General features: G+C 44.2%; 3 protein-coding genes and 1 pseudogene across 8 annotated transcripts in view; 3 read left to right on the top strand and 1 right to left on the bottom strand.

The window, feature by feature from the left end:
* IMMT (inner membrane mitochondrial protein) overlaps positions 1 to 20253 on the top strand; it is a 36326-nt gene extending 16073 nt beyond the window's left edge. Inside the window, exons 4-15 of one of the 5 annotated variants that reach the window (XM_080931964.1) lie at positions 282 to 390; positions 1267 to 1371; positions 1676 to 1771; positions 4888 to 5024; positions 8527 to 8630; positions 9330 to 9465; positions 10103 to 10232; positions 13091 to 13105; positions 14930 to 15153; positions 16488 to 16619; positions 17834 to 17963; positions 19311 to 20253. In XM_080931964.1, the coding sequence (XP_080788090.1) occupies positions 282 to 390; positions 1267 to 1371; positions 1676 to 1771; positions 4888 to 5024; positions 8527 to 8630; positions 9330 to 9465; positions 10103 to 10232; positions 13091 to 13105; positions 14930 to 15153; positions 16488 to 16619; positions 17834 to 17963; positions 19311 to 19924 (1932 nt within the window). In that variant the 3' untranslated portion in view covers positions 19925 to 20253. The remainder of the gene's footprint in view (positions 1 to 281; positions 391 to 1266; positions 1372 to 1675; positions 1772 to 4887; positions 5025 to 8526; positions 8631 to 9329; positions 9466 to 10102; positions 10233 to 13090; positions 13106 to 14929; positions 15154 to 16487; positions 16620 to 17833; positions 17964 to 19310) is intronic. The other 4 variants (XM_080931966.1, XM_080931965.1, XM_080931967.1 and 1 more) reach the window with 4 other exon arrangements.
* Positions 20254 to 23998: 3745 nt separating this feature from the next.
* PTCD3 (pentatricopeptide repeat domain 3) lies at positions 23999 to 51298 on the bottom strand. Its single transcript, XM_080932255.1, has 24 exons — positions 51170 to 51298; positions 49567 to 49619; positions 49435 to 49471; positions 48079 to 48124; positions 46404 to 46472; positions 45838 to 45942; positions 44378 to 44501; positions 43054 to 43169; positions 41612 to 41667; positions 40505 to 40592; positions 39634 to 39694; positions 39104 to 39189; positions 38216 to 38360; positions 37568 to 37618; positions 34650 to 34739; positions 34402 to 34430; positions 33645 to 33754; positions 30624 to 30702; positions 30431 to 30521; positions 29666 to 29751; positions 28500 to 28648; positions 27279 to 27320; positions 26632 to 26790; positions 23999 to 26370 (listed from the first exon to the last, which is right to left on the bottom strand). The coding sequence occupies exons 1-24, from the start codon at positions 51274 to 51276 to the stop codon at positions 26283 to 26285; spliced, it is 2067 nt and encodes a 688-aa protein (XP_080788381.1). The 5' UTR covers positions 51277 to 51298; the 3' UTR covers positions 23999 to 26282.
* Positions 51299 to 51629: 331 nt separating this feature from the next.
* POLR1A (RNA polymerase I subunit A) lies at positions 51630 to 107317 on the top strand. Its single transcript, XM_080932176.1, has 34 exons — positions 51630 to 51769; positions 54677 to 54881; positions 56035 to 56184; positions 59200 to 59307; positions 62714 to 62799; positions 62902 to 63005; positions 65341 to 65448; positions 66572 to 66677; positions 66898 to 67060; positions 69089 to 69259; positions 69451 to 69573; positions 71387 to 71617; positions 76242 to 76496; positions 80479 to 80670; positions 83357 to 83506; positions 84360 to 84543; positions 85663 to 85745; positions 85856 to 86014; positions 87728 to 87826; positions 89384 to 89536; positions 90806 to 90888; positions 92939 to 93104; positions 93759 to 93980; positions 94617 to 94831; positions 95412 to 95579; positions 96305 to 96440; positions 96828 to 96985; positions 101028 to 101154; positions 102423 to 102533; positions 103019 to 103288; positions 104229 to 104429; positions 105520 to 105637; positions 106087 to 106251; positions 106552 to 107317. The coding sequence occupies exons 1-34, from the start codon at positions 51693 to 51695 to the stop codon at positions 106650 to 106652; spliced, it is 5148 nt and encodes a 1715-aa protein (XP_080788302.1). The 5' UTR covers positions 51630 to 51692; the 3' UTR covers positions 106653 to 107317.
* Positions 107318 to 125045: 17728 nt separating this feature from the next.
* Positions 125046 to 125709, top strand: LOC308432315 (large ribosomal subunit protein uL16-like; annotated as a pseudogene). The gene has a single exon. The product of its transcript is annotated as a large ribosomal subunit protein uL16-like (transcript).
* Positions 125710 to 143627: the final 17918 nt, after the last annotated feature.

Here is a 143627-nt window from a genome sequence, read left to right as displayed (position 1 = left end):
TCTATTCAAAGAAAGAAATGGCTCTAGGTGTGAAAGGAATGACATCGAAAGGGATGGTAATGTGCACATGCTCTATTATCTATCCTGAGAAGCCTTTGGTAGTGCTAAAACATGGCCTAGTCCATTGAAATTACATTTTAAAAATATTCTTATAGTAATGGCAGTTTCTTTCTATGAGTATATTATAAAATGTTGATAACCTAACCTTTAAAAAATATTGCTTTATGCTCCCTTTTAAAGACAACATTATGTCCTCAATTTTAAACATTTCCATTTCCAAGATTCAGTCTGGTCCACTAAAAATCTCCAGCGTATCCGAGGTGATGAAAGACTCCAAACTGCCTGTGGCACAGACCCAGAAAAAGAAGGGAGACACTCCAGCTTCAGCAGGTATTTGTTAGAGCCACTCCTGGGAAGGTATAATGGGAGTTGTCTTAACGTGTCTGCATTTAAGTCAGAGCTCCTTCCGTCGCTGGGAAGAACTCTTCACTGTCCTTTGTTCTTCTCTTCTCCCCCTGTGGGTTTCAGTGGTTGGGAGGACATAGCATTGCACTTTGATTAGCAGTTAACTTTAATCCACTTTTCCTTTATCTGATACCCAGCCTTCTATGGATATGTTAAGAGATATCTTTTGAGTGAGAACATTGATTCTTAAAACAAAATTTCTCATATTTTCCTGTTTTCCTACCCATTTCATCTCTTAAATTGCTTTTCTTCTTTCATCAACATTTTTGTTTATAAATTAACCTTTCTTAAAATTGTCATTTCTGAAGTGATATTATTTAAAAGAATTTTTTCTTCACACATTGTTCTCTGTGAACATACTCTTCTCTTACATTTCAAACTCATCTTTTCCCCATCTTTCATGTCTTCCTTCATCTCTGCTGCTCTCCAGAATGGCTAGAGACCCTCTACCAAATCACTTTCTTGTCTCTCCTTTGACACAGACTTTTTCTTCCGCTGTTCTTTCTGATGTGTTACTGATATTCACTTCTCTGTGCTTAGAGTTAGCACTGTTACTAGAAGCCTTTCCTCAGGTAAGGGGATTAAAGTGTCTGTAGGCTCCAAGAAGAGTTTGTGTCAACCTTTGACAGTTTTGTTTCTGTTTATTACTCAAACACAGGTTAGTAGAAGTATTTGTTTGTTTAAATAGTATAGTGTGAAGTGCTCAGCAGTTGTTTCCTTCGTACGGGTAACAGCATTATTAGTACCATGCATAACATGTATTTATAGCATCTACAGGGGCAGCTCAAATTATTTCTGCAGCAGGTGACACACTTTCGGTCCCAGCCCCTGCGGTTCATCATGAGGACACTATAAAAACTGAAAGTCCCAACACTGACGAAGGAAAACCTACATCTGTAACCACAGGTAGTTTAATTACTTATATTGTGCTATAGATGTTTTGCTCACCAGAACTGTATTGCCTAGGCAGCCCATATGTAACTGGAAATGTATACCTAGACTGTTTCCAGCCTTCAAACTTGCCTGGGGAAGACTTTAAACTTTAAGTCCAAGTTGACCCATATGTTAAGAGTGAATCCTTTATTTTCTTCGGAATCCATGAGTTTTGAGTCCTCACCACTTTTTGTTGATGTCATTGCTTTCTTTGTATCCCCGTTAGCTGTTAAAATCTGTTGAAATTTGCTTTCCTCTTGTTCACTTTTGCTGCAAGAGGAAGCATTCTCATCTTCTGTAAGGGAGCGACCGCCTGAAGAAGTTGCAGCTCGCCTAGCGCAACAGGAAAAGCAAGAACAAGTTGAGATGGAGTGTATGTAAATCAAGTCATCCTCAGTTGCTCTCTTCACCCACTAGCCCCACTTTGTCTCCCAGTAGCTGTTGGGATCTCTTTGGTTTCCCTGTGTCATTGCTTAGTTCCCACACCACTTTACCACTGTGCTCTTTCCACCCAAACTGCTCTTGCCCAGGTAATAAGCTGTTGGCGGTGTGTCGGTGAACATCCCAGATCCATTTTATATCTAGATGAAGCTCTCTTATAACTCCAGAAGCAGAATGGATTATTTCAACCTTTAATGCTTATATACATATGAATAGGAAAGAGGGTGTTCTGATGTTGCTAGTCTTCAGCAAACAAGTGTATTTCCTCTTAAGTTTCAAGTGTGTGTGTGTGTGTGTGTGTGTGTGTGTGTGTGTGTGTAGGTTCATTCACCTGTGGTGTGTGTGTTTGGGTTCACTCACCTGTGCATGTCTAGGACTCAGAAATTGACTTTAGATATTTTTTTGTATTGCTATTCACCTAATTTTTTTGAGACAATTAATTGCTCATCGAACCTTAAGCTTGCTTTTCCTGCTAGACTAGAAGTTCTCAAGACCTCTTTTGGGATCACCATAGACCAGCTATATATGAGATATATACATTCTGATTCATAACGATAGCAAAACTACAGTTATGGTTGGAGGTTACTACCACATGGGGGGAACTGTTTTAAGGTGCTGCAACATTAGGAAGGCTGAGAACTCCTGGGCTAGACTGACAAGCCAGTGGCCTCCTGGGATCTGCCTGGTTTTCTACCCCAGCACTGTGGTTACCGATGTGCTTGCTGCAGTGCCCAGCTTTTAAGGATAGTGGGGATCTGAACTCAGGTCCCTAAGCTTGAGTAGCATTTACCACAGACTCATTTCCCCAGCCCCGTACAGGAGATGCCGGCTGTCACTTATTGCACTGTGTGCTGTGTGTTGGTGACTTTGGAAATAATGGAGTAGAAAGAGCTTTTTGCTGAACACAAAGTTTCTTTCAAATTCCCTTGCAGCTAATGTGAATTTTCTCTGGCCACATCACTTGTTTTTACTGCTGCTGCATTTGGCTCTGTTTCCTTGGCACCTTATTGGAGCTATCCTGTGCTAAGGAGCTGCTTTTATGAGAGAGAGAGGGAAGGAGGTCCAGGGCATTAGTTGTTTTAATTGTGTGTGTTTTCTTTCATTCTTGGCCTTGTTATAGTTGAAATGTTAAATAAGTAAAAGCATTCTCAGTGAAATGTCTTTGTACTTTCTCATTTGTCAGTAATGTTAATGTCCTTCCTCCCTCCCTCCCTCTCTCCATCACTCCATCTGTCTCTGATATGTTCTGCCATGTGTAGCTCAGGCTGTCTTTGACCTTATTGTATAGCACTGTAGTAGGATAGCCTTGACCTCACAATCCTTTTGCCTAAGTCTTCTCAAGTGGAATTCATAGTCTCTACTCCCCTTTCATTCTTCTGCCATATGAGTGCCTTGATTTAAGTTATAAATGGGAGATGCTGAGTCTGCTACTTTAGCTGGTCTCTTTGGGGTTGGTCTAAATTTTCTTGATTTGGTTTAGGTAAACTGAAAAAATTTAGCATCTTGGCTTTTGCCTCTTAATTTTCCTTTAAACCTTAGAATAAACTATGTGTACTTTTTTTAAAATCAAGGATTAGAGCATAGTGAATAGACATTTAAAGAGGTAAACGTGACCTGCTTGCAGTCTTGTTTCTGTATGGTCCACTGCTGTCTGGTCTTGGGTGCCCACCGTTAAAAAGCTTAGCCCACGAGCCAGGTACTACATTTTTCCTCCTCTCTCTCTTGCTTTCTTGATACCTTGCTCTGCAGATAAAGCTGCAGCTTGATCTCACTTTCTTGGCATTCTTGTCATTAGCGGCTTTCTTTACTTACCTGTGTGCACATACCCACCCTTGATGTTTTATTTTTTTTTAAAAAAAGGAGAAGACAACCTTTAACATTTGGTGTTTATTTCCTGTGTGCTTTTGTGGGGAAACTGTTCATTCTATGCCTCCTTTTGGATTTTTTGTTGTGTTGTTGTTACTTGATTGATTTTGGTTTTTTTGTTTTGGATAGAGTCTTTTTAAAATTGCATTAATTAATTAATAATTAATTTTGTACACATATGTTTGTATGTGTTGGGCCACAGGTACCATGGTAAGCATATGTGGAAATCAGAGACAGCCTGGGAGTTGGTTCTTTATTTGCACCACATGTGTTCCAGGGACTGAACTCATGTCGTTAGGCTTGCCAGCCAGTGCCTTTCTTTATCTGCTGAGCCATCTCCTCGGCATTCTTGAGATAAGGATTCGAAGTATAATGTGTGATTATCTTTCTGCCTCTGTCTCTTGAGTGCTAGGGTTACAGGCAAGCACCACCACACACAGATTTTTCTTGTGCTTTTTGTTTTCTTTCTCTTTGGTTTGTTGTCTCCTTGCTTCCTGGGCATGTGAGTTGTTACGGGTACTCCTCTTGCTGAGAATGTGAAAATAGGCACATGTTTTCCCTGGTGAGTCTGTGGGTTTTATAAAATGAAAAAGCTAATTACTGTGCTACATGTATACCCTTCAGAATATTCTAAACCTTTCTCTATTTGATTTGTTAGCCTTTCTAAGGTGTTTCTCCCAAACAACCTTTAATTTGGAATGCTCAGACATTTATCAAAGTGAAGATAATACAGTGAACTCTGACAGAGCCACCGTCTGTGCTTATTGTTAAAAAAGATGTCTTGATGGGTTTTTTTACCTGTGTGAGTGCATGTCTGCATGTCCGTATGTACGCCATGAGTTGTGCCTGGTACCTGTGGAGGCCAGAAGAGGATGTTGAACTGGAAGTAGAGTTAGGTGGAGTTCTGAGCTGCCACATGAGTGCAAGGAACCAAAACCCTTGTCCTCTGTGGAAGCAGCAAGTGCTCTGAGCTACTTCTGTAACTAAGTTCCCACCCATAACCCCACTCTCATACTTTTAAGAGAATTATGCTTTCCTAAAATTGGGTCCTGTGTATAGTTTGTTTGTTTTGTTTGCTGTTCATGTGAATTAATTGTGCTGGAATACTTCCAGGAGAAGAATAGAAGTTTAAAGTCTTTTGTAAGGAGGATTTGTTTTTAACTGGTTTTTTTCTTTTTTCAGCTCTAGCCAAGAGCTTAGAAGATGCTCTGAACCGGACTGCGTCAGTCACTCTGCAGACGATTACAGCCCAGAATGCTGCAGTTCAGGCTGTCAAGGCACACTCCAACATACTGAAAACAGCCATGGACAATTCTGAGGTGCGCCAAGGAAAGATTGACCTGTGAAATAGACTGGTTGCTTCTGTGTGATATGAGGCTTTCTCGCAGAGTAAAGACAGTCTATGATGATTTTCCTTCTTTTTTCCTTCTATATTTTTAAGTCAGAATCTTCTTACTGTGTATTTCAGACTAGCCTGCAATTAAGGAGGCCAGACTGGCAGTGACTTGCAGTGATCTTCTTGCATAAGCCTCCTAAGTAGGGATATCACAGGTGTGTGATAGCTGAGAAAAACCTTCAGATATGTTTTAAATGAACCACAGCACTGTTAACAGTGTGAGAATTCAGGGGCTTGGTTTTTTGAGACAGGGTCTCATGTAATTCAGGCTGATACTAAATTTCCTATGTAGTTGATATATAAGACTTGTTAGTAATGTCGTCAGTAAAATGTATAAGTAATTTTTTTTAAAAGAATGGCCACATTTATTTATTTTATACTTAGGAGTACACTGTAGCTGTCTTCAGACACACCAGAAGAGGGCATTGGATCCCAATACAGATGGTTGTGAGCTACAACATTGCTGGGAGTTTAATTCAGGATCTCTGGAAGAGCAGTCAGTGCTCTTAACTGCTGAGCCATCTCTCCAGCCCCTGTAATTTTCAAATTTTAAACAGTGTTTTTGTTTATTTTAAATAAACTATTTTTATTTAACTGTACTGCTTTGCTTTAGACAGGGTCTCATATATCATAGGGCAGTAATGAACTCACTGTAGCTAAAGATGAACTTGCTCTGTCTGTCCTTGAAAAGTGCTAAGATTACTAGGCGGCCACAGTCTCACCTGGCTTGGGAGATGATTTAGATTTGCTTTTTCTGATTACTCCTTCCACATGTTTTTTTTCTCACCTTAAAAAATTTGTTTGTTTATTTATGTATTTTTATTGCTATTTTTTGAGAAAGGGTTTCTCTGTTTAGCTCTGCCTGTCCTATAACTCACTCTGTAATCAGGGCACCTTAAACTCTACCTGTTTTTGCCTCCCAAGCACTGAGATTAAAGGTGTGTGCCATCATCACCTGGCCCAGCCAAACATTTCTTTAAATAAACTTTTCATTTTTAGATATTTTTAGAATGATATGAAATTTTAAGAAATAGTAATAAAACTAACTATATAGCATAGACACAACATATTTTAATGTTTATGTTAGTAACTTCTGTTAAGCACTTAAAAATAATAATTTCGATTTCTGAGTTATTACTGGGACTCAGCAAGTTTCCTTTACAAATTACCTTTGAGTCTCAGTATGTGAAAACATCTAGTACCAAATTATTTAGACTAAAGAAGAGTAAGCTTGTGAACTATAGTATGAAGGCTGAGGCTCAGGGTGATCAGAAAGTGAGTTTGTCAGCTGTCACTTCGTGCCAGCATCATGCATGGTGCGTATGTGTCGATAACCCACCAGTCAGATATGACTTTAGGAGCACTTGTTTGCCCTTCTAGAGGTCCTGAGTTCAGTTCCTAGTAAATACAGCTAGGCAGGTATAACCATCTATAATAGGCTCTGACATGCAGGTGTACATGCAAATACAGTACTCAAGTACATAAATAAGCTAAAAATAAAAGTAAATAAATACTGGAACACTTAAAAAGTGGCTGGTCATGGTGGCACAGACCTTTAATCCTAGGCAAAGGCAGCTAAATCTCTGAATTTGAGGCCAACCTGGTCTACAAAGTGATTTCCAGATCAGCCAGGGCTGTTACACATAGAAATTGTCTTGATTTAAAAAAAAAAAAAAAAAAAAAAAAAAAACTTAAAAAGTTTGATGTTCACGGGGGAAAGTAGCTGTTATAGCTTAGTCAACAAAATGGAAAAGCAGTCCAATGGTGGTCACGCTCATTACTTGGGTTTGGGGGGCTGGGATGTCCTTGGTGTCAGAGGGACAGCAGTTGGTGGCTTTGGGGTAGAGCAGCATGGAAGAGTATTGTCCTCTAGGGAAGGTGCACAGCTTCCTCCTGAAGAGCCCTTACAGAAGCACTTAATGAAGATGAGGGGTTAGGCCTGTTATTATAAAAGTCTGTAAACACAGTTTTCAGTTGTTTTAAACACTACTTTTTAAAAAATTATTGAACAACCCTGTTTTTATTTAAGTTGACTTCTTTGTTTGAGACAGGGTCTCTTGTATCAAAGGCTGGCCTCGAACTTGTTATGTAACTGAGGGTGACCTTTACTTCTGATCCTCCTGTCTCTACTTCTTGAATGTTGGATTTGCAGGCACGTGCTACCCTGTCTGGTTTTATGTGCTTCTGGGGATGGAATCCTAGGCTTTGTGTATGCTAAGAAGCACTCTGCCAATTAAAAAAATGGCACATTTTTATTTTACTTGTTCTGAGATAGTCTTACTGTGTAGCCTTGACCAGTTTCAAACTTATGACCTTCCTGTGTTAACATACCCTGTGCCCTCCTATAGTCCATTTTTATAGGTTTTGTTTGTTATTGTCTTTGCTTGTTTTGAGAAGATAGTCTCATTATGTGTGGCTATCTTGCCTAGAACTCACTATGTACACCAGACAAATTTGTGATCCTTGTGCCTTAGGTTCCTGAGTGTTCAGATCAAAGATGTGTGCCACCATGCCTGGTACATCTTTATAAGTGTTAAAAATGCATTCCAACTTCTGATTGTTTTAGTAAAGCTGTATGTGAACCTGTGAGCTATAGTACATAACATTCCTTTGCTATTGTGTGTATGTATGGTGAGTGTGTGTGAGTATGGTTGTTGTCAGGTTGTCTGACAACCTCCTTTATCTGCCAACCCGTCCTTCTGGTCCCCAAGCTATTTTTATCAGAGCAGTGCTGGGATGTAGCTGCACCGATCTGACTGTGCCTGATATGGGCTCTTTCTTGCTGGACCTCTGTAAGCCTGAATTGCCTTCAGCGATAAGATGCATCTTTGTCATTTATGCTTATATCTTTGTGAGTCTATGAGTGTCAGTTATGAGGAGTTCTGTACCATAAGGCAAGGCTCACTTTCCATATTACACTGTGGTACTTAGGTGTGTTTGCAGTGCCTATGCACATCAGGGTTAAGTTGGGGTGTGTTAATCTTATCTCTAGACCACAGTTACTATTTTATACAGTCTTAAATATTTTTCAATGTGTTGTAATGTAAAGGAATTTTTTTGTAATGTTTTGAAGGTAAGAATTTAAACATTGATTTTAAGAAGCTCATTAGATTGCCATAGTGGTCCAGAGCAGTAAAAGTTAATCTTTATCTTAAGAGCATTGGCTTTTAAATTTTCATTGGTAATTGATATGCCCTTAAAATGGAGACCATGTTAGATATCTGTGGGAATGTTGCCTGGTGCTGAAAGACAGTCTTGAAGTCAGTTGTGTTGCTTTAGAACGCCCTAGGAAGGGCAGGCTGGCTGGACTTGTATATAACTTTCCCCCTGAATTTAATGGCACAGAATTCTGCAGTAATCTTGACCTATTGTTGTATGACGTGAGAGCGATTAATTAGGTTAACATCATTTATAATTTTGTTCAGATTGCAGGTGAGAAGAAGTCGGCCCAGTGGCGAACAGTGGAGGGTGCATTGAAGGAGCGAAGAAAGGCAGTTGATGAAGCTGCTGATGCCCTTCTCAAAGCCAAGTAATTACTCGTGGACTTTAACAAGTAATTAGGGCCTCTCCTGGTGGCTTTCTTTGGACTGCACTTTCTCTGTGCTGTCTTTATAAATGAAGAAGAAGCAGAGTGACCGTTGCCTCACCACCAGTGCATGCTCTGAGCTGTCCCCAGGAAGATTTAAGAGGATGAACTGTATGAAGCACAGTTAAGCTAAAATAAAATGAGTAGAGACTTATATAAAGGAGCTCATATAAAATCCAAATGCATTGGATTATTGCTTAGATTATGTGTGTCTACACAATTATCACAGCTTTGTTCTAATTTCTAGATTTTAGTGAGGATTCTCAGTGTAGTTATATCAGCATTCAGAATGTATATCATAACAAGTTGCCAGCACTACAAAGGCAGTTAATGTATTAAACTGTTTGCTACTTTGATCTTTTTCTCCTACAAATTGCCTAAAACCTTTGTGGGTCAACACACAAACTAGTATCTTAGTTTGCTCATAAAAGCTATGATAACTCTAGCTCGGTTCAAGCTGACAGAAAACAACTAAGGTCGGACACAGAATCTGACAGAGGTCTCTTGTTCCAAAACCTGAACTGCTCATGCACTGTGGCCTGGGGACATTCCTGTGTTATGCTCACTTAAAAACTCTTTAATAAAGTACGTAACGATTGTATGGAGCCTTAATATTTTTTCTTTGTCTTTTTTTTTCCACAGAGAAGAGTTAGAGAAGATGAAAACTGTCATTGAAGATGCAAAGAAAAGAGAGATTGCTGGGGCCGCCCCTCATATAACGGCTGCAGAGGGGCGACTTCACAGCATGATAGTGGATCTGGATAACGTGGTCAAGAAGGCATGTCTCACGTCTTTCTTGGGTTTTATAGTCAAATAGCTATTAAAGCATTTTTAAGAATTCAGGAAGATGATTTCTACCACCTCTTAAGTTTTTTATTGTAAAGTATTTATTGTAAAAGAAAAGTGTGGTGCTGGAGAGATGACTCAGCACTTAAGAGCACTTAACAGAGGTCCTGAGTTCAGGTCCCAGCAAATACATGGAGGCTCACAACCATCTGTAATAGAATGTGATGCCTCTTCTGTCATGCAGGCATGCATACAAATAGAACACTCATATACATAAATAAATAAGTCTAAAAGGAAAGTATCATCTTTCCCTACTTCAACCATCTGTGTCAGATGGCTGGCAACAGCATGAGGGTACTTGCCTCTGAATATGATGATCTGAGTTGGATTTTGGGGGCTCAGTTAGTGGAAGAGAGAACTGATTCTCTCAAGATGTTCTCTGACCTTTGCTCACATGCTGATGCATGAATACACACACACATAAACAGGTATAACACACACATGCTTTCACAAAAAGACAAGTTAGTTTGTATTTTCTGATCTTCAGATTTGTGTATTGTTGTACCTCTTAGCTGGACTGGATTCTTAGAGTGTAGATTGTGGTTTTTGTTCCCCTTGTATCTGCTTAGGTCCAGGCTGCTCAGTCAGAGGCTAAGGTGGTATCTCAGTATCATGAACTTGTGGTCCAAGCAAGGGATGACTTTAGAAAGGAGCTGGACAGCATCACTCCAGACATCACTCCTGGATGGAAAGGGATGAGTAAGTACAGCTGATTGCCGCTTTCTTTCTGGAATTTCGAGTCTAATCCACTAATCTAAACCTGCTTCCGCTCCAGTCTTTCAGTGCCTGTGCTTCTAGCATGCCTTCATCAGTATAGGGCGTGGATTTCTCTCTGTCACAGCCACAGCAGAGAGAATACTGCATTACTCCTGAAGTGCTAATCATGGTGAGCAGAAGTTCCACTGATGTTTAATTCTAAGATTCAAGATTTGATTCTGATTTGCTACTCAAAAATTAGAAGTGGAATTTGAGTGATCTAAAGTGATATTTTATTATTAACTCTTTTAATATGTATATTTACATACTTACTCAAATCATTTAGTATTTAAAAATCTTTGGAATGGATTAGTTAAGGCACACTTAAGAATTCTGTTAGTGACCCCAGTTTTTCCAGGCTGTTCTCAAGTTCATTCCTGTCCTGTTTCAGCCGCTCAAGTACTGGGGGTTACAGGCACTCACTGTTGTGTGTACACTAGCTGGAAAACCCATTCTTGTGAGATTATGAAATTGAATAAGAGAAGTGGTATGATGCCTAAGGGCAGAGAAGTTGGTTAAAAAGTTGGTTACAGAGCCAGGCATGATTGTGTATACCTTTAGTCATGGTACTTGGGAGTCAGTGGCAGGAGGATCCAGCCTGGTTTGAAGCTAGTCTAGTCCACATAGTAAGTTCTAAGGCAGCCAGGGCTACCTAGTAAGACCTTGTTCAAGAGCATAAATTTAAGATGCTACAGCCATCTGAGGGTGAAGTGGTAGAGGCCATCTAGTATATTACCCAAAATATTGATATGAATAGGAAGAGGGACCACTTGTTTAGCAGTTGGCTTGAAGATGTGTATACTCTTAACCCAGCATTTCATCTCCTGTGTATTTGCTTAAGGAAACTCCCACTATACTCCTGTTGTAGTAAGAGCAATGAATTTGAGTGCTAGGGGTGTAATTTAGTGGTCAAAGACTGTCTAGCATTCTAGAGGCCCCGGGTTGGAGCCTCAGCATTAAAAAAGTTAAAAAGGGCCTGCTGTGGTAGCACATGCCTTTAATCCTACCATTTGTGAGGCAGGATGGGATAGATCTCTGAGTTTGAGGCCAGCTTGGTCTATATCTCAAGCTCCAGGACAGCCAGAGCTATGAAGTAAGATCCTGACTCAAAAAAAAAAAAAAAAAAAAAAAAAAAAGGTGGCAAGAGGATTAGGCTAGAGGAGGTTGCTCAGGTAGAGCACTTGGCTAGTATGTACCAGCCCTGAGTTCATTCCCTAGCACCAAAAAGAACAAAAAAGGAAAGAAAACTTTGAAATGGTTAAATATGCCTTATGCTTATCAGTACAAGTGACCTGCTATTATTATGTCTCTCTAAAGAGAAGACTTAGTAGTATGGTCATCTGCTGCCAAACCTGGTGACCTGTCCTAGCCTCAGGATCCACATGGAGGAAGGAGAGAACTGATTCTCAAAAATTGTTTTCTGACCTCCACACAGCAGCCATGGCGTACCCAATCCAAATAAACAAATATATTAGTACTTTAAAAAAAATATTAACAACTACAGAATAGGCTGGTGCTATTGTGAAGTTTAAGAACCCCTAAACTGTTACTTAGGCTATATATCTGTGTCAAGCATAAACTCAAGCGTGGGATCTAGAGAGAGTCCAGTACTTAGTACTTACTGCTCTTTCTGGGGACCAAGGTTTGGTTCCGAGCACTCACACAGTAGCTTATGTGTGCAGCTCCAGTTCCAGGGGATCCGATGTCCTCTTCTGGCCTCTGCGGGCACTTGCATGCACATAGTGCTCATAAGCTCAGGCAAGCACACATACATTATACATGAAAATAAACAGTATTTTTGAAAAGTGCTTAGGACTGATAACATAATCAAGAGTCCACAAGCATGTCTCCTACTGCTATACTATACAGTTCTGTTGAATTCATGTGCCCTGTCACAGTCATCTTTTACATTGTCTCAGCTTTGTTTTTCCTTTGACACAGAAACACATCCTTTGTATGAAAAGTCCTTACCTTTGAGTTTAAACCAAGAGGTTCTTAACAAGTTTCATAATGAAGACAGGTCTGGCTGTGCAGGCCTATACTCCCATGCATTTGAGGAACTGAGACAAGGGGACTGCACATTCCTGGGCTACACTGTAGATCTGGTTCAAAATGAAAGGCTAATATTTGGTTGGAGACATAGCTTATGTCCTAGCTCCAGAATTGCCAAGGGGAAAAAGAGAGGCAAGGCCTTGAGGTTGGCAGCTGTTTCCTCTCTTGCAGGTTCATTAGTGTTTGTAATCATGATAAGGAACATTTAAACTTCAGCGGTCAGAGTTCTTGGTTTAATTTACACAGGTTAAATGTAAATGTAAAGTTCGCTGTAATGTTTATTTAAGGAGCTTACTGTGATACACGAGCTTTCAGGAGAAAAAAGCAGAAAGAGAACAGAATCTGAAAAGATTTTATTCCAAAATTGCCCCTAAAGAAGAATGCTAATTCTAGAAGTGTTTGACAGTTGGAAGTGGCCTGCCACTGGAACACGGTACGAGAATGGAGAAATATTCTGTAAATGAGTTCAGTTGACAATAATCAAAGAATCGTGTCTTCTAGTAAAGTCTTTAGTTGATGAAACGGTGACAGATCCCTCCCAACAGAACAATCCTTATTGTCAGTGATCCTCTTCTTTTGAAAAATTACAATCACCTTAGGAATGCTGACTCTGACTCTGTAAATATAGGAAATAAACATTTTACTTTCTAGTAACCTCCTTTCTTGGTCCTTCTGGATGTTGCTGTTTAATGATGGCTAACCAAATTATGCGCTTTCTTTTTTCAAACTATTCTTCTCTTTCTTTGTAGGTATTTCTGACCTAGGTGAGTAATTATGTATATTTTATGTTTAATGGCATTTTTATGGTTGTTGAAATACTCAACTCTTTCTGGAATGTGTGTGTGTGTGTGTGTGTGTGTGTGTGTGTGTGTGTGTGTGTGTGTGTGTGCGCGCGCGTGTACGCATGAGCATGCGAGAGCCATCTGAATTATACAGGTAGAACTGAATGTGTGATAATTCTCAATTGTCATCTATAGATAATCAAGAACAATTGTGTTAAGTATAAGGCTTTAAATGTTAGGTGTGAGGTAGGGTTGTGTGTGTGTGTGCTTGTGCGCATGCACATGTACACAAGAAGGTCTTTGTTTTACTTGTTATTTCAGAGAGCTTCAAACATTAAAAAGAAATAAAATACAAGTAATTCCCATGGATGTTTCACCCAACTTTATCAGTTATCAAACCAATGCCCAGTTTTGTCTCATCTATTCATAACCTTCATGTCAAAGCAGACTCCAAATATATCTTTTTCCTTTTAAATACTTAAATTAATTTTTTCTTTAAATACCATTACTATGCTTAAGGCTTCATAATTTTCTAGTGCTGTTATTTATGCAATTGTTAAGTCTTTTTATTTGTAGGATTTTTACTTATAGTGTTGAAATTACTCAGTGAGTCTCAGTGATTGCTTACAGAATTGTTCGTATTTGTATGTTATGGTGGAGCCTTCCTTCCTAACCTCTAGTAAATGTTGGAATAATGTGGATTGTGAAATTACCTCCCCTTCTAAAACAAACTGCATTGAGTGCGTGTGTGCGTAACTGACAGTGTTAAAAGGAGCACAAGTGACCCCATGTGATCATTGATCACAGATCACTATTCTAGGTAGTGTGCGTTCCAGAAAAGCAACAAGCGGATGGAGAGATGGCTCAGTGGGTAAGAGCACCGCTTGCTCTTCTAAAGGACCTACGTTCATTTCTCAGCACTCACTCAGGCTTACAACCATCTATAACTCCTGTTTCAAGGGATCTGGTACCCTCTTCTGGCCTCTTACAACACTAGCCACACATGTGATAGATACACAGACATCCAAGCAGGAAAAACACTCATACACAAAAAAATAAAAATAATATTTTCCAAAGGAACTTAATCAAGATACTCCTTTGTTTTAGTAGAAAGCAGTCCTTTTAATTTTTTTAAAAATTGTTTATTAGGATCATTTTATGTGTCTTGAGTGTTTATATGTATTGCTACACCACTTGCATCCCTGGTACCTGTGGAGGCCAGAGGAGTGCCTTAACATGCCCTGTAATGTGGGTGCTGGAAATGAAACAGCAGCCAGTGTTCTTAACCTTTGAGCAGTTTCTCAGCTTTGCAGACTATTTCTGCACACACGTGTGTGTGTGTGTGTGTGTGTGTGTGTGTGTGTGTGTGTGTGTGTGTGTGTGTGTGTGTGTTTTGGGGGTGGGGGGTGGGGAGTGTGTGCCTGTCAGTGTATTTGTGGCTCAGAGGAGAACTTGTGGGAGTTGCTTTCCTTCTGAACATTGTTAGGGCTAATCATAGTTCTACATACAATGAAATATAGTAGTGAATGTGTCTACAGCTGTCCTTTTAGAAGCAAAGTTAGTCAATTAGAAAGCCAGGATATGATTTCAGATTACATTGATTTGGGGTTCTTAGAAAGGAGCAGTGTGTGCTGCCTCATACCTATTATTATTAATAATAGGACCCACCTGTTATTTTGCTTAGAATTGACATTGGTGGACAGTAGTTATTAATTTGTACTTTAAGTGGAGGATTTGAATTTTGTGTTAGCTTCTATCTGCTCTACATTTTCAGTGACATCACTAACACTGATGTTATCTGTTTAGCTGGCAAACTCTCGACTGATGACCTGAACTCCCTCATTGCGCATGCCCATCGCCGCATTGATCAGCTCAACAGAGAGCTCGCACAGCAGAAAGCCTCAGAGAAGCAGCACATTGAGCTAGCCCTGGAAAGGCAAAAGCTGGAAGAAAAGCGGACCTTTGACACTGCAGTGGCAAAAGCATTGGAGCACCATAGGAGTGAAATTCAGGCTGAGCAGGACAGAAAGGTAGTGGAGAAGAGAAACCTGGCATTCACAGTTAACCTGGTTTTCCCATCACTGCCTGCTAATTTGTGCCAAGCCATCATTAAGTGGTGTTTCAATTTCTTTCTTTCTTTTTTTTATTTTTTAAAGATTTATTTATTATGTACAGTGTTCTGTCTGCATATATGCCTGCAGACCAAGAGGGCACCAGTTTACAGTATAAGCCCAAAAGTTCAAAAAGAATTTTTTTTTAAAGATTTAAAGTCCAAATTCTTAAACAACACCCAAAGACTCTTAATGACATACTTGCCTTCATTTATTTTCTTGGATCTTGTTTGGCTTTTGTTTTTGGTCTTCTCTGTGCAGTGTCTTTGTCTTTTTCACCAGGACGTTTGTGCTGTGTGCTCCCGTCATTCTGGCTCTTCTCCTTCAACTTTAGTTCTACACTTGGATGTCACCGTCTGAGCCACACCCTCCTATCCTTTCAGTTTCTAGCAGCACCTGTGGGTTAGTTTCTGCTCTATGGCTGTTTTCAGTGAAAGTGGGCAGAGGAGGCTAAGTGGGAGTTAAGGCTTTAGAGTGGGCAACCAGCTCCTGGAAACCAGTATCCCAATCTCAAGTATCTGTGTTTGTATTGTCCGAGCAATCATGTATCCAAGCAGACAATAAGTTCTGTCAGGCTCAGGGCTGGTCTTAATGTTTACACACTGCCTAACTGGATTCATTGATTTATTGTGCTAATTCTGAGAAAGATGAGTTTTGTGTCCAGGGTAATTTATGTTGATGTCTAGTATAAGCTATGGTTAATTGCTAAGTAAAGCAGGATAGAGCATTTCCTAACTTGTTTTGCTTGGCCCATGTTAAACCTAAATTCATGTGAAAATAAGCTGCTGGTTTCAAAGAAATGTGTTCAAGTTTACCTTTTGGTCAAATTTCTACGTTGGTTTTTCAAAGTTGGCATTGTCACCATAGAAAAAGGAGGAAAGCTGAGCATGAGCTATGGTTAAACTAGGTTTCTTTGTTCTGAGTGCTGGAATAAGTTACTTCCTGTGGAATGTGTGATTTAGCAAGTCATGGTGTTTGATCCTGTGTGGGACACAGGCATGATGGAAGCACAGGGTCTGAGCCAGAGAGACCCGTGATTGAAGTGGGATTTTTGGCATAGCTATGTGACCTTGTCTCAGTTGCAGTTTGGCTTTGTGGCTCTTGTTGAAAATTATATAATTGTGTACACACGCCTGGCACATTAATGGAGTTTGTTACAGCTGCTGCTACTGCTGTCTTACTAACTAGTCTTTCCCTCCCCTAATGCACATAAGAAAACGTGAGAAGTACCAGGACTGTGTTTGGCTTCACAGGTGGAGGAGGTCAGAGATGCCATGGAGAATGAAATGCGGACCCAACTGCGACGACAGGCAGCTGCCCACACTGATCATTTACGAGATGTCCTCAAGGTGCAAGAGCAGGAACTGAAGTATGAATTTGAACAGGTAAGGACCTGTGGTGAGGCTTCCGTTCTCCCCCTTCCCCATTTGCATCATTAGGAGCTCTCCTCTCCTTTCTCTTGATTTTGGGGTAGCAATTGGGCACAAAGTACAGGACTCACCTCACACACGCTTTGTCTTTCTCCTTCATGTGTACTCTAAAGATGAGAATAAGGAGATTGCCACTGTTACCTAGCTTTGGTGGAATAGGCTTTTTGTTAGTTAAAAATTACAGAACCAATTCTTTTTACATCAGGCATGCTTGTTGTGTTCATGAACAGATATATAGATCTAATAATATGTTTGGGTTGCAATATAAAAATGTTTCGCTTTTATGTGTTTTCTGTACATGAATGCTAACTGCATATATGATGTGTACTGTGTGCTTACCCAGTGCCTACAGAGGCTAGACGAAGAGGCTGAACCCTGGAACTGGAGTCACTTTGTGAGTGCTCTAGGAAATGCTCTTAGGTACTGATCTATCTTTAGCCTCCCCAAACTTTATTTTTAAAAGATGGCAGTCTAAAAGCGTAACTTAAAGCTTTTCTACATCCCATCAGAAAACTCAGAAACTTGAGGAACACGCCTTTAATCCTGGCATTTAGAGGCAGAGAAAGGTCTGAGTGTAAGGTCCTAGTCTATAGGGTAAGTTCCAAGACAGCCAGGCCATTACAGTGAAACTCTTTCTTGAAAAACTAACATGAGTTGACAAAAGTTTGAAATTTTACATACAAGGCTACAGCTGTTTTAAAATTTTCTTTATGTATGTGAGTATTTTACTTCCATGTGTGCCAATGAATGACATGAGTGCCTGGCCCTGAGGAGGGCAGAAAAGGGCATTGGAGGCCCTGGAACTGGAGTTAGGACGATTTTAAGCTGCATTGTGAAAAACTGACCTGGGACCTCTGCAAGAACAAGTGTTCTTCACCACAGAGCCATCTCTCTGGCATCTCCAAAGCAGCTCTTTTGAAATTTTTATTTGTATTAGATTGGTACTCCCTGTGTAGCCCTGGCTGGCCTGGAACTTGCTGTAGAACAGACTGGCTTGGAGCTCACTTGCCTCTGTGTCCTGAATGCTACAATTAAAGGTGTGTCACCATAGCTGGCTATAATTTGAGATAGTAAAGGCTCATTTTTTATTTCAAAGTTAGTCATTTTTAGAAGACTAGTATCTAGTTAGGAGGTAACATTAGCTTTCTGTATACTATGTTTTATTTCAGGGCCTGTCTGAGAAACTGTCTGAGCAAGAATTAGAGTTCCGTCGTCGCAGTCAAGAACAAATGGACAACTTTACTCTGGACATAAATACTGCCTATGCCAGGTTGAGAGGAATTGAGCAGGCTGTTCAGAGTAAGCTCCCTTTCATATATTATGGTCTGACCCTGTACAGTTTCTCACAATAATTTCTTGTTAATAATAGGGGTATGTAGCTATTCCACTATATGATGATATTCAATTCTTGGAGAGTTGGTCCCAGACTCGACAAATTTAAGTATAGAGTTCTGAGAAGAAACTGGAAAAAAAAAGATTTAAAAATTAAATTGTAATAACTTATAAATGACATAAAATCACAATTTTCAAGGCATTTTCTCTCATGTAGGAAAAAGTTATCTGCAGGGGTGGTGTACTGTTGTGACAGTGTTATGGTGAGAAACCTGTGTGTGCAACATTGAAAGGTGACACATTTTCCAACAAGCATATCAATAAAATAAGGTTTTTTTTTTAAATTGTCATATGACAATAAAAGTAAGCACAGTGCTTAATGAATGCCAAAGTCTGGTTTAGTTCATTGCAGTTTTTGTTAAAATGCTTTCAAATAATTTATTTTTTACATAATGTGGGTGTGTTGCCTGCATGTACATAAGTACACCACACATCAACCCAAGGAGGCCAGAAGAGGGTGTTGGATCCTCTGGCACCATAGAGGTGAGCCACCATGCTGTGAGGTACTAGGGACTGAACCTGGATCCTTTGGAGGAGTCACTAGGACTCTTAATCCCTGAGTCCTCTCTAATTCCTAGTTCATTACATCTTATTTGAAATCTTTTTGTTTGTTTCCTTGACAAATTTATGATAGCCTTAAAATTCTTGGCCTACAGTTTGGCAGTGGTATCACATGTCTTTAATCCCAACACTCAAGAGGCAGAAGCGGGCAGATCTCTTGAGTTTGGGGTCAGCCTGGTCTACAGAGTGAGTTCCAGGACTGCGAGGGCTGCATAGAGCAGCCATATCATTTGACTGCCCCGCCTCCAAACACTAAATATAAAAATGCCTGTACCAAGTGCCATGTGTAGTGCCATAGCCTTTAATCCTAGTGCTCAGGAGGCAGAGATAGGCAGAGCCTGGTCTACATACCCCGGGCTGCATAGTGAGACCCCTTCCCCAAACATCAAAGAAACTTTGCAAATGTGAATGATGTCTGCATCCTCTTTGGCCATGCACTCTCCTGGATCCCACAGGAAGGGAAGGGGACTGCTGTGGGTGTACTTGCAACCTCCTTGTTTCTTTAGTATTAGTAGAACCAGGTCCTCATCAAACGGTGTCATCTCTTGTTACCTTGTGAAAGGCTGGCCCTGGCCAAGTTAACAAGACTTAATGGATGTACAGTATTGACGGTCTATCTGTTGTATGTGTTTGTGGAAGATAGAAAAGTATCTGTCTCTGCTTTATCTCATTTTATTATTTTATTTACTATAGGTCATGCAGTTGCTGAAGAAGAAGCCAGAAAAGCCCACCAGCTCTGGCTTTCAGTGGAGGCTTTAAAGTACAGCATGAAGACCTCATCTGCAGAAATGCCTACCATCCCATTGGGCAGTGCAGTTGAGGCCATCAGAGTCAGCTGTTCTGATAATGAATTTACCCAGGCTTTAACTGCAGCCATTCCTCCAGAGTCCCTGACCCGGGGGGTGTACAGTGAAGAGACCCTAAGAGCTCGTTTCTATGCTGTTCAAAAACTAGCTGGAAGGGTAGCAATGATTGATGAAACCAGAAATAGCCTATACCAATACTTCCTTTCCTACTTACAGTCCCTACTCTTGTTCCCGCCTAAGCAGCTGAAGCCTCCGGCAGAGCTCTACCCTGAAGATATAAATACATTTAAATTGCTCTCATATGCTTCCTATTGTATTGAGCATGGTGACCTGGAGCTGGCAGCAAAGTTTGTCAATCAGCTAAAAGGGGAGTCCAGAAGAGTGGCACAGGACTGGCTGAAGGAGGCCCGAATGACCCTAGAAACTAAGCAGATAGTGGAGATCCTGACTGCATACGCCAGCGCCGTAGGAATAGGAACCACTCAAGTGCAGCAAGAGTAAGGCCTAGGAAGAGTTGTGTAATGTCATATTTCATATCAAAGAAAATCAGCATTGGTATCTGCAGGGTTTGCAACAAGGGTCCCAGAATTGTCCAGAAGTGAGCAGGTTCCAAGTCCTGTGTGAGATGTTAACACCTGTTGCATTCACCGTCCTTACACTGCTATCATGCCAATGAACTCCAGGAGGCTCTATTTGCAACTTGTGTAACACTTCCTGTTTTTTTAGGTTTTACTGATCAGGCTTGTGAGCCACTCAGAATAATGTTTGTGATCCCTTCGATTGATTCTGCCCTTGGTGCAAACTGAATAAAGCAACACAATGAAAACTGAGTACTCTATCCCTTTTCAGAACTGCCATTTCCAGTTTGTTGTGTGAGCAGAAAGCTTCCTTGAGAAGCAGCATCAGTGGTAGGAACGTGTGGCCACAGTTTGGGGGCTGTGAGCTGGGTAACCTGAGGTCCAAGGCCTGCTGCTTTGGCTTTGAGTGTTTGGGTGAATGGATCACAGCCACAGTCAGGAGCGATGCTAGTGTTTTTAGTTGGGGATCTAGCACTTAGTGACTGAGAAGCACAGGAAATAGTTTGCACCCCACACTGTTCTGATCGCCTTCCACAGGAAAAGTAGTTTATTGTACTGGGATTCAGCACACACGCATCTGTTCCTCTAACTCCTGACCCCCTGCTCAGCATTCCTGCTATGGCGCTGCTTCCCAGTACCTGGGCTACGATCTTCAGTGGATGGTGGTAATAAGCCTGGAATCTGGAGAAAGGGATTGAATAAGTTTTTCCTGTTTCATCCAGGCTGCCAGTGAATCCCAGTTTGTCATAGTTGCTATAATGAAGAAATACTAACGTTCTTACTTTTGACTTAATTTTTACACTCTAAAAACTACCATCTCTACAAAATCTTGCTGGCTACTACATTTTTTTTTTTTTTTTTATTGAGGTGTTTCTGTTTATAAGATTAAGGAGGACTTTCCAGTTGAGCAATATACCCACAAAGCATGAGAGCCACTCATGTTCTCTGTCCTGTATTTCTGTAATTGCATCCCCGCAGCTTCTCAGTATGGGTCTATTGCCCAGCTCTTTGTACCGCTCTGGCCTTGTCTGTTCAACCTGTGCTGATGATGCTGTTGTTCAAGCTCTATCTCCATTTGGAGCACCTGCATGTGGATTGCCCTGTTTCTGAAGATAGGTGGGCACCTAGCTGGGGCTATAAAATTTTTACGACAATGGAGTATCCACCTCCCTACTCCCATCTCTAAGGATAGGATAAGATCTCAGAAGTGCACTAATTTGTAATACTTAAGATGTGCGTTTGTCATGTAAACTGTAGTTTCTGTCTAATCACAAGAATATACTAATTGTGGGGAAATCCAGTTTCTCTTGGAACCCTGAAAAGCTTTTTTTACATGTGACTAAGTCACTGTAGTTCATGCTTACAATCAAGTCAGGCCAGACTGGGCTACACAGATTCTGTCTCAACAGCCCCACCCCCAGAGGGCACAAATGACCTGATTCTTTAAGTTTACCAAAAACAGTGGCTCGTTTTAGTTCTGCATTCAAAGTAATGAAGAATTTGGGGTTTTTTTGTTTTGTTTTTGTCTTTTTCTGTATGTGTACCTGTTTTCCACTGGGTTTTGAGACAGTCTTTACTGGCCTGAAACAACTAGGCTGGATGGCCAGTGTTTCAAGCACGTTACTGAGTCAGACTTTTTTGGAGGGAGGGGGCTTGAGAAAGGGGTGCTTATGGGCTCTAGAGATGAGCTCCAACTTCTGATGCCACATTTCACAATCTGAGCTATCCTTAGCCTCTTGCCTTCAAGTTTTGGTAAATAAGACAGTGGCTTTGACAGAGTACCTTTATCATACTGAAAACGGAAGGAAACTCGTGTTTACCCAGTCTGTGTCCTTGTTCAGATGTTCTCAGTAACTGCTAAAGTGAAAAGGGAGAGTTTTGGGTTCTTACTCATTTCAAGGAAGTAGAAGCTGCAAGGCTCACACTGTAGAGTTTAAAGTGTCCAGCTGTCAGGTGGGACATAACAGCTTCATAAAGCAACTCCTTTAAACTGTAAATGAACACATACTGCGGCTACTCGGAACTGACAGACACAAAACTAAGCCATCACTGTGGTCCACTCACCTCACTGCCTCATCCTGATTGCTGTAGGCGTGTTCAAAGCAGGTGTAGTGGGAGTGACTGATCCTAGCACTGTGGAGATGACAACAGGAAAGTCAGAAATCCTTTGGATAAGACTTGATCTTTTTATGGGGGTGGGGTGGGGAGGCGGAGGCCGGCGGATGAGAGCCAATGAGCTATGTCATGCTTCTAAGCAAAATGCTGGGTTTTGCCTCTGATTTTTTTTCCTCAAGGAGTTCTTTGTGTAGCTCTGTTTGTCCTAGAACTCTGTGTACTTCAATGATCTTTTGAGTTCCCAAACCAGTAATTAAACTGCAGTAGAATCATTAGCAATCTTTTAACACAGTACATTGAAGTTAACTTACATCCTTTGTTCTCTCAACAGGTTCTGGATAAAAGCAGTCTGCAAATCCCAAATGAGTAATCCTACCCGTTTCAAAGTAACTTGCTTGAACTCAGTGCAGAAGAACAGGTCATCTCCATAAATATAAAAGGCAAAAATAAAAAGGCTTGATTGGTAGGAAGCTTATCTTCATGGGGTTCAGTGGTCTAGGCTTCTTGCAGTTGTAAGAGGCAGGGAGAAGGTGTTTAATGAGTTTGAATGGTTATAAAGCAATATCTAGTAGAGGGAACATTGCCATGAGAGTTCATCCCACCAGTACAAGGTTGATATCCTTAGGCATAAATAACCTTTCCTCTTGACTACTATGAGGTATCAAGAATATTAATATTAAAGTGTGCTGAGTTCTGAATCCTTGGGAAAGTCCAGGTCAGGGTCAGGTGTGTAGTACTCTTTAATATGCCTTACTGAGTCTAGCAGGTTTTAACCATGTCCTACACATGACTCTATACCAAATCAGTATACCCTTTTCTCTGGTAAAACTATACTCCACCTTTAAAGCCAACCGTTCTATAAAGTCATCACTGTATCCACACACAGATGATCTGCATTCTCCTGATTGATGTTTCTAGCAGTAATGCTTCTTTCTCTATTTTGGTACACATAGCAGTCCATGTATGTGATCAGAGTTTTAGGCAATTGTTTTGGATCTTAATCTGTTTTAAGAAATTCTGGTACTCTTTCCCCCAAAAAAGGTTTTAAAGAAAAATACTTTCCCAAAGAGATAAAAAGGGAAGGAAGGGCAGTTACGGACCACCAAACCACAGATAGAACAATCTTGAATATATTTCCTCTGGATCTCATGCTGAGTGTAGTTTTTATAGCAACTATGGTTAAAAGAAAAAAATTTTTTCTTTCTTGCTTTTGAGACAGGGTTCTTTTGTGTCCCAGTCAATCATGGAATTCTGTAGACTATGTTGGCCTTGGACTCAGCCTGCTTCTGCCTTTGCTGGAATTAAAAGCATGCACCACTGTCCCCTGGCTCCATACAAGATTTTAAGACCAATGGGGTCTTGATAGCTGAGGTGGCACGTAACCATTAAAGTCTATACTAAAGGACTAAAGGGATGACTTAGCAGTATAGAGTGCTTGCTGCTCTTGGAAGACTAAGTATAGGTTCCCAACTTACCTATAGCTGCAGCTCCAAGGGATCAAGTGCCCTCTTGTGGCTTCTGTGTTTTGCATAAACTGATTCTTGCTTCCCCATTCCAAGCATCCTTTCTCCCATGGTTTCTCTAGTTCTTGTTACAGGCTGGCCAAATAGATTCTGTGTTACAGTAAGTATTAAAAGGAATGGCTTAACCTCCTCAACCTTTCCCCACCCATCTTTCTCCTGTCCAATTATACATCGCCTTAAAATAAATCTACAATCCTATCCCAGTGTGCTGGGGAATTAACCGTGGTCTCATGCAATTGTAGGCATGTTGTACCAATTGGTTCCATCACTAGAGCCCCAGTTTTATAAAGTCTGCTGCATTTTAATATAGTTGCTTGCATGTCACTGCTGATACCGCTTTGAAGCAGCGATATGTCTGCTCATTTCCCAAGGCTTCCCAAACCTCAATTCTGAGCGAAGTATAGTAGTTTGTACCTTTAATCCCAGGATTGAAAGAGGCAAGTGGATCTGAGTTCAAGGGTATATACTGAGAATGTCTAAAGAAAATCCTAACCTTTGATCCTGATTCTATTGGATATTAATTCTAACACCAAAATTTCGATTCCCAAATCATCTTGCTTTAAAATGTATGAATTGAGCCAGATGGCACAAGCCTTGAATCCCAAGACTTGGGAGGCAGAGGCAGGTAGATCTCTGTAAATTCAAGGTTAGCCTGGGCTACACAGAGAAACCCTGTTTCAAATTACAAGTAAATCTTCCCATACAAGCATGACACAAAAGCTGGGTATGGTGTCCCATGATGTAATCTTGGCATTCAGGATACTGAGACAGGTTGCTTGCCCTTCCTAGCCATCATGGGGTTCAATGGGAATGTCTAAGTCTAATATACAAGTAAAAATAAAGGGTCCCATCATAGCAAAAAACCTGAGCATCATTTAGGAATGTGGTGCTAGAGTAGTGTGGGCATGTAGGTGGTAGGCTGTGTGTAGATCTACAGCAAACAGACCACTTAGAGAGTCATATGCTGAGAGATGGCCAACATTAAGAATCCTGTAAGAATTTGTGCAATCTGATGAACAAAGAATGGAAAGCAATAAAAACTAAGCAGAGAACTGAGACAAAGATAAAACTTGAGGCATAGCTGAGACAGTAAAACAGTGGTGGTTAACTTTGGCACAGAATATGTTTTATTAATACTGGAGATTAAAGACTGACAAGACAAACAGCAGACACTGTATAGGTAGGCCTATATCATTCTCAGTTGAGTTCATGGCTCAGTAATGGTTTGCTAAGGAGGATGTTAAGTTACATGTATCAAATGGATCAGAAAGTCATTACATATTCCTGTCAAGGGTTTTCTTCAGCTTGCTTCAAACCAATGTTCAGTTAAGTCCTGGGTGGGAAGAGGCATACCAGAAATGCCACAATGCCAAAGGCATTGCTACCCACCTGCACAGATGCCAGTGGGCAGAGGTGATTGCCTTCCTGGCAGCCAGCTTCTCCTTTATTTGCCCTCTGTCCTTTACCAAAGTTGCTTTGTAGGTAATTAATCAGCTGCAATCCACCCACTCCTCAACCCCACATCACTCCAATGCCTTAATCTGTAGGTGAGTAGGACAGTTTATGAAGACTGGGCCCTAGCCTAAAATACCACACCTCTCTATAACCATGGATGCAGGCAGAGCAGATAAAGCTGCTCGATGCAAAACCTGGAAGGAGTGTATGGGTTGGTGACAGAAAGAACCCTGCAGATGTTTGTAACTGGCTTCCATTAGTATTTTTAAGAAACAGACCAATATACTGTCATAACACTTTATATCCTTTTATCATTACTAGCCCTCTAGATCTCTTTAAATATCTATGAAGAACGTACCCACATAAAACCAAAATCTTTTTTTGGCAGAGGGGGAGTGGATGGAGGACCTCATGGGCTTAGGCAAGAGCTATACCTTTCTTACTCCCTAAGCATAAGCATTCTGGGATATTCTACTTCAAGTGCTCATCCCTAAAATTCTTGGGTATTCTAGTTAGAAGATGACAAAAGTCTGGGACATAGTTTCCTTCAAAAGTCTGGGACATAGTTTCCTTAATAAAGTGTCTGCATTGTGGGTAGGAGGACACCAGTTCAGATCCCTGTTAAACTGCTGTCCAACTAGTCTAACTGAATGTGCAGTCTCCCTCTGTCTTCTATATGAATATGTACATGCCTATAAAGAACCAAATACAATATTAGATTTTTAAAATAATGCACTTACATTGCTTTATTGATTGGTTTTACAATTCAGGCAGCCAAAACCAGTAGCTTTCTTCTGATTTAATTAGTTCTAAGACCATCCACCTTTTTAAGTACTCCCCAAACTGGGATACAATCAACTCAACAATAATTACGCATCTTCATGAAAACCAGTTTAAATTCGTCTCTAGGCCGGCGGCAGGTAGACAGCAAAGGCCTGTGGGTCTAACATGATAGTCTTCAGACACTGTGTTTATGTGGGATTTGTTCTCCAAAAGACAGACTTCGGTGTTTATTGCTGTCTTGGCAAAAAAACTGGCCTGATGTGCATCTTTATGGTACTGCAGATCAACCCCAGGGTCTTATTTCTGGGCCAGTGCAACACCACAGAGCTTATATTAGATCCCAGCCCTGTATCTGTTTATTTTACCACTTCTAACATTCCAGCAGCTACTGTGAGCCACCTCTCTTCATTTGTCTTCATTGATGTCACTGTCACTGTCACTGCTGCTTTCTCCGTCGCTACTGTTGAGTACAGTGACGTTACCCAAGGCTTCTCTGTAAGGGAGAAATGACATCATAACTTCAGCTCAGAGTCAGGAGTGTTTGGCATTTCTGATCACACAGTCATAGCAGTTTTGACAACAGATAAGGATCCCAAAACTGCACTGAACTATTATGAGAACAAAGAAAAAGTTCCAACAGCCAAATGTTTAAAGATGAAGCCTATAACAGGGAACCAGCCATTATATCACCAAACCCTGGCTTTGTGAGGGAAGCAGAGAGACAAGCACCATCAGAGGAGAGAGACAGACTCACTTTTGTTCTGGGTCAACTGTAAATTCCCTGATTACTCTCTGGGCAAGGCTCTCACTGATAGGCAAGCTGAAGACCCTTGCCAGCTTCACAAGCTCCACGGCCAGAGCAGTGCTACTGGAGGCTGCCGCTGTGTCCATAAACTCCTCCAACAACTCATTTCTGTGTAAAACAAAGCAAAACTGAACAACGCACATTTTTTCTACTACAGACGTATAATGCCCATAGAGGCCAGTGTCTGATTCCGTGGAATTGAAGTTTATGAGCCCCCACGTGGGTGCTGAGAACTAAACCTAAAGGAACAGCAAGCAAAGTGAGCCATTTCTTCAGTGCATCTATCTGACTTAATTTAACTTTAAATCAAATATTCATAGGCAAGACTCAGACTATATTAGTTAAATTCTCATTAGCTTTGGACAAAAGATAGAGGATAACATTCTACCACCACCACCACCCCATCACAAAATGAACAGGGAAAAGGCCTGCTTAGGATGCCCTGAATGGTAGGAGATAAGCTGCTTGCCTGTCTAAACAAAGAGCCCTCAAATGCAGTGGTTTAGGCATGTGAAGAAATTCCAACTGTGCACCTGACAAAGTCTAAGTGACTAATTCAAGCCCGTATCAGGTGAGGTCCCTGAGTCTCAACGTACCTGGGAATCCTGTTATGCTTTTTGAAAAGTGCCAACATTTTCCTGTGGAAGAAGAGCAAACATGACTGCTAACAGAACAAGTGGCAACTAGACAAAGCCAGGCTTTCCTCAGATTCAGAAGCTACGTGACCTATGTCACCTATCCAAACTTTCTGGATTCCTGTGGGCTCCACAGGTTCCCAGTCTGGGTGCACAAATTCAACAGGTAAATCTGAGATGTGGACGATTTAGAAAAGCTAGTTATATCCTCCAGGGGGGAACCTACCCTACACTGTGCAGATTACAGGAGGCATGGGCATAGCCTACTCCCCTCTGGAAGCCTCAGTCTGCACTGAAACTCCATTATGAAGAACAGGCTCAGATTAAGGCAACAGTCTCATGTATGTGAATGCCAACAGCCTGCCACATGCAAGACAGAGGCAAAATACATACATTCAGCTCCCATGACTCAGCTGAGGTCCGTACCCCTGCGCCAATCATCACGGCCTGCTTCATAGTGTGTTCAACCCACCAGACTGTGAGAATGCTAGCAGGTCCCGTTTGAGTGACATACAAGCAAAAAACAAGTTTCAAACATCTTTTCTGGAGAATTGTCAGGTATATTCGGACTGGCAATGAATGTCCAATACATTCATGCCCCCCCACCACAGTGTGACAAAGAGAGGGAGGAGGGGTGGGGGAATGAAATAAAAACTAGATTTAAGGGCTGGAGAGATGGCTCAGTGGTTAAGAGCACTGATTGCTCTTCCAGAGGTCCTGAGTGCAATTCCCAGCAACCACATGGTGGCTCAACCATCTGTAATGAGATCTGATGCCCTCTTGTGTGTCTGAAGACAGCTACAGTGTATTCATATACATAAAAGAAATAAATCCTTTAAAAATCAATAAAGATAAGATTAAAAAAATGTATGTGTTGCATGAGCTTACATTTTCAAAGTGTGCTTTTCTCATCACTCAAAACCACAAGGCAGAAGAATGAGACTGAATTTCTTGCCCACTAAGACACAAAAAGCTGAAAGGTATGGAATAGACAACTCTCAGCTCACCGGTGCACCCTCTTTAGTACATCACACATACTGGTCTTGTTTAACTGGTATTTACAAGTGTCCAGAAGAACCTCATGTATATTTGGGTTTGTAGAGAATATTCACCTATCAACCTAAGTAATGTTTTAGCTCTAGGAATGATTGTTAGAACTTATACTTGGAAATGTATACTCACCAGGCTTCCTCGGTTCTGCCTCCTCTTAAAAAAAGGACAGCTATATATTGTAAAGGGTTGGCTGGCCAATCAAGAGCAGTCTGCCGGGCATCCTGGTTTTCATATGTCGATTTGATATCAGCAGCACAGTCAGCAAATGCAACCTGAAGCTGAGAGGCTCTAAGAGTCAGCAGAACTGTTTAATTGGTCTGACAATTTAAAATAAAGAACTATCACATGCACAGCAAACAAGAAACACAACAATGAAAAGACGATTTGACTTGTCCTGGGATAGTGCAATTAACTCTATGTTTGAAATATATTAAGAGTTTCCTTTAAATGGTTTTAATTTATTGACTGTGTATACACATGTGCACATAAGTGTGCCAGAACCCATATATAGAGGTCAGAGGACAACTTAGGGGAAATTGGTTCTCTCCTTCTAGGTAGGACCCAGGAAAAGAACTCAGGTCATCAGACTTGGCAGAAAACACCTTTATCCACTGACACACCTCTGACATATCTTTCCAGGTAGTGGTAGCGGTAGCAGCAGCAGCAGCAGCAGCAGCAGCAGTAGTAGTAGTAATAAAATGAAAATAAGTTTGAATAAAAAAGTTTTGTTATGTATGGGTATTTTGTCTGCACATGCATAAGTGTGCCTGATGCCTGCAGAGGCCAGTTTGGAAGTGGAGGCACAGACAGTTGTGAACGTCCACAAGGGTGCTGGGAATCTAACCAGGGTACTTGGGAAGAAGAACAAGTTGCCCTTAACCACTGAGCCACCTCTCCAGCTTGTATTTTTCTTTCTTTTGCGTGTGGGAGATAAATGCATTTGAGTGCAGATGTTTGTGAGTGTCTGATTGAGGACTGGAAATTGACTCCTGATCCTCTAGAAGAACAGCAAGTGCTTTTCCTAGGAGCCAGCTCTCTAACTCATGGAATAATTATTATTAAAACAACCTGGCATTCATTGTCACAACTCTTCCTGTTGCCCACTTTAGACTAGAGGAATGAGGTTAACACTAAGATTGGTATCCTGCTAATGGTAATACATGTTTAACCTAAACCTACATTTGTGCATGGAAATCCCATGAGGACTTAAGAAGATAGAAGTATCAGCAAATATAGATCAGTACACATCTCATGATGGTGGTGGGGGTGGAACTTGGGCTTCAAGCCAGCCTTACCTCTGGAGGGTGTTTATCCCGGGCCATGAGCATCAGCACTTCTTCTCTCAGGGCGCCCCGAAAAGTATGGCCGTATTCTTTACTATCTTAAAGAAAAAGAAAATAACACAATAACCCAGATGCAAAACATCTGGTGAACTTTTATCCATCACTGACTTTTATCTTCTGGTGGGGTTAGAACTACATTTATTAGAATTAAAGAAAACTTTAGTTCCACCACTCTGGGAGGCAGAGGCTGGTCTACAAAATTGAGTACCAGGGGAATCAGAGCTACAAGTGAGACCTGTTGCCAGATGCCCATCAGGACTGTTTGTAGTCAATGTACAAAGGCCTGTGTACGATACTTGGTAAGACACAAAGCTGGACTTGGGTACTAATTTCTCACACTGACACCAGAAAAATCTTATTTTCCACATGTGTACTCATCCAATATAACATGAGCAATGGCCTTTTAAGTTTGACCTTAACAAATATGTTAAGTTCCATTAAGAATGGAGGCTTTCAGTCTTTTGTTTTTGTTTGGTTCTGTAAATATTTATTTTATATATAAGTACACTGTAGCTGTCTTCACACACACCAGAAGAGGCCATCAGATCTCATTACAGATGGTATGAGCCACCATGTGGTTGCTGGGATTTGAACTCTGGAAGAACACTCAGTGCTCTTAACCACTGAGCCATCCCTCCACCCCCTTTCAGTCTTAAAAATGTTAATGTGTTGATCATCAGTCATGTAAGATAGCACTGGCACAAAACTGTCACCAACCTTTCCAAATCTGAGGAACCATTTCTAGCCTATTGGCCACATCCAATGCTTGAAGAAGACCTATGAATATTTGGGAGTGGGGAAGTAATACCTGATGGAGAGAAATAGAAACATGACTCTAAAGCATCCATCAGAAGAAACAAACTCACATGTTCATCTACAGAGACGAAAGAGGAGCAATGGAATCTCTTACCGAAGGTATGAGGTCCTTATACCACTTCAAGGTGACATCAATTTGTTCCAGTGAACAGATCAAACTGAAAAACTTCGAACTGAGGAGAGAAAAAGTGTGTTTAGATTAAAGTGTAGGTCTAACAATAAGGTATGATTAGTGAAATTTCAGTAGAATCATTAATATGTTAAATCATAAATTTTAAAGTTTACTATTTTAGGTCAGTGTGGTGTGTAAAAGCCTGGCAACCCTAGAACACAAGTAATAAAGGCAGGAGAGAACTTACTCCACAAAGGTTCCCTTTGACACCCTCCTCCATTGGGTTGTGCAAACAATAAAAAATATTCATAATTTCAAGTCAGAACGGTGAATGATTGATAACTACTAAACTTCCCAGCTGAGTGAGATCTTTGATCCTCAGCTGGACTATTTGAGCTGCCTGCTCAGTACTTGTGCTCAGATCCTAGAAAGCAGTTACCTCAAATAACATCTGTATTCAAAGTACTCAGTGGGGAAACAAGAACCCTGACACAAAAAAAAACAACCCTCACATATAACAGTATAAAGTGCAACAAAGAAAATAAAATCTCTATGTACACATAAGAGACTAGTCATAATATTACCACTACTTTTCAATGTTTTGTGTGTGCACATGCACACAGGTGCACCTGCCTGTCTAAGTGCATGTAGGAGAAGGAGTTGTGTCTCAGATGTCTTCCTCAACTGCCTCTCCATCATCTCACTGAGCCTGGAATTCCACTCTTGTGTCCACCGTGCCCCTGAGATCTGTGTCAAACACTAGCTCCAACAATGTGTTCAGAGGTGCAAGGAGAAATGGGGATTGGTGACAATGTAAAAAGCAAACACAAACACACACACACACACACACACACACACACTCTGGTGGACGAAACAGCTCCAACAACTTTACACACATATTAATATATACATACATACAGTCATTCAATCATACACATTGACACATTGGGTGGATGGAGTAATACTCCAACCACTTTACATACATACATACAGACAGACATACACAGAAAGACAGATACACAGAGCGGCACACACACATTTTGAGGATGGAACAAGCTTCAACAGCAGGCTTGAACTTTATATACGCATAGACTTAAGATGGAGCAAACTCCAGTAAGCTGATTCCAACAACTTTATTTTTTTCTCTTAGCTCTTTTCTACCACCTAAGACAAAGTTCTTCATGTAAGAAAAACCTAATAGTTACAAGTTACATCATGTCCAAAAAACGATCACCACAAAAACACATTCCTCACAAACAGATTTAAAATCATTATACAAAAGGAAATTACAATAGAATTATGTATTATTCTTTTGGATTTCATACATAACTAAACATTCCCCATTTTTCTTTCCACAAATTCACCGTAACACCAAAGCAATAATTCTTTTGTTACTAACAAAGTTTAAGCAATCCAGTCTATAGTAGCAAGTTTTTGCCTATGCTTAGTTGATGACAATTTGTACTTAGCAAGAAAGATCATCTATCTTATGTCTTGTTCAGCTAAACTAGCTAATCATCTATTCTTTATCCTTATATTCATAATAGAATTATTTACTCTTTATCCACAATCCGGTCTTTTCATAGTGCACATTAAAACCTATGGCCACATCTCTAGATCATAAGATCCCAGAACTCACACCCAACCTAGAATGTTTGGATTATCAACTTGTCCTAAGCCTATTTTTCTTTTCCAAGTACAATCATGTGCTTGTAATGCATGAAAACTCACTGTATTCCTTTTCTTGCCTATGTAGCCCTCACTATGCTACAAAGGAGGGCACATGTTCTACTCTTAGTTCTGACTCTATTACATCTTTCTGGCAAAGCAACTTAAAACTTTCTATCAACTGCCCTAACTTCCTAATACCATTTAAATCAAATCAGGGAGTCTGAAAAATCATTAGTTCGTCTAAACTACCTTATTTTTTGAAAGTTCATCTTCATATTGATCTGCAGGAAGGTTGCCCGACAGAGTGGGCTGTGTTCCAAGAGGCAATCATACCACACAGGATGTATGAGGAAATATAGCAATGACACAGAGAAAGCAAGGCAGTGGGAAGAAGTAATCTGCAGACAAAAGCTGAGGTACAGCCATTATAGCTGTGTAAAATGGAGGACTATCTCTAAAAAGCTCACTTGTCTACTGTAGGTCCTCCCGTATGCCATCTACCATTAAGCTTTGCTCCATCTACCCAGTGTGTGTGTGCATGTGTGTATAATGTTGTTGGAGCTTGCTTCACCCACCACGTATGTATGTATGTATGTATGTATGTATGTATGTATGTATGTATGTATGTAAGTAAGTATGTAAGTATGTATGTATGTATGTATGTATGAAGTTGCTGTCAGAGCTTGCTTCAACCACCAAGTGTGAGCACATGCCTGCCTTACATTGTCACTAGTCCTACATCCCCTCCTTAAATCGCTGAACCTTGTCAGAGCTGGTCTTCTACAGATCTACCCATTTCTACTTCCTGCTTCATCGTGGGGTTACAGACACACACCAGCAGTCGGGGCAAGGAACCCAAACCTAAGAACTTATGCTCATACTTTACCCATGGAGCCAGCTCCTCAGCCCCACTGCTTTCATCTCCAAGTGCTCACTTACACGTACCTAAAACAGTCTCTAAGGTCCTCCCACTGCAGAATCTAGCAACTAAACTGGAAGGAGGGAGCTAGAAAGATGGCTCAAAGAGTTAAGAGCCCTTGGTCCAAAATCATGAGGACTAGAGTTTGGATTCTGGCAACTATGTAACAAACAAGGCAAGTGCTTATGGGCAACTCCAAAGCAGGACAGAGATAGAAGCTGGCTGGGCTTCCAAACTAGCTGAGACACAGGCCCAGGTTCAGGGATAGATCCTGCCTTAGAGGAACAGGTAGAGAATGACGGAGGAAAATTCCTGGAATGCTCTTCTGGTTTTCGCTTGCTCGCTTGCGCGCGTGTGCACACACACACACAAGCACACGTATAATAAATCTTTAAAAATATTAACATACTTACTAATAATACAGTTTACGTTGAAGATCATGTCCAATCAGTTTCCGGTTGTCTCCCGTGTTTAAAAGACCATGTACTTGGTAAGCAAGCTCTAAATCTCTGAGAGATGAACACTGAAAATTTGCAAGTAGTATTACCCATTCTTATAAGCCAATGGCTCAACAGAGTGAAAAAAAAAAAGTATGTTATTTCTTTGTATCAATACTTAATACTAGATCAAATATATTGATAGACAGCAAAAAATTAAGAAGGAATTGGTGGGTAAAGTAAATCCTAGCTTTATGAAATTTAAGACAAAATTTACATTAGCAATTCTACCAATGTAGTATCAAAATCACGAGACAGCTTCTATTTCTACTTCCTGCCTTGAAAGGCCACAGCTCAATCTCCTGTAAATACCATATAAACTCTCAGAGAAAAAGCTCAGAGGACAGACACTAGGCTGCCAAACAATTATGTGAACAGGATGCTCTCTACTCATACCTAGAACATGAGATTTCTCCTGTGACGATGATGGAATGAAAACAAACATAACCTATTTCCATCACTTTACAAAGCTAACGGGAAAAATATTCTGAAAACTATCAAAACAGGCAGAGAAAAGGCAACACTATAATAGAGATGGGATATAGACTGTGGAGAAAACAGGAGAAGCAAAGACATGAACAGGAGTCACACAGATGCCAACAGTTACAGGCAAAACAAGGAAGCAGAGGAACCTTTGGAGCAGGGATAGCTAAAGTAATAAAGTGGCACTTACCACAGTTATCGCCGACTGAAAAAATTTATCTGAAAACCAAAGTTCACAAGAGGTTTGGTTGGTGTGGATATAACATTATTTTCCTGTCAATAACATTAATATGCTACAGACATCCTTGGCTTTTCAGAATGTTTAATCCAAATAGTTACTTAACTAAATAAACAGTGCTCTCAACACAAGGCCTCTAGTGGCGGTCAGGTAAACCACCCTCACTAGATGGGGAAAGCACAGGTAACTTCTGTACCTACCATCATCGAGGTCCCGTGGAGAAAAGGTTCTTCCCTCTAATTCATTCATAATATCATAGATGATGAAAGATGGTACTTTTACAGAGCTACCTGCAAAAAAGCAAGGCAAATGGGTTTTCATCCATAAGCACTACCAACTCCATAGTCCTAAGGTACAGAAACCTCCTATCTGTAGCCTCCATCTTTAGCCTAAGACCTAGAAGAAAGCTGGGCAGGGCCAAAACCTCGCTATAGTCCAAAGCCCCATCCACCCTGTGTTCCATCTAGACTTCACCCTTACCACCTCTTAAGAAGCTCAAAATTTCTTTGGAACAGGACAAGTACCCACACCCCCTATACCAAACCAACACTTAACTATTGAGTGGTACCTGTGTTCCTTTAAAGTCAAGTCAGACAAGGAAGCCAAGACCAAACCCAACTGCAGATTTAGTGGATGGGGTGGTTCTTAGAAGTCACACAAGCCATACACACTTACGAATCCCAACATTAAGGTAGGAAGACCATGAGTCAGAGGTTTACCTGAGCTACATAGCAAGTTCAAGACACTATGCTACACAGCAAAATAACTGGGTTTTTTAAGACAACTGAATACTAATATGGCAATTATTTCATTACTACTTCAAAGCTGTAATGTTACTACTGTCATAAATGGTAACGTAAGCATCTGATATACAGGATGTCTGATATATGACTCCCAGGTTGTAATCCACTGATACACGTGAATGTGTACTATATTTGAGTAGGTGTTCCCAAAGTCCAGAAGAGTATACCAGATCATGTGTCCTCTAGATCAGCAAGTTCTCTTAGCCATTACTCTAGTGGTTCTCAACCTGTGGGTCAAAACACCTCATCAAATGACTCTTTCACAGGGGATGCATATCAGATATGTACATAACAGTTCATAATAGTACCAAAATTACAGTTATGAAGTAGCAACAAAAGTAATTTTATGGACGGGGTCACCACAACATGAGGAAGTGCACATGAGTTAAGAACCACTGAGTTAAACCATCTCTTTGGCCCTCAAAACTCTATTTCTATATATAGAAAAAAAATCTGTGTACAAAAATCATTAAAAAATGAGTCATAGACTATGATGTAAGACCTAGCACTCTGAAACTGCTAGAGAAACCACCAAAGGGACACTTCAAAACAATGGCACAGCAAGAACTCTCTGAAAAGGACATCAGTAGCACAGTGTATGTGGCAAATGATTATTAATGTGAGGTATTGTTAAGGTAGGAAGACCATGGATCAGGTTTACCTGTGAGCTGCTTCTGAGATCCCCTAGTCCCTTCCTCCCATCTCGCCACACAACACCGAGATCCACTACCCAGTCTGGCTTCACATCGGTTCTGGAATCCAACTTAAGTTCTCAGGGTTTGCAAGGCAAGCACTTAGCCCACTGAATTATCAGCCTTCTTGAAACAGGGTCTGTCTTGGTACGTTGATAAAATACAATGACAAGAGCAACTGAAGGGAAGAGGAGCTAGGTTGGATCGCACCAAGGACAAGGATCTAACTGTTTCTCTCAGGACTGTGTGTACTACTACTATGCCTGTGATCTGAGGACCAAAGACTCTAGTTTTTAGATTGTGTGACAAGAATTTAGAGACTAACCTATCTTCCTAGTTCTCCTCTATCTCTTTTTCTGAGACTCATATAGGTAAATATTTGCTAACTTGAAAAACATCTGACATGCTTGCTCTGACTTCTCAAACTCTGTGATTATAGGCAAGTGCCACCAGGTCTGAAATACTCAATGGAGCAACAGTTAAGCCTCACTTGTAAAACAGACTTGGAGACAATCATATTAAGTTATTATGTTACACTCACAAATACTGTACTTCTCTTTCAAACAGTATCTAGATTACACAGAGGCATGTCTTCGTTCGTATGTGAGATGTGAACAGAGGAATCACTGTGAGGAAAATGACCAACGGGCATAGATGGCAGCACAGGGCACATCATGGGCACTGAGATGGCTCCATGTTGCAGAAGGGCAACTGCTGCCAAACCTGATGATGGAGTTTGACTTTTAGGACCCACAAAAGAAATGACTGGTAAGGCTTAATGTCAAGATTTAAAAACAAACAAACAAACAAAATCAAAAAAAAACTTAAACTACTTAATTACTTATGGCTACTAAGTTATTATAACGAGCAGCACAGTTCTAAAGACCAAAAGGTAACCTTAACTACAACCCACCTTGACTACTTTTGTGTAGTGCAAGAAAGATATAGTACTCGTGACAGCCTTCACCAAGTTTGTATTTTATTTTGCAATCAAGGGCACTACCCACCCTCAAGATTAAACCATTGCTCAAACTATAAATGCTAGTTTTTGAATTTTCTTGTTTTAGAAATACTAAAAGTTGGAGTCATGCATGTCTCCAACCTTTATTCTGCTTTGGCCTCCTAAGTGCTGGTACGGGCATGCAGCACCATGTAGGGCTCAATTCTATTTTTATTTCATGTTGATGGGGTCTGTATGCTTAAGCATGTCTGGGGCCCCTGCAGGCCAGAAATAGCTTTGGATCTCCTGTGACTGGAGTTATGATTTTAAGCTAGAGTGTGGGTGCTGGGAATTGAACCTGACCTGGGTCTTCTGGAAGAACAGTAAAGTGTTCTTAACCCTGAGCCATCTTTCCAGCCTGCCTCTGAACTCTTTTATTTATTTTTCTTCCTAAAAACATGGTTTATGTAGTCTTGGCTGTCCTGGTATGCCCTCCATAGACCAGGCTGTCTACTCAAAGATCCACCTGCCTCCAGTCCTGAGTGTTGGGGTTAAAGAAAGGTACTTACTCACCACTATGCCCAGCAAATTCTCTATTCTTAATTCATATAAACTTTAACAATTACAACACAACAGAGAAGGTCAATTACATACAAATCAAGATAGTGTAAGGTTATACATACCTCTCGGATAAAACAGTTTAATAATATGATGGTATGTTGCAAGTGAGGGTTCTCAAAATTACCAGGGAGATAAAGAAGAAAAAAAAAAAAAAAAAAAAACAACAGTAAAAACACAGCTATCCAAAATAGAGCTGAAACACAATATTACTATTCTACTCCTCTGAAGACAAGTTTTAGCTCATCTCATAAGAAGGCGAGGCTACCCTAAAGACAGAGTACTTTGTCATATTCATACGAGTGTGACCAATCGCTGAGAAGAGCAAAGCACCATGAAGCCAATCAATGTTCATCTAATCTTCAATTAAATAATTACTGAAATGTCTACAACATGTTACCACATAATTTGAGTTAGAGTATCTAATCATGCTAGAAAATGTTCTGGAATTGAAAGCTGTCTAATAAAGCAATCAATTTCCATCAAAATCAAGAGAGCTACAGAAAAAATGTCTTTCAAATGTTTACAATTATTTTTCCTGATATTTTTGTCTAGGGTTGAATGCTGAGATAGACACAACAAACACAAAGGGCCAACTGCACGTGAAGTTACGTGTGCAGTAAGAAAACCCTACCAGAATGATGACACTTCCTGGTTTTGTGGCTGATTCCAATGGCCACCTCAGTCCCTCATCTTTAGTGTAGATTCCTTACCTATCCCAATATGTTTCATTTCACGTAATATCTGTAAGGCTGGTAACCTTCCAAGTGAGTAAAACTTCCGGAGACATTTCAATATTGTATTAAAAGTCTGCAGGTTTGGTTTTACCTTCTGTGCAACCATATGTTTCAGTAGATCCTGGGTGAATCCAAAACAGGAAATATTTTTTACTCCAAGGTAATTTGCCAAAACTGTTGAGAGAACTTTATTTTGTGGCTACATATAAAATACATTAACACTAATACTCCCAATTAAGAAGTATAAGCTTTAATAAACAAACAGCTTGGTTTGGTGGCCTACATCTTTAACCCAGCACCTGAGAGTCAGAAACAAAAGATCTCTGTGGGTTCAAAGCAAGCCCGGCTGACATATCAAGTTCCAAGCCAGTAAGGGCTACACAGTGAGGTCTTTTCTTAAAGAAAACCAGCCTGTGCAGGGCCAGCAATCCCACCCTCTAGTAAAGCCTAACACTGTTATGGGATCAAGGAGCCCCTGTCTCTCCATCCACCCATTCACCCCAAGGAATCAAGGTATCTATCTGCAATCTTCTATCAAATTGAGACAAAACAAACATATAAAATAACCTAGAACAGATCACTATGGTATAAAAACATTTTTAAGTTTTGCCCAAAATCCTTTCTGGTGTTTTTCAATTTGTCATCTCTGGCCAGAATTATAATAGGTATGTTACTTTTATAACTTACAACAAAAACAATTACAGTGAACTGTTCCAGCTCTCCCTGAATTCTTGCTATATGGTGACTGATGAATCAGTACTTTCTTTTCTCCTGGTAGACAGGCACAAAGCAGTTGTTCCATGAAAGCATTGACTGCCACAGAAAGGCTAAACTAATCTTCATTAGTAAAAGGTAGTTGCTTACCAGTATATCATTCCATTTTTCCTCAAATTTCTCATTGAGTATAAATGTTTTTGCTTCAATCAATGCATTAAATGTGTATACATCAGCTGTAAAAGGAAAAGTACTTTAACAAAACTTGATGTTGAAAACTCACCTCATAAAAGCTGAAAATAAGGAAATGGTCAATCTTGGTTCGTAGCTAATCTCAGTAAGACCTTAGAACTAGTTATGTACTCCATTTTAATCATGAGGGAGAAAGATAAACAACCCCCTCCCCACACACTAGAGCAAAATCTAAAGATTTCAGTGAATCTAGTGAGAGCAGCAGTTCCCAACCTGTGTGGGTCACGATCCTTTGTGTGTGTGGGTGGGGGGGGGTGTCACACATCAGACATTACATTACAATCCAGGACAGTAGCAAAAGTGTAGATATGAAGTAGCAATGAAAATGCTTTTGAGTTCAAGGTCACCACAACATGAAGAACTATATTAAAAGGTTGAGAACCACTGTGTTAGAGGAAGACACAGGTGTGAGGGGTCCTTAAACTCACCACTAAGTCTGTTATTTAATAACTCTGTGTACAAGTTCAACGCCTGTGCATAAGCTCGGTGCTGGAGAGGAAAAAGCGAACATCATCAAAGTCTCCCCAACTGGGAACGTGAGCACACAACACAGAAGGCTGCTATTCTCAGGAAGCTTGTAGCCCCGTGTAGTGGGTTTCTTCCAGGAGGCAATGGCAATGCCTAGAGACAGTTTCAGTTGTCACAACTGAGGATGAGGCAGAAACATGTTACTCACATCTGATGGGCAGAAATAAGGAAGGCAACATACTTGGACATCTTCCAACATATAGGAAAGCTTCCACCAAGCCCTCTGCTCTAAAATGTTAGTCTAAGTTGGGAGCTCAGCTCAGTCCTTAAGATAGTTTGGTGCTCAATCCAAAGGACTGGAACCCTCAATCCCATACCCATGTTAGGAGACTCACAAGTGCCTGTGGGAACTCTGGCTCCAAAAACCCAACACCCACCCTCACCTCCTATAAACTTGAAAGGGTAGCACAGGTAATTAATTTCAGAGAGCCTATCAGAAAAGTTTTCTTTTTCTTTGGGGGGGGGGGGCAGGTATTGTGGAAGCACTTATAATGAAACAGGCAAGCAGATTTTTTTTTCTTTTTTTGAAGTTAAGCCCTGTCTGCTAGTCTAGCCAGTTAAGGTTAGAGACCCTGTCTCAAATATTTTAACTTTCTCATGTTATGTTTATTAAAAAATGAAGCAAATACACATCTTGCTTAAAAATGACTCCCAAAATATCACATTATGCATATATTCATGATCCCAGGCATTGTGCAACTTTGTTAGTATAGGGGTAGAAAAGAACAAACCCAACGGACCTTCAAGACAAAAATAGACAAAGAAAGGTACCTTCACCATCCCTCGGATCATCGTGCAGTAGGAATGTGCATTTTTCTCTGGCATCAGAGCGAAGATTCTCTCAGCATTGTTTTGTGCTCTAGAAACATGAGAATAAACATCAACTGGAGAAAGGCATAGAGAAAACTAGTGGTGAGTACCACCACCTTCTGGCAATGTACATAACTGCTATGACCAAGTGCAGCAGGCTATCACCTCAAAGTTGGTTGTCTAGACATTCACAGCTCCCAGGGCTATGACCAGGAATGACAAGTGGTTACTAACATCTAAGAAATGCCCAGGTCAAATACAAAGAACAAGAAATATAGCAGAGGCTGTTTCTCTCCCCCACAACAAAATTCCCCAAGGTAACCTTGCTCCTAAGTCTTTTCATATTCTAACATGAGTAGTTTTGCCTCTTTACTAGAGGATAAGAAAATGGTACTTAACTTGTATAAATGGTCCTGTATACCGAACACCCAAGAATATAAGCTAAGATCTTACTACAAGTCCATGTGTGTGCATCTGTTTGAGTGTGTGCCAGTGTCCAAGGAGATGACATCTCCCAGAGCTGGAATTATATACAAGATACTGGAAACAGAAACTTGGAACCTCAGTGAGAATAGGATATTCTCTTAACGACTGAGCTATTTTTCTAAACCAAATCTCTGGTATTAATGGTTGCCTTTCTTCTCTATAAAATACAGTATAAGCCACTAGTGATGCTGCACACGTCTTATACCTGTGAGCAGAGGCAGATATGGCCCATGTCTGAGGCTGGCCTGGGCTATATAAGTGGAATCTTTAAAAATGCAGTAACCAAGAAACCAGGTATAGTGGAGCACACTTTAATCCCAGCACTCAGGAGACACAAGGATCTCTGAGTTTGATGCTAGCCCATTCTACATAGTGAGCTCCAGGAAACCAAGACTACAGTTTCTGTCTCATGAAACAACAAAAAAGACAAAAGGTATAAACTATGAACATACAGATTGTAGAACACATTTGTAAAATGAAAAAATGTTTCTGCTTTAGAATATTTTATAAGATTGCAACTCCAGCATAATTTTTTATGTACTGCGAAATTCCCACAACACAAGGTTTTCATGTTTAACATACTTCCAAGGGCCAGACGCCATCTTGGATGGTTGATTATTTTCCTCTGTAGCTTCTTCCTAGAACAAATGAAATACAAGATAAGACAATGCTTGCTTGCAATCTACTTTTAAAAAATCAGAAAAAGAAATAATAGATCATCAAAACACAAAGGAAACCCCCAAAACTGTTCAGACCCATAGTTAATCCCTTCAGTGTGAAAATTAGTGCATACTGAGGAAAGCAAAGTCAGATTTGTCACCTTTGTCTTATTTCCAGATATCATACATTTAAAATCTGACCAGGCTGGCCTCAAATCTGCCCTCTGCCTCTGTGCTGGGATTAAAGGTGTGAGCCAGCATACCCAGCAATGTGTAGCTAGGCCTAATAATAAAGCCTACAAGCCAGCTACTTAGGAGGTCAAGGCATGTGGAATTTGAATTTAAGGCTAGTCCAATCAACTTAATTAGCAAGATCTTTATTTAAAAAAATAAGCCAACTCAAACAAAGAAACAAAAAACAGGGCTGGGCATGGTGATGTACACCTTTAATCCCAGCACTTGGAAGACAGAGGCAATTAGATCTCAGTGAGTTTTAGGTCAACCTGGTCTACAGAGTGAATGCCAGGACAGCCAGGGCACAGAGAGACCTTTATTTCAAAATAACAAAACAGGGCTGAAGAGATGGCTCAGCCATTAAGAGAAACTGACTGTTGTTCCAGAGGTCCTGAGTTCAAGTCCCAGCAACCACATGGTGGCTCACAACCATCTGGAATGGGATCTGATGCCCTCTTCCCATGTTTCTGAAGACAGCTACAGTGTACTCATATACATAAAATAAATAAATCTAAAACAAAACAAAAAACCCAAACAAGCAACAAAAATTCTAAAACAACAACAACAAAACAAACAAAAAAGTTGGGGGGAGTAAAGATTGTTTCCCAATTCAGTAGTTGCCTATAATATGGAGGGCCTAGGTTCACCTTCCTATAAGATAAGCCCACTGAAGCTATAAAGGTGAAAATTATGTCATTTGTAAGAAAATGAGTGGAACTAGAGATTATTTACAGTTTAAAAAACCTGACGTTGTTTGCTTTTTTCTCATATGCATAATCTCCTAAAACATACACATCATAAAAACAAAGTAGAAAGGGAATTTGGGAAGATGGAAAAGACCACTGGAAAAGGAAGGGGAAGAAGGAAGGAGGAGGGAGTATAATTAAAATATATTACATTATAGGTATGAAAGTGTCATAACAAAACACGCTATTCTGTATAATACACACTGACCACAAATGAATGCAAAACACCGTTCACATGTCTCTGTCATGCTTATCGAAGGCTACCGTGCCACCTAAGTACAGAACCCTTTTCTACTAGGACACATGGCACAGAATCCTAACCCACTGAGAAAAATATTATTTTAGAAACAAAAAGCCAAAGTTTTTAAATATTTTTTTTCCTTACCAAGTTTTCCAAATGTTCAGTTTGTTGAAAAGGATAGTCAGCTGGGGGCTCTTGGTCACCATAGTAACACAGTAAGTCCAAAAGACTATTAGTTGTTTCAAGAGAGACTGTGGTTCCTGTGGTTAGGAGAAAACAAACAAACAAACAAACAAACAAACAAAACCAAAGAAATGTTCACAACACCCAACAACCAAAGCCTGCTGAGTAAAATTGCTCACGTTTTTTTCTACTGATGGTGGTTTATTTGGCTACATACTTAATTAATCCCTACTACCATGTTACCATGGCTTTGTGCTGATTCTGTCCCAATGCCCCTGTACTGGCTGGTTTTGTGTTAACCTGACACAGGCTGGAGTTATCACAGAGAAAGGAGTCTCAGTTGAGGAAATGCCTCCATGAGACCCAGTTGTAAAGCATTTTCTCAACTAGTGGTCAAATGGGTAGGGCCCAGCCCACTGTGGGCGGTGCCAGCCCTGGGCTGATGGTCTTAGGCTCTCTAAGAAAGCAAGCTGAGCAGGCCAGTAAGTGGAAGAAAATATTTTGGGTTCAAATAATATGTTCAATGATTTGTCCAGTTTGTTTTTTTTTATGTTCAGCAACATTTTTATTCTAATTCACTTGACAGCAGTGTAGACTCCTAAAATGTAGTAACACCTGACTTTGAAGAGACCACATGTATATTTGCAGTAGCTTATCAGTCATATTACCTAGAATTATATTCATTAACAAAGTCATCCAGCTCTAATTCAAAACACAACAGAACATTAGTTAGATGCTCAGAAAAATTACATGGTCTTTTCTAGACTACTAAGCGAGCCAGAATCCTATTGATAGCAAAGTCCTTCCCTGATCCTTATTGAACAAGTCTTTCTTTTACAACATTTCTCTGGGGCTGAAAAGATGTTTAGTAGTTAAGAGCACTGGCTGCTCTTTCATAGGACCTAGTTTGATTCCCATCACAACAGTGGTAAAATAACCATCTATAAGTGCAGTTAAGGAAGATCAGAGGCCCTCTCCTGGTCTCCCCAGACACTAGGCCCACAAATGATACAGATACACATGCAAGCAAAACACAAACAGAAAGTTTTCTGTTTTATTTGGCTCTGCCTTCTCACACCTAATGCTAAGCAGAGGCAGCGAACAAGCCTGCACTTGTAATTTCAGTGAAGCTAGAGCAGAAGATGAACTATGTGTATTACCCCACGTAAATCACAAGCAACACCATCAAGCAGAATGAGCACTGTTTGCTACTTTTACTCATAGCTAACGGGACCATAGAAAACGGCCCCATATTCCAAGAGGGGCTCTGACTGAAAGGAGTCACCTGCTTGCAAGAGTTGGTCAAAGATGTCCACAGAAGCTTTGACTTTTTTGAGTTTGATTCGTTCCTTCAGGGCAGCCTCACTCACATCTTCAATCTGAGGTTCAAAGCACTCAGGCATTAAGCACTACAACAGGAGGAGAGAATGACTACAGACTGGCCACAGGAGCATCCAGAGACCCAAGTAAACTGGCTGTTCCAGCTCCTGTGTCCTGCACCACACAATACTTACATCTGAACATAAATGTCTTAGTACAAAAATCTAAAACAAAATAGACTAGTACAGACAAGAAAGGATGGTTAATGTCTGCAACCCGGACAGAAGACTGTTTAGCATCTCCTGACAATGAAAACTTAAAAACATTACAACATAAATATTCACTCCCTATTTCCAACCAATGGTCTCAACCTGAGGTTGATCTAAATACTTTGCTTCCAGGTGTTTTGATTTTGCTTCATTTACTGATTTTGCAAATATATTTCAAACAGGCACTACTTTACTCCATGTACTAAGCTAGGACTATGGATTCTAAGATTTTTAAAGAGGTGCTCTTCCTTCAAAGCACTCCTATTCTGATAGTTAATGCTGTCAAGGTGGAAAGACCCATTCTAAATCCACAGGTTCTGGATTGTATATAAAGTGAGCTAACCAGCAGGATGCACGGCTTCTGCTCCTATTTCGGTTATACTGTGACTATGTGTCTACTGCTCTTGCTAACATGCTTTCCCTACCATGATGTGCTGTATTTCCTTAAACTCTAAAATGAACTAAAACTTTCCCTCATTAAATTGCTTGTCAGATATTTTGTCATAGCAGAGAGCTTACAAGAGGGTCTATGGTTCATCACCAACACAAACCCTCAGAAACAGAGCCAATTACAGTACAGTGTACAAGGTAGGAGACCCCACAAGGCTTCCAGCAAGTGACACTGAAGCCAAGCATATGAGCACTGCCAGCCAAAAGGGCAAGTGGTGGGCCAACAAATGAGCATTTTACAACTGTCCAGTACTCTTACTACACAACTGTGTCGTCTTGCTGGTCAGTCACATAAGCTGCAGATAAGAGGAAGATGGCTTGTTTAGGTGTGAGTTTGGGTGAGAATGGGGAAGGAAAGATGAGCTGCCTAGGAAGGCGTTTCCACTCATACTGTTTAACTGACTGCAGTGGCTGCTAATCAATCTACAGACATCTGGACCACAATTCCTGGACCAGTGCAGGCTGTAAAAAGAGAAAAACGGAGCATAGAGCCCTCATAAAGGCATTTATAAGGAAATGCCAGAAGCCACTGGAGGTCCCTGAAAAGAAACTGTCACAGAGAAGATTCACACACAAAATGAATTTTAAAAGGCTAGCAAAGGTTCTCATTCCAATACCTGGGCACTAATTGGCTAAATCAGCTGTGGAAGTGAGATTTAATTTGTATTCGAATTACTATATAAAAGACACAATCACCTCTACTTACTGGTATATGAGGCTCAGCTATATCCTTTTGGAAATATTTGGGATGTGAATTAATAATAAACTTTGCTGCAGTCTCTCCAGACTTCTTTGCCAATAAAAATGAACGCTACATAAGAAAAATACAAATTAGCACTTACATATAATTTAGACTCCAACAAAACTACACCCTCAGCAAAAATTGCTCTCCCCCTGCCAAAGAATACAATAATACAAGAAGTCCCAACTATAAACCAAGATACAGTACTTCACACATCTCATTCCTGAGTATGCTATTAATTTCAGGTCATGTTTTATATACAATACACCACAGACAAAGACACATATGGTTTGCCTAAGTGTCAGTTAAGACCCTAAGATTAAAAAAACAACAAAAACTAAACCAAAACCCTTTTCAGAAACAATACTTAAATATTTCTTTGATAAAATTAAGATTTAGAGTCTGCCAATTTGCCAGTATTTGTAAGCTCATCAAGGATTCTTATTTTAATCATTTAGCTACTTATATATTCTTACAGAAACAAGTAAGGCTTTTAAAAATTACTAGAAAAGTTACACAATATCACTCACAGACTCCACAGAAGAAGTCGGTATGAGGTAAGGATCATCTTGAAACGCATAAGGTGCAGCTGTGGGATCCTGTGGAAAAGGAACAAACATTGTTTTAGATTTTCCCTAAATTTCTCTAAGCTTTAATGATCATAAATTCTGTAAAATAAAGTTCTAGTTAGACAGGAAACATACATGTAGGAATATGGTCACATGCCTGCATATATACTAAAACACAAATCAATAAAAGACTTCCCTAATTTTAAATAATATAGAACCGGCAAATACAAACTCCCACAGCTCCATCTTTTTTTTCTTCTCTTGGTACTAGGATAGAACAGGCTCTCACATATTGATTAGTAAGCATTTTAGCAAAGTGCTACCTCCTCAGCCAGTTTCTTAGGATTTCAGTGAGTAGGCAGGACTATCACTGTTTTAAACTCTATGGCCCATGAATTAACTACTCCCGCCAACGGTTCCTGCAGGAAGATTTGCTTCACTGCAGTCACTTTGTGCCCATGTGCAGCTTTCCTTGGGAGTTGCTTCTCCAGGGGCTTGGGAACGGCTAGAGAGATACACTTGCCATGCAAGCACAAGTCACAGAACTCCTAAGTATGGGATGGGCATGCCAGCCCTTCCATAATTCTAGTGCTCAGAATTCGAGAGAAAAAAAGATACCCCGAATACTGGCTAGTTAAACTAGCCTTTTCACAATTGAGCTCTTGGTTCAGCTGAGATCTTGCCTCCAATGAATCAGGTGGACGGTTGTTGAGCAGTTCATTTGTCTGTAAATAGGTACCTAAAATGCTACTCAGAACTGGGACTCCTGGAGACCTAAGGAGGTATCAAACTTAGAGTCACCCTCTTAGAGTTAGGGCATTCTATGTGGATGGCTGACCTCAGAGTTGTAACACTCCTGTCTTAGTCCACAATACTTCCCAAGTTATGAGTTTTCACAACCACACCCAGATTTGCTTTCTTTGGGGAGTGGGATTGGGGGGTCTATCCTAGAACTCATAATGTAGATCAGACTCGCTTCAAACTCAGAGATCCTCCAGACTCTGCCTCCCAAGCGCTGGAATTAAAGGCATGTCTACTACACCCATGAAAAGATCTATATTTTGACCAGTGTATTACCACTAGCAGGAAAGACCCGTGCGTGTCTCAGACTCAGTACAAAGACAACGGCTGTGTATAGTTACCAAATCCCTCAGAAACAAGCACCTATTTTTTAACATATAATTCTTAATTTAATTAATTACTTCATGTCATTTTTAGAAACAGGTATCTCAAGCTTTTCCAGTAATAAAAAATTAGTATGATTTAGGCCTGGTAGTGGACATTTAAAAAATCCCAACACTTGGAAGGCAGAGGGAAGAGAATCTCTGAGCACAAGGCCAGCCCGATCTATATAGCAAGTACCAGGACAGCCAGAACTGTATTAGAACTGTATAGAGAGATACCCTGTCTCTAAAAGCAAACCAAAACTAACACACAATTATCAGTGTGCTACAAAAATACTACATGGGCAACACACCCTAAACAGCCCTATGATGGTCACTTCAAAACCTGTTTTCCCACTTTCCAAAAGGAGGGACTGAATTCGTTTTAAAGAAAATTTCTAGATATACAACAGTTCAATTGTGAATAGAGCTGTAACATTGAATGTGTTATTAACCTTTAAAATCCTACTTACCCTGTTTACTGTGGATGCAAGTGCCTGAAGAACAGCCACTTTATCCCTAGAATAAGAACCACAAGTCAACCTTTATCAAGACTATTCATACTCACAAAAATGAAAAAGTAATTCTACTCTTAGAGGACACTGGCATAAAACAAGGACAGTTCAGTTCTGACCTAGGGTCAGAACTTATTTCTCAAAGTCACTACCACCGAAATAGGTGACATTACTACAAATCCTATAGTCTCAGAGAACACATTTTCACTCTTGCTAATCTGAAGATTTTAAATTGTATTTCTTGTATAAATCTAGGTAGGCTTTTTGCCCTCTAAAATGACCTCATAATCTAACTAACTTTCTTCACCATGTCATTCCCATGTAAGGAAATCCACAACTATAACCTATTCACATCTTCTACGGCATTGTGGGATCTGGAAGATCACTGCTCTAAAGGACAAAGGCATGTGTAGTCTGAAAATACTAAGCCTAGAAACCAGAGGCTCCACATCAGGGCTCAATATCCACCCTACACCATTTCTTTTAACCAATGCCATTTCTTGTTTCCTAGCATTTTCCCCAGGCCACCTGAACTATCACCATAATCAACGATCACATTATATTCTGCCCTCCTGCACCCTTTACCTATGCATCTCACAAGAACTACCAAAAGGAAGCAGCATTTTTAATAAATGGCTGGCTGGCTTGGAACCCTATGACAAGACTCCAACTTCTACCAGAGTGCTGGGATTACAGGAGTATGCACTACAAAACAACACTCAATACATACCTAAATTCTGGCTAGCTATACGGGTAAAACTGCATACACACAGGATTATAAGATACAGCACAGGCAGGTGACAACTGGACTGTAGCACCCTGTAAATATTCCTCCTGTTATATTTCTGGGTATAGAGGTTGGCACAGGGCAGCACACAGGAATGCTATATTTGCAGGTAACCCAGTCCTCACTCAGATCCCGTGTACTATCTATCACACCTATTCTTGTTGAAAGACAGGGCATTACTGTATGAACTCACTAGATAGACTTGTCCTTAAATTCAGATATCCTTCTGCCTCTGCCTCCTGAGTGCTGAGGCTAAAGGGGTATGGTGCTATGATCAGCCATGCAGGGAAAACAAATGAATCTACTCATATTTATATAATGATATCATACAGCCACTAAAAATCAAAAGTATTATACGAAAAAGTACACCTAATAGTTCAATTATAAACTAAATATAGTTTACACATAAAATTATATCACAAGGAACTGCAACACAGTATTTGTCTACGTGTTAGGCACTGTTTAAATCTTTGTTTTATTCACAGCAAACACCCAACCACTTGCTAAATAAATAGCAAAATACTCACCATGTTTTCTTTTTTGGAATGACTATTTCTTTAACCCCTTACAGAGAAAAAACAAAAATAATCAATTTTCTCACAACACAAAAGATTTTTTTTTCATTAAAAAAAAATCTATTTCCATAGTTTTAAAATTACCTTCAATATCTGTTCCTTCAACCTTTGGGAGGGATTCACTTCCAGGATAAAATCTGCATTAAAATCAAATCAAACGCTAATGTTAGTACTGCTCACTGACGGTCTCAGCTCACCTCCACCTGCATGCATACATGTTGAGCCTCATTTTCTAATTACCATGGGTCAAATAGACTAGGCTCTATACCTATCACCAGCATGTGCTGGGAAAACGTGGTCAAAACAACACGATCAGTGCACATATAATAGGCAGTCGAGATTGATTGATTCATTGATTTCTGATGTTAGAAATCAAACCAGAGCTTCAACAATACTAGGCAAGCACTGGATCACTAAGCTACAGTCTCAGCCAAGATTTTTAAAACATGTAAACTCATCAAAAGGGGAAAATTTAGTAACATTGAAACAATCTGAACAGCTGGTTTGAAATACACAGAAATTAACCTGGGTTGGATCAATTCAGTTGAGGTGTTTTTATTAGACATCACCCAGACAGCAAAATCTTACCTCACTTAAAGCGATCAGAACAAAGCTAAAATCGCCCATGGCTTTATTATATTCTACTACTTTTAATAATTAACAATGTACTAACAACACAAGTCTTTTAACCACTATATTCTTAAGAGCCTCAAAAATTATTTTTGTCTCGAATAGAAATACCGGCTCATGACTAAGATTCAGAATAGCATATTCATGGATAACTCCACACTTAATATCCTAAAATAAAATCGACAGAGATAAAGGCATCATTTTACCTATTTTTAGAAAGCTTTTATTTTGTGTGATTGTACCCGAATGGCCACACTGCAACTTTGTGGAGCTGGTTTTCTCCTTCCAGTTTACCCTACAAAGTTCTCTCAGACAGTTATTACTACTTAGAATTCACTCTAGAGATTGGTCTACTATCAGCCAACTGAATATTTAACACTGAACACACAAGTTTTTATTCAGTAGGTGAATTTTAACTCAGTAGTAGAGTGGGTAATTAGCTCATACGAAGTCTTTGGATCAATACACAAACATAACTAAAATTGGGTTTCAAGTTTACACTACACCTAAATACCTCATATTTCCCCCCACGCCACTGTATGAAGGATGTAAAAAGAAATTACATAAATGTCCCCAGCTGTAACCATCACCAGATGGAAAGGCTATGATCAGACGTTTTATGGCTTTTCTGCTTTTACTAAGAGCCTAATCTTCTTAGCTCGATTTTCATAACACTCAGTCCACAATGGTAATAATAGCCTACCCTTTATTTGGAAAAGATCTAATACTTTGCCCTTTCCTTTTGGCAGGGTTAAAATGGATATGGGATGGGGGTTAAAGAAATTTGTGTAACGGCTTATAGAGGCACTCGTGGAATTGTAAACTTCACGAGAACAGGGCCCTAGTTTAAAAGGCAATTTTAATTCTATATAGTACTACAACCTACCAACAAAACTCTCCCGAAAGAACACTCGCAGTTCGAAATTCAACTCAATACGCCGCTACCTCGTGTTACCCTTGAGAGCGCGGGGCCTGCAGCAGGCAAATACCTTTGCATCTCACCTAGTTCACGACTCTCAGAGAAATGCAAGGCCAAACTCACTCCGGGTCTTCTTACCTGCAACATAGCTTCTGTTCACACACACCCGCCCCCCGAGTGGTCTGCAGCAAGACAAACCCGCTGCGAAAGGGCAAACGGCGAGCGACTACCGCCGCCGCCGCCATCTTCGGCCTCGTCGCAGAGCACGTTGGGAACGCCCTCTGCTTACGGAGTCGAGGGGCGGGGCTGGCGTGGAATGTCTCATCTCTAAATGGGTGGTTACCAGGTCAAGTTTGGCAAGATTAGCAAAGGAGCGCTCAGTAAATATCATTCACCTCGAATGAATTTACTTAATATGCCGTCTTAAATTATCATGTGTAATTTTGCTTTTAAACGTAATGAGGGTTTGGAGACAGTTTTTTTCCACTCCTACCCCACCCCGAAGGCAAAAGTGAACTCGTCCAAGCCAGTACGGCAGGCCGCGTTTCCCGCACGCAAGCGCAGTGGGAAACACATGGTGGCTCTGCGCTAGAGGAGTGGGGTTCTCTGTAGCTGACTGGAACTTCTCTCGTAGTGACGGACCTCAAAACTCTCTCGGAAGATGCTGGCTTCCAAGCACGCGCCATGGCGGCGGCTTCAGGGCATTTCCTTCGGGATGTATTCGGCCGAGGAGCTCAAGTAAGGAGTTATTGGGATGTGTGTAGAGCAGGGTTGTGGAAGTTGGAGCCGGGAACTACGATTCCCAGAAGGCTTTGAGCCGAGCCAGTCCGGGGCGCGGGGGTCTGGCTGCCTGGCACCTGGCAAGTAGTGGGAATGAATGCGCTGCAAATAGGGTTTTCCTTCCTTGCTTCATTTTCATGCGTTCGTTTTCCCCATTAATCAACTAGCTTTATGTCATTTATACTCTCATTCCGTCACACGCTCATCAACTTCCTAATTAGTCTCCTCTGGTCCTAGCGATGACGAACTTTTAATTCTTGGATCAAGACCCTTGTTATGAAGTCCTGGGGACGCTTCTTTAATCCTTATTTTGATCACGATAACAGATACACTTCTCAGACTTGCATTAAAAACTCAACATGCCGTCGGGCGGTGATGGCGTGCGCCTTTAACCCCAGCATTCAGGAGGCAGAAGCTAGTCTACAAAGTGAGTTCCCGAGCTGCTTGGACACAGAAAAACCCTGACGCGAAAAATCCAAAAATAAAAAGGTGCACCACACTGTGGTAACATCACCACTACCCCCACTTCTAGAACCCTTCATCTTGCAAACGCAAGCTCCGTATATAATCAGTCATTCCCTTACCCCTTCCGCATGGCAACCACCTCTTTACTTTCTATTTCCGTTACTCTGACTGTTCCAGGCCCCTATCAGTCAGTGCCTGTCTTATGTGCTTAGCATACTGTTCTCACACTTAAAGATAAATAGATCAGAACTTCCTCCCTTTTTAGGGTTAAGTAAATAGTACATGGTATATATATATACATATATGTATATATATACGTATATATGTGTGTGTATATATATATATATATATATATATATATGCATGCCGTTTTATGAGCTCATCTACCGATGGACATTTGGGCTATTTCCAGTTTTTGGCAATTGTGAATAATGCTCCTAGTAAGCTGTATGTACATACCCAGACTCAGAATTTCTGGCTCAAGCATTAATGTCATTTTTAATTCTTTTTTCAATAATTTTAGCACCATCGTATGTTCCCATCAGCCATACATAAAGATTCCACCTTCCCCATGTCTTTTCTAGCTGTGTGTGTGTGTGTGTTTGTTTTTTGGTCATACTGTGATGGATTTCGGTGGTATCCCACTGTGGTTTTTGATTTGCATCGATCTGAGGATGACAGGCAGCTCAACTACTCATTTTTTGAGCATTTGTGAATATCCTATGGCACTAAGAATATTTAAATCCTTCACCTCCTGTGGTGTTCAGAACAGCAAGGAGGCCAAGGCAAGGAGTAAAGTGAGGTCAGAGGCTGGGAAGCCCCCAGCCCCCGTGTCACTTTAAGGGCATGGCATTTAATCTGAAGGAGGTGGACAGCTCCCAGTTCCTAAGTGGACAAAAGGGAACATTAATTATTAATTATTTTTAGTGTCAGATCCTAAACTTTCAGCACTGGTCTCACTGAGAGAAACCTTTGTACATCAGCAGCTCCCCATCTGTGAGTTTCGACCTCTTTGTTGGTCAAATATCAAACCTCTACATTGCCATTCTTAAAAGAAGCAAAATCACAGTTACGAAGTAGCAATGAAATAATTTTAAGTTGGGGGGGGGTGGTCACCACAGCATAAGCAACCATATTATGTGGGTTGTGGCATTAGGAAGGCTGAGAACCACTGTTACGGATTATAGGAAGTATCCTTTTCTCAAGGGCAGACACCTGGAAAGGCTGGAAGGGGGGTATTAGCTTGGTTCCATTTACTAAAGCAGATGTTTGACAGCTGTTGGACGATGGGCAGGATTGGGTAGGTACAAGGGTGGAAGAAGAAAAGGACACTCAGGGCATGATGAAAGGACCAACCGATGAGTTAGATAAAGTGTCTGTTGGCATCAGCTTAGCAGCAGAAAGGTAACAACTTTGAAGAGAGCCACAGCAGCAGAGCCGTCTCTGTGTGGCCTTGGTCCTCAGTGGAATCATTGACCATGCGAGTCTCCCAGCTCTCTATGGACCACCATCAGTCAACCTGACCACACAACTCACTGATTTGTTGTTCCCACTAGAGTGCAAATCAGGACAGTATCTGACTTTGCTTTTATTCTAGCCTGAACCTGGGTCCTGAAGAGGACCTGCCAAGGATGAAAAGATACAGAATAGAGAAGAGAAAAGCTGGGGTCAGGAGGTCTTACACAAGCTATATTGTATGCCAAGCAAGTTTATGTACTATTTGTAGGGGGAAAACAGCCAAGGTCAACAGAGCTAAGTTGGACAGTGTTGGCAGAGAGAACACAGGATACTTCAGACATGGTGCCTTAGGACTGGTAACCATAGACCAGAAGGAAGAGTTGGGTCCAAAGAAGCTGTAACCTGGATTCCTTTGAGGCTCTGGCTCCTCCCCTAGGCTGGCTTTGTCAAGTCCACTCTCAGAGAAGGATGCAGAACTGGGGTTTTTGTCCTTTCATCGGGACCTCTGAGAAAGTCTCAGACAGTCTGGCTCCCCTCAATTTTCTACATTAGAAGAGACTTAAAGGAAAAGTTGGCTTTGTAGAGAAGTATATTTGTGTGGCATTTAAGGAGACTTTCCACTGTTGGATCGTATGAACATCCAAACACAATTGGGTAGAGGCTGTAGGATGTTTACTGTCACATTTGGCACAATGACATGCTCTTGGTGGGTACATGGCTAGTTATTTGACAGTTGCATTAAACAGTGTTGAAACCTTGCGTAAAGTAAGTTCTGTTTCTTTATAATTTTATTTGTGCTTAATTTTCTTGAGTTACTGTTTGACATGTCCTTCACTGAACGAGTTGGGCTTTTAGTCAGGTCTGGTATATAACCTCTTCCACTTTAACATCAAAGAAGTTAATAACCTGGGCTTTCCCTGCATCTGTCTCTAATTTCCTCAGGAAGTTAAGTGTTAAATCCATTACAAATCCTCGCTATGTGGACAGCCTGGGAAACCCTTCAGCAAATGGCCTGTATGATTTGGCTTTGGGTCCCGCAGATTCCAAAGAAGTGTGCTCTACCTGCGTGCAGGACTTCAACAGCTGCTCCGGACACCTGGGCCACATTGACCTCCCGCTCACAGTGTACAATCCTCTTCTCTTTGATGTACGTGTTGCCCTGGGCATGTGGGTCTCAGGACTTCTGGGGTTATGGGCATCACCTCTTATTCTTCTTTCTTTAGAAAACAAACAAACCTTTCATGGACCTAGAATGGGGTACACCCTGAGTGTCCATTGTCCAAAATGCTCGAGACCAAAAGTGTTTAGAAATTCAGAATTTAGAATAATTATAGCCTACATAATGGTTATATTGTAGGAATAGAACCCAAGTATAAACAAAGAATTCACTTATAGTTTATATATATATCTCATATACATAGCCTGAAGGAACATAGTTTATATATACCTCATATACATAGCCTGAAGGGAATTTTATGTATTTCTAATGTGCCTGCATCTTTACTTCAGTCTATAACCGTGAAGTCAGGTGTTGAATTTGTTTAATATCAGGGCTCAAGAAGTTTACCATTTTAGAGTCTCAGATGAGGGATGCTTACCCTACAGACGTACCCAGAGAACTTCAGTCTGATTCTGTTCATATTAGAGGGAAAAGTTTAGTGAGCTATCCCACCTATCCAAGGCTCAGGGTCTGATCCAGACTTAATGCACTGATTTATCCCCTTTTGCTTCGAGGGCTCTGTGCCCTTCAGAAAGCTCAGTGGCAGTCACCTCCCTAGAAATAAAGGGAATTGTGGCACTCCTGAGGCCGATGGCTTTTCAGGTGACCTTTGCTTCTCTTTTGGAAGGAGAAGCAAAGCCCCAGTAAGAAGACCAATAACATACATACAAACGAAGCTCCTGTTTAGACTGCACAGGTGTATGTTTAGTTCAGTATCAAGTAACCTAGCCCCCTGGAGTTCTTTTTTAGTTTTTCAGATTGTGTATATACAGACATACTTTGTTAGCATATGAAAGAAAGTTGTTGTCTTGGTTAAGTATTATAGCTATTAATTAATGTAAAACAAAAGGAATTCCTGTTCTCAGACCATGCGTCCTATTGTGAGTTTCAAATTTGAATGCTTTAAAATGAAACCATAAAAGAAAAATGTTTGTCTAGTTGTTAGGGTCTAAAAGCTGTAGAGGCATAGAAGTAGAATTCTTAAGGAAATTCTTAAGGAAAGAAAAATCTCTTGTGTGCACTGGAAATCACCACTGTGTCTCTTTCTGATACCCTATTTCCTTTTGTCCCCACTCTTTAGAAACTCTACCTGCTGCTCCGAGGCTCTTGTTTGAACTGTCACATGCTGACTTGTCCTCGAGCTGCAATTCATCTATTGATCTGCCAGCTGAGGGTCCTGGAGGTTGGAGCCCTACAAGCAGTCTACGAGCTTGAGCAAATTCTCAGCAGGGTAGGTTGATAATGGAAACCAAGACATCAAGATGCTTGTATGTTGTTCTTAATTGCCATCCCAATAGTTTCCAGAACGTTCGACCTGATAGTGATGCCAATAGCTAGATATTTTCCCTGGGTCTGAATGGAGCAGTGGTAGAAGAGGCAGAAGGCAGCTTACATCTGATCTTCCAGGCTTATTATTCTTTGTCTAAGGGTTCCTTAAAGAAATGGCTGGTTGTAAGCCAGGATCAGAGAAATTACAGTAGTCTGTAATGTGCCGTGCAAGTCACTCAAAAGGATACAGCTCAAGTAAGAGATTCACAGTGGCCAAATCTGGGGCAATCGGAACAAATCGTGATAGTAAATAATTCTAATCCATTGAATGCAATAGGAATTGTAGGCTTACATTCTTCAAAAACCTACTTTTGATAAAGGTTCTTAAATGCTTTAACCTCCCTTCTAGCTCCACCACCCACCAGAGGTAGTAGAAAGGAAACGTTAATAGGGCAAAAGAGAATGTGGACCTGTTTAGAAATAGATCTTTGAAGCAAATCCAATCTGCATTGTCAGAATACCAACAGTTAAGTTCCCATGAATTGCAAACTCAGTTCTCAAATTAGCAATGGCAGTTAGATCCAGAAGAAACTGGGAGGCTCTGCCAATCGGCCAGAGTCTGCAGAAGCTGGAAGAAGCCACCAGAACACCACCAGAAGCTCTTTGGTGGTGTCTCTCTCTATGAAATCATGGCAAACAATGACCACCAAAGAATGGCAAGTCGAACCAGTACCATCCAGCATCATCCACTCTCTGTTGGGTCATACTTATACCTTTTCCAAACTTCACATGTTCCTTCAAGGGCCTGCTCTAGCAAAACATCCCATGCCCTCTTTCCAGGCTCTTCCAGAAAAACACCTTGTGTCTCTTCTCAGCAAAACATCCTCCCATGGGTCTGCTTCAGCAAACACATCTCTCACAAGACCGATTCCTGAAAAGCATCACATGACACAACTGAGTCTCCAAAGAAACCAGAAATTTCCACTTCAAAAGAGTCCACAGTACCCATGAGTTCATATGGGTATAAATGGAGAATGACTTGAATGTGATAATTTCATTGATAGGCTGCTGTAACACTCACTTTGCTGTGCACATAAGTAATCTTTATTAACCACGGGGTTGAGAACAAAGTAACTTTCTGATAGAAGAATCTGGCAGTCGCCCCCTTACCCAAGTAGTCAAAGCGAGCATCGCCTGACAGGAAACCTTTAAATCCTGTGGTATGTTCTGAGCTATGGTAAAAAAAAGATGCATTGCTTTGAGGCTTTCCACCACAGGAGTGTTGGCTAAATCTTGCTCATGAGGGAACACATAACCAAAGTTGAATATTTTTAAAACCCTCCTTTAACCTTCAAGAATGTAAAGGCTGTGAGTGACAAAGGAACTGTTCCATTCTGAGACTGACACACTGCCTGCTAATCTAAGAAGCTCCTGAGAACTGTTCTCCTAATGAGTGGACATCTGTAAGCTACACCAAGTGGCTCTAACGGGTTTGATTTTTCAGTAGAAGATAAAGAGAACTTTTAAAGCTTGATTGGTGTCTAGAAGTTAGATGGTAGTAGTTAATTATTGCTAATTTACTGTGGATTATCACAGTAAGGTTTTATTAAATAGTATCCCTGTAAAGCCCTGGATAGCCTGGAACTTGCTGTGTAGACAAGGCTGGTCTCTAACTCAGAGAAATCCTTCCTTCTCTGCCTGTTGAGCACTGTACCACCGAGCCCAGGGACGTGTACTGCTGTGTAATGTATTGACAGATGTGGTTTTCAGTCTTATAGCCACCCTGTGGATTCTGAGAGTTGAACTCAGGTCTTGGGGAAGAGAAGTTAGTGCTCCTAATTCCTGAGCCATCTTTTCAGCCTCAAGAAGTTCTCTGTAAAATGCCCTGAAAGAAAGAAATAGTAGAAGATGAGAGATCCTACAGGCATGAGGTAGGGCAGTGCCTGCATTTCATGTTTCGTAGTAGTTCTGTGCTACCAGGGAGCCTTGAGGACCTGACTTGGGAAAGCAGAGAACAGCCGAGGTTTGCATTAGGCACTCAGCCCTCTCTATAGAGATTCAGTCTAACAAGTCTAGACAGATTTCTACCACCAGCAGAAATTCTCATTTGCATCCAGGAGAACAAAGCTAAACAATTAATCCATGGTTAGATTTGCCTACAAGAAAGAAAAGCAAGAGAAAAAGATATTCTGTGCCTTTAATTAAAGAAGTTATTTTTTTTAGGGATTTTTCTTAACCAAATTTAATCTTTTATATACCTCCTATCATTATTTTCTTTGTTCTTCACAAAATATGCAAATAGACATGTAATCCTGTATATATTTGGCAGCCTTTGATGTCAAGGTATTAGAAACCTTCTTTTCCCTAGTCGTGCGTGGCACACTTCCTTTTGGTTGCTAGTGAGTATGCTAGGTGCTGCTGCCTTCCTTCAGAGAGGAAGCTTCCTGCTTCACTTGGGTGGTGCTCCCAGTCTGAAACCCACATAATTCAGGTTTAAAACCCTAGTTTGCTTGTATAATTGTACAAGTGTTATTTCCCAAGGGTGTTACCCTTTGGGTCCTCCCCTGGTTGGGGTTGGGAAATGGTGATGTCATTTGATATCATCTTGGTACTCGGTCTAGGTTGCTGATTTCTGTTCCTGCGTCATTTGAGGACTTCAAAATGAGAAGCATAAAGTTGATGAATTACAAAATGAATTTGAGGCAAGGGCTATAGTGTCTTCCACAGAGATTCTTAAGGGTACTGAGTGGCCACCATCTAGGTGCATAAGAATAATGTCGACCCCCAGCTCACATATACTCTGAGTGCTCTGCCCTGCCATTAATGGCATCCCCAGCCCACAGTCACTGTTTTAAAACAGTAGCTATGGCTTTCTTTCCTAGATTGATCTCTGTCCTTGAAAAGGCCCGTCCTAACCATAGTGTTCATCAGACATTTTACTTTACTGTAGCAACACAATAGTTTTCCTCTTTTTCAGTTTCTGGAAGAAACTGCGGATCCTTCCGCCTTCGAAATTCAAGAAGAGTTAGAAGAGTACACAAGCAAAATTCTGCAGAACAACCTCTTGGGCTCCCAGGGTGCACATGTAAGTTACCAACGAAGGATCTGCTTTTAGTATAGAGAGCACAGTTTCTCTATACTCTTATCTGCAGGAGTTTCTGACTTCCCAGGGTAAACATAGATTTCAGTCCTAGCTCTTTCTCTTATGAGTTGCATGATTTTGCAAATTTTCAAAATTGTATGAGTGTTTATTTTCTCATCTTCATGGCTACCAGCAGGGCTGATGAGAGGGTTAGATGATTAGTTTAACTATAGCATCCTGCAAGCAGCTGTGTGAGAACATGATCTGTCTCTACCTCGACTCCATCCCCTGCCCTATACTTTCTCTAAATCCCCACTATCTTATCTCTCCCTTGAGGTGTCCTGAAAGAATTCATTTGCTCTGAATGAATGGGGTAGGTGAGAAAGAGAAAACTTCAAATTGAATTCACTTTATGACCAGGTATCATATCACTTAATTGGTCTAGAGCAGGGCCCTGTGGAAGTTCCAAAAGCTTCTGGGTGGGACCTATTTGAGGCCATGAGAAACACCGCTGTGGGAACCCTGGAAGCCATCTGGGGTAGCATGAGGCTTGTCTAAAAGCTAAATTACCCTGCACTTATTCAAAGCCCCTTAATAGAATTTTGATCATTCTTAGTCACAGCTTTCTGAAAAAGTTTTTGTTCTTGGTCTGATACTATGACTGAGGGTCCTGTTAAATAGTCAAGACTTTTCTAGAAAGATGACATTACAGTTAAAGACAGTAGTAACATTAAACCCTCTGTACTGGCTGGTTTTGTGTTAACTTGATACAAGCTGGAGTTATCAGAGAAAGGAGCCTCCATTGAGGAAATGCCTCCATGAGATCCAGCTGTGAGGCATTTTCTCAACTAGTGATCAAGGGGGAAGGGCCCAGCCCATTGTGGGTGGAGCCATCCCTGGGCTGGTAGACCTGGGTTCTATAAGAAAGCAAGCTGAGCAAGCCAGGGGAAGCAAGCCAGTAAGTAACATCCCTCCATGGCCTCTGCATCAGCTCCTGCTTCCTGACCTGCTTGAGTTCCAGTCCTGACTTCCTTTGGTGATGAACAGTGATATGGAAGTGTAAGCTGAATAAACCCTTTCCTCCCCAACTTGCTTCTTGGTCATGCTGTTTTGTGCAGGAATAGAAACCCTGACTAAGACAAATTGGTACCAGAAGTGGGGTAATCTTGTGACAACCTGACCATGTTTTGGGTAGGACTGTGGAAGGACTTTGGAACTTTGAGCTAGAAGAGCCATTGGGATGTTAAGAGCTCTGTGGGATGTTCTGTAGGAGCTTGGAAGATAATGTTGAGAACAGTGCAGAAGATGGAGGGAGGCCTAGCTTGTGAAATTTCAGAGGGAAGAGTAAAGACTCTTATCAGGGCTATTGCTGTTTTGATTGTGAAGATTCTGTGGTTTTGGTTAGCTGGGGCTGAAGAATCAGCTGTGATTAACAAGATACCAGGACTGGAGAGATGGCTTAGTGGTTAAGAGGACTGACTGCTCTTCCAGAGGTTCTGAGTTCAAATCTCAGTAACCACATGGTGACTCACAACCATCTGTAATGGGATCTGGTGCCCTCTTCTGGTGTGTCTGAGACAGCTACAGTGTGCTTATATATAATAAATAAGTAAATAGAAAAAAAAAGCAAGATACCAGAATTACTAAAGTAAAACCTTTTCATTACTAGGACAATTGATGGTGGTCAGCTGAAGCTAAGAAATTAGTGGTGATTAAGAAGAGACAAGCATCATTGAGGTGAAATCTAGGAAGTTTTTTCAGAGCACAAAGAGGCTGTGTTTCAGAAATAACCAAGGTTGTACCTCATGCTGTAGCTGGACTTAGTAAGTGTAAGAGTCACCCAGGTGGTAATAGTTTTGAAGGAATGAAGGGGTCATAAAGAGCAGCTGAGGCTCAGCACTGTGAGAGGCCATGGAAAGCTATTGGTGAAGGTGCAGCCTCAGTTGCAATTAATGCCCCAGGACTGAAGGAGTCATGCAAAGGACCATGAGGCTTGGCACCATGAGGAGCGTCTGTGAGGGGCTGTTGGTGAAGTCTAGTTGCAGTGGAGGATAGCAGTGTTTTGGAGATGCCAGTGCCATTGAGTGACCCCAAGCAGCAGCGGCAGTGGAGAACAGGCAGCTGGAGCCTAGAAGACAAGGTGTGTGCTACAAAGGGCAGAGCTGGAGAAGTGACCCAAGCCCTTGGAGAAGTCCAGAAGTTCGTGAGTGGATTCCCAGACGCTGGACAGTTAAAGATTGAGTTTGCTTTTGATTGTGACTGTGCCTTTGACTCGTATACTCACGAGTTATATGTGCCTTGGCTCATTTTACCTGCTACTCCATCGCTAACTGTAGATTCTTGTCTGAGTGATTACTGATAGCGAGACTGAACAACCTGTGTTTGTCTGTAGCAGGCTTCTCCAGTGCCATACTAGGATACAGAGCAGATGTGAATCTTTAATCACAGTCTTTAAAAATGCGCCCAAAGGCATAGTATGTCAGGGCTATAGCCCTCTATAATGTTGTACCAGTTTAGGAGTCTGTGCCTTTAGCAAGAAAGACCCAAGGGCGGTGTCTGTGGTACTGTACATGAGAGTGACAGGTTCTTCTGGGCATTTTAGTAAGTAAACCAAGAACGCAGCGATTGCCCGAGTGACAAACCGTAGAGTAAGAACGAGCACTGGCCCACACAGAGATATTAGTGTTCCCAGGTCAAAGGCTCTGCATCGTTTCCAGCTGATACTGGGCTTCATCAGTGTCAGCAGCATCCCTGCTGGGGAAGGGGATGCAGTTGGCAGTTGCAAGACCAAAAAGCACTTGTTGGGGAACCTCAGTGCCTTGTCCTTAATAGTGTCTGATTACATTTAATGAGAGCACTTTTGTTTAGGTGAGGTGTATTTTCACTACTTCCTGTTGCTGTGAGGAAGGACTTTATTCACATTCACTGCTCCAGCAGGGGCGCTGTAGTGGCAGGACCCAGACCTCGAGACCATCTCCCAGTTTCAGTTGCAAACAAGAGGCACAAAGCACACTGGAAGTGGGGCAGCACTGTGAACTCTTAAAGCCTGTCCCAGGGATACGCTCCCTCCAGCCAGACCACATCTCCTAAAGCTTCCATAACCTCTCCAAACAGTGCCACCAGAGAGGGACCAAGTAAGCGTTCAAATGGTTGAGTTTACAGGGACATTTCTCATCCAGACGACCATGGGGCAATCATCTTTAGTTAAATAAAAAGTGAAAACCATTCAAAACATACAGATTGGAATCTCTTCAGAGTGGCACTCTGGTGCAGGCACAGTAGCATATGTTTATAATCCCATTATTTGAGAGGCTGGAGCAAGAAGATCACAAATTTGAGGCTAGCCTGGGCTACAGAGTGAGACCTTACCTAGAAACAAGTCACTAATAACTCCTGACTTCTTAAACAGGTGAAAAATGTGTGTGAGAGCAGAAGCAAGCTCGTCGCTCAATTCTGGAAGACGCACATGGCTGCTAAGCGCTGTCCACACTGCAAGTGAGTGCTGTTCCCTGCTCGAGATGGCTTTGGTTAATCACTCAGCACCGTTATTAAATGTCTCACTGGGGTTTGTTTGTCTGCAAATCCCCCTGTGTGCAGGACGGGACGGTCAGTGGTTCGAAAGGAGCACAACAGTAAGCTAACAATCACGTACCCAGCCATGGTGCACAAGAAGTCTGGCCAGAAGGACGCAGAACTCCCAGGTAAGCAGCGGGATCTCCTAGGAGCTCTAGCCACATTCCCACTTGTGCCTTCAGATGTTTCCAGGCTTCTGCCCTCTCCGGCAGAGCTTGAGGAAGACCCACCCCAGGCCTGTCACCCAGGAAGGCCGTCAGGGCTATGCTGTGAGACAGCGCCCTCTAGGTGCCTATGTTCTCAAATCATCATTTTTGTTTTGGGTGTTTTGAGACAAGATCTTGCTATGCAGCTTAGGCTGACATCAAACTCAGTCCTCCTGCCTTAGTTTCCTTTAGTCCTAGGAGTATGTGGTTGGTTTTTTTTTTTTTTTTTGACAGGGTCTCTTACAGACTGGCCTTAACCTCCTGATCATTCTGAAATTCTGGGATTACAGGCATGCGTCACAACACCCAACCACTGAAAGGTTGTTGAATAAGAACTTTTGATTTTGCCTGGCAAGTGTTTTAAGTATTTCGTTTTGTAGCAAGCATGGATTTATTTTGAATAATATTTAAAAATTGAAAGAACTTAGTAAAACATGAGGACTTGCTGCCAGTTGCTCCTGACTATTCACCTAAGTCTGTAGGCAGAGGGCGCCTTGTCAGCTATGCTCCGTTCATAGAGAAAACACTGGGATGAACAACTTTCCTTTTTAAATGTGTTTTTTGTTCTTTAATTCTGAAATGAGAATGAAATTGCTGTATGTGTTTATTAGGTGCTTTAATTCATTTTTTTAATCTTATAATTTATATGCCAAGTCAGAAAAAAACAGAACCGGAGATGTACAGTTGGTTCTGTTGTGTACCATGCGAGGCTCAGAGAGACTTCTCAGACCAGTTGGCAGCTCACATAGTGGCAAAAGCAGAGCCCACCCAGGGCTGAGGGCACCTCATCCATGCAAGTGCACCTCTTTTTAGCATTCCATGCTTCATCAGGGCTGCCAGCAGACCCTGACCTTGATTCTGCCTGGAGCTGACCTCTTTTTTTCCTGCTTCAGAGAAGCAGCAAACAGCTCCAGTAGTTCGTTGATAAATCCAGACAAGGGAAAACTGAGCGATGCTTCAAGTCAGTTAAGGCCTTCCAGAAAATGCTGACAATTTTGAACCTACAGAAAACTTAAATTACCTTTGTTCCTCATCTGCATGTCAGAAGTCGGCTTCCTAAATGGCAACATCAAATACCGTTTTCTACTTGATCTGGGCAGAGCTAGTAATCAGGGTCTCAGAGGATCTCGCCTAGTCTGAGAAGCCAACCTCACCTACTAGTGTGGTATTTCTTAAATGAGTGTGTTTGAATCTGTGCACATCTTCACACAGGCACGAGTAAGAGTGCTCAGTGGATGAAGTGCTTAGAGCCCAAATCTATGTTCTAGTCCCAGGGCTCATAGTAGACAAAGAGAACGAACTCCCAAAAGTAGTGAGGAAGAAGTCAGCTTCTGTATGTGTGACTTCTGTATGTGTGCACATAGGGCACATACGTTCTCACACTCCCACAATTTACAAAAAAAATTCCCACATTTAATTTTACTTCTGCTTCCCTGACCTTTTCTGGTGAGTCCTGTGTCCATAAAGATAACATTACTTGTTTTCTCCCAGTACTAGGGAGTAAACCCAAGGCCTCGTTCATGGTAGGTGTATATTCTACCAGTAATGTATATTTCAGCCCAATAATGTTCACTTAGAAAACCAAAGAAACGGAGTCAGTCTGAATGTCCACATAGAAGAGTGTGGTTCTGTAAATTAGGGAACCTCCTCAGCAGAGTCGTGCAGCCATAGAAATGATGATTGGAGCTGGGCCTGGTTGCATAGACTAAGCCCAGGGCTTGGGAGGTGGAGACAGGAGGATCGGGACTGCAAGGCTAGCCTGGGCTACTTGAGATTGTCTCAGTAACAAGCAAAAAGGTGGTCAGATGAAAGCGATATTGCAACTGTTCGTGTGTTCAAATGAACAGAGTTTTGATGAAAATAAATCCATAAAATTTTTTTGTTCTCTTGGTTTTTGTCCTGAGGTAATATCTCACTGTAGCCTAAAACTCTTGACCGTTTTGCCTCATCCTCCTAACTCCTAGGGTAATGGGTCTATGCTTCCATGCCTGGCAAAATCTCAATGCCATGTAAAGTATTTCCATGATCCAAAGCACTGGGAAAGACCATTTAAAAGTGAGAATAGTTACGTTAATGATGTGAGCTGGTGGGGTTGCTTCTCGTGCTCCTCCTCTCTGGTTTTATATAGTAGTGTGTTGCATTCAGTACTGCAGAAATCAGAGTGGCTGCAAATCTGGGCTGAAGAGATGCTGCTCTGTAGATCGATGTTTATGGTCGTTTCGAGGATGGAGACAAAAATGAGTGTATCTCATTACAGAAGGAGTACCAGCAGGTCCAGGAATCGATGAGGCTCAGATGGGGAAACGAGGGTACCTGACCCCAAGCAGCGCCCAAGAACATCTTCTGGCCATTTGGAAGAATGAAGGTACTAGAGAAATAGCCTGTCTGCCTGTGGATTTGATTTCCTGGTTCATTTCATTAGCCCATCTTTTTACTACCTAAATTAGTTCTAACTAATGTTGCTCTCACCTGGACTCTATCCACTGGTCTGGGGCAAGCGTCAGGGCACATTGACTTAGAGCCATAAAGGAGCAGGGTAGGTCACACTCTCCACCGAGAACTTGTTGCAGCCCAGTCACTGCTGCACTGATGCATCTTTGGAAGGCATTTCTTATTGTCACTCATCTGCTTCAGTGTCCACTAAAAAAAGGATATTTAGCTGTGCAGGTGGCACATACCTTTAGTCTCAGTACTTGGGAGGTAGAGGCAGGATCTCTGTGAGGTCAAGGCCTGCTCTTTATAGTGAGTTCCAGGAAAGCCAAAAACCCCAAAGAAGATCTTGTAACCATTGTATGGGGATTCCTTTTGTGAATTAAAGAATGAACTTTTGTGTAGTTCGGTTCCCTGCAAAGAGGAAAATCTTCATTCCCTTTTTGAATACATGACGTGGTCTGTGCAGAGTACTCAAGTGCTCAGCCATGTGAGACAGTGTTCTGGGCGCCGACTGTCTCTGCACAGGAAGCGCTCATGGACAACCGTGGTATCACCAGGATTACAAGACTGAAAAAGTACCGAATTAGTGAAGCGCTTTCATGTCTTGTTCATTTTCTCCAAGCAGTTTTAGGTCAGCTTTTGTCTTTGATCCAGTTTGCAGAAGAGCCCACTTGGCATACCCATAAAAAAGATGTTCCATTATTCCTTGTTTTTAAAAGACTAAATTTTATTTGACTTTTTTTAATTTTGATTAATTTTGTCCAGAGTTCAAAATAACAAACACTTAATATACGTGTCATATTCCATGCCTAGGGAGGGCAGCTAAAATTTTCTGTTCCTTCATAGCCATTTCCTTCCTTAAGTACTGTTGTCCCTCAGAGTCCTTACTTGCATACAAGCTGTCATATACCTGGGTAGTTTTGGTTCATTTTTATAAAAAGCATTTTCTTATTCTGCATAGGATACCATATCCTGTTTGTTTTTTCCTTAGTAACGTTTTTATGTTTTTATACATAGGTTTAAATGGTCTTGTTGGTTACTTTATTTCAACACAGGATTCTTCCTGAATTATCTTTTTTCCGGATTGGATGATATTGGCCCAGAGTCCAGTTTCAACCCCAGTATGTTCTTTCTAGATTTCATAGTGGTGCCGCCATCCAGGTAACTCCTTTTAACTTACTTTGCAGGGAAAGGGTGGACTGAGGGATTGAGTAGGGACACGTAGGAGGGCCTAGAAGCTTGCGGGTAGCGGCCTGAACATTCGCTGTTATTTGGTTGTCCTAGACATGGATGGTTGTTTTGAGCAGGCTGAGCTGTGTTGTTTCAGCAAATAGGTTAAGAGGCTGAAGAACATTCACGAAGCCTGTATGTTACCCTGTAGGTATCGTCCCATCAATCGCCTGGGCGACCAGATGTTCACCAATGGCCAAACAGTGAATTTGCAGGCAGTCATGAAGGATGCAGTTTTGGTCCGAAAACTCCTGGCATTGATGGCCCAAGAACAGAAACTGCCCTGTGAGATGACAGAACTCACCATAGACAAGGTCAGAGCTGCCTTGGTGCTGTATAATGTCTCAGGCAAGGACAGGTGTGGTAAGAGCACTTGGTTCGAACCCTCATGTGGACGCAGATGTGCCTGCTACAAAATGCACCCCGGTCGGCAGTGTGACTTGTTGGGGCAAGCACAGGCCTGGTTATAAATAAATCTAGGTACGGTTGGGTGTAGTAGCCAATGATCATGCCGGTGGTTTTAGTCACTTTGATTTCTTGGACTCATCTTCACTTTACAGTATATGTAATTTATGGTGAGGTTTCACACCTTGGCTGTTCTGTACCCCAACTGCTAAGGAAGGTCTGAGTAGTCACCTTCCCTCAGACTCTACAAATGTGTTTTTGGGCCCATTAAGGTCTTTAGCAGTGCAGCCAGGAAGACAATGTAGAATGATAGAATTTTCTAGAATTATACCATCCCCACCGAAAATTCCTTAGCCCTTTCCAGGTTAAGACCTGTATCACAACAGACTATCAACTCTGTAGTGAACATAAAGCCAGTACAGTACTCAGGACACTTGCCAAGGTCACTGTGTCCCTGAACTGTGATCAGGGTGTAAATAGAAATGGCTTTCTCCAGCCTTGGAGAGACTGACCTCTCAGACTCCATGCCAGTTGCCTCAGACAATCCTGCTGTCAGCCAGGACTGTACAAGGTGACACCACTGTCTCCTGGGCACTTAGCTTTGGATGACTTCGTGATCCTTTGTCTGGTTCTGCTGAACTTTACTGCTGAGTCAGAGTGGATGTGCTTTTCACAGATCCTCAGCATAAGACAGAGTTGCCATCTACAGGCCCTGACCGACCATAGGATTATCAAATCCAGTGACTAGGAGTGACGATTTTATCTTCGTGACCCTTAGGAGCAGAGACAAACTCTCATCAGTAGTAACAGGGCTCCGTCTCTAGGGCAAACAAAACAGTACTGTCTTGATCCTTCAGCCAACTTCCCGTGTTCCTCATTGTACTCTCATGGCAGTGATCTCCCAGGACCTACATGTACCTCCCTCGATGATTCCTTTATTCCTTGGTTATGGGAGCAAACCCAGATTATCACTGTGACAGTGTCGTCTTCACCTGCCCTCAGCTTCCCCACACCAATAGTGTTTTCTCTCATGTGAACTACATGGTGAAATTCTATCTTCTAGGCCTTATGTAGCTAGATGGGGCCAGTAGGTGGTGCTCTAAGGACATCTGTATTTCTCTTCCCTGGGTATGTAAGAGGAAGAGACAGGATTAGGGATAGCAATATTTTTACATGATTAGGTAAATATTTAAGCTTGAGGATCAGCCAGTAACTTAGTCTAACCCACTTGGGGACTCACATTATAACTGATGACATACAGTATTATATAGCAAACAGTTTTCTTTTTAAGAAATTTTTCTACCTGCGTTAAAATAATAGTAATACTATTATTGCTGTTATTTGTTGTTTATTACTATTTGGAGAGAGGGTCTCATGCAGCCTGTGCTGGCCTTTAAGTTACCATATAACCAGGGCTGCCCTTAAACTTTTGACCCCTCTGCTGCCACCTTCAGTGCCAGGATTGCTGTGTGCACCATCACAGCCAGTTTCTGTGCTGCTAGAGGTAGAGCCGGGACTTCCTGCAACCTAGGTGAGCACTCCATTGTGAATTTGCTGACTAATGTTTTCCTAAACCTGTAGCATTTCCACATGAAACTCTGTTGTCTGGTAGAACCCCACAGGAAGGACTGCTAAGACTCTTAGTTTGGGTAGAATAGACATTAAGAAGCTTAAGATGGGAACCTATTTAACATTATTAAGATTTATTTAATTTATGAGTACAGTATAGCTATCTCCAGACACACCAGAAGAGGGCATCAGATCCCATTACAGATGAGCAACCATGTAGTTGCTGGAAACTAAACTCAGGACCTCTGGAAGAGCGGTCGGTGCTATTAAGCAAACCACTGAGCCATCTTTCCAGCAAACCCCATCCTCCTTTTAAGTAAATAAGTTTTTCTTCAATCATTCTTATTTTCTTGGATTTATCTTCCCAGGAAAATGACTCTTCAGGTGTTATCGACCGTTCCTTTCTAAGTTTGCTTCCGGGCCAGTCTCTCACAGATAAACTTTACAATATTTGGATTCGCCTTCAGAGCCACGTCAATATTGTGTTTGACAGTGAGATGGATAAATTGATGTTGGAAAAGTACCCTGGCATAAGACAGGTGAGCTGTGATTTGGATTCCCACCACATGTGAGTGAGGGTCGGTAACAAACACTGACACCTGGTCTATATCCCCAGCTCCCATCTGCCTGTTTAGAAGTAAGTGCACATTATACACCCTGACTCAGAAGCAAGAAAACAATAAATGTAACTGAATTATTTAATGTTCTGGCACTTTCTTGCTCTCTGTAGATCCTAGAGAAGAAGGAAGGCTTGTTCCGGAAGCACATGATGGGAAAGCGAGTTGACTACGCAGCCCGCTCAGTCATCTGCCCAGATATGTACATCAACACCAATGAAATCGGGATTCCCATGGTATGTGTTTGGGGAGAGGCCTCATTTATTACTGGTGGCTGGGAGATAGGTGTGCCATAGAGGCCTGGGGACAGAGGTGATGGTAGATCAACGTGGGTCCAGTGGGGTAGCTTCAGCCTCACCTGTGGAAGGAAGAAGAGTGTGTAGGGCAAGAACTTAAGGTACATAATGGTATCCTGGAACTTTTTCCCAAAGCACCAGGGAATTCCCAGCAAGTCATTCCAAGTCCTGTTTCTATATCTTATGCTTGCCAATCTTTATCTAGTCTTTAAACCTTCCTTGTCCAACTGAGTCCATGAGAGGAGAAGCAGACAAGGGGATTTTAGTCCCACTTGGGTATCTGGCAGTGGAAAGGGGAAAACCCTCAGAAGGGCAGCAAGTTTGTATCGTGTGTCTTTTCTCCTTTCCAGGGGTGAGTGGCTCGCCTGGTCACCCATTAGTGCTCTTTGGCAAGCCAGCTTCCTTTTCTCACTTCCCCACCAGTTAAAGCCTCGGCGCTCATTAGCAGCTCTCTCTAGCCAACTTCCTCCTTAATGGGCCTCGAGGTCAATAATGTGCAGATGGTTTAATTCCCTTTGTGCGGAATTTCATTTCCTTACACGCCACCCTGCCTCTCTTGGGGGAGCTGGTAATAAGCAGAGCTAAAGTGTTCTGAGTCTTGGGCACAGTTTGGCTTCCTGGGTAAGAGCCTAATGTATCAGGAACAGGCAGAGAAGGCTCTACCCTGTGTTTATTCCCAGGAACCAGAAGTCTTTGCATCCAAAAGCTGAACTATATACCAAGGAAAGCCAGCATATTCTTAAGTGTGAATCGTTGGGAGGAAAGGCCCAGTAGGCAGAATGGAGAAGCCATCCTGGCTCTGACCTCAGTGTCTGGAGTACCCCCAGCTTTGGCAGGGAGCTTCAGGGAGGTCTTGCCTTGTACCTCCATAGCATTCTGCTCTTTTCTTTTTAAAGAAAAAAAGACTGACCTCCACTTTACCCCACATTCTCAGAGCCATGTAGGCCTGGGGTTATTACAGGGTGACTAGGAAAAACAGTGGGTAAAACTGCTCTCCTCTCCTCCCCCACAGTGCAGCAGAGGTGTTATGGGAACAAGAAGGTGAGATCAAATGAGACTGAGCTAAAGCCTGGCAGGGAGCCACACACCAAGCACTGCCTCCTAAAGCTGTGGGCCAAGTGATGGGCAAGCAGTAAGCAAGTCCATTAGCTTGAAGTGCAGGGGGCGGGGCGTGGCAGGGCTCTACACTGCTCCCACAGAGAGCCGGGACTTTAACTGGGCTTTGGAGTCTGTGTGTGTGTTGAAGAATCAAATAAGTAAACACCAGTGACTCAGAAATGCACTTTACTGTGGAGAACTCACTTCTTTTAGAGCGGGTTTCAGACCTAGCATTGACAGAATACTTCATGTTCTCAGAATTGCAAATCCATTTCCTCTCAAGTGCCACTCTGATGCCATGCCTGGGCTCAGTGGAAGTACCTGGGCAGTTAGTGGTACCTGCTGGGATGTGGAGGGGTGTGGTGGCTTTCAAGCAAGTGTCCCATACTTCTCCTTTGTCAACACTGACTTTATTGGCAGACAGGAAAGGGTGAAGAAAACTAATCAGTAAATTGCCTAGTCTGTTTCCTTAAGAGAGCAAGTGTAGCAAAATAGTCCAGCCAAGGAGACATGCTGCTCTGCCTGCAGAAAGGCCTTGGCTAAGCAAGACAGCTCCCCACAATTTGGGAAGAAATCGGGCAGCTTATCTTGTTAGCTTTTGTAGTCCTGGAACCTTTGCCCATTCTGAATTTTAACATGCAATCCTTGTTTCTAGGTATTTGCCACAAAACTGACTTACCCTCAGCCGGTTACCCCCTGGAACGTGCAGGAACTGAGACAGGCGGTCATCAACGGACCCAATGTGCACCCAGGGGCCTCCATGGTCATCAATGAAGATGGCAGCCGCACAGCCCTGAGCGCAGTGGATGCTACGCAGCGGGAAGCTGTGGCCAAACAGCTTCTGACACCTGCCACAGGGGGTCCTAAGCCTCAGGGGACAAAAGTTGTAAGTAAAAGGAGGGTTTGTTCATGACTTCCTAGTTCCTGTCTGTTTCCTTCGTGCTGCCTCTGAGCAGGGCTAATCAAAGTATGGTACTCAGATCAGTCGCAGCTTCACTGGAATTAAGGAGAGAAATGATTGACCGGTGTCCTCGCCCCTTATACTGAATTAGCATAGTGTCTCTGAGACTGGCTAACTGTAATATTGTAGTATTCAACAAAACTTCCCACCTGCCTACAGGAACTTTGGAGACACCCTTGGCTTGCCATGGTGACCGCTGGTTCCCATTGGTTTTTCAGGGCTAACAATAGGCCAGTCTCTTGCCTTAATTTTGAAGCCCCCTCAGTAGAGCAGAGTTAAATTCTGCTCTATGCTGATTTGCTTTGGTGACCGGCACACAATTCAAACAGTTCAAGGCACCAATTTTCTTCTTTGTTAGGTTAGTACATTGTCAGGTTTTTTGCTAGGAGCTATTTGAGAGATTCAAGAAGCCACGAGGTATGTTTGCTTAACTTTGATAGGTCCAGGCAAATGTAAAATAATCTTTCTGTTCACTCAGAGAGTTGCAAGGAGGAGAAATGTTTCAAGAGGAATTTGCAGTGAGGGGTCAGTAGTACTGAGTATTGAGTGCTTTGTGCTCCAGCTTTGCAAGGACATGACCCTGACAGGGATTGCCAATGAATGAATATGATCTGTGAACCCAGAAGGGAGTCCTCAAGGGCTGCAGGGGAATTACAGATAAGTACAGTCGTGTTGCAGAGGGAGCACCAGGGACATTTCCTGATATAGGTAAGCATGGGAGAGAAGAGGGGTGTTAAGGAAAGAGACACAATATTTAGCCCTTCTAAATTTGAGTTGACAGCAGACAAAATAACCCATCTCCTGTAAAAACAAGAAGTGTGAGGCTTAGATGGATCGGTCATAGAATTAAGAAAAAGCTATCAGAACATTAATCTCATAAAGAGTCCAATAAGAGAGATGAGGTCCTCTAGGAGTACAAAACATGGGAGCAGTTGGGAAGTTAGGGAGCGATGGCCCGCTTGCTGGTTTTGTGTCTACACTTGATTCTTGTCTGTAGTTAGGGCGTTCTTTAGTCGGAGGAGGCAGATTTCAGAGCCTTTAACTAAGGAAACAGGCAGTAAGTAGCTAGGGCATTTGAAACGTAAATCAGAAATGATCTGACGCCAGTGGGGCATAGCAATAAGTCAGAGGCTTATTGGGATGCTTTCTTCATGTGGCCTGATTACTTCTGTGGACTCAGGTGGGGATGGACAAAAGTTGGGGCAGGAGTGCCACTGGGGGAGAGTGCCCAGCGTCAGTGTGCTAGGCAGTTCACATGAAGCCAGTGACAGCTTTCCTGAGTAGTGGTGAGGGTAAGTGAGCCTGGCTCAGTTCTTATCTCCCAACTCAAAATGGGCTCAAATCCTTAGCAAGCTCATGAGGCCACCTGCTGTTTCTCCGAGCTGGCCCACCTCTCAGCCCATCACCTGAGCAGCTAACCTGAAAGACCCCCGCAGAGGGGAGACCCTCAGTCAAGTCTCAGGATAACACGACCCCCCAAGAACTCACAAGAGACCGTCCTTGCTGCAATTACACGAGGTTTTTTAATGGACCAGTGCACTGGGATCGAGACTCATACGCAGGAGTAGAGGAGTCTGACCACGAATGGCTGGGAGAAAGGGGTTTTAAAGGAAGAAAACCACAATGGGGGGAGGGGGGGTACGTCATTGGAGAATACCAAAAATACCAGTGAAGAATCTTGAGGGGGAACATCCGGTTTCTCAAGATTGTTTATGATGTGTTATTTAACTTCTATGTTTTTATGGTCAGTCAGTTCCTGAAGCTGAGTCACTGAACCGGCTATCCTACATTTTTGGCTCTACTCTACCTGCTAGGGGTCTTCTGCTTTACCTGTTAGGGGTCAGGATTTATCCTGGTCTTTCAGACCCATCTCTCAGCCCATCTGTGTGGCTGGGTCCATCTCCTTTTGGGGTTTGCACATGCTGTTTCTCTGCCCCCCCCCCCTCAGACTCTGTAGCTGAATCCTGATGGTTCTTTAAGTCTCAGTCCAGCCCTCTTTTCCCTAGGGTCAAAGTAACTATTTCAGCCTTAATTGGTCTTACAGGCTCTTGTGACTACTCAGCTCTTACTATATAGTGGGAAAGCAAGTGTAAACAAGTAGATATGCATCCAAAAATATTTTAAAAGACGGGATTTTACCACTCCCGAAAATCGTGTTAGATACCTGGTGTGTTCCCCAGCACACATAGTGCACCCTCCCTCTTCCCTATCCCTGCTTCTTGCTCTGACAACATCGTGTGTGTGTCCCAGAGTATGCGCCCATCTCTGAGTTCCCTATTGTGCAAAGACAGGAAGCACAAGTGGTCCTTCCATCAGGTCCTGGAACTCAGGATGGCAACTTTGATGTCAATAATGTGTGTACGTATAGGATACTTCGATTTAGGTATGCATGCTCTTCTAATTTATTATTTTTTAATAGAGGGGCTGGGAGAGGTGAATAGGGAGGAAACTAAAGATTAACTTACAGGTTAGGTCCAGTGGGGGAGGATTGGCAGAAAGGTCATTTTCTCTGTGACAGGGATGACCTCTTTGCCCTTTCCCCTGGGCCTCAACAAAAAGGAAGTGGTCAGGATAGCCTAGGCTTGTTTCTCTGCCTGGCTGCCTGAGCAGCCTCTGGCCCCATGCCTGCCCCTGCAAATTCTAACCCGGGCACTGGGGCACACTAATTTTCACCAGAGTATTTATTTAGTGACAAGAGAAAGGAAAGGCCTTGGGTTTGGGTTGGCAAGGGGAGTGCCCTGCACTCCCAGATTTCTGTTTGGATTGGCGAGTGCCTGGCAGACTGGCCTACATCTCTCTCCAGCTGCAGTGAATTCACTAGACTCAGATTCTAGGCCCAGCCTGGGCTTTTGGACCTGGACCACAGATCTGACCAACTTTTCCCATGAGACACTAAGGAAAGAAAACCTCAGGCTGTGTGACTGAGCAGCCAGTGCCTTGGGCAAATGCTCATGGGACTCCTCAGAGTTCAGGTCTCCTTGGAAACACATGGAAGACCGCCTATGGGGGTAGGAAGGTTGGAATTCCTCAGGAAGCAAAAATACCCTCTACTCTTAGGGCTGCTAACCTGTTCCAGCTGAGAGAACTTTGAGAACTGGCAAGGACTGTGGGGGAGGGGAAATCTTCACAGCCTGAAGCCCCGCTGACTGGCTTACCTTAGCCAGCTTCCCGGTGTGCCCTCTTGGGAGAGCCACCGAAGGACACAATGCCTGTTTCCTCCCGCCCCTTAACTGCTGCCACCCAGGGGACCTGAGGTGATGATTGCCAAGGGTCCATATCCTCTGGTTTGCTTTCTTATTGCATTTATTTACTGGGAAGAAATCAAGGAATACATATGCCAAGGCATGCATGTGGAATCAGAAGGCAACCTTCTCCTTCCATCATGTGATTCTCACTCTCTGTCATGTGGGTCCCAGGGATTGAAGTCGGGCATCAGGCTCGGAAGAAAGTTCCTTTACCCGCTGAGTCATCTCTGGCAGGCAGAGACAGGAGGATCATAAGTTTGAGACCAACTTTGACAACACAGCAAGACAGTGTTTGCAGAAATATTTATGCAGTAGTAATATGCATTCTGCTGTGAGCCATACTAAGACCTGGGGTGGCTAAGGTGCTACAGTGTGCCTCAACACCTTCAAGTCCATGCCCAGAGACCTAGCAATGACGACCCACACACCCTTTCCTTCGTGCAGATGCCCTAGATGACAGTCAAGTTGATTTCCTTTCATCCTGTCTCCTTACTGGGATTTTGGTTTTGTTAGTTCTTTTAGCATTACACCAGACTAGCATTGATCTAATTTAACCTCTGTGATCCCTGTAGCATTATGTAGTGTGTATACACTGGAATTTACTGCCGTGTTTGTGGGACAGTGAGAATATTTCTGCTTTTTTGCCATTGTAAGCCAGGCTGTATAAACATATATTCTTTTTTCTTGGTGCTTTTTTTCCTTCTGGAAGACTGGGAGGAAATGTTTTAAATGTCACAGGGATATCTTCAGGTTGTTTTCCCCAAGATTATGGCAGTTTTTAGTTGTTAAACTTGTTTTAAAGTTTTGAAGTACGGTATGTTTTCAAGAGTCACTGAACTGAGATTCAAAAGCCACTCGTCTTCCAGTGCTGGCTGAGCAGGAAAAGCTGGGCTAATTCTAAGCAGTGGAATTCCTGTATGAGCTTGGGGGGATTCGAGAAGCCTGCCAAGTTCTTTCAAATCCATGGAAGCATGCAGTCTTGGAACTTTATCTGTTTCTTCGTTAACTCAGACAGGAGCCCAGGGCCCTGGAAGGCTTCGTCTTCTGAAGGTAGTGTTTACCAGGCAGGCTCTGTGGTCAGCCATGTTTGCTCCTTATGTCTCGGCACCTAACGGCAGGGATTGGAGCTGTGAAAGGCCAAGAACAGAGGGCTAGCAAGTAGTTCTCAGAGTTTCTAGAGCTTTTTTCTAGATTACTTGGTTAACTAGAGCATGAGGCATGCAGATCTTACCCAGCTGAAGTGTGGCAAACCCTTGAAAGGATCAGTTCCCACTGGTACTAACCTGCCCTTTGTTCTGCCCCAGGTGTGCCGGCATGTCAAGAACGGGGACATTCTCCTCCTGAACCGACAACCCACCTTGCACAGACCCTCCATCCAGGCCCACCGTGCTCACATTCTGCCTGAAGAAAAAGTCCTGCGCCTTCACTATGCCAACTGCAAGGCCTACAATGCTGACTTTGACGGAGACGAGATGAACGCCCACTTCCCCCAGAGTGAGTTGGGCCGAGCTGAAGCCTATGTCCTGGCCTGCACTGATCAGCAGTATCTTGTTCCCAAGGTAAGTCGGACTTGTGAGACCATGCCGCAGTCATCACCTGCATGACGTGGCCTGCAGAGCTGGACCTTGGCTTGGCTGGGCAGCTCCGGGACAGAAGTGTGTGGAACAGGAGGTCCTACGTTTTTCAGCTCTTAGCGTCTGAAATCAGAGAAGCATTTTTGTCTTGTGGTGACTTAAAACATTAGGAGAAAACCTGGGGCAGCCATCCTTAAGAGCCAAGTTTGGTAGTTGAATGATAGTTCCAAACTCTAACTTGCTGGTCTAGCAAGATTTAGCATCATTTAAAACCCACAGAAGACTATGAGGATCCTAAGTTTGGGAGTTTTTTCATTTGGTTGATTACTTTTATTTTTATATTTTTTACTTTTATATTGAGATTTAATTACATTCTGTCTTACCTCCTCAGATTTATGGCTTTTTATTTATTGTAACACACACTTGCACACGCGCACACACACACACACACACAGAGGTGTATCAGTTGTGGTTTTCTTTGACGAGGGGTGAAAAGGTATATAGATAAGTATTTAGAATACAGTTCAGAATTAGCTAATTTAGTAAAGCGTCCGTAGTAGTCTTTGCTGTGAGCACAGCACTCCCAGGTAGTTAGCTCGGTGTCTCGTACCAGACGTGCTCTCCCTCCTCTTGAGTGGGCTGTGAGGTACTGCTAAGGCATGAGTGCCACTACTGCACCCTCACAGGTACCCTGTTCTGAGGTCATTGCTGTTCCTCGTAAGCATCAAAGCTGAGTAGGCTGTTGGCTGTTTCCTTCCCTTGGCAGCTTGCAGAACACTGAGCATTAGTCCTCAGGGAGGAGGCTTCCGGGTCAAATCTAGTTTAGATCCTCTGAGCCTATGACTGAAGTACAGGATGTCTCGGCAATAGGGAGTTGAGTTCAGCCTTTGGGAGACAGTCGGGGCAGCATCCATAGTTTATACTTGAGGGACGCTCTCTTGGACTCCCATGACAACTCAAAAGAGTTTTTCATGCCTGCTTTTTGCTAAATAATCTATGGCATATGGGGGGAGCATTGTCAGCCCAAGTAGGGTAACTTTATTTAAGGTATATGTGTGTATGCACACATGCAGACTTAAATGAATCATTAATTTTAGGTAAATAGTGTGATTCCTTTTGGCTTTTTCGGGTATCCTTTCTTTTTCTTGCTATATTGGCCTCATTTCCCCATCTCCAAGCCTGAATTTTAAGAGGCAGCTTAATCCTGGGTCCAGATGAGATTCCCCTTATATCTCATGAAGATGTCTCTTTGAAATCCTCCTTTTTTCTCCAGGGTTGACATGTTTACTGATATTTCAGGAGACTGAGTTAGTGGGTGCTTATGGAAGGAACAGAGCAAAGAGAACCAGACTGAGTATAATTCTTCCCACCTGCTCAAATGGCTGAGGCCTTTTCAGACTGTACAGTTTCTTGGCAGTGATATATAGAATTGAAATACATACATGCATGCATACATACATACATACATACATACATACATACATACGTGCATACACTGGGCCCCAAGCATCCCCTCAGCAGTTTGCAAACATTGTCATACACAGTCTTCACAATGGCCTTAGAAACAGGTGCCATTTACAGGTGAAGAAACACCAAGAAAGTAAATTGTCAGCCAGTGATGAGGCCAAGACTCAGGCCTCTGAGTCCTTAGCCACACTTGAGCCTAGGTGGGGCTTGTTGTAGAACATGACATGGTGTCAGCAGTTAAGATTCTGGTCAGGTTTATTTCATCTTAAATGCCAAAAGGCGAATCCAGCGTCTTTGGTGACAGAGTGATGAGAATGAGCTGCCGGGTGCTTTGGCCAACCAGAAAGGGACTTTTGGGGACTTTTCTTACTTTTCTCTCTATTGATCATTTTCCTCCTTGGGCTGGGTCTCCATAGACAGGGAGTTTGCTCGTTTCTCCTTTGCTTTGCGGTACACTTTGTCTATACAGCCAGGTTAAGCACCTTTCCCTGTGGCCATACTATGTACTAATTAAAATCTGAGATGAATAGAACTTTAACCTTTTTTTTTCTTTCTTTCTTTTTTTTTTTTTTTTAAGGAAACTGAGTTTTTCATTTATTTCTTTGAACAATGTGCTCCTTTTGTTTCCTGTGCTCATTGAGAGCCAAATTTTGTAGAAAGTTCTTGATGAAACTTAAGATGTAGTTTCCTGACTTCTACATAGCTAGAAAATCCAAAACATAAAACACACTGTTCTTTGAGCATTCTGACCAGAGATACTGATTTTAATATCATCTTGCTAGGATGTTAAACAGCAGAACTCTGTAGTTTTCATTCAGAATTGTTCTTTCCAACCCTAAATGGCTTTTTTAGGAAATTCAGAATTATAAGTAGACCCTTAGTAATTGCATTAATCAGCATTTCTCCCTAGAATCCATGATAAAGTGCAAAAAACAAAAAAAAAAAAAAAAAAAGAAAGAAAAAGAGTTTAGCTTTTTAAGGAATTTTCTAGTCCTGGAAAAACTTTGGCTAGAAGGAGGTAAGACACCAGGTGTGTCACATGTGGAATGGCAGCCCTTGAAGGTGAAAATTCTCTATTATCTGCTCCAGACACTGGACTAGATCACATGCCGAATCCTGGTTTGGGTTTCTCCAAGAAAAACAAGATCATTTTTGGGATAAGATGTGGAAGATTTTTTTGTTTTTATATTAGGTTAACTTTTTATTTAATTTTTTTCATACAATATTTTTTTCAGCATGTTCTTTCTCTCAAATAACACAAAAACAGGAACAAAAATCAAAACTAATGACACAGATACACAAAAATAAAACAAGCACACACATACACACAAACATGGAGTCTGTATTGTATGACCAGCATCTCCTAGACATGGGGCCTGCCCTGGAGTGTGTTTGCTTTTTGAGCTCTATTCTCGATTTAATCTTAGATTCCAGTAAACATGGAAAGTTTTAAGAAACTACTTACAAAACCTCCCTGAGTGTAGCTATTTTTACTTTGATTTACCTGTGTTGCCATGAACACAGACCTGACAGATTAGGTCTGGAAGACTGGGGATTACAAAGACTGAAAATGTCAAATGAAATTTAATGTGGACACTGAACCTGGAGTTTTTATAAAAGCCCATGCTTTGGCCTTAGGTGGGTAATAGCTTTATTCGAACTCACCCTGAACCACATGCTGTATTCTGAAAGCACACTAGTAAAGGACATTTTTTCCCAATATAGTCAAACACAACAGGCCCTTCCCTGGCCCTATAAGACCCCTGAGTCCTTAAATTCTTCCTCCTGCCTGAGCACATCATCACTAAGGCATCATCTGCAGTGTTCTCAGGTGCAGTGTGAGCCCCTCTGAAGTCTGCACTGCTGCTCAGGTGCAGTGTGAGCCCCTCCGCAGTCTGCACTGCTGCTCAGGTGCAGTGTGAGCCCCTCTGAAGTCTGCACTGTACATCCTGCCTTTCTCTCCCACGACATTTAAAACATGTGGTCCTATGTTCATCTCAGCATTTGTTTCCTTGTTGGCTTCTGAGCAGGCTAATGATCTGCCTAATGCCCAGGCACACAGTAGGCTCTCAGTAAATATTTGTTAGATGGATGACTAATTTATAGAAGTACAAGGCCAGAAATGTGTGAAAAATATAAAAGCATAAAACCAAACTACAAAACCAAGAACACAACTGACAACAGCCAGACCAAACGTAGGCATAAATGCCAAAAATCTGCTGAGTAACTAGAACCAGATGTGATTAAATAAGGAAGGCCTGTGGAACTGGATGAGTTTGAAACATTTGTCTTAAGACAGCAGGCAGCTGGCAAAGGATGAATCCAGAAGTAAGTCCTGGTCATGTGAGTTGTGAGGCGGTCTGTTTCTCAGTGATGGTACGGAGCGGAGAGTCTGGGCTTTATGCGAAAGCTCTTGGTAGAGCGGCCTCCAGGTAGATGGCTGGAAATGAAAGAGTTTGACTTTCAGTTTGTCTTTATTCTTTGTCTTTTTGATTTGCAGGATGGCCAGCCATTGGCAGGGTTGATTCAAGATCACATGGTGTCAGGTGCCAACATGACCATTCGGGGATGCTTTTTCACCCGGGAACAGTACATGGAATTGGTGTACCGAGGGCTCACAGACAAAGTGGGACGTGTGAAGCTCTTTCCTCCTGCCATCCTGAAGCCCTACCCGCTGTGGACAGGAAAGCAGGTAGCTGGGGGAATAGCAGCCAGTGTATGTTTTAAAAGGAAATGAATCATTTATATAACAGTTTCAATTCCAAGAGCTCCTAGAGCAGAGACAAAAATCTCTAATCATGAAGTAATGTGACTTTTCCTTTGGGTGCAGCCGCAAGGCTGGGTAATCTTAGGGTGAATCTACTAAGAACAGGTCGCATGGCTTCTTTTTATGGGCTCTAACATAACTTGGTGTCTAACTTGATTCAAATACAAATGGCAGTGGTGTTACATCTCTGGTGATAAGGTTTATTGGGAAATACCAAGGGTATTGCTGAGTTTGGTTTTTTTTTTTTTAAAGTGCTTAAATCCAACTTTCTCTCTTTAGATGAGAATGCTGAGACTTAATATTAAATTTTATACATTCAAGGTTATTAGACACAGAACTGGAATTCAAATCCAGGATTTTTTTTAAAGATTTATTTATTTATTATATATAAATACACTGTAGCTGTCTTCAGTCACACCAGAAGAGGGCATCAGATCTCATTGCAGATGGTTGTGAGCCACCATGTGGTTGCTGGGATTTGAACTCAGGACCTCTGGAAGAGCAGTCAGTGCTCTTAACCACTGAGCCACCTCTCCAGCCGAGAACCTGTACTCTCTGCCTGTTTGCCCCAACCCTGCTCCCTCTGTGGAAGTGTACTTGGCAGCTCTTCCAACACCGGTTCATTGTCCTCTGGCACACCTGCCTCCCTCTGTAGAACACCTGCTTGAGAAAGGGCCTCTCCTGGCCGTCTATCAGCAACTGTTTGCTGAGTGATAACCCTTCTGATTGACTCTGGATAGACACCCTGACCTTTCAGTACTAGAAGTAATTCTGGTTACATCAATTTCCTTGTGGCATTTAGCTCTGGAGGAGCTGATTGGCATCAGGTTCTGGGCTTATCAGCCCGCCTTATCAGTGTGACACCTGTTCCTTAAGGCATTTCCTTTGTTCAGCTTGTAGACCTAGAAGGTATTTATAATAAACAGCACTCTGAGGAGTTAAGTCAGCAAACTTTTGTCCACATATTTGTTTTCCCAGGATTCGTGTTATAATCCTCACTCTGCCCACCACGCCCCTCAGATAGTATTGCAGAATGAGGCCTTTGGGAAATGTGTAGGTCATGGGAGCAGAATGAATGGGATTAGTGCCCTTGTCAGTCTTCTAAGCACTCCATCCACAAAGAAAGTCAAGACAGTAAAAACAGTAAGAAGTCTTCACTTCTGAGCTTGAAGGCATGGCTCCCCAGACTCTGAGTCTACCCCCATTTTGTCCTTTCTGCTCCCATGACTATAAGAAATACATTCCGATTCATGTTCTGTGCAGTTCAGCGGATTTGGGTGTAGAATTCAGATACTTTCCTTCTCGTTCAGGCTAAGTCTTTCCACTCACTCTTCCTGGCCCTTGCCCTACACACATGATTATGATCCTGTCACCGACTGCCCTTCCATGCCCATCTTACTGAAAGAGCCGTGACCTCTTGTGCTCTGCTCTTACTTGTCCTTGATCTCTGTCCTCCAAAGCAGGATCCCCAAGGGATCAAGGCTCCAAGGAGCATTAATCTCTCCTCAGTGCCTGCCTCACATAAACACAGGGCAGATAATTGCCAGTGAATGGCTGCATCTTGTCTGCAGGCTGTGAACAAACAGTGCTGGGTCAGAATGTGCCTCTCGGTTGCATGACTGGTTCCAGGCACCCCATCCCTGATGCCTTTCTGCGTCTGTCAGATGCTTAGGCCTCCTGTGGGGAGCTCCTTAGTCTTCATGTCCTTGCCTTGAGAATACAAGCTCTTGTGCAGGGAGGAGGTCAAGCTCAGCAGTGATTGCCCCCTACCTGAGGATGACCGAGGTGTGTATCTCAGCTTCTGTCCTGGCAGGGGGGTGTCTTAAGAGCCTCACCATCTCTCTCAGCTAGGTCTTCATTTTTGGTACGTTACCACATTCTCTGATGTTTGCTTTGACCCCAATTTATACTTTTTCCTTTGACCTATTCAGAATTTAATGCAAGTCTTAGGAATAAAGATCCTATGAAGAGTAAAAGTAACTTTTTGCCTAATGTAATTGTCATCTCAGAGGCCTGCTGCCTCCACCTGCTAACCTAGACCTAGTCCTCCAAGCTGACTGACTCAGTACCGCCCCCTCGACTCTCCCATATCCCCCCATTTCTCTGCTTGCCCTCATACTGGCTCCTGTTTTCACCTGTGTGTAGCCTGTTCTCTCTTCAACCTCTCCCAGCAGAAAGTTCCTCCTCCTCCTTTTCCTCCTTTCTGTTATGCTCCCTTCCCTCTCTCTTGTGAGTTAGGCATCTGTTCTGTCAGATCTTTCTCTGATTTGTCACTTTGCCTCCCAATTAGACATCACTTTTGAGTTCTTCCTTCTACAAACTGACTTCACCTTCAATGTTTGGGATTTAAGGTGTGTACTAAGGGTGTGTCTGTATTCCAGCCAGAGGGATTAAAGGTGTGTGCTAAGGGCTGAGCCACACGACAACTAGAATTTTAGTAAATAACACAATCTCCAGGTTCACCTGTGATCAGAAACCTTCAACAATGATGCTTTAGTGTATTTAGGGGACTTGTCTATCAGGACCTGTTTCCTTACTGCGCTTTGAAAGCGTGAGGAAGGGCATCATGAGGTGACAGTCCTGAAAGAGCAGTTCTCTCTTCCCCTCCCAGGTGGTGTCGACCCTACTCATAAACATAACTCCAGAGGACTATGCCCCCCTGAATTTAACTGGAAAGGCAAAAATCGGCGGTAAAGCCTGGGTGAAGGAGAAGCCACGGCCTGTTCCTGACTTTGACCCTGACTCCATGTGTGAATCCCAGGTATGGCTGCCCTTTATAAAGCTGATTTCTGTTCCAAGAGGTAGGGGTATTAACTTAAAAAGCAAGTTCAAAAACTGATGCCATGCCTCAGAAGACAAATTTTGTCCCAAGGTATCCACTTTTGTTTAAGATGTAGTCAGGGCTGACCTTTACCCTCTGGCTCTCAGTATGAAACACCTGCTAATCTGGACCGGTTTCCCAAAGTTGGGGCGCTGATTCTGCGGTGCTTACAGCATAGAACTTGCGCTTTCCTTCAAGACCTCTGAGTGATGTGAGTTAGCCATATTGCTGTGAGTTTCCCACATCCCACCTCCAAACACTCAGAACCAAACTTAAGGAAGGCCAGTGTGGTCACTCTTGAGTGCTTTGTCCCTGTGAGAGTACACACCAAAGCCTCGGTGTTCTTAGTAAGCAAGCATCTCAAGTCTGCAGCTGGCTGTATTTTTAACAGGGCCTGCTCTCCTCTACCTCCCTCTTTCCTTTTTTCTGTGGTGTTGGGTATTGAACCCAGGGTCCCCTGCATGCTTAGCATGAACTCTACCAGTGAACCCCACCCCCACCCTGCGTTAGGACTAACAGATGCCCTATGCCTACCTGGAGCAGCCACTTCTTTTCCCTGTATAGATCATCCACTTACTGTGTGCAGTTAAAACTTAGCCAGTGTATGTTCATCTCCCTTACCTAAAGTATGTATTGGTTTCATATATTCCCTTCGTCTTTCCCTGAAGGATTTGAGGCAGGTCACAGTAGAGGGACATAAGCAATAAAGCTAAAATAGTACTTGGCTTGTGTGGGTGGCTCCTACAAGAGATGTTCCCTGAAGCCCAGCTTTTGGTGACCCTTCCCTGCACAGGTGATCATCAGGGAAGGGGAGCTGCTGTGCGGTGTGCTGGACAAGGCACACTATGGGAGCTCTGCCTACGGCCTGGTCCACTGCTGCTATGAGATCTATGGGGGTGAGACCAGCGGCAGGGTTCTCACCTGCCTAGCCCGCCTCTTCACTGCCTACCTACAGCTCTATCGAGGTTTCACCTTGGGTAAGTGTCTGCCTCCCAGGATGGCACCTAGGCAGTTTTCTGGGTGGATGGGTTATTCGTCTTCCATCAGGGCTATTCGTCTGACTGCACAGCCAGTGTTCCTTTCCTACGGCAGGGCAGAGCACTCTCCCCATCCTCATTCCCATCCTGTCCCTTTCTTCACCCCACTCTATGACAGTGTTAACTCCTACACCCAGCTCACCGGGGAGGACCAGACCTAACCAGCAGCCTTGCTTGAAGCTCTTCTAGCACGTGGCACAAACAGGAGCAATTCAGATGCACTGGGATCTGTATGCCAAGGCTTGACGGAGCAAACAAGGCCATGCTAGGAGGGAGTAGAGCTCGTGGGAAGGGCTGGCTAACCTCATTCTAGCCCTGTTTAGCAGAGGTCATCATTACACGGATGGCCTGGATGTGACCTCATGCAGGGTCTGCTTTTATGCTTTTAGCTTCCATGGAGAATAATCATTTCTTCCTCTTTCTGCTCGAATATAGTCTTCAGAAGCCTCAGGTTTCCAGGCTACTGTGATGGGAATTCCAGATGTTTGCTCTAGCTTTTAAACAGTCAGTTCTTGCCTTCCCACTCAGGTCTCTTAGGTCTATGGCATTTATGGGTAGAAACAAAACATTGTTGGGTTGAAAAGAAATTACTGTTCAAGGTGAACAATCAGTCCTTTGAGTCGAGGGATGGGCTTAGCTGAAAGGATGTGGGCCTTTCTGAGGCAGTACTGGGAACCCAGACTTGACATGGATGTGTGCTTGCATGCATACAGCTGTAGATAGGGTTTCTGGGATACTCACGGTCAGCCTCTCTTCTGCTGCTGAACAACCAAAATCTCTAGCCATATTATTGAATGCAGCCAGCAGAGCTTCTGGCTAATAGCAGAAGTTTGAAACTCAAGCCTCGGCTTTCTTCTCTTTACCTCAGTTTTGAGCCCTAATTATATCACTTACAGAAGAGAGGTTTAGGCCTTTGTAAGCATACACTAATGTTAATATCATTACTCCAGAGTTTCCTTTATCTGTGGCTCTCAGCTTTAGGTCTGAGCCTCACCAAGTTGACAAGCCAGTGTGACATTAGGCCTGGGTCCTGTTGAACTTCTCTGTCTGACTTTGCAGGTGTGGAAGACATTTTGGTTAAGCCAAACGCAGATGGGATGAGACAGCGCATCATTGAAGAATCTACCCAGTGTGGACCCCGGGTAAAGAGGAGGACTGGGAAGCTGTGGTCTTCTGTCCAGGGGCCACTTAACCTTACAGAGTAACCACATCCTCCTTTCGCTAGAGCCTCCTGTTCATTTCTTTATTCTAGGCTGTCAGGGCTGCGTTGAACTTGCCAGAAGCTGCATCATATGATGAGATCCAAGGGAAATGGCAAGATGCCCATCTGGGCAAAGACCAGAGGGATTTTAACATGATTGATATGAAGTTCAAGGAGGAAGTGAACCATTACAGCAATGAGATTAACAAGGTTAGCCTGGCCATACCATGCACAAATCCCCATTGTTCTGAATGCTTATTGCTGTTGGTTTGTTTTTAATTACATTTGATTCTCACCCTGAGCCCTTTAGATCCGAGTAGGTGAAATTTGAAGTTGGATGGGTAAAGTCCATCTCTGTGAAGAGCTCAGAATCTCATTCTCTCACACTGTGAGTCTAGGAAGGCCTTGGTTTTATGCTAGAAGGGAACACTTTGTGCAGCATTTCTAAATGTGTTTGCTATATTAAAGGGGCTGAAGAAAGAAGCTTGACTGTTGGTTCATGTATAGAATGAAAGGCAGACATCTCTGATGCTTATGCAGCAGAGTCAGGGTGAATGCCTAGCTTCCTGTTGTACTTTGCACTTGCTGTGTGACCTTAAGTAAGTGGTGTGTCTGGGCTCTGAACACCTAGAAGCAGGTGTATGAGGACCATATGCACAGTGCCGAGCCCCCTCCTACGGCAGTTCAGAAGGAGACAGGAATCTGCATGGGTCAAGGTCAGAGAAGCCTTATAGCAGACGCCTTGCCCACCAGGGATGACAGCACAAATCTTAGATTCTTGTCCCATGGCTCACCTCCTGCCCTCTTCCAGGCTCTGCTCCTCCTGTGTTGAGTTGGGTGTCTAGGTCTCCAGGCACAGGCTGAAACAGGTTCAGAACCATGTCATTGTCTCCCAGGATCTCTCTTTGGGGCTTTCTCACTACTGGCTCCCCACCCAGTGCTTGGTGGCATGCTGGCAAGTGTGGACATTGGTAATATGCTGGCTCTTTGGGGAATCCAAACAGTGCTTTCCTGTGCCGAGTCATTGGTACCTTACCTTAGATTTTTATGTTTACATTTATTTTATTTTATATGCATTGATGCCTACATGTATATCTGTGTAAGGATGTCAGATCCCCTGGAACTGGAGTTACAGCTGTGAGCTGCCATATAGGTGCTGGGAATTGAACCTAAGCCCTCTGGAATAACAGCTAGTGGTCTTAACCACTGAGCTTATCTTTTCAGCCCAGATTTTATTCTCATCTAGTGTCTTAGTCACTGTTCTATTGCTGTGAAGAGACACCATGAGTGAGATAGCTCTTGTAAAGGAAAACATTTAATTGTGGGCTTGCTTACAGTTTCAGTGGTTAGTACATTGTCATGAGATGGCCACATTGGCACACAGGCAGTCATGGTACTGGAGAAGTAGCTAAGAATTAGGTGAGAGTTCTACCCTGATCCATATGCAGACAGACAAACAGACATAGGTTTTTGAAACACACTTTGTCCAACAGGGATCCTTCTAATCCTTTCAAATAGCACCACTCCATGGTGACTAAGCATTCAAATGTATAAGTCATCGGGATCCATTCTTATTCAGACCACCACATCTAGCCCCTCTTAGGATCACAGATTGCACCCCCTAAACCCACCGCCTAGCTTCTCAGCCTTTCGTGTTTCCTTTTCTGGTGCCATTTAGCCAGTGAATGGAACCTGGACTCCTGTGAGCAGAGCGGAGGGCAGGACACTCCATCTGTATGTTTTAGAGAAAGGATAATCCAGATAAGGTTTTCCTTTGTCTCAAGTGCAGCTCAGCCTTTAGTCGAAGATAAATACTCCTCTCTCTGGCTTTATTGTTTTTGCGTCATAGCTTTACCTTCTGAATTACTGAATATGGGATTTCAAAAAAGATGAAGTCACTGACCAGTGTGATTTAATCCACAGGCATGTATGCCTTTTGGCTTACACAGACAGTTCCCCGAAAACAACCTGCAGATGATGGTGCAGTCAGGAGCCAAAGGGTCAACCGTGAACACGATGCAGGTATGAACAACAGTAGCTGAGCCAGTTTGTCAGAGAGGTGGGTGATGTCATGAGTCAGCATTCAGATTCATTTCTGCTTTTAAAACATGTAAATATAACTAAAAAGACACACACACACACACACACACACACAAACCCTGAAGCATATAGTAGTCAGTGCAGGCGCTAACCACCGTCTGGACTTAGACAAGCTAATAGAAAACCGCAGGTAGGTTACATAACGGCCTGCGATGTATTATACCAGGTTTTGGTCTGTGTGTGCATGTTATATCTGCACATCATCCCTCTGTGTGTGTGCATGTTATATCTGCACATCGTCCCATCTATGCAGAATTTCAGTGTGAATCTTGATGTTGAAATAAGGAGATGCCTCAATCACTGAAGTATTTGTTTCACAAGCCCAAGGACCTGAGTTCAGGGCTTCAGAATCCACGCACAAAGCTGGGCTTGGCAGTTCATGTGGTCCCCTTCTTATGGGGGAGGCAGATCCCCAAAGGTCAGCCATGCTAACCAAATTGATGAGTTTTAGGTTGAATGAAAGACCCTGTTTGAAAACATAAAGGTGAAGAGAGATTGAGGAAACACCCAATGTCGGCCACCGGCCTTCACAAGTACATACATGAATCACACCCACACACACCGCATGGAATCTTACAATGTCGTATGATCTACTGTTTTCATTTACATTGGAAGCATTGTTCTAAGGATTATTTACCTCTTGGGTCTCATTATTTTCCCAGAGTTCCTTGGTGTTACAGAGCCGTTTTCACAGATCTTAGTGTGTTTTGATGTGGGGTTTTTTGCTTTCAGTCTCTGAGAGGCTCTTAGGGGGCATGTGCAATCCTTAGGTGAGTGTCAAGACAGTGGGGCTTGAGAGGCTCAGCAGATGAGTGGCTTGACTTCTCTCTGGCTCTGGGATTATTGTCCCCTCTGGACCCCACATCCCCATTTGAGCCTTTCCTTAAAGCTTTTATTGTTGTGATAAACATGGTGAGCAAAAGCGGCTTGGGGAGGAATTTATTTCATCTTCTAACTCCATGACTAAGGAAACTCAGGACAGAAATTTAGGGCAGGACCTGGAGCAAAAGCCATGGAGGAACACGGCTTACTACCTTGTCCTTGCTCGGCCTTTCCCCAGTGAACTGGCACACCCACATTAATCACTAACAATGAAAACACAGTACAGGCCGACTTCCAAGGAACCTGATAGAAACAGTCTCTCAACTGAGGTTCCTCTTCCCAGATAACTCTGGCTTATGTAAAGTTATCAAAAAAGCCCAAGCAGGACAAGTTTCAAGGTACTTCCAGGTATAACATGGTGATTCTAAGTCACCGTTTATTTTCTAGGTATTGTTTGTTCTCAAGTGAGAGGGGGAGCCATAGCCAACTTTTTCTTGGAATGATCTTCTTTGGGTAGATTAAGCATCTAGGCTGTCCTTCAGATCTAACATCATTTCCAAATGCTTTTCTTGAAGCAAAGGTGGAAGTCCTGTTTGGACAAAGTGTCACTCAACACTCAAAGAAACCTTGTGTGTCATTTGTGTTTTGTTTTCCCAGATCTCTTGCCTGCTGGGCCAAATTGAGTTAGAAGGTCGGAGACCCCCACTGATGGCGTCTGGCAAGTCACTGCCCTGCTTTGAGCCTTACGAATTCACCCCAAGGGCTGGCGGCTTTGTCACTGGAAGGTTCCTTACCGGTATCAAGCCTCCTGTATGTGGATTTTTGGCATCTCCCCTCAGTTCTATGCCTGGTAGTGGTGACTTATGGCCTCATTAGTAATAGCACAGGAACAACCAAGTGGTAAAGGTTAAAGGCATACCCTCCAGACCACATGGAGCTCCCCATCGTGATATTAGAGCCACAAAGTGCTAACACACAGTAGGCACGTGATTGTGTTTAGTGGTCAAATGAAAAGATGGAGCCCGTTGTGTTGGCTCATGCTATTATCCTAGTACTTGCTCAAGGGAGAGTTGTCATGTTTGAGTCCTGCCAAAGCTACCTAGCAAGTCCTCACACCTCAAAAAACCACACACACACATGAAAAGACAAGATAGATGTTGGCCTCACCCTTTCTGTAACATGGTCTCTCTAAGCCAGATTTTAGCTGCTTCAGAAGCAGCCAAAAAGGGGAGTATCAGTCACCAGGATGCTTGTATCACCAAAGGGAGCATGGTAGAGATTGAGTTCATGAAGTCCCCGTTTTCTGTCCTCTCCTCTCTGTAATAGTGGGACATGGGTAGCAGGTATATAGTTTGCATTCCCTAAGGAACGGCCTTTTGGACGTCAGTACCTTGGTTTTGTGGGGTCATGCACCAGGTCTGGAGTGAGCTGTAAGGCTGCTGACTGCTCTAGAGACCCCACCATTGGCCCCACACAAGCATCTCCAGGATCATCCACAGCCTAAAGGCAAGAGGGACCAGTGGGTTGATGTAGAATATTTCAAATTCTGACTTTAGCCTTTTTAGAGTATCAAAAAAATCATTGAGCTAGGCATGTGAACTACCATATGTATAGCTCACAACTGTAATCTCAATTAGTCAGGAGCCTGAGGCAAGAGGATCACAAATTCAAGGCCAGCTTAAACTACATATGAAGACTTTATCTCAAAACCAAACAAGAAGTTTAGGAAACACTTGAAGTGCAGAATCCAGGCCTGGGATTTGCAGGACGGTGGTGAACCCCAGCATTGCCTCTCACTGGCAGTGTGGCATACGGCGTCCCGGGGAGGCATGAGTGAGTGCATTTAGGGCTTCATGCTTTTGATCATGTGTCCTTCTACCTCAGGCAGGAAGAGCGCGATCCCAAGGGACTACAAGTCTTTAGGAGCTATTGGGGTTATGAAAGCCAGGATTGTAGGATCTAGGAAATGAACGATCTGTGTGGCTAGGAAAGAGTGCACAGGTTGGCCCTGTGCGGCCCTCTAGGAAATGCATGCTACTCACTGCCACGTTCGGGACCTGGTGCCCACTTTTCCCATAGGAGTTCTTCTTCCACTGCATGGCAGGGCGAGAAGGCCTGGTGGATACTGCTGTCAAAACCAGCCGTTCTGGCTATCTCCAAAGGTAAAAACCAAAATACCCGTAGCTCTCTTTAAGAGGTGGGTTGGTGTCCCAGGACCTTGCTCCTGTCATGTGCTGTCATTCAAAATGATGTCATGAGTGCACATCATTTGTTAGATGGTGTGTCTCCAGGTGTGGCCTGAGACAGAAAATAGCACAGACTATTTAAACATTACTGATAGGCACACCGTCAGAGGCTTACACAGTAGGTCTTCTAGGTGTGCCTTACCCGTGAGCTGCATGTCCCTCAAAATATCTGAATACAACCCAACATAAAATTGTAATCCCACACCATGTAAAACTCAGTTACATGGTTCTCAGGGGTGGACGTTGTAGATGACAACAGTATGAGCAGTATCCAAAGGTTGGACATGCCTGGTTGGCAGTGGTGAATTTGTTCTTTGTCTGAGAGGCTCGGCAACCTGGGATAAGTACAGCTCACTCTATTAATAGGTACCCCTGTCACCTGGGAGGTCGTCAGCCAAGACCTGTCCTCTCTAGTAGGAAAAGAAACAGTCTTGTACCTAGCCTCATTGGGTAGATGGAAGGATCTGAGCTCAAAGAATGTATGCTAGTGGGAATAGAGATAGGAAACGGGATGCAAACCCTAGGCCTCTCCAGCTTCCATGCTGAGCGCTGTGGGCAGGGTGACAGAAGCCCAGTTTCTTCCCAACTTCCCCTCGAAGATTTGCCCATCAGTTACTGCTTTGACATTTCTTCTGAGCTCAAACTTGCCAGGCCAGTGTACCCTGTTCTGGTCACTTCCCTCTTGACTCCGTGGCATTAGAGTGGGCAGGATGAGTTGAGGGCACTCCTGCGTGCTCTGTTGGTAAGAAGCCTGTCTGGAGCCAGCAGTGCACAGCAAGGTCAGGGAAGTAAGGTCAGTTCCCTTTCTTCCCAGGGACCTGGGTTACCTGACCTTTGTGTGAGCAGAGGTCAGACCCCTAAACTGTTGAAGACAAGTGTAGCATAAGAAAAGCTGGGAAACCAACACGGTGAACTCTGCATGGTAGGATCCAGCTGTGGGAACCCACAGAAGAATGACTAGGAGGGTGTTGGGGTCTCTGGCTGGCCTGAAGAGCAGCAGCCACTGGGGCAAAGCTCCCTCCATACCTCACAGAATTTACCCATCAGTGGGAGCTCATGAAGGCTCAGGCTTGAGGAGGTGCAGCACAGGCTTCAGGTAGGGAAGTGGAGAAGGCACAGATATGCTCACTGAAGTTTTCCGGCCTGAGGCAGCACAGCGGACGGGAAGCAGAAAGAGTATTGTAGCAGAGGGGGATATGGCTGTCTGTGGTTTGATAGGAGAAGGTTCAAAGTAGATGTCTCTGCTAGCGGGCCATTAGAGATAAAACCTGAAGCTCAGAGAAGCAGTCTGGGGACATGGACATGAGGGACAGCTGTTAGGCCCTCTTAGGCCAGCATAGCAGTGGGCCAAAGACTGACATCATCACCACCATGTGTGGCGGAAGGAGAGCTAGTGTTTGGTACCAGCTTGTCAGGCCCTAAGTCAAACATCATGAAGTAGTGGCTAAAACTAAGCTCTGCTCTTCCAGCTTGGGTTGGATGCTGGGGGACAGAAAAAGGTCTTAGGAAACTGCAATAGACGTTGAGTTGTGACCAGGAGGAAAGCAAGGAGGGTGAAGGAGCCTTCAGACAGGGGCATCCTGTCAGCATTTAGTTCCCGATGCGGCCCTTTTGCTCAGCAGTTTCTACACTGACAGTTTAAGAATTCTGCCTTCTCTTCCCTTCTTTGCATGCCTGCGGTTCTAAAGGATGCTCTGAGAATCAGCAGAATGACGGGGCAGGGAGCAGCCGAGTCACTGAGCTAAATGGGAACCTCGCCTTGGGAGTTTAGCAACCAGACCATTGAGGTGCTCTCCTCCTGGAAAATTGGCAGGAAATGTAGCCTCTGGATGTTGGATCCCAGGGCCTGGAGCACTGGAAGTGGTCCATCCTAGAGTTTTTCCTGGAACAGTAGTCCTCTTCCTTCCCCTCATAGCCGCCCTGGGAGGTGTTTACCGTTGACACTAATCAGGGAGTTTCATTACAGGTGTATCATCAAGCACCTGGAGGGGCTGGTCATCCAGTACGATCTGACAGTTCGTGACAGTGATGGCAGTGTGGTACAGTTCCTGTATGGGGAGGATGGCCTGGACATCCCCAAGACACAGTTCCTACAGCCCAAGCAGTTCCCCTTTCTTGCCAGCAATTATGAGGTAATGTCAGACCCTGGTCCCTGTGGGTGATATCTGGAGCCCTGCCCTTTCATCCACGTGACCATCGAGAAAAGCCAGAAATGTTGTAAAGCCCCAACCAGTGTCAGAGCTCCTCCTTAGACTGTGACCACACAAGGCCAAGGCAACAGACACTGAGTATCTGTGGAATAGTAGCTGCCTTCGGGGACAGGGAGTGCTGGACCTTAAACTGAAACACAGCAAGTCTGGGTTCCTCCTGTAGCAGCCCTCTGCCCAGATTTACCTAAAGTAACTACATGCAGAAGCTGTGGTAGCCAACTGGTGGGAGGTGGGGCAAGGGTTTGAACACACCCCACGTTACACACGTCTGGAACTCGTATATTCCTTAATGCCAAGTAACGGCCATTGCCGTGCACCTGCTTTCAACTTGAAACCATCGAGAGTTTCAGGACTCAGTTCTGAAGGCAGGACTGAGGATCCAGTCCTGGCTGGGATGGCCGTCTTTACCTCTTCCTAGGAGGCTGTTCTGATGTGCTGATCTCTCTCCTATCGTGAAGCTTTATTCTCTGGGTGTTTGTTCCTTCCGTGAGGTGACATGGGGACCGTGGGTCACATGAAATCCTGCATTGTGGCCCATTTCTCATGTCATCTTGCCTGTGTGGTTTGTTTATTTAGGTGATAATGAAGTCCAAGCATCTTCATGAAGTTCTATCCCGAGCAGATCCCCAGAAAGTGCTCCACCACTTCAAAGCCATTAAAAAATGGCATCACAGGCATTCCAGTGCCCTGCTGAGAAGAGGCGCCTTCCTGAGTTTTTCCCAGAAGATCCAGGCAGCTGTGAAAGCCTTGAACCTAAAGGGCAAGACCCAGAATGGGCGCAGCCCCGAGACCCAGCAGGTAACAAGGGGAGGCTGTGTCCACAGGATAGAGGAAAGGGAAGAGGTTGCTCCCTAATAGTGTGATATCAATCCAGATGCCAGAGGCAGCCATGCAAGACGACGGCTAAGAAACTCATGAAGCATATGAGTAGTAGGGCTTAAAGGAATTACTAGGCTTTGGTGGGGAGATCAGGAGAGACCAGTCATTAGAAGTGGAGAAGGCATCAGTGAGCAGAGCTCTGGAGAGACATGGATAGAGAAGGCCAGCCTGGGTTTGGCAGAGAAGTGCTAACTAACTAGCATTTAGTAGTCACCTCACTCCGAGTGTCCTGGTTGCTTTTGCCTCTTATCATACTGTAGTCATGAGCACCACCCATTTGACTCCAGAGGAGTCTTAACTGGACAGGAGGTGGTCATGTCGTGCCCCTACTGTGCTTCGGGCAGGCCAAGACGAATTACCTAAAGCATCCTGGTCAGCAGCACGCCACGGGACAGACTCTGTTCCCTGTTTTAAGTGTTGAGCTGGTTCTCCCGTCACCACAGCCAGGTGCCTTGCGCTTCCCCACTCTCCTTTGAGCCTTCTTGTGCCTGGAGCTGGAGAAGCCTGTTCTGATGTCTTCCCATCTAGCTAAGAGATGGCTTCCTCTCTGTTCAGATGTTACAGATGTGGTATGAGTTGGATGAGCAGAGCCGATGGAAATACCAGAAGAGGGCTGCCCCTTGTCCTGACCCTAGCCTTTCTGTGTGGCGCCCAGACATCCACTTCGCATCTGTGTCTGAAACATTTGAAAAGAAGATTGATGACTACAGTCAGGAATGGGCAGCTCAAGCAGAGAAGAGTTACCAGACGTCAGAGCTTTCCCTCGACAGGTGAGGACATTGAGCTGTGGCATGGTGTGCGAGCCTCCAGTCCACTCCAGAAGAGGAGGGCAGCCTTCACCTGCATCCCAAAGGTCTCCTTTGCCTTCAAAAGCATATAGACGAACTTATGTAGCCATGCACCTCCATGGCTCCCTCCACGTGTGTGCCGCCCTTACACTCAGTTGTACACGTCCCGGTTTGTTGAGTGAGCCCCTTCCACGTACGATAATGGTTGTTGCTAAGGGGCCAGCCATCTGGGAAGGATGGTTAGTACGTTAGAGAATTATGCAGTGCAGACACTGCATGATACAGATGTGATTTACACGTGCAGGGGCTCTCCCTTACCTCTGACTGCTTGGTAAACCTGAACCTGTTTCCAGCTGGTACAGTGAAAGTGTCAGCCAGACTCCTCTCGCTAGTGGGGGAGGGGATGTGAATAGTCCCAAAATAAGCTGGCACATGATATTCTGGTGGCAAACCTGAACAGTTCAAACAAGAACCAGCTAGGGCTTTGTGTTCCTGGTTTCTGGTGTGGCAGGTAGTCTAATACTTGCTCCTGGTTCCTGTTGTCATTCCCCTATGTCTCCAGGCTGAGAACCTTACTGCAGCTGAAGTGGCAACGCTCACTGTGTGATCCAGGCGAGGCTGTTGGCCTCCTGGCCGCCCAGAGCATTGGAGAGCCCTCCACACAGATGACACTGAACACCTTCCACTTTGCAGGCAGAGGCGAGATGAACGTCACCCTGGGCATTCCAAGGTATGAGGACACAAAGAGACACTGGCGGCCGTGCAGTCTGCGCTATTGCTCCTGGGAAAGGGGTCATGTTATGAGAGGGACAAGATGCAGGGCTGGTGAGCGAGAGATTAAGTCTCTAAGTGGATCCTTATTTGGAATTCTCGAGCCTATTTGGAGCCTGAGTGGTCTCTGTGTACCCTTACCACTTCCTTACCACCAGGTTAGCAGAGATACCTGTGTGACCTCACAAGAGCATGGTTCACTCCAACACAGTGCCACCTGGTCGCCAACTTCCAGGAGTGTCATTCTTGTGGCCATGGCCCGTTATCTATACCCTGCAGTGTGGTGACTGCTGAGGAAGGGAAAACATGGAGCCACACCCCCCACCTTAGCAGATTGATGTTGCACAGCCACCCCAGCTTCTCAGCATGAGGGTCCTCTGCCACGGCTGCTGTTAGGGTGGCAGGGCTCAGTAGGAGTGCTGAAGGCGTCTAGTTTAGTCTTTCCTCTGCCTCATTCGGTAAGCTCTCTGAAAATGCCTGCTGACTACAGGGAATGCCGAAAGGAAGGAGCTTCAACTGTAGCTGCCCGTGAGGAGCAGGTCCTGCAGGAGGAAGCTAGCAGGACCAGAGCTGTAACTGATGGCACACACTCCTGTCACTCCCGAGCACTGCCATCTTTATGAGGTTTCAGGTGAACAAGAAACCCGGTTACCTCTGATCAGATGTGTCTTTATTCTTCCTCAGATTGAGGGAGATTCTCATGGTGGCCAGTGCCAACATCAAAACACCCATGATGAGTGTGCCCGTGTTCAACACCAAGAAAGCATTGAAGAGAGTGAAGAGTCTGAAGAAGCAGCTCACCAGGGTGTGCCTGGGGGAGGTAACTGTCTCTACTTGATTACACGCTGGGTGGAGACCTGCTCCTACTGCCACAGAGCAGGCTGCTGGCATCTTAGCTCCCACCAGGAGACAGACACCGTGTCTGCCAGGTGCTGGTCGGGGTTACATCACGAAGCTTTTAAGATAATCGTTAGTTTCAGAGCATTTACCTGGAGGCTGTGGTAAGAATGCCTCCTGGGTTAACTTAGCAAATGACGGGGCTGGTCACTTGAGCATACCCTAAGGATTCATGCAGGCAGAGCTTACTAGGGTTTCTTTGGAGTTTGGGGCTGTGGCCCTTCAGACTTTTGGTATCTTTTGATCCAGTTGTAGTACACAATCATCTGGGGCCCGAACAGTCAGATTCTCTGTGTTTATCTGGTTCTAGGTATTGCAGAAAGTTGACGTCCAGGAGTCCTTCTGTATGGGAGAAAAACAGAATAAATATCGGGTGTATGAACTCCGGTTTCAGTTCCTGCCACATGCATATTACCAGCATGAGAAGTGCCTGAGACCTGAGGATGTCTTGCACTTCATGGAAACCAGGTCAGGACTCAGCTGTGTTTATCTTTGACTTTAACCCACGGAGCACTCCTGGCATGAGGCCACCAAGGCAATGTTTCAGAGGACATTAGGCCCTGCCACCTAATCTGACCTGTGTGTGTGACCCCAACCCTAACCCTTCTGCCTCAGCTTGTCTTAGATTGAGAGTTCTCTCCTGCTTATGGTGTTAAGGTATGAAAGGACCTGAAGGCAAAGGAGCCTCATCACATTGGCACTAACGTGGTTCAGACCAGCACATGGCATAGAGTGGATGCAGTGTGAGTACAGCCTGCAATGTGGTTCCTTGTCACTTCTTGTCAGCTGATAGGGAGCCAGTGACAAGTCGTTTCCAAACCGCTTTTGTAAATGGATACTCGCTGTAGGAATTCTGGTTTCTATCTGCTGGGGAGAATGAACCCCCTGTTTCTCTCGGGTTCACATGACTGATGGGCATCTGAAAGCATAGGCCATCACGGTGACGGCACGAGGTGAGGAGAGTGGGGAGACTGACCAAAGCACTTGATTTGCGCAGTGGTGGTGGACACTGGCAGAGTGTGCAGCCTTTGGGGGGGTTGGCTCTCGTGTGCAGGAGTGTGGACCAGGGCGTCCGTATCAAACGATGGCAGAGAAGAAAGGCTTGCCTCCCACCTGCCTTTGCTGTGGGTGAGCAGAAGGGGAGAGAACGTCAGTGTCCTAGCATTCAGATGTCAGCAACTAGTAAATATATGTTTACTACGTTTAAGCAACAGAGACCCCATTATTGACAGGCTTTGGCCGTCTGCCCCTGACCACTGCCTCCCCAGAGCTGCTAACTTGTAGAGAACCAGAACAGAAGTTCTCCTGCTTCCGCCATCACCCCTGTGCTGCGGTGGCCTCGGCGGCTGGCCACGCTTCTGTCCTCCGTGTATGCTCCTGTGCCTCTGTGGACTTATTCCCAGCACTTGTTTTGTTCCTTCATGTGCTCTGGGACACTGGGCAAAGTGACAGGAGCACAGAACAGGCTCCAGCCTGCCAGCTTGTTAATTAACACAAGAGCAGGGCTCCCACATCTCCCACATACAGCGGGTGTTCACTGGCCTGGAAGTTCTCTTCTGAGAAATGGGACTTGGAGCCCGCAGGGCCTCCTGAGGGTGATTGAGAGGAGGCTGAGTTGACAGCTTGCCCCGTTTTTCTCCACCTGGAAACTGTTAGAGTTCTGTCTACCTTGTGGAAGTAAAATAGTAAGTCACTTAAAAAGGGATTTATTTGTATTATCATAACTCCGTGTATCTGTATGTGGGTACGTGTGTGCTGTATGTAGGTATCCATCGAGGTCAGAGATGGCAGATCTCCCTGGTGCTGGAGTTAGAGGCAGTTGGGAACCACCCAACATAGGTTGTGAGAACCAAATTCAGGTCTTTAAAGAGCAGTAAGGCCTCTTAACCACTGAGCCATCTCACCAGCCCCTGAACCACTTTTTTGTGTATTTCTTCTTACAAGGGACAACCCTGGCTTATTCCCAGCAGTATGGTACTTTCTCAGCTCCTAGGTGTCTTTTGCTTAGCCACTTGAAAAGCTGCGATAAACAGGGCATGTGCGGTCACTTTAGGCAGTAGTAGTCTTAGTGAGTCCAAAGCAGGCCTCCAAGGTCTCAGGCAAAGACAGCAGTAAGAGCAGCCTGTAATATGGGCTGCGGTTCAGGGATCTTTGTCAGCCTAGGCAGTGAATGACTCAACTGCATTAAGGCCTTAGCGCTCACAGGAAATGGAAGGGGGGCAGGAGAGCCACCCTCCTCTGCAGCTAGTCCTTCCTTCCTTCTCCTGTCTCTGCCACCCCCTTTCCTTTTCCTCTCTCTCCCTCATCTGTGAGGTCATGAGGGCTTTTTTCTTTATTTGTTTTTTTAATAAATAATGGAAGGAAAGGGAAACAAACAGAGGTGTTCCTCGGATGGAGGCACAAACACAAATAGTCTCAGATGTCCCTGCTGGCGTCCATCCCTTTGAATATTTGTGTGGTAAAGTGGAAAGAGCACAAAACTAGGAGTCAAGGACTGGCCCCTGTCCAGCCATGAACTTAACCCAGTAGCCCCTTCTGCAGTCGGAGCAGAACTAGCTCGAAGCAGCAGGTGGTGGGGTGCTGGGGCGCTGGCAGGCACTTTTGGAAACACTGAAGGGGCCAGTCCCCGTTCATAGTTACTTATGTGGGATGGCTGGTTCCTCTGCCATTTGCCTCTCCTGTTCCTTTCATTTGCCACACTGCCAGGTAGCACGACCTGCCCAGAGCATTCGCCGAGGGCCATCACTCCCCTTGCTCTTGGCACAATCATGGAATAGCACATCAGCAGCTCTGCAGGAAGACACTGCAGCCTGCCAGTCTCACTGCTGCCACCGACACCCATGTTCTCCTTAATTTTGGTCACCAAAGATGTGGGCAGGGTAGAGAGGAGCCCTAGAGGGAGGGTGTTTAGAGGCATCACACCTCAGCCTAGCCTTGGGGGACAGCAGTAAGACTGGGGATACTGCTGAGAGTGCAGATGCCCAGAGGGTCCCTGACAGACAGATGGACTGTGTAAATGGTGAGCAAGGAACCTCAGGGCTGAGGTGTTCATAGTGAGACAGGGCAGAGGAGCCCAATGACGAGTGCTCTGGAGGAAAGCACCCTGGTCTGTCCTTCCATCTCCTCTGTGGTACCCTGGGTAAATGACCCCTTATAACATTCAATCAAGTCTCACCCTTCTCCAGGGTCTGCTCTTTCCAAAGCCCTTCCCTGCCTCCTCTCTTCTGACTTTTCCTGCCCCCATTCCTTAGCACTTGGTGAGCAAGCTTGTCTCTGTATTAGTGGGTCTCAAATAAATGTGCACTCTTTGAAAAGCTTTTTAAAAAGTGGCTGGAAAGTTGACACAGAGCAGTCCAGATTTGGTTCCCGGCACATACATGGTGGCTTACAGCTGTTGGTAACTCCAGGTACAGGGAATTTGACACGATCTTCTGGACTCCATGAGTACTCATGCATGCATTCAAGCAGACACTCAACACATAAAATAGGTACATCTCTTAAAAACAAAAGCAGAGAGAAAGGATGACATTCTTTAGGTTTTAATGACCAAAACAGTAAAAACGTTTGATCTGCTACTTTTCAAATGAAGATTCCATGGTGCTGCTTTGGGGGCTGGGAGCCTGTCTTCTCCTTCTCTTGCCTGTAGGATTAGTGTGGCTAAGTTAGGCACAGGGTAGAACTCAGAACATAGGATGGATGAATGCAGGGTTTGGGGTGAGACCTAAGACTTTGTATTGTTAACACGGTCCACTTTGGGATGCTCCAAGTGCTTAAAATAACAAAGGAGTGAGAGGTTGTTTTTTTTTTTTTTTTTTTTTTTTAAATAAAAGTGGAATGGGGCAGGCTGAAATCCAAGGGACCCTTAAAATTGGAAGGGGAGGGGAAGGAAGAAGAAGAAAGGGACCCGTGAGTTCTTCAGATAGATTTGCTTCTAACCCGTTGGTGTGACCATTGCCACAAAGTCTAATGCGTTGTCCTCTGAATCCCAGGGCACTTTAATGCCTTCTCTTGTTCGTTCAGTTGTTGGGGCTCTCGCATATGAGGGTGTGGATCCCTCTGACCCAGCCAGACCTACTTTCTTGAGATACTGAAGATGTCTGGGAGGACGTGTGCTGTCCCAGGCTGCATTTCCATCTCTTATAGTTGGCTCTGCTGTCCTGATTGGATGACAAACACCAATATCTGATGTGGTTTACCATGATGGCTAAACCGCACTTGCACCTTACATACTAAAACCCACGTTCCCCAGACAAGTTAAAAAGCCCAAGCTGTCTGTCGCAGTCAGAGACGTGTTAGTTTAGGAGTGACAGACTATCTGGACGAGGCAGGCTGGCGTATGGGACTGGTGTTCTTTCTGACAGAGTCAGCAAGTGGGGGAAGGTGGAGGTGAACAGGAGAGACTGGCCTCAGTCCTTTTGGAACCTTTGCGGGTTCCCTTGCAAATCCATTAGCATGGAGAGGGCCAGACACACTTATGCTGATGGGGATGGGTGACTTTCTTCTCCTGCAGATTCTTTAAGCTACTAATGGAAGCTATCAAAAAGAAGAATAGCAAAGCATCAGCCTTCAGAAGTGTGAATACTAGGAGAGCTACGCAGAAGGACCTCGATGACAGTGAGGACTCGGGGAGGAACCGGGTAAGCAATGCCAGGTACCCGTGAGGGGCACAGAACTGATCTTAAGGCTGAGAGACTTGGAGGGCTCCCATAGGGGCTTCTCTGGCGTGGGGGTGCTGTGATACTTCTCAGCATTCTGCAAGTCTCTGCGTGGTACCAGCTCATCTCTCCACGTCCCTCGGCATTTATCTGCTGCTCTCGCCCAGTAAGCTACGCTTACTACTCCCAGGCATGATGGGCCAGGCCAGCGAGGCTGCCAGCAATATGGTTTGCTTGGCTCTGGATCAGACCTACAGACAGCCGTCTCTGTAAGACATTTCTATCCTAAGGACGGTGCACTGAGCCTTTGAAAGTTCTTATTCTTTCAGTTTTCTCTATATTTAACTTCCCCACTTCCCCCAAAGCACCAAGGCACGTCAAAAGAAGTTTGAAGCAGAAAAGTTGAGCCTCAGTGAAAAAAGGGAAGAAAAACTATTGGTAGCAAAGGGAGAAGGAATGTGCCAGATAAGCAGCAGTGTGGGAAGTCCCCAAGGCAGGGACCAGAGCACTCTAGGGCTGAAGCAGAGGCCAGTGCTGATGCAGCGAGCCACTCGGGTGGACTGGGAATGCCCTGCCTGGCTCTGTGTCACCTGTCTCTGGGCCTAAATCAGAGAAAGTCTGAAGTTCCTCTTGTCCCGTGGCTTTGCCATTTCAGTAACTCAAGTGTAGTTCAACGTGTATTACCTGTATGTCCAGTCTTGACTTTGCCAGAAAGAGGCAAAAAAACTAGGAATCAAGGCCAGGACGGGAAAAGACTACTTTCTCCTTGTCCCCACCCACAATGTTGGAGCAATATTTATTTTATGTCACGTAATGACTGGGCAGCCCTCTACGTTAAACTATGTCTTTAACCCCTTTAACCAGAATATTATGGTGTACAAGAGAGGGTAATGACGTGAATGTGACATGAACACAGGGACTGTAGTGAGATTTGGAACTAAGCACCGAGCAAGGAGGGAGGACAGAGGGCAGCTAGGTGACATGTCCTGAGTGACAGACACCAGCAAACCCACTGCTCTGATGCTGCCTAGAAACAGGTTCGCAAGCCAAGCCTAGATGAGCACACTGGCTAGAAGGGCTGGGTTAGGGCCTGAGCGGGTAGAGGAAGGTGTGTGGGCGGGAAGGTGTGCTGATGGACAGTAGGAAGGTGGCTTCATCACTAAGTAAGGGCCACCAGGTGGGCAGACAGCGTCATTGATGGCTGGGTATTAGTAGAACTAATCCTTTTTCTCCTTGACCTAAAACCACAGAGAGAGGAGGAAAGGGATGAGGAAGAAGAGGGGAACATTGTGGATGCTGAAGCTGAGGAGGGGGATGCAGATGCTTCTGACGCCAAACGCAAGGAGAAGCAAGAAGAGGAGGTGAGGGGTGCTGGCGGGGTGCAGGGCTCTGCTCACACGTAAGGAACCCACCAGAAATCTGAAGGAAGACCTGTCTGTCCATCATACCTGTTAATTAAGCAGATAGGGCTTTACTTAGACTCTAGCTAACCCTGAATATCAGAGTCAGACTCAAAGACCCAAAGAAGACTGACAGGAAGTTATTGTCTGCTGTTCGTACGGTGAGAATATGCTCTCTCACTGTCCCCAAACCGATCCCTAGTGTCATAAGAGAAGATTAGAGAGGCTGGAGGGTTGCGAGGGAAGCTGTGTAGCAAGTGAGCTGCCTCTGAGGGACTGAGTGGTAGCCGACTCAGAGGAAAGGCGAAGGAAGGGAAGGTAGATGGAAGAAGGTGGCCAGGTCAGAGCAGAGAAGCTAGTTGTGTGGGCCAGCAGGGCCTCGTTCCATAAGTGACATCCAGGTAACTGGGACCTGCACCGACTGCCTGTATCTCACATCCTGTCAGGTTGACTATGAGAGTGAGGAGGAAGGGGAGGAGGAAGAGGAGGATGTGCAAGAAGAGGGGAACATCAAAGGTGAAGGTGCCCACCGGACCCATGAGCCAGATGAGGAAGAAGGCTCGGGCCTCGAGGAGGAGCCCTCTCAGAGCCCTCCCCGCCGCCACTCCAGGCCTCAGGGAGCTGAGGCCATAGAACGCCGGATCCAGGCTGTACGGGAGTCCCACTCATTCATTGAGGACTACCAGTATGACACAGAAGAGAGCCTGTGGTGCCAGGTCAGTGTCTATACGGCTGGGCCAGGGGTTTGTGTCTAGCCTAACCCTCAAGTAGAAGCTTACTGCCTAACCCACAAGCTGCTCTTCCTGCACAAATATCCCCTAAAGAACCTCTGTCTTGTTTTTTTAATATTTCATCTGTATGGGTGTTTTGCCTGTGAGTGCGGCCACACACCATGTGTGCAAATTCCCTTGGAGGCCAGAAAAGAGCATCCCTTGGAACTGGAGATGGTTGTGAGCCAACATGTGGTTACTGGGAGTTAAACCCAGGTCCTCTGAAATAGTGGCCAGTGATATTAACCACATTTCTCTAGCACCCCTGCAAGAATCTAATGACTGATGACCCTGTGCTCTAACACAGCTTTCCCGTTCCACTTCCCAGCCCCTAGTGCTCAGAAATAGTGCATTCGTGAGTCTCATCTGCAGGCCTAACTTCATTTGTAAGCACAAACATGTCACCATACGCCACATGCATGGAAGCTTCCTTTCTTCCTGCCAGGAGACAGTAACCCATCATTTCAGCTTGCTCCAAAATCTCCCCTGTACCCCATTGTGAGAATTTGAGGTTCCTTTGAGGCCTGGGTGGCCAGTGTTTTTATATCGGCATAGGCATACTCCTTATCCTCTCTTCAATCAAACTCCATGGTTCCCACGCTTAGATAACAAACCTTGCTGGTGGGACTGACACCTGAAGCAGCAAACACTGTGTTGTGGCCACTGAGAGGACAGGCATCGGAGTAGACTTGACATCTGTCAACTGTTTCCACCTTAAATATGGCTCATTTAAACCACTCAGTATTCAGTCCACCTGCCCGCTTCTGCAGCACAACCCATCTCCCGAGCCAGAAGAATATTAAGTGGGCTTTGAAGGCTACTTGAAGTTCACGGAGCTGGGGGTTTGGGGGCTGTCTTCCTTGGTCCAGCTCTCTCTCTCCCGTAGGTGACTGTGAAGCTCCCATTGATGAAGATTAATTTTGACATGAGCTCCTTGGTTGTGTCCTTGGCCCACAATGCCATTGTCTATACGACCAGGGGCATCACTCGGTGCCTCCTGAACGAAACAACCAACAGTAAGAATGAGAAGGAGTTTGTGCTGAACACGGAGGGAATCAACCTCCCTGAGCTGTTCAAGTACTCTGAGGTATGTGAGCCCTGCAGGCTGGATGCGGCCTGGGGCAAAGCCTCCCCCGACCTCATGTTCTTTTAGGAACCAGGCACTGGGCGTTGAGCTCCGGTCACCTGGACTCTGCTGAGTCATTGGTGCTATACTATGGACCCCAAATTGAGTGCACCCTCATCTGTGACCCAAGGACTCCCATTGCCTGTTAGGTTTGCAGTATAGAAACCTGCTCAACATTAGCCGGGGCGCTCTCAGCATTTTTAAGAACCCTCTTTATGTTGTCTTGTTTTCTCTTGGAGTTCTCGGTAGAGTACAGGAAACAGGGCACTGCATTCCTGGCCCGAGTGTTGCTCACTCTGGTAAAGGTGCAGCTCTACCAGCGCTCCCTGCTTGAGGCTCCAGGAGACCCCGTGCTCCCATCCCACCATTCATCAGTCCTTTTCTCTGAGATGCTCTGGCCCGGTGTACCCTCACCCACACTCCATTGTCCAAACCACACAAGCGGTGCTCTAGAGCTTTTTCAAGAGCTTGCTGGGGGGGGGGGGGGGGGGACGTAAATGGTCGTGAGTATGTGGGTGTGTCTTGACTTACTCACTTGGGGTTTGTTTCAAGTGCTCAGTCATGCAGCCTATCTCTTCGTGTCTTCTACTTATTGTGACTTACACTGGGGTAGAGCCACCAAGAGTCTCAGGCCTCTAGAGAGGCCAAGAAAATTATGGGATCCAACCTGTTCCTCCCCTGTGCACCCTGGAGAGGTGTTTGAGGGTCTCTGCTGAGGAACCTCTCCTCACCTCCCGAGCGTCCATCCCAGGGAACAGATCTCTGTTACAAGAATAATGATGAACAAAAGGCCATTTCTTGCTTAATTTCAAGTGTGTCCTAAGTTGTCTCTTTAATCTGGTCACAAAAGCAAAACAGTCTAGGGCCCTGGCTGATGTGGGGCACCTCTCCTGCCAGCAGCTGTCCTTCTCGATCATCCCTGCTGCCTCCACACACTGGGCACCAGCTGTCCCCAGCCACCGAGCACAAGGCGAGAGAGAATGACGGGGACATGCACACAGGACAAAGCTGTCAGTGGAGCACTTACGTGGGTCTCTTCTTCCCTGCTCAGGTACTGGACCTGCGCCGCCTCTATTCCAATGACATCCACGCCATGGCCAATACTTACGGCATCGAGGCTGCGCTGCGGGTGATAGAGAAGGAGATTAAGGATGTGTTTGCTGTGTATGGTAAGTGGAGCTGACAGCGTGCCTGGCCTGGTACCCGATGGCCAGGGCGAGAGAACTGAGGTGGTCAGCCCTGCATTTGGGTGGGAACATGGTTGCTGAGTGTGCAGGGACTGTAGTCACTTGAGAGTCCTCATGAGGGAGTGTGGAAGGCAGTGGCACTTGAAGTAGTGTCCCAGTTACTGGTGCCTTTGTGAAGTTTATGGTGGCCGGCTTTGGCCCTTCAAGGCTCTAGATCCCAAGTAGAAACAGGACACTTGGCAGATTTTCCTTTCCTGTGCTGCTAGGTGGACATGGGTGTGCAAGATGAAGGAGCCAGGCCGTCCCTGGGCCAGGCGGATGAGGAGGTGGAGGAGCCGAGAGATCTCGGGGTCTAGCTGTAGCCTGCCTGTGTCAGACAGTGCTTCCTCATCGTCCCTGTCTGATCTTCCTCATGTTCTGCCCTGTGATAGGCATTGCAGTTGATCCTCGCCATCTCTCCTTGGTTGCTGATTATATGTGCTTTGAGGGTGTTTATAAACCACTCAATCGCTTTGGGATCCAGTCAAGCTCCTCCCCTTTGCAGCAGATGACTTTTGAAACCAGCTTCCAGTTTCTGAAACAGGCCACCATGATGGGTGAGTGTGGGCAGTGGCTTGTCCCCTCCCTGGGCAGTTGGGCTTGTCTCACCCTTGCATGCAGTGAGATCTAGGAATCGGAAGTGGAGAGAAGGCAGCAGACAGTAAAAGTCTGAACTCTGATAGAACAAAGAGGGAGCTCCTCCTCTAAACTTAAGTACAGTGCCATAGCATGAGGCCACGAGGGTAGGGGGTGTGCTGTGTCCAGCTGAGGTACCCACCACACAACCTCAGCACTGAGCCCTCAGCCCCCTTACATTTCCCTCAGACCCTGACACAGGCTCTTTCTGTCTTTCATAGGGTCCCATGATGAACTGAAGTCACCTTCTGCCTGCCTTGTGGTGGGAAAGGTCGTCAAAGGCGGGACAGGCCTGTTTGAACTCAAGCAGCCCCTAAGATAGCAGCATTGTCTGCCCAGCCTGGAGGACCTGGGGGTGGGCACAGCTGACAGTTCAGAGTGACATAGCAAAGGAGTGACCTCGGCTCCAGAAAGCAGGTGGCCTGAGCTGGACCAGCTTCACTCAGAAAAGGCTCTTCCTCCCTAGCCTCTCCCGCCTCAGGAACAAGGCTTCCCAGGCCCCAGCCAAGATCCTAACAAGAGACCCAGGACTGCACAGTGGGAAGATCACTGTGAGCTACATTGGGAATCCCAGTTGCCACCATTACTGTGCATAGCTAGTACCTAAGGAAACATTCCTAGGGGTTCCTGAAGATCCAGAAAGGACATGTGCCTGTCCCTCTCTGCTACAGCTACTGAAGGAGCATCCTCAAAGAGGCTCCACCCAGGGCTGCTTTCCTGGGCCAGAATCAGTGGCAGAAGGCCCCCACCATACTGCCATTGCTGTGTGACTGCGTGCACTGGACCAGGCTGCCTACAGCAGCTCTCTACCTCACAGAAAGCCCATCTTTACCTTCCTGCCTCTGCACTCAACCTGATGTCAGAGCCCATAGTCATCCCCCCACCCCCCAGCCCTGCACCATTGGGGTCTTGGAGCCCTGCAGTCAGATTCCCTGACTGGACAGCAAAGGCAGAGGCTTTATAAAGCCAGACAGTTTCTATTTTTGTCCACTGTTATTTCAACATGGGCTGAGTAATAAACATGGCTGGAACTGGCTGTTAGAAGATAATCAAGGCTAACGTTTTTAATCTTTCCCTTCAGTTGTGGTTTCTGCACAAGTTCTAATTAGGATTTTCTTGGCACAGATTTCAGGCTTCTCTTCCTGCTTTTATCTAGCAATGCAGGGGCAGTTCTTGTGCCCCCACCTCCACCCCAACCCCCAGTCTTCACCTCTGAATCCTACTCATGGTCAGAAGCACAGAACAGAAGGCTGTAGGAAGAATTTGTGTCACCTTAGTCGGGTAAGAAGGCTACAGTGACCTCAGGAGTAGCTGGGCTAAAGGTCATCGTGCCAGAAGAGATTTCACCGTCTCCTCCAGGCTCATGATGGGGCCCATCCTGTGTATACCCAAGAAAGCCAGCACCTCAAAACAAGTAGCAGGGCCTGGCATAGATGATGTCACAGCCTCTAAGGGAAGCAGACAGAAGGGGTCCCAGAGAGCCCTGCCCTGAGGATGTAGCCTGCATTCATTTTGGGGGTCAAAAGGCAGGTTGATTACTCACTACTTAACCTAGAGTTGAGAGGGGGTTCTTGTAGAAAATATCAAGGTAATCTGGGAGCTGCCATCAACCTCATCTGGAACAAAAGAGCATAGAGATAAAGGAACAAATGCTGAATGTAAGCATGGGCTGGAAACTGACCACATTTATACCAGACCCCTGCGGGAGCCTGGACTGGTGGCATTCTTTCTCCATCCACCCACCCAGCTGTTTCACATTTAGCTTGGGTCTACTGTGCCTGTTATGAAATAGCTTCAAAGAAAGAACGTTTGCAGTCCTGAGACTGACTATTCCCCAGACTGTTGCCATAACCTATCAGGGAGACCAACCTCAAAGGATTCTGAACAGAGAAACAAAGCAAGCGAGTAATTCTGTAAAAATAGCCTAGCAAGAAGGAAGTGAGCATGCCTTAGGTTGGAAAAAAGAAGTATGCCCTTTTCTACTCAAATGCTGGGGGGGGGGCTCATAACACCACCCTCCCCATTCAGCACTGAAGATCAAGCCCAGGGCTGCACTTGTCCCCAGCACCTGGGGGACACTTTAGAGAGCTGATTATAGAACTACACCCCAGGATTAAGATAGAATGGTCTGATGCAGCCTGGATATGAAGCGAGCTTCAGAAAAGAGTATGCAGCAAGAGTCGGAAACCACAAGCTTGGTTCACCCGCAGAGCTGTGACCTAAAGCTGACTTCACTTAAGTGTGAGATGACTTGTGTGAAGTAAGTCACTGGCCCTGGGAGTCCTCCAGTGACCTCTAGCCAAAGGGTGCTCAGAGGAAGCCGCAGTGATCTAACACACATGAAGCCTGGCAGAAGATAGTGTAGTTCTCTCCGCAGGAAGTTTTTTGAGTCCAGCATGTTATGGAAGCTGCCTGTCCACCTGTCAGAGTTCCTGCCAGGAGGACAGTAGAACCAAAGGGAGGGGATGCGCGGCCAGCCAGTATTTTGTCTAAAATAGTCCCACAAGAATTTTTCGTCAAAACATTGAAGCTTTGGCTTGGAGACACACACCTGTAATTCCAGCACTTGGGAAGCTGCGGCAGGAGGACCTCAAATCTAACATCCTCTTGGTCTGCAGAATCAATTCAAGACCATCTTGACCTACGTAGTAAGACACTGTCAAAAAGAACAAAACCAAGAGCTGAAGTGCAGCTCTGGAGAGTACCCTTGCAAGAGCCTGGTCCCAGCCTCGGCACAGCAAATGAAAACATTACACCCAAATGTCCAGAGACTTAGCCTGATCCCCAAGTGCCTGTCCTGTGAATGCCAAGAAGGCTGGGTGCAGGTCAGAGGTGTCACCGAAGCACGTGTATGAATCAGTGTGGCACCTGCTGCTGTTCCCTACACTCAAAGCTCACACATGGCGCCCGCTCTCCCAGTCCCCTCCCATCCTGCATCTGTCCCTCTACAACCTCCATTTGTGCGAACCACGTGGGCCCTATTCTCATGGAACTAGTAATACAGCATGCCCAACATTTCACCAGCCAGTTCTGCCTTGTTACTAGCCAAAGGTTATAGTGAGCATCCTGTGAGCGTACACTCCATGTAGGACCAGACTGCTAGCTTCATGGGGAGAAAGAATAGTCTGGATGCTCAGAGGTCAGAAGAGAGGAAAGTGGGAAAATTATGACTTCGATCATTGCTTCCCCACCCGCAGTTCTCGCTTCTCCACACCTCCCACATCCTGGCTTCATCTCGAATGTAGAAGCCTCATCGTGGCCCAGCCACATGTGCCTCTAGCAAGTTTGAGTTTCTGTGTGAGGAAGATTAGCTGGTGCTGCTTTCTAGAGCAGCTGTCCACTGTGCTGTTGTCACAGGAGCTCGGCCAGTTTGGAGCTGTGGTGTACATTGAGGGTCTCAGACACCCCTGGTCTCGGGGGCCAGCCCTTACTCAGGACTTTTGTTTGTTTGTCTGAGTAGGTGGATAGGTATGATATATGTATTTGCATGTATGTTGGTGTGTGGAGGCCAGAGGTCAGTGCTGAAGGTCCATGCTCAATTACTTTGCATCTACATTCTGAGACGGTTTAGTTCCTCAGAGCCCAGAATTCATCCTTGGCTACTTTTGCATAGATACTTGATATCCAAACTTGGGTCCATATGTTCGCTGTGACTTTAGTGACTAAGCCATCTCCCCAGCCCCTGACACAAGATTTTTACACAGAAATATGAGCCTAATTATTACAGTATGTAGATCTGGCCAAACCTCAAGAACAACAGGCGCTGAGGACAGAGTCCCGTTCTCGCAAACAAATGTAACAGGGAATTACTTGGCCTTTCTCTACTTCATGTGTAAAATGGTAATTAGTATGTGTTCATAAAGTCAACCGTATAAGCACAACTGTAGGTGCTCACCTATGTTACCTGTACGCTGAGTGGTCCTCAACCAGGGGCATATTTGTGCTCCTTCCCACACACACTTGAACTGTCTAATGACATTTTTGTCACAACTGTAGAGAGATGCTACTGGCTTCTAGAGGGTACAAGTCCAAATGATTCTGTAATGACAGTCTTAACCAAGAGTCATCCAATACAAATGTCACTAGTGCAAGACTGCCCATGGAGTGGATGTTGTAGGCTTTGTTTTTTCAAAATCTACTTTTAATAGTGGTTCTTAAATGCTTTAACCTCCCTTCTAGCCCACCACTCACCAGAGGTAATGGAAAGGAGATGTTAATAGGGCAAAGGAGGGTGTGGCCCTGTTTAGAAATAGTGCTTTGGAGTAAATCCAGTCTGCATCGGCCAAGTTATCAGCAGTTAAGTTCACACAAAACAGCCAGAAATCCACTTGAAAAATACCGTTCATGAATCAGAAGAAACTGAGAGGCTCGGCCAGTCTGTCCGAATTCAAAGAAGCTCGGAGTTCAAAGCACCACCCTTGGAAGTTTGTGTTTCTCTCCATGAAATATGATAATGACTAGCAAAGAATGGTAAGGCAAGCCAAGACCGTCCAGCATCGGCCACTGCCTGTTGGGTTAGATTAATATCTTTTCCAAATATCACATGCCTTTTTTCCAAGATGCTTCCAGAAAGACACTGTATGGACGGTATGGACAGGAAGATTCTGATTAATTGATGAAGGGCCTTGGTGCCCTCCTGAAGGCAGAATTCTGATGTTCTACCAGTTATAATAAAGATAGGGATCATATTGAAACAAGGGTTCATGACAAAGACAGGGAGAACACCTTGGCTCGGTGTCTGGCTTCCTGGTTTTATTTTATTTGGCTTCTTGACTTTTTATTTTATCTGACTTCCTAACTTTTATTACAAACAGATAAAAGGATGGGCTGCCCTTGCCTGAATGTTTGCATGCTACTGAAAATGCTGCATGGGATTTTAGAAGTCGAAAGGATAGTGATCTTAAGACGAAGATGAAGAGCCTGTCCAATAGAAAAGGAAAATAAAGGAGAAGGAAAACTTGAACAAGGGACTAAGAACAGGCTTTTCTCAGAGAAACTCGGTATCATGACAGATTGATAAAATGATACAGGACAAGCTGGAAATAATGTACCAGGAAATAGCGTCTTGACTACTAACTGCACCAAACTCAAACAGCTGTTCTGCTATAACCACAAAACTTATGACACCAGTTTTAAGGAAAAGACATTGAGTTAAAAGAAAATTGATTTTATATTAACTTTCTGTTCTCATGAAACTTGCTGTTTGCTTGTTTTGTTTAATATGCTTATGTAATTAAAGAAGTTTTTAGGAAAAAATGTACATTAAAAAGTTTCAGAGTCTGGAGAGATGGCTCAGCGGTTAAGAGCACTGGATGCTCTCCCGGGGGTCCTGAGTTCGGTTCCCAGCAATCACATAGCTCAATAACTGTTGGCATCCCTTCTAGGCTCCACCCCCAGTTACCTGGCAATAGCCAGGTATGCCTGGCTTACAATGAAAAGGGCTATTTGCCCCCTTCTCTGTCTCTTACTCTCTTATTCTGACTCCTTTCTCTGAACCCTTTCTCCCTCTCTCCCCTTCCTCCTCCCTCTCCCAACATTCCCCCCACCCTTCTGTGTTCCTAGCCATGCCCTCTGCGGCCCCCACATCTGTCTCTAGTTTCTTCCCAACTTCCCTTCCCATGCCCTAAATAAACTTTATTCCATAATATATCTGTCTTATGGCTGGTACCTCAGGGGGAAGGGATACCTTGGTGTGGGTCCACCAAGTCACCGCCCCCACCTCACCATACCTAGCCTCTATCAAACGCATCCTGACTTTTTTTTTAATGAAACACAATAACCATCTGTAATGATATGTCTGTTGCCCTATTCTGGTGTGCACTCATAAATACATTAAATTTTTTTTTATTTAAAGTTTTGTATCCAATGATTAACATCTATGAGGAAATGATTTTATGTATAAATAGTATAAAGTCTGTGAGAGATGCAGTTGTCAGTAGGATCAAGTCATACTGTGATGTTTCCTCTCTGCCCTCTCAAAAAACAAAACCGAAAGGTGTCACGTGTCTGATTCCTCCATGGACGCTCTTGCATCCACCCAGTTCAGCCTCTGTCCTCAACTGGAGCTGGACTCCAGCAACGAAGGTCGGTGAACATGCGTGTAAGATTCCATAGCTCCTATGGATCCAAACTGGGAAAGGCTTACCTCCTTGTCTACTTCAAACCCCATGAGGAGTTTATCAAGTAGTTGACGACAGCCATGTCTCACTTCATCTGAAATCTGCTAGTTTGGGCCAAGTCCTTGGCATCTAAAAACTCTGTGTCATCTCTTCAATATGGCAAAACACAGTGTCACTATGTAGCCTTGACTAACTTGAAACCTCTTAGGATATGAGAACGCATTTGCCTTAGGTCCAACACCCTGCCTCTGCATCCCAAATGCTGGGATTAAAGACATTAGCTACCACCCCTAATGAATACATTTTGAGGATACACTTATTTCCTTAAGTCCCAGAAGAGAGATGGGAGTGCTGGGAGAAGGGAGGGGATGAAGCCCGGTGCCGGCCAGAAGGGAATTTCACACAAGCCTAAGCTGTCAAACACCTTGACGGATAAGACTGAAGCGCAGGCGGTGATAATTTCATGGTGGACAAGACCACATCTTAACTTCAGCTGCTTAGATCTCACACCCCCGCCATCTATTTGAACTTAAATATCACTTCAGGACCCTGAACATGAACTAGAAGTGGGGGTCACTAGATCTCTTTGACTTCCCTACATAGCCACATTGAATAAATCTTTTTTCTTCTTGCATTTTGATATTAATTTGACTTTTAATTGACTTATTTAGAACCAGTAGCCAAACTTGGGCTTTCTAGTATGACCCTGAGTTTGGTAACAGAAGGTCATGGTCACATTGACATTCACAAGGAAGAGGCAGTTGGAGCCTTTATCCTGCTTTCCCAGGATCCTCCTTGACCACAGTTAGCCAGTTCCACACACACACGGGTCCGGGTGCCACTGACTGGCTGCTAAAACTGCTGCTATTTTTTCTTCTTTTGCACAATTCAGAGTGATCACTGGGGTTCAAAGAAGAGGACAACCAAAATCTTCGAAGAGACGTTCAGTGTCCACTGGCATGGAAAAGTTATTGGCAACTTTTCCTCTAGACATACTCCCATCTGCCTCATTTCCTCTCCAAGTTCCCAGGCATGTGCAGGACAGGGAAGCCTAGAGGCTCAGGACCAGTCATCAGCCAACAAGCCCTCATGTTCTACCCAAGCTGACTACTTGGGCTTTAATGACTATAGTTGGAGCCCAGGTCTCAACACAGATCTCACCTCTCAGGTTGCTTTCTCCCAATCTAAGCACTTTCTTTAGTATCTTCTCTCCAAAGTCACTGTCATCTTTGACTTTAAGAGTCCTTTGTCTTCAGCCTGCCCTCAGGAGTGACTAGTAACACTATCCAGACTTGGTTTGGCTTAATCAGTGAGTTCATCTAAGAGCAAATGGGTCCACTGACTCGTTAAGGAGTGCCCTTCCACTCCTTCTGTTAGCCAAAATAGTTTGCATGTTGACATCTACTTGCTTTCAACTGGGCAGGAAAATGCAACCTGCCCAATGGATGAGAGGAAGAGAAAGTCTTGTGAGAGGCTTGCTGACTTACCTTGTGGGAGCCAGCACACATCACCCAAGATCTCTAATTAGGTAACTATGGAAAAGGGATTGGTTCAGTGTGGTTTATTCTTAGGAAAATAAATTGGCTTCCAATGATCAGTATTCTTTTGCTCCTTTTAAAATAGTCCGAATTGGGTGAGACTAGAGACATGGCTCAGGGTCAGAACTTGCTGCTCTTCCAGAGGACATGAGTTCAGTTCCTAGAACCCACCTTTGGTGGTCCTCAGCTGTGTGGAACTCCAGCTTCAAGGGATCAAATGCCCTCTTCTGGCTTTTAAAGTCAAATACACATATTATACACAACTTTTTTTAAATATAAAATTTAAATTTCAAATGTCTAGGCTGGTTTTATTAGATTAAATACATGTGTAATTGTTCAAGTGCCCACAATCAGTTCCGCTCTCCTGCACATCAATGACGTTGAAGTGTCACTTTCAGAAGGTCAAGGAAGAAGAAGGGACATCCTCTGGGCCTCTCTATGATGCCTGGGCAAAGAGAAGTTAAGCAACTTCTCAGGAAGGACAGGAAGCACAGCACAGAGACTGACACCTTCCCCTCTCAGGCACACAGCCCAGCAGCTCAGAGCCTAGAGCCGCCACGTTGTTGCCAATGTCTGAGGTTCCAGCCCCAGCCCCTGTGGTGACCCCTGTCTGCATCCTTTTTTTGACTTCTTAAGGAAAGATAAAATCATAACCCAGGCCAGGAAACATCAATCACGAGCTGTCCAGCTGAGGCTGGAAGGGCAGAGGTCAACAGGGAAGTGACCTCAAAGACTCTGTGGGAGGATTTGAATCCGGCTGGGCTATGACTTGAGAGGCTGGGAAATTTCCCACCCTGAGATTTTCCTGCATCAATCCAGGAGGGTGCCCTGGATGCTGCCAGCACCGCCCCCAGCTCCTTCCTTCTGGGCAAGGTTTTCCTCATTCCCTAAGCATGGGTGGGGAGGACCGTGCCAAGGTGGCACAGGAGACCTAGAACATCAGATGCCGGAATGGATAAAACAATGTTATCTAGCTCAGAACGGACACAGCTCAAGTGAGGAGTATCTGGTTATTTGTGTCTTTCCTAGGAGTTGGACCTCAGCCCTGGTAGCCTTGGATGCGTGCAAAAGAGTGCTTGGCCCTGGGCCCTGTTTTCCTGCTCCTGCACTTGGGACTCAGCCTTTCCTACTGTTACATAGAAACCCCTTTTTGTTTATGCTGTTATGACAAAATACCCAACATTAACAACCTAACAAAGGACATTGTGAATGGGTAATAGCCATGGCCAACCTGTCTGCATTTAGAATTCGCCTGGAACAGAGCTTTTCCCATTCATGACTTCTTGCATCTGAGGAAATTTACATGACCCCAGGTATACAGATGTGTAAAATAGGTATGCAAACCAAGCATTCATTGATAACATATCATAAAGATAATTTTTAAACAATTATCTGTGGGCTGGGAGATGTCCCAATAGGTAAAGTTGTTGCTGACACAAGTGTGAGGACTGAGTTTGGGTCCCCAGAACCTGTATAAACGTCAAGTATGGCGGCTGGAATCTGTGGCCCTACCTGTGCATTGGGCAGAGACAGGTAGATCCCAGGGCCTTGATGGCCAGTCTGCTGAAACAGCAAGATGAAGAAGATTCAATGAATTCGTATCATAAAAACATTTTGTGTATGGATTGTTTGCCTGCATGTATGTATGTGCACCATGTACATGCTTAAAGCCCAAGGAGGCCAGAAGAGGGCACTGAATATCCTGGAACTGGAGTTACAGGTGGTTGTGTGTGGGCTTGTAGGTGGCGGGATTCAAACTCAGGCCTTCTGTAAGAACAGCAGGACTGAGCCATCTCTCCAGCCAAGGAGAATTCCTATCTTTAAAAGAAGATGGGGTGCAGAGTGATGAAGGAAGAAACTCAACATCAGCTTTTGGCTTTCACATGTGTATGCATGGGTAAATACATCCACATGTCTACTCATACATACATACACATGCACACACTACACACACATACACACACACACATACCACACACACACTCACACACACACACTCATACCACACACACACCACACACACAAACACACACACACACTCATACCACACACATACACACTCACACACCACACACACACTCTCACACACACTCACTCACACACACTCACACCACACACACAAACACTCACACACACACACTCATACCACACACATACACACTCACACACCACACACACACTCATACTACACACATACACACTCACACACCACACACACTTACACCACACTCACACACTCATACTACACACACACAGTCACACACATACACACATATACTCATACCACACACATACACACACCACACACACACACACTCACACACACACACACTACATACACATACTCACACACACACAAAGAAAACAAAACTGATTTGATATACATGTAATTTTATCATTATTAAAGATAAAGTAGTAAATTTTCATACTGAGATGAATGCAATTATTTTTAGATAAAGAATTAAATCTTAGATGGGTATTTGATATTCCATGAAGCATCCTCAGCTTTCTTCAGGCAATCAATATTCTGATTTTTAAGTTATTTTGATTTTTATGTGTCTCTGTACATTTAAGGCTACTTCAGAAGTTATTAAAAATTCTTACTCTCTTAATCACCCCCCCCAATCACTTAACTTTTTGTGAAACTTAAGTCAGCAACTTAAATGTTAAGGTTTTGCCTAGAAAAACACAGGGCAGTAGGTTTGATTCTCAGCATTCAAAACAACATCAAGTCAGTAACTCAATTTTTGGTTATTAATTTTTGAGAGTCAAACATTCCAACACAATATAATTCAAAGGCACACTAATTTTATGTCCATGGTGAAGAACAGTGGTAGAATATTACTAAAAGCCTTCAATTTTCATAATTAAACCATTATATTTCTGTAAAAGCAGAAAAGTTTGTATTTAATATAAAAACACTACAGCATTTGGTAGAATGTCTCCACAGCATGCGTGAAGCCGTGGGTCCCACCCCCAGCTCTGTATGAAGACACGAGGTGCTCTCAGACAATCCCCGCCTTGAAAGGTTAGGACTTCAAGGTCACCCTCTTCTGCATATTAAGATCAGCCTGGGATACATGAGACTCTGTCTCAAACATACATGTAAACTTCACTTGCACACTCACCGGCAAACACATGCAACATACACGGCAGCTTCTGACTTTCGGTAGTGTGGAATCTGTTCTCAGCTGTTCCATGTTGTGTGGTGTGGCAGCACACGCAGTGAGAAGTGTGCATCGAGTGTGCTCACACCCGAGGCTGCCCTGAAGCGGCATGGTGTGGCACGGGAAATGCTCACCCAAACAGCTCAGCTTCCTTACGCTGCCTTTCAAATTAATTTTTGTGTGTTCACAAATTTTACCATTCATTAATTTTTTTAAGACCTCCATGGAGTTACAAAGAGCAACTTAACAAGCTGTGGCCCTGGGGACACGGCTCTGGGCATGTATGTCAGAGAGTTTTAACTCAGAAAGGAAGATCTGCTGTAAATGTTTGTAGCATTATCCCATGGTGTGTGTGTGTGTGTGTGTGTGTGTGTGTGTGTGTGTGTGTGTGTGTGTGTGTGTGTGTGAATAAAAGAGAAAAGGAAAAAGAGATGATAAGGCCACTCCATGGCTTTCTGTTTCCTCATGTACTGAGAGGTGAGTGAGAAAGTTCAGACTCCCAGCACCCCAGACTGGTACCCTCCTCACTGTGATGGATCTTTTTTCTTACAGAACCCAGGATCACCAGCCCAGGGTGACCCCACTAACAGTAGGCTGGACTCTTCCACATGAATCACTAATTAAGAAAACGCCCTACAAGTTTGTCTACAGCACAATCTTATGGCCTTTCCCACAATGGGCTAAGCTATTCATACTATGAGCCAAAGTAAACTCCTAGCCTGTGTGGCTCCCAGTCAGATACTTGGCCATAGCTGTTTTTTTATTTTTTAATTTTATGTCTGTGAGCACACTATCCAGTTGCTGTCTTCAGACACACCAGAAGCGGGAATCCGGTCCCATTACAGATGGTTGTGAGCCCCCATGTGGTTGCTGGGAATTGAACTCAGGACCTCTGGAAGAGCAGTCAGTGCTCCTAACTGCTGAGTCATCTCTCCAGCCCCGGCTATAGCTATTCTAACGGTAACAAACATAGACTTGTTTTGGTTTACCATTTCAGCCTGTGGCCTGGCCACCACTGATCCACATCTATAGTAAGCCAGGCTATCCCTAATGCTGGCAACACGAACATGAGAAGGCTGCTCACCTTGCAATGGACAGGGAACAGAGAGGAAAGCACGAGATCCAGACATAACTTTCAAAGGTGCACACCCAAAGACCTCCTTCCTCTAGTGAAGGCCCTGGAAATAGCATCACTGGCTAAAGACCAGGTACTCAACATTTGAGCCTGTGAGGAATGTGACCTGTTCAAACTATAAACACAGAGACGTATAATCAATTGCCAAAAATGAATTACACGGTGTTTATTGTAACACCCAATTGCATAGTATTCAGATTTACTGTATTGAAATACAGGGCCCTTGTTCTATAAGATTTTGGTTGTTACAGTCAAAGAAACTGAGGGTTGAATGATTAAAAGTAATGATTAATCACCAATTAAGAAAATGCTCTACAGAATTGTGTATGGCCTAATCTGTAGGTATTTTCTCAATACTTTTAATTCCCCCTCCCTCTCCCTCTCTTTTTCCTCTCCCTGTCCTCCCTCTCCTTCTTTCTCTCCCTCTCTCCTTCTCTCTCTCTCTCTCTCTCTCTCTCTCTCTCTCTCTCTCTCTTTCTCTCTATGTCTCTCTGTCTCTCTCTGTGTCTCTAAGTGTATATGTCTGTATGTCTGTGTTCTGTGACTGAGGGTTTCTATTGCTGTGATGATAACATAATAAAGGAATCCGGGAGAGGAAGGATTTATTTGGCTTACACTTCTATATCACAGTTCTCACTGAAATAAACCAGGACAAGAATTCAAACACACAGGAACCTGAAGGCAGGAAGGATACTGCTTACTGACTTGCTTTTCATAGCTTGCTCAGCCTGCTTTCTTCTAGAACCCAGGACCAGCAGTCCAGGGGTGGCCCCGCCCACAATGGGCTGGGCTCACCCTCATTCATTACTAATTAAGAAAATGCCCTATACACTTGTCTACAGCCCAGTCTTATGTAGGCATTTTCTCAACTGAGGCTCTTTCCTTGCAGACAACTTCAGCTCAGGTCAAGTTGAGATAAAAATTTGTGTATGTCTCTGTGTGTGACCAAAAATGGTTGAAAGCAACTGATGATTGATGTTACCCTGAAAAGCAGTAGATTTCTTGAGCGTTCTACACAAGCAAAAAACCAACCAACCAACCAACCAAGCAAACAAAGCAGGCAGCCACGCATGAAGCAGGTCAGAACTCTTCATCTGAGGACAGGGCACTATATTGGCTCAGCATTCACAAGAAATCAGACTTTGGCTACCTTGCAAGGCATCCCATGGGACAACTTGTGACTCCTGACTTGTCTGTGTCGAGGTGACAGACACCATCATATGAAGAACCCAGGGAGCAAAGGTATATAATGGAGAGGCTGCCGGGAGGCTGCATTGCCTGGAGTCACAGTCCTCCCCTCCGCCCCTCTGGGATGAAGCTGGCCAGACAAACAGCTCACGGAGGAACTACAGTGACCTCAAGTGCCACCCCATGTGAAGAACACAGATGCTCAGCTCTCCTCTACCACTTCCTCCTCCTTGACCACTGTGGAGGGGAGGAAGGAAAGGAGTCAACACAAGCAGTCACCTCCACATAGAATCAGAGGGGCGTGGCTCACCTAGAAGGCGGGACTGGAGTTGAAGATTGTGTGAGCATTTGAGATCCATTGTGTGTTCATTGAGAATCTGATTCGTCAGGAAAGGGGACTTTCTGCAGCTGAGTTCAGAACTGATGGCAAAGACCTTGACTATGAGGTGAATTGTTGAGTGACCTATGTGGGAAGCTGAATCAAGGCCAAGCCTCCATGAGTTTGACCGAGGTCTATAGAACAGGCAGAGCAAGAGGCCAGAGACACACTCTCAGGCTAAAGGACATCAGAGCCAAAAGCAAAACCTGTACGGCTAATAGTCTCTCGTGCACTGTGTGAAAGCATTCACCTGCCAATAAAGATCTGAATTAGCCAACAGCAAGGCAGGACACCCAGCAGAGAGAGAGAGAGAGAGAGAGAGAGAGAGAGAGAGAGAGAGAGGGACTCTTGGAAAGAGTCAGGTTTGGGAAGGTTTACCACCCAGACTCAAAGGAAGTTGGACACAGGACACTGTGGAGAGGTAACTGACCAGTCACGTGGCAGACATAGAGTAGCATAAAAGGGTTAATGTCCATTAACAGCCAGTTGGGAGACAAGCCTGGCTTATGGCCATGAGCGTTGTAAATAAATTTTAACCTCCACATCATTATTCAGGAACTGGGGTGAACATAGAAGAAAACCAAACGGTTACAAAGCTCCCAGGAGCCAAACTAGAAAAAGAAAGAAAGGAAAAGACAGGAAGTCCGATGGCTAATCCTGTGGATGGGAATGGGCGAAGTCTACTGTACCCTTCATCTGGGCTTGATGCCTTCATCACTGGCGCATGCCTGTGATCTGCTGCAAACACTAGGAAAGGCACCCTCTCGCCTTTTTAAAAGTGCTATCTTATAATCCCAGCACTTGGGAGGCTGAGGCAGGGGAATCTGAAGTTTGAAACCAACATGATTACACAATGACCCACCTCCCATCCCCCCCCCATCGCATCATAAACAAGTAAAAATGTAAATAAAGAGTCAATGAGATGGCTCAGCAGGTAGAGGCAGTTGCAGCCAAACCAGAGGACCCAAGTTCTAGTCCCAGGTGCTACACGGCAGAAAGAACTGACTCTTGCAAGTTGTCCTATGTTTAATAAAAATATAAATAAATGGATAAACAAAAGGATGTGGGATCCAAGCAAGACACAGAGCTCTCTTCCCTGAGGGGAAGTCCCACCAGGAGCGCTTAACTCTAACACTGATTTCTCTAGGACCCCATAAGCTGGCTAAAAGCAATTTCCAAAACCAGAAAGAGCTCCACCCTAAACCACAGTGCCCAGCAGGGAAATGGGCCCCTCTGCCAGCCGAGAGCTGGTGTGCATAGCTAAATATCGCATACCTCAAGTCTAAATATCACACAGTGGTCCAAAGACTCACAAAACCACAGTCAGCTTCTCCCAAGCACTCCTAGGAGAGATGCTACTTTGAAAATGTTCTAATCCTTTGCTAAATACCATATGCTGGCTGTGTTCTGGGATCCCGGTGCGGTCCCTGCTTCCTGTCTGGATGGGAGGAAGGAGAATGGCTCTGCTCACCTCAGTCCAAAGACAGGGTAGGCTCTCCAGCCTTTCCTCCCAAGCCCCCCCCCCCAACCCCACACCCTGTCAGTTTCCCCAGCTCCAGAGCAGGAAAGTGAGGTGAGGTAATGTCTCTGGAACCCCACGGTGGCAAGAAGATGAAAAGAATCCAAGAAATGTTGTGTTTAATTTAAAGCAGACCCAGCCTGCCACCAGGCTGCAATTTCACTCAGAATAACCAGTTTGTTTTTCTTGGACATTCCAGGAACCAACTGGCCACCCCTTGTCAAAGCCCAGCAGGAAGGCTCAGAGGGCCCCTTGCTGTGGGGCACTCAGCTGCCTAGGATTGGCTGATTGCTCTCTCCTCCCTCAGGCCTGGGACTCCCACCGTGGGATAGAATCATGCGCACTGTAGGAGCCAGTTGTTGGCGTTCTTAACCTGAGACCCCTTTACCCAGGAACCTGGCTTTAAGTGCAATGTTGACAATCACAACACTGTGTGTTTATCCCGAGTACTCTGGTGAGCCTGGCCTTGTGCTGACCTCTCTATTTCCTGTCTGTCAGACCCTTCCAGCATCCTAAGAAAGCAGGAAGATTAATTACTTTCTCTCTACATTGGCTGCAAGCAGGGCAAAGGATGGTTACATAACTTGCCCCCTGTCACCCAGCTAGGGTTTGAGCTCACAGAGCGCCAGTCTAAACTTGCTTGTCCATCAGCAAGCCCTTCCTTCCCATGGCCGGCACAGCATCAGGATTCTTGCCTGAATCACTGCTTCTGTGGTATCGGGGTCCATGGTGATGTCTGGGAAGGGAGTGGTTTGGGGCACAGGCACATGACTGCTGATGAAAGATGGGGTTATAGTCGCACAAGCTCTTCTTTCTAGCTGTTAACACCCGCATCGTGGGCGGGAGCTTCCAGTCCCTGTGGGGTTTGTTGCTTTGAGGGATCTGTTGAGTTCCTGTCTCTAATCATTGTGTGGCTTAGAGGAAGATAGTGTGAGAGAGAGAGAGCAGGCCCCAGGCCTGGCCTGGATCTTAGGCTGTACCCATGCCCCTCGTTTCTACAGAGCCTTCTTTCTCTATAACATCTTTGTCTCTGGGGAGAGAACGAAGGGAGCACACACTTGGCTCTCCTGGCTGGGGCCTCCTGTGGCCCTAACAGTCTCTGGCTTTATTCTGTATCTAGATTTCTACAGTTGAGACCTTGGCTCAAAGCAAACGTGGGAGGTGGGGGGTGGGGGGAGGGGGGGGGAAGCTGAGGGAGCACAGGCAGGAGAGTGACTTCTGGAGAAGTTTCCAGAACTTAGAAGAGAAATGCATGGGCGGAGCCCTGAAGGAAGAACGGGGACTAGGTGGCCCAGATCGATGTAGTCCAGAGCCCCCTACACAGACCCTGGCCTGGTACTGAGGGTGGCCGCGCAGCAGGAGACTGCCCCCACAGAAACAGCTTCCGCCTTCTAGCTCTCCAAAACAAACAGACAGGGAAGGGGGCACTTCTGGTGTCTGCCCCCGTGGGCTACTGCTGTCAGGACTCAGAGCAACCAAAAGGCCATCTTCTGGGCCGCTTTAGACTTGGAGAGGAAGGGCCTGGGGTGATGACACCGAGGGCAGGGGAGCCAGTCACAAGCAAACCTGGGTCTGGCTCCCCTACCAGAGTCAACAAGAGGAGTTCTGGGCCACGAAAGGGCTAAGAAGGGGGTGGGGGGCTCTCGGAGAAAGGCTGGCTCAGGGGACAATGGGTTTATTGTGGGAGGACTCAGCTCCCAAGAGATGTTTCCATGGCACCCACAAATGTCAATGGTCACATTGTGTGGGAGGCTTTGGGTCCAACCTCTCCCCTGTGGTGGAAAGACAGCGGGTGGGAGGGAGCCTTGCTCTCTGGCCCCTGGCAAACATCCCTGGGCACCATGCTGTGGGGTGGCAGGCAGGGGATGGGAGCCTGCCCAACACCCTTCCTCCTCTGCAGACAAGGGTGACGCCACCACGGGGATGTTCCCAGGCGAGGATTCTTGAGGCTAGGGCTGAAGCATACAGTCATCCGATCTTCCTGTCCTGGAGGGGATCGAAGCTGAGAAATGCCCTTTTTTTTTTGTGTACTTTGCCCAAACCTGAGCCAATAAATCAGCTCTTCCTCCACTGACTCATCCACAGGAACTGCAGGTTTGATGCCAAGTTTGGAGAAGTGGGAGACCATCTGTAAGTTACAAAACCTGGGGAACAAGCAATGCACTTTTCACCAAAACCGCCTGGTAGCTAGTTAACCCGGTTAATTCTTAACCAGGCAGCTAACAACAAATGCTGTGACAACTGCCAACGAAACTACTTTCGGGCAGTGGCCTGGCTGAGAGGATGCTGAAGAGCTCTGGGCAGTGAAGAGGCCTTCCAGGCAGGGTCCAGGCCAGCTGAGACATAGCAATGGGAGCTGCCAGCCAGAGGCTGGGGCTGGAAAGTGAACAGGGAGTGCTTCAGAACGCCTGTTGTGCAGGGGGCTGGGACTGACTACACCACTCAACCTTTCTGAACTCCAGGTCTTTACAATATGAGGGGCATAGTGAAGGTGGGCAGAACTTTTCTGTCTATCCAGTGGGTCCCCTGGGTGCTCTCCATCTCCCCTCCCCCTCCCTCTTTCCCCCTGTTAGCATTCTATCTAAACTTCACCCCACAGTTACCTGGCAACAGCCAGGTATGCCTGGCACAATAAAAGGGGCTGCTTGCCCCCTCCTCACTCTCTTGTTTCTCTTGCTCTTTTGCCTCTCTTGCCTTCTTGCTCTCTTACCCCTTTGTCCCTCCTCTCCCCTTTTCCTCCCCCCTCTTTCCACGCGCTCATGGCCGGCCTCGTCTCCTCTACCCCTCTTCTCTCTCTGCCCCTACAACCCTCTTAGCTCCCCTCCCCATGCCCTGAATAAACTCTATTCTATATTATACCATCGTGTGGCTGGTCCCTTGGGAAAGGGATGTCCAACATGAGCCCACCAGAGGCACCCCTTCCCCCCACACCTCACCACACCCCCATAGAACACACCCTCCATTCTCTTTATCTTTTTCATAACACTGGTGCTGAAACCCAAGACATATCTTTTCTTTATCTTTTTATAAACACATCACACACACACCCCTTTCTCTCTCTCTCTCTCTCTCTCTCTCTCTTTCTCTCTCTCTCTCTTTCCTAGTCTGTCAGTGACTAACTTCAAACCTGGTAGAAGCCTAAATTCAGAACTTTTACACACGCTGTCTAGATCTTCCGAGTCCTACAAAGCAGGGAGTTTAACCCGTTTTACAGATACAGAGACCGAGGCTCAGAAAGACCACATTTGATCCGATACCTCTCCTATCATCTTACTTTTCCCTTTGGAGGCCCTAAGTGCCGGGCAAGCAGCTGTCCAGAACAGACCTGCATAGTTTGAGGGGTGAGGGTCGAGGAAACATGGTTGACCCACCATCTAGTAGAACATTCGGCTCAGTGGACCTGTAGAAGTGTGAGCAATGCCTAAATGTATATATGGGTCATCTCTTCTGAGCTCTCTGTAGTAGACCAGCTCCCTCAGACACCCTGAAATGGAGACGAGGATCAGAAGTTTATTACAATGTATTCTAGAGTCGATGTGGGGTTGGGGGAGACAAGGATGAAGAAGGAGATGGAAGTGGGTAGTGGGAGGCACTGGGCTTCAGTGGAGTCTCCACCCAAAGTTCTAGAGGAGCTCAAAGCAAGCCTGAGCTCTTTTACTCCGGTTCGCCACCGACGATCCTACTGTCATCATGGGCCGCCACCCCGCCCGGTGTTACCGAGATTGTAAGAACAAGCCATACCCAAAGTCTCGTTTCTGCCGTGGAGTCCCTGATGCTAAGATCCGAATCTTTGACTTGGGACGGAAGAAAGCGAAAGTGGACGAATTCCCACTTTGTGGCCACATGGTGTCAGATGAATATGAACAACTTTCTTCTGAAGCATTGGAGGCTGCTCGTATTTGTGCCAACAAATACATGGTAAAGAGTTGTGGCAAGGATGGTTTTCATATCCGTTGAGGCTCCACCCTTTCCATGTCATTTGTATCAACAAGATGTTGTCTTGTGCTGGGGCTGACAGGCTCCAGACAGGTATGCGTGGTGCCTTTGGGAAGCCCCAGGGCACAGTGGCCAGGGTTCACATTGGCCAGGTCATCATGTCCCTCCGTACCAAGCTGCAGAATAAGGAACACGTGATTGAGGCTCTGCGTAGAGCCAAGTTCAAGTTCCCTGGGCGCCAGAAGACCCATATCTCAAAAAAGTGGGGCTTCACCAAGTTTAATGCAGATGAGTTTGAAGACATGGTTGCTGAGAAACGGCTCATTCCTGATGGCTGTGGTGTCACATATATCCCCAGTCGTGGTCCTCTGGACAACTGGAGAACCCTGCATTCCTGAAGGCTTCCACAGTGCTCTCCTATACCCTACCAAATCATAGTCAATAAATCTTGCATCAAGTCTGAGGGGAAAAAAAAAGCAAGCCTGAATTGACCCTCACATCAACTAGCCATTAAGTGTATATGGACTGCCCTGGGGAAAGGGCCGGATGCCCACAGAGGGTAGGCAGCTGGAAATGAGGACCATTCCCAGAAGATGCTCTACACAGTCTGAGAGGCCAGCATCTCTGCCGTATAGCCCCCCTGAATCTTGGAGGCCATATTTCTTCGTCTGAGAGAGAGTGGGACACACCTAACTCACTTCTACAGCCAGGCTCTCTAGGTCAAAGGCCATGAATGGACCCTGGGACTGGCGGTGTTTGGGTGAAGCATGAAAGGGTCTCACAGCTAAATCTTATGATTTTGTGTTTATGGGTTTGTTTGGTTTTGTTTGTTTGTTTGTTTGTTTGGGAGAAGTTTTTCATTCAAACTGTAAAAGTTAGCAGTCTTATGAGACTTGTGTTCACCTATTTCACTGGCTGCATGTTACAAACAAGATGGGATACGGCCAGCCATACCAGAAAGGGGTCATTCCATTGTAGCCACACTGACTTCTAAAGAATCATTTCTATCCCACCGACTACAGTTGGCCAGAGAAGCTTCTCTTTGCAGAGTGACAGCTGAAGTGGCCATTTTAAGTCTTCCGACTGGTCAAAGTTCTGAGGGTAAGTGCTCAGCCATCAGTGGGACATCATCGTCACCTTCAAGGCACAGGGGACATCAGGGAAGAGCGGGAAGACAGATCTAAGCATTAGAAGACAGAGGCCCTGGGAAGGACTGTCCTGTAGAGATGGCATGGGCAATAGAACTCTGAACACCCAGCACACAGACTCAACCCCAAAGACACACAAGTCAGGCAGGGAAACCGCAGGAGAGGGGGTGAGAGGGGGGAAGCCAGTGGTGGGTAAGATCACAATACATTATGTACACATATGGGCATGCTAAAAGTTGAATTTAAAATTTAAAAAATTTTTCCTTTATGTTTTGTGCGTATGGCTGTTTTGCCTGCAGGCATCATCTGTACGCCACATCCGGGCAGAATCTCTGGAGGCCAGAAGAAGGCGTTGGATTTCCTGAGACTGGAGTTGTAAGTCACCATGTGGATACCGGAACAGCAGCCAGTACTCTTAACTACTGAACCATCTCTCCAACCCCCCAAACAAAGCCCCACAGGCTTTTATCCTCTAGGTAATGAGTGGCTCGCAGACTTGCTGTTGTAGGGGAGGCAAACACACAGGAGCCCATTTCTTCGGGGTTCAGACAAGACACACTATAGAGATGGGAATAAGAATGTCTGTCACCTCAGGAGAAGATGTCACCCGGAGGGAAACAGAGAGTGAGGGAATGTTCCAGATCTCTCTGGGTGATGCTAGCCTGTACAGAGTCACTGAGGTGTATACTTAAGATGTATGCTATTTGCTATCCAAAGGTTACTTAAATGATTTTTTTTAAAGAAAAGAGAGCAATGTCTTTCAGAAGTTATTTGTATCTTATTGAGCTATAGGCTATGAAGGCATTAGCTCCTAGAAATGTCTAGAAGGACAAGGGGTCCCTTATTGCTGTTGCTGTTTATAACCCGATGAGTCCAGTTAGCCCTGTCCATATGTGTGGTGAGTGGGATGCAGCCTACCACTGGCCACACCCTAAGGAAAACTTACTCTCTGTAGCAGCTCTTTGGCAGGTTCTTTTTCCGTTCACCCTTCTCCGCATCTCTCTTCTTCCCTTTCAACCCCCTAACACTAGGTAGATGAGAAAAAGGAATAGATGGGAAAGGGGCAACGACATTATTAAACTACTGCCTGCTGGTTAGGGGAGTTGAATTCTTTAGGGCAAGTTTGGTCTTCTCAGTCAGGATATCTAATTTCTGCTTTTTGTCTCTTTGCAAGCATCCAACCACCAAGTAGCTAACAGTTACCCCCTTATTGGGGCCCTAGCATTTATATATTCACTGAAAAAGTCCCCAGAATTCTAAGTTTCACACACTTGCAGAAACAATCTGCAGCTCACAAAACCACACCCCCGAGCACACAAAAACACACACAGCATGAGGCAAGCCATAGTCAGCTGCTGTGAACAATCTGAAGCAGCCCCGTAGCCCGTGCTTGGGATTAAAGAGAAGAACACATCTTTATACTATTCCTGTGTTTTTAAAAATTAAACCATAATTCTGCCTCTAACTCTCCCTCTTCTGGCAGCTATCAAAGGCCAGTAGCTTCTCAGCGAGGGGAGGGGCCTCAGGAGTGTCTCTTAGGGACAACTTTGAGAGATTACTCAGAAAAGCTTCTCTTGATTCAACCTGAGGCCTGTCTTCTGTCTGTAGAAGAGTACAGTGGACCAATCTCAGGGGCTAGGACTTTACCAATATGTGAGGTTGCCTCCTTGAGCCCCGTGTGTGTGTGTGTGTGTGTGTGTGTGTGTGTGTGTACACCTTTTTCTTTACATCTATCTATGTATCTATCTATCAAGCCAGTCTATCTATCCAATCTATCTATTTATCCTGTCTATGTATGTATATATGTATATATGTATATATGTATGTATGTATGTATCTATCTATCTATCTATCTATCTATGTGTGTATGTGTTAGTGTGCAAATGCCATGATGTACATGTGTAGGTGTAGGTCAAAGGGCAAGAAAGGGTCACAGGAACTCTGAGCACTGGCCATCAGTCCAGCAGCAGGCACCTTTACCCACTAACCTACTTTACCTTCCGGTTGGTAAAGTGCTTGTATGAGCATGAGACCTGAGTTCAATCCCCAGAACCTATGCGCAAAGTGCCGCAGGTGGTGGCACAGTCTGTAATCCAAGTCCTGAGGGAGTAGAGACAGGTAGATCCCTGGAGCTAGCTGGCCAGTCAGCAAGCCTACTTGGCAAGTTCTAGGCTAATGAGCCACCCTGCCTTGAAAATAAAGGATAGAGGGTGTTCCTGCAAAAAGACATACAAGGCTGTCCTTTCGCTATGGTCACACTCAAGTGTTCACACACGCACACACACACACACACAAACACACAGACACAGACCCACTCCAGAAATGCACTAGTAACAATCCACATTGAAGCATATGTATATATGTTTTTTAACATAGATAGCTACCACAGTTCTTTCTTGATATTCTCAGGGGTATGGGTTCAAAAACCCCAGTAGCATCAATGTCGGGAAGCTGTTCTGCTCTTAAATAAAACGTTATGGTATCTGCACAGAGCCTGCAGGTCTCTGGATGGCTTCTAGCATCTGACACAATGTAAGTACCACGTAAATAACTGTTACACTGTATTGTTTGGGGAATAGTGGCATGAAAAAATGACTATGTGCACTTGGTACAAATACAAATTTCTTCCAAATATTTTAACTCTACTGATGGTTGAATCTGCAGATGTGAGAATTGTGGCTAAGAAGGGTTAACTGTGTATGTGCATATTTCTTAGAGTTCAAATATTTAGAAAGGATTTGTACAATTTTCCTTTTTAAAATGATAGGCTGCATACCACACGCTCTTTCTTGGCAATCCTTAAGCACCATTCCAGAAGACTGTGAAAGAGGAAAAGCTACTTCCCATTCATTTTGCAAACATGATGAAATTTCTTAGCGTACTTTAAATGTATTAGTTAACTAAATGGACACCATGCTCTACTTTGGAGGCATTTAATTAGAAATGTATTCACTTTGATTATGTAGTTTTCTTTTTTAAGGGTTGTTATTGGTTTATTTTTTGATTATTTTCTCATACATTACATCCCAACTGCAGCTTCTTCTCCTTTCACTGCCCCCAGTTCCTTCTCACACCTTCCTCACCCCTAGATCCATTCCTCCATTTCTCTTTAAAAAAAGATCAGGCACCCTAGGGATATCGACTAAACATGGTATAGCAAATTACAATAAGACTGGACACAAACCCTCATGTCAAGGCTGGATGAGGCAACCTAATAGGAGGAAAAGGGTCCCAAGAGCAAGTAAGGGTCCTCACTTCCACTCTTAGAATTCCCACAATACCATCAAACTGTGTAACTGAAACACGTGTAGAAGACCTAGCTCAGACCCATATAGGATCTGCCATTGTGACTTCAGCCCCATGAGCCCCTATGGGCCCAGCTTAGTTGATTCTGTGGGGCATGTTCTTGTGCGGCCCTCCACTCATCAGCTCTTACTATTCTTCCTCCCCCTTCTGTGGGGCTTCCCTGGCCCTACTTATTGTTTGGCTGTGTGTGTGGGGGGGGGTCTCTGCTCCTAGAAGTTGCTGGATGGATCCTCTCTGATGACAATTGAGCTAGGCACCGATCTGGGAATATGGCAAAATATCATTAGGAATCAATTCATTGACTTTTTTTTTTTTTTTTTCTTTCCAGTTGTGTTTGGTTTTATCCTGGCTTCTGGGATATCCTGCCTCTGGTGCCTGGCCATTCAGGTGGCGTCAAGTGTAGGCTCCCTCTTGTAGCGTGGGCCTCAAGATGGACCAGTCATTACTTGGCCACTGTCACAAGTTCTGCACCACCATTACCCCAGCACATCTCGCAAGCAGATTGTAGATCAAAGGTCTCGTGGCCAGGTTGATGTTCCAGTGCCACTGCTGGGAACCTTGTCTGGTTGTAGAAGGTGACAGAATTGGAGGTAGGGGTGGGAGACATAGAAATCCAATGCAGTGGAAACTCCCTGGAATCTATGAGAGTGACCCTGGAGAAGACACCTGGAAATGGGGGATACAGAGCCTGAGAAGTGTTCTTATATTTTGGAACACACTGTTCAACCAGAACTCAGATTTGTTCTGTGAGAGCAGTAGGTGATGAACAACCTGGATCTGGATGGAAAGCCAACTTTTTGGCCTCCTGGGTGAGCCCAGCCAAGAGCTTTGTGAGAAATGGAAGAGTGTAGCTGAGGTTTGCAGGGCAAGAGATATGCATGAGGGAGCCCTGACTGGAGACGGTCTCAGAGAACATGACCTACTTCACTGTGCGCTGGTATCTCTTTTCCAGCTCCAGAGGGTTCAGGACCTGAAGAACGGTATGTAGAGTCGGCAAAAGAAGTCTTTGACCAAGAGGTGCAGTTCACACACTGGTACCGAGACAACTCAGACCACCTTTACTTACACATCTTTTCCTCCCCCCCCCCCCACACAACTTGAAAGGTTTCACGTGTCTTTTCTCATGTACAACCTTTTTAAAGAATTTCCTGCATTTAACAACAATGTGCACACTGTACTTTCCCCTTCTTTTCCTTCCTCATTCCCTGCAGTTTTTCAGCTCACCCATAATCCGTAAAGCTTCAGCAAGCATTTCCTACCTAACACAGTCCATGGTGCATAGCCAAGAGACACAGTTGGCAGGAACTGCAGTTAGAGAGAGGTCGTAGACTTCATCTCCAGGAGATTTTGATTTGATTATTGACGCCTAGTGTCTGGCCACATCCTCGGGAGATTTGGTCCCTTTAACACCACGGGCTCTTGGCAAGTAAGTTCCTCCGCTTTGCCTGACTCATCTCTGAATGTTTTTATTCATTTTTAAAAAAGATTTATTTAATGTATAGGAGTGCACTGTAGCTGTCTTCAGTCACACCAGAAGAGAGCATCAGATCCCATTACAGATGGTTGTGAGCCACCATGTGATTGCTGGGAATTGAGCTCAGAACCTCTGGAAGAGTAGTCAGTGCCCTTAACTGCTGAGCCACCTCTCCAGCCCCTCCATAATTCTTGGAATCAATGATCCAGCAAGACCGTTCTAACTTTTGGTAATCACCTAACTGTTGTGTGGAACAGCTCGGTGAGCCAATTGTTGTGAGAACCAAGTTGCCATCAGAAGAGAACATCCGGGTGTTAGCTGATGGACTCGGACCAGGCCCTCTTGTTGACTAAACCGCATCATCATGATGAACAAGCAGAGTCATTTATCTGTTCCATTCCCGTGATCCTCACAGGCAAATGAGAATCAATCATGGCCTGAGCTTTCTTTTTCTGATTCTGAGAAAATGTCTGTCATGGTAAAACTGCCTGAAAGGAAAAAGTGCCAGTAACAAATCCAAAAAAATCCAAAAAAAGCACAAGGCAGAAGTGAACCAAACATTCATTCAGAAAAAGCCAGGGGATTCTGCATGAGTATCCGCACTGGTTCTTGCCATGTGGGGAGCCAGCTCTTCAGACCTGGCCATAAGGAGAGTCATCTGTACTATACTTATGTGCTGTTCCCAGAAGAGGCCTGGGCACTGCCCATTTCTGGTGTAACTAGAAATTCCAGCCCAGCTAGAGTTACTAGCTACATGATAAAGCCTTAATCAAAAAAAAAAAAAAAAAAAAAAAAGTACTTTGCTAATTTAAAACTGCTCTCTACTCCCCCCCCCCCAAAAGTACAGCAAAACAAACCCACTAAAATAAAATCATTCCTCAGATAGCTAAGCATCTAGCAAATCCAGCACAAGACCATGAGGAGAGGCCGCAGATGCTAGGCTTCAGCAGGTGTTAGACTGATGGATGCTGATTTGTCTGCAGATTCCCCACTCTGCTGGAGAGACAGGAGGAGGGGCTTCTGAGGACCAATGTCCAGACTTTTACCCATTATAGGGAACGCAGAATGTTTTTCTTTGTGTCATCCATTCCCTTCAGATTAGAGTAAAACCTTGATGTTGTTTAAGGCGGCATATTTGGAGGCTGGGCATTTTTCTTTGCACAGCTTCTAATTTTAAAGTTCCTCATGATCTTCTTGTTGGGGAGTGTCTGGATCCCAGGTCAGACCAGAATGGAAAACACGGAACAAGCTCCAGGGTGCATGTCCAGCTCTCTCCAGAGGTGAGCTTAGCTAAGCTTTAGGTATTATTATTAGTAATGTTCTTTTTCAAAATTTATTATATATGAGCACACTGTCGCTGTCTTCAGACACACCAGAAGAGGGCATCAGATCTGATTACAGTTGGTTGTGAGCCACCATGTGGTTGCTGGGAATTGAACTCAAGACCTCTGGAAGAGCAGTCAGTGCTCTTAACCGCTGAGCCATCTCTCCAGCCCAGTAATGTTCTTACCAACACACTTTGTATGCCTTCCTTTTACCATCTATCTCTTTGTCCTCTGTCTCCTACCCCTGGCGTCTCCTCTCAGATAAGCCACTTGCACACAAATGCCCATGTTGGCTGGAGTCTCCTGGGGAAGCCAGGTCTGAGAAAGGAGCTGCATTAGTTACTTTTATGATTTCGGCCAAATCTCTAACAAAACACAATTTAAGGGAGGAATAGGTTTAGAGTTCAAGGGGATACAGTCGCCATGGTGAGGAAAGGGTTCAGGGGCTGCAGGAAGCTAGTCAAACTGAGTCCATTGTCCAGAAACCGAGAACAATAGATGTTTATACTCAACATTCTCCTTTCTATGCAGCCTGGGTCCCTAGGATAATATCTAATTTAAGGGCCTTACTAGTCCATGACAGGATAATATCTAATTTAAGGGCAGGTCATCCCACTTCAGTGAATGCAATCTAGAAAAATCCTTCTCGGAGATGCCCACAGTTATATTTTCATAGTGAACTTAATCCAGTCAAACTGGCCATAAAGATTAACCATCAATGCAGATTTATGTCAGGGATAGAGCTCTGCGGCTTGTGTGTCCCAGCCCCTTCTTGGAGGCCTTGGCAGACATTACTAATCAACCCTTGCTCTTTTCTTCCTTTGTTTCTTCCTTCCTTCCTTCCTTCCTTCTTCCTTCCTTCCTTCGTTCGTTTCTTTCTCTTTCCTTCTCTCTCTCTCTCTCTCTCTCTCTCTCTCTCTCTCTCTCTCTCTTTCTTTTTTTCTTTCATTTATGAGCCTGGAGTTCTCCACATAGAACCTCAGAGATTTAACGATTGGTTCGTTTCTTAGTAGGCTTTAGCTATCCAATTTGACAAAACCTAGAGTCAACTGGAAAAGGAGTCTTAATTGAAGAATTGCCCAGATCAGACTGGTCTTTGGGGGAAATATCTTGTTTTTTAACTGATGTAAGAGGGCCCAAAGCACCTCTGTGGGCAGCACCATTTCCTTGGTCTGTGGACCTGCACCATGGAAGCAAGCTAGCCGAGCATGAACCTGAGGGACAGCAGCAGCAGCTGTCCTCTGTGGCTTCTGCTTCAAGTTCTTGTTTGAGCTCCTGCCCTGACTTCACCATCAGTAATGGTCTGTGACCTGCAAGCTGAAATAAACCCTTTCCTCTCTCCTGGGCTGCTTTGGAGCACGGTATTTTTATTGTGTCAATAGAATGAAGTTAGAACGATGGATTGTTGAGAGGAGAACTATTTAGAGGGACTGCTCACTGGGACCACTGAGGAAAATACAGTCTCTTATACCCTGTCCTTAGACGGCCAATGAACTGGCGCTCAGCAGAAGGAAATCGGCTGGGAAGAAAGGAAGAGTCATTTGGAAAGAGGGGTTCTATGGGGGGAAAAGACTCTATAATAGTCGCCTATGACATATCTGCAGTGTGTTTTCTTAGTGGTTAATGAGGGAGCCCATTGTGGGTAGGGACATCCCTGGGCAGGTGGCCCTGGGTTCTGTCAGAAAGCAGGCTGAGCAAGCCACAAGGAACAAGCCAGGAAGAAATATTCTCCATGGTCTCTGTATTAGTTTCTGTCTCCAGGTTCCTGCCCCATGTGAGTTCCAGTTTTGGTCATGGTGTTTATGGTCATAATAGAAACCCTATCTAGGACAATATCTTTAAGTAACCGTCAAAATGTGTATGCATACCATAGATCTGTATAGTTGTATCTACATATAAGCGCTTGTTAATGTTAGAATCCAGGCTCTGCTCACAGATACTGACAGGCTTCCCAGTCTAGCTGGTGCAGGACATCTCCCTGGGGGAGGTGAGTCTACTTCAAAGGACTGCTACATGCTGTCCCTACAACCTTAGTGACCTGAGCATCAGAGAGCCCAGCTGCTGGCTCTCTTTGAACCCCTTCTCAGAGATATAAAAGGGTCCTTCTGCCCCATGGGCTCTGGTTTCCCTGGGAGACCCTGCCTTGCTCTCTTTCTCTGCCTGGTTCCAAGGCCTAAAGTCTCCTCAGAGCCTCTACCATTCTGTTGCCCTTTCCTTCCCCCCACCCTGTCCATGGCATGAATAATTCTTCTAATAAACTTCTTAGTCAAATAATGCATCTTAGTGTTGTCCTCTTGAACAACCCACCATACCCCAAACCTAACAGTCTATGCAATACACACAAACGCATGTATTTAAGCCAAACTCTAATTTATCTTATAATTAAAAAGAAAAAAAATTAAGTTTCCCTAAATTATATTGACATAAAACCACAAGACACCTTGAAAAACTGAGGACTCTGCAGAGAGAATCTAAGAGCATCCTCCCCCAGATGACCTTGGCAGAAGAGCACATTGGACAAAGTCAGGGAACATGCTGTTCCCATAACTGTCAACACAGTAAGATTCCTGACACCAGCTTGGAAACACAGACAAACAGAGATATGGAATGTGCTATTTTAAAAGTTGGCATTAGGGCCTGGGATGATGACTCAGCATGTAAAATCACATATGCAAACATGAGGACTGAAGTTCAAATCTCCACCCATGTGAAAAACCAGGTTTTGCCACACACAACTGTAATAACCTGACTCAGTGTTATTGATGGAGGAGGCAGAGGGTGGCGAAGTTGTGTGTCACTATTGCTGGGGAATGTCAACAAATATCTACACAGTCTAGTTAGGAAACCAACAACAAACCAAAGTACCACCAAATTTATAAGAATATGGGTGAGAGATTATAGAAACATGGATGATTCAACGACAGAGTTATTACTAAAAGCCTACTCCAGTATGGCTGATGACTAAAGCTGTAACCCTGGAGCTCTCTGCACAACTTTCAGACAGCTCAATAGGCCACAGTCTCTTCTCCTCAACAGACATTATTGCTTATATAACCTTGTGGAGGGAGACCAGGTGAATCTAGTAAGTTTCAGGGACTTCCTGAGATTTCTAAGCTTTTACTTTCTTAGTCTTAACTAGCTTCCACCCCAGATTTCCTTCCACTGCTTAGCTTCTGAAGAAAATCTCTAAGCAACAGCAGAGACATAAGAATTCTGACTACCAGCTCCAAGTTCAGCAAGAGGCCCTGTCTCAAGGGAATAAGTAGAAAATGACAGACAAAGACAACTGTCTTTCCTGGCCTCTATTAGCACACAGACACTTGAACCTGCACACATATGTACATGTGGTACACACACTCACACAAATTTTTTATAAGATCAGTATTAGGCAGTCATGGTGATACAAACCTACAAATCTGAAAATTTAGGAGGCAGGAGGATCAAATGTTCAAGGCCAGCCTTGACTACACTGAGTTTGATGCCAACCTGAGCTATGAGATTCTGTTAAACAAACTACACTAATCAACAGTTCAGCACCTACATCTAAAGCATTTCTGGGAAGCTCTGCAACCATTGTTCTTGCTTTTGAAAGTTGTCTCTAAAACGAAACAGCGGGCCTCTACATTTCCACACCATTTGAATGTATTTGCCTTCAGCCCAGCTTGTAGGAAGCTATGCCCTCTGTGTAGGGATGCTGCAGCCTGGGCAGGAGAGTCTCCTGGAAGAAATGCCTTTGCTCACTCAGCCTGTGGCTATTCCCTATAGCCCAACTCGGTGGACATGACTTTGCCCTTATAAGGGCAGGAATCCTATATTTCACATTCCAGTGAAAGATGACCTTAAAAGAACCCCTGACAAATGACTAAATGATCAAGTTGATGCCCCCAGGACTAAGGAGAGAGGAAGGCAGGCACAGGCTTTCCACTTGGGAAATCTTAGGGCACTTCATCTGTAAAATGGCGGTTTCACCCCTTCCCTTTTATACCTCATGAAGGACTAAACAAAGTTAGAGAACCTGGGAGAGTTCACAGAGGCCTGCCTGCAGGTGAGTGGATTGCCCCAGGCAGGGAGGCATGTGTTAAAGACTTCAGCTGTCCCCATCTACAGATAGTTATGGCTGAGTTCCCATCACCTGGCATTCTTAATGTAATAAGCATATAAGCCAGGCACAGTGACTCCCACCTTCAATCCCAGAGATTGGGTGGTTGAAACAGGTAGATCTCTGTGAATTCAAGGCCAGCGTCTTATTAGGGTCTCCATTGCTGTGAATATACACCATGACCAAGGCAACTCTTTTTATTATTTTTTTTTTTAATTTATTTATTTTATGTGTATGAGTGCTCTATCTGCATGTACACCTGCATCCCAGAAGAGGGCATCAGATCCCTTTACAGGTGGTTGTGAGCCACCATGTGGTTGCTGGGAATTGAACTCAGGACCTTTGGAAGAGCAGCTAGTGCTCTTAACCGCTGAGCCATGTCTCCAGCCCCCAAGGCAACTCTTATAAACGAAAGCATTTAACTGGGGCTGGCTTACAACTCCAGGGGTTAGTCCATTCTCATGGCAGAGAGCATGGCTGCACACAGGGAGACATGGTGCTGGACAGTAGCTGAAAGTATGACTTTTGGGCTGCAGTTCAGTAATTCAAAAATGGCTTGCTGTAAATGAAAGTCCAAGGATCCAGCAGTTGCTCAGAGTACAAGTCTGGATCTCTTGGTGAGAGGCCAAACCTACTCCATCTTGAGACCGGACTCCATCTTTAAAAAATAAATAAATAAATAAATAAAAGGTCTGAAAAATTGCCCACAGCAGAACCCAAGCTGCACCCAAGCACCAGGAAGGATCCCACGGCCAGCATTACTACCTAGCTACGTCCTAGCAGCAGGGAATCAAAGATTAGTCTGATGGTTTCAGTTGTGCTTTTAGACTGTTTGTGATTGTGTATGATCTTGCTTCAGAGCACCCACCTGTGGGCTTATAGTAGATATTCAGTGAGATGCTTGCCAAGCTGGACTCCCACTCACTTACCTCCATTTTCTATAAAACATTGTCCTGATGGGAGTTCGGGCTACTTCACCAGACCAGCCTGTGGGCCGGTGTTGAGTAAGACCCAACCTCGAGTTTGTAATAAAGAGATCCTATTGTGATTACATTGGAGTCAGCTCCTTGGTGATCTTTTGGGGTTCATGAACGCTTTCTGGCACAACATCGGCAAGCCTTCAGTATATGCTGGAATCCCAACGTAGTAGAATTCCCCAACGCCCATGAGGAATGGATGTGCTAGCAAGGAGAGAACAAGCAGGCAAAAGAGCAAAAGCTTCCTTCTTCTGGGTCCTTACGTAGGCTTCTCGCAGATGGTGTAGCCTTCTTAAAGGTGTGTCTTCCTGCCTCAAGATCCAGATCAAAGGTGTGTGTGTCTTTCTACCTCAAAAGTCCAAACTAGAAGTGGATTCACCCACTTCAAACCAGTAACCTCTCATGGATGTGCCTCCATTTCTGCAGTTCACTCCAGATGTAAACAAGTTGACAACTAAGAACAGCCGTCACAAATCACTTCTTTGGTCTGTTGTTGGCTTCTCTAGGGTGAAGAGAGATACCTCCCAAAAAGGATAATGGGGGTGAATATGACTATATATATATATATATATATATATACACATACATACATATATATACATATATACATATATATGTAAAGATGTCATAATAAGATCCATTATTTTCTGATTAGTGTACATTAATCTAAAACTTAAGATAAACACAGACTTAACTAAGAACAAAGAAATTTGCTTTTTAGAAAGGGATTGTACTAGACTAAATAAGAGATGGTTATTACTCTCAGAAGAGTATGTAGGCAGGCACGGCCAGGGCAGTGGCTGAGCACTTACATTTGATCTGTAAGCCCTAAGCAGAGAGAGAGAGAGAGAGAGAGAGAGAGAGAGAGAGAGAGAGAGAGAGAGAGAAAATGGATACGGGCTAGGCTTTTTTGAAACCTCAAAACCCAGCCCCAGTGACATACCTCTTAATCTTTCCCAAGCAAATCCACCAACGGGGGTCCAAATATTCAAATATATGAGCCATTGGGGGCATTGTCATTCAAACAAGGAGGATTGGTAACCAAAGAAGGCCTGTTTGGTAAGGTGACAATACAATGAGGGACCCTGTTCTACTGCTGTGTGGGATGATGTCTTAGTATATGAGGAAGTGACAGTGTACAAAAGCTCAAAGCATCCAGCACCGATGAGGAAGGGAACATAGCCCTCACCCCTGGCTGAAGAGCTATCGACACTAGATGGCTGTTAGGACAGGGAGAGTCAGTCTTCTTTAGGGACATGGTCCCTGGTAGGTTGACCATGGGTAGCATTCATTGGACTCTGGGTTATGACATAAACAAACAAATGATAGATGATAGTTATGTACATACACACACACACACACAGATAGCTATATAGAGACAGGTGATTGATAGATCGATAGATGATAGATAGAGATGATAGATAGATGATAACATGTTGCAGTAAATATTAAAAAGTGGTAACCTTTTATCCCACGCTAGTGCCGGTACCAGTAGGGCCACATGGCACATCTTTATCTCAGCGGTTCCACGCCACCCCCAGAACTCGAAGACCCTGGCTTCCTTTGACTTAGGTGGTTTGCTACTCTCATCCTGGCTGCTTCTGACCGGGCTGCTTCTCTGCCAGCTGAGAACTTAGCTCACGTTCCCTACAGCCCGGTAAAAACATGACTCAACCATCAATAACTTATCCAACAGATTTATATATTAAATTCTCAATCCACAATCTATCCACACAATAAGCTTACAACCAATCGACAAAGATATAAACCACCCACCTAGATAAGATAAATTGACCTATAGAAATCCATCCCTAGAAAGTATATATATCTACCCATGGCTACTCAGAGCCACGTGGATGGAGATGTGTCATCCTCGTCTTCCATGTTGAATCTTCCGCTTCTCCTCCCACCTTCCTAGACTTTTTCCTTGCCTACCCTTCCTTCTCATCCAATGATAGGCTTCACTTTATCCTGGACCTGCCTTGTAGCATAATGACATCATCCTATATGATAAATGATAGAAATAGATGATAGAGGTAGATGATTGATAAATGATAGATGATTGATAGATAGAGAGATGATTGATAGATGATTGATAGATACATACAAACACACATATATGCATATATACATAGATAGATTAAGAGAGGTGGGATGAGCATAAAATTGAAAACTTATCATGGGGGATTTGAGGATGATATGATTAAAATGCATTATATGCATGAATTTTTGCAGAATAAAATACAAGATATTTTCTAAAACCCCAAAGCAGAAATGTGTGCAGAGTCTCCAAGGAGGAACAAGGGCAGTTGTGTGATAAGGGGAAGTAGATGAGATTACCCAGTGTTTGAGTCCAAATCAATTAAGGATGTGTACTTTTGTTTTTCAGGAGATGTAAAGCCACATGAGGACTTCGGATTTTTAAAATGGACTTTATTTTAGTTATGTGCATATGTATGTATGGATACATGAGTTCAGGTACCCACATATTCCAGAAGATGGTGTCCGATGCTCTGGAGCTGGAGTGATCCCTGGTCATGAGTCACCCAACATAGGTTGTTTTGATTTTGCTTTATTTATTTTTTTCACAAGAGGAACTGGAGTTGCTCCTTTCTGAGACAGAAAGGACCAGGGAAAGCATATTGGAAAAATAGGAGATGGGGTACCCAATAGCCATCTGTGGAGAGGTCTGGTTACGAGTTGAGTTTATAGCTTTGAGGTTTGGGGTAGTGATCGGGATGAAGGTTTAACTCTGAGAGTCATTCATTGTCTGAGATAAAGTCAGGAAGAAGAGGCAGAGGGCAGGGCCAGTGCCTGACCATGGGACATCCCTATGTTTACCGGTGGAGAGGTGGGAGAAGGAACAGTCGGAGAGGTATAAGGGAAGAGAGTGGGTAAAAATCAGAAGTGTGTTAGGAAGGAATGGGATGCTGAGGGTTGTCACATATGAGGAAGTTCAGAGGTAGCCAATGGTCAGTGTGTGCCTGTACCAGGGAAGGGTTAGGAGTGTAGTGTGAAGAAATTCAAAGATAGATCAGCCCTGGATGTTTCAAGCAAGAAAGATGAGGCTGGTTGGGGAAATAGCAAAGGAGGTGGAGGAGACTATGGTCTCCCATTTTGCCAGGCCCTAGGTGTGAGAAGAAGGCTGAAGAAACAACCTCCAGCACTTAGCTGCTGGCCACTGTGGAGCTTCAGGGAGCAACAATGACTTCTCCATCAGCAGTTTAAAGTGTCTGTCTGTCTGTTTGTTTTATTCATGGGGAGGTTCGTATGCTGGGGCACCAGTCAGGGAACATGTGTTGGGAGTTTTCACCATTCACTGTGTTCAGAAAGGTTCTCTCGTATTTCTGCTGTTGTGGTAAGTATTCTGAACCTTGTGACCTAGAGAGGACCTAAACAAGTCTCCTGTCTCAGTGTGTGCATTCTAGAATGACACATGTGTTGCTGAACGCACTGCTGAATCTGCCTTTATGTGGCTTCTGGGCATTGAATCCAGGTTCTCAGGTTCGTGCGGCAGGGTGTTTGATGGCTGAACCGTCTCCCTGCCCACCAATCACGATCCTAGTTGTCTTCTAGACACTTTTTCACTTCGGACTCAGTTGCTTCTGAAACAGCACTTTTGAAACCCACAGGTGACATGACCTTGGAACGTTTGACACAAACCACAATTACTCACATTAACGCTGTTTGCTTCCAGGTAGGTATATACTTATCTCCAGAGCTTGGGTTTTAAGCCAATCTTTAAACGTTTTGTTTACAACAACATACAGCCATTTTCTCCATGAGGCCATATTCCTAGGGAACCTACTAAATCTGTGTTCAAATCTCTTTGCATACTTTCGTCACTGTTGACATTGGGAGACCTTTATGAACATTTAATTCGCATCAGTGGGAGTCATTTCAGGCCAAGGCATCTTCCTTGTCACTTGCATTTCTTACTAAGTGGGTGAGTAGAAGCCGGCCAAACATCGTGGTGCATACCCCTCAGTCCCTCCCAGCACTCAGAAAGCAGAGCTTGACGAGTTTGAAGACAGCCTGTTTCACAGAGAAAGCTACAGTACTGCACAGTGAGACCCTGTTTAAAAAAAGAAGAAAAGTTGGGGAATGTTGGGATGTATCTCAGTTGTAGGCTGCCTTCCTAGCATGAACAAGGCCCTGGATTTAATACCCCACACCACCAAAGAAAATATGTTGATGATGATGGTGATGGTGGTGGTGGTGGTGGTGATGATTAATAATGAGGAGGGAAGAAAGGAGTGAAGGAAAAGAAGAGAAAAGCTAAAAGAAGAGAGAACTGGGAGGGGAGGAGAAAGGAAAGAAGTGAAAAATTTCAATGTAAAATATTTGGAATCTGTCTTTCCTCGTGGACAATATTCAGGAATAAATGTCTGCCGTGCCTTAAGCCACCCCCAGACTTCTCTTTGTTGTTAGTCTTGTGTCTAGACTACAGGCAAAGGAACATCTGTGGAACGAATTGTACTTTTGACTAAGCAAAGAACTCTTCTAACTTCGAGTTCCTTAGGGAGCATCCCTCCAGGACTCCAGACCCACCTCTGCCTGGCCACTCACTGATCCTTACCGTGCACCTCCCAACCCCACCATGTGTATTCGGGTGCTCCTTGGGTTTTATTAAATGTGATTCTATTATTATGTAACTTACTCTTTGCCAGCCTCATGCTGGCATGGGGCCCTGTTGGGGAATGACATTCTCCCTGCCAGTGATTGAGCTTGGCTGAGAAGTAGGGTATTCACTGCCATATGCAAATATTCTAGAAGGTTTTCCCAGCTGCGTTTAGAATTTTAGGGGTGTCTTAGTTGGGGTTTTACTGCTGTGAAGAGACACCATCACTAAGGTAACTCTTATAAGAACAACATAAATTGGGGCTGGCTTACAGGTTCAGAGGTTCAGTCCATTATTGTCAAGGGGAGAGCATGGCAGCATCCAGGCAGGCATGGTGCAGGAGGAGCTGAGAGTTCTACGTCTTCATCCAAAGGCTGCTAGGAGAAGACAGACTGGCTTCCAGGAAGCTAGGATGAGGGTCTTAAAGCCCACACCCACAGTGACACACCTACTATAACAGGGCCACACCTACTCCAACAAAGTCACACCTCCTAATAGTGCCATTCCAAACACATACAAACCATCCCAAGGTGTTTCTGCTTCTGGTCATGAAATTTGGGGTACATCTGAATGGAGAGAGAAAGGAAATACAGTTGTAAGCAGAAAGATGTAGAAAAACGCAGGCAAGGGCGGTACCAGATCTGAGGCTGGCCCAGAGGATGAGGGAATGAACAAGCTGTTAGGAACTTCTTCAGTCTTTGATGCTTTTGGTGATTTCCCATAATCTATCATGAGATGGGATGAGATAGGGTCATGTATTCATTTATTTGGTGTGTGTGTGTGTGTGTGTGTGTGTGTGTGTGCGCACATGGAAGCCATAGATAGATTTCAGTGTCCACTCCACCATTGCCCTTTTCAAGACAGGGTCTCTTACTGAACCAGTAGCTCACCTGTTCTACTTTCATTTCTATTGCTGTGCTTGACAAAGGGCAAAGGGCAACTTAGGGAAAGAAGGACTTATTTGGCTTACAGTTCCAGGTTACAGTCCATTGTTGCGGTAATGTCAAGGAAGGCATTAAAACATCACATCACAGTCAAGAGCAGAGAGAGTCAATGCATGGATCCTTGCTTGTTTTCTTGCTGCTTATTCTCGGTTACCTTCATTCATGTATAGTTTAGGGGTTCCTGCAAAGGGAATGATGCCACCCACAATGAACTGTATTTCCTATATCAATTAATACTTAAAATTGTTTCCTCTAGATATGCACACAGGTCAACCTGATATAGATAACTTTCTTCCCAGATCATTCAAGATGATAGTTAAAAGTAACTGGAATGTCACCATTCTGGGTAGACTGGACAGTAAACTCCCCACTGATCCTACATTTACCCTCTCTCAGTGCTGTGTTACAGATATATGTTACCA

Source organism: Micromys minutus (genome assembly GCF_963924665.1).
Source record: "Micromys minutus genome assembly, chromosome: 18".
Taxonomy (NCBI): Eukaryota; Metazoa; Chordata; class Mammalia; order Rodentia; family Muridae; genus Micromys; species Micromys minutus.
The sequence above is the reverse complement of the archived record's forward strand: the minus strand, read 5'-3'. Positions and strand labels throughout refer to the sequence as shown.

Coding starts and splice junctions, on each gene's coding strand:
- PTCD3 (XM_080932255.1), bottom strand. CDS start 51,276: ATGGCGGCGGCGGCGGTAGTCGCTCGCCGTTTGCCCTTTCGCAGCGGG. Junction 48,125..49,434: donor ATTCCAAAAAAGAAAACATG/GTGAGTATTTTG, acceptor TTCTTATTCTAG/GGATAAAGTGGCTGTTCTTC. Junction 46,473..48,078: donor TTGCATCCACAGTAAACAGG/GTAAGTAGGATT, acceptor CCTTTTCCACAG/GATCCCACAGCTGCACCTTA.
- POLR1A (XM_080932176.1), top strand. CDS start 51,693: ATGCTGGCTTCCAAGCACGCGCCATGGCGGCGGCTTCAGGGCATTTCC. Junction 66,678..66,897: donor ATAGTGGTGCCGCCATCCAG/GTAACTCCTTTT, acceptor GTTACCCTGTAG/GTATCGTCCCATCAATCGCC. Junction 90,889..92,938: donor CGTTCTGGCTATCTCCAAAG/GTAAAAACCAAA, acceptor GTTTCATTACAG/GTGTATCATCAAGCACCTGG.